Source organism: Acromyrmex echinatior, chromosome 17, assembly GCF_024713525.1.
Source record: "Acromyrmex echinatior isolate Ae372 chromosome 17, ASM2471352v2, whole genome shotgun sequence".
In the NCBI taxonomy this organism is placed as follows: domain Eukaryota; kingdom Metazoa; phylum Arthropoda; class Insecta; order Hymenoptera; family Formicidae; genus Acromyrmex; species Acromyrmex echinatior.
The window spans coordinates 4727430-4842707 of record NC_141868.1 but is presented as its reverse complement, the minus strand read 5'-3'; the positions used below and the strand labels follow the sequence as shown (position 1 = coordinate 4842707).

Sequence of the window (115278 nt, the reverse complement as noted above, 5' to 3'; positions counted from 1 at the left end):
GTGCGATTTTGCCAAAATCAATAAAAAATTCAAAAATCATGGCGTAACATTGTTAAATTTCATTACACTTCATATACAAAGTGCATCTACCATCAGGTATCTACTGTAAAATTTTGAGCGTATTTGATACTCTTTGACGAAAGTTATACTCAAAAAACCAAAAGGTGATATAATTTTTGCCGGTATTGTATATTAAATATTTAATTTTTATACTTAAGTGTTATTAATAATCTACAAATTGATATTATATTAGGTGTTGGAATTAATTCGTAGCGTTTTTTAATGAAAGAATGTTATTTATTTCACATGAGCATTAAAAAATACATTAATGAAAGTACTTCCCATCACTTGTAAAACGCTACGAATTAATTCCAACACCTAATACTTTTTATAATACATAATAACACTGTTTTTTTTTATTTGTTTTGTAAATATAAATTGCAAGGTAAAACAGACTAATTATTCGCAAATATAATAATTTCTCGTCTTTAAACTTCAAACTGTTCTAATCTAAAACTTTTTAAGTTTCAATTTCTATAGCAATTTCCAGACATTTGTTTTGTAATATTTATGTCGTAATATACAACAATATTGCATATTATAACATAAATATTACAAAAACAAATGTTTCGATTTTGCTACAAAAATTGAAACTTAAAAAGTTTTAGATTAGAACAGACCTCCAAACTTTAAAGACAAGAAATTATTTGTGAATAATTAACTATATTTTAGCTTGCAATTATATATTTACAAAAAGAACAGCATCATTATACATGATAAAAAGTATAATAATATCAATTTTTAGATTATTAATAAATATAATTTTTAAATGGAAAATTAAATGTTAAAAAAATTTATATTACAAATTTTGCTCTGAATGCTTTAAGTGATTATAGAAATAAAAAAAATTAAGTTAGTTTTATGGTAACTTGTTATTTTATATTTTGAACGCGTAAGATTCAAAATCATCCTGCAAGAAATTCTAGAACAATAATTTTGTTTAGTATTTAAATACTCTTTAAAATATTATAATACATATTCTGAAGATTTATATATGTATACGAAATATGTCCACATTATATAATTAATTGTACATAATTACGTAAATTTTTACATAATTTTGTATAGTGATGTTTTTATATATGAAATGTGATTATACAATATATGAAAAAAAATTTCTTTACCGGGAAACTATAAATAGACGAAAATTTAATTAAGTAAAAAATTGCAATTACTTATTATTTACTTAATAAGTAGGAAACATTTTTATAATTTTTTTATAATTTCGTAATTAAATATGTTTGTGATAGATCTTGGGATCCTTCGCGTATGTGCACGCGAATTTTGTCATTTAGTCTTGTGGCCACCGTTGACGTGTTCCTCTCGATTTATGAGAGTTACTTAGAGATTGACTGGGAGGCCAGAATCTTACTGAATACTTCCATTTATTGTATTGCCATACAGAAGGAAACAAAACATGACTTAATCGAAAAAGGTCTTTTTAACATACAAAATCAAAACTGACTGTTACACACGTAATGCACGGACATGAAAGCATAGGCGCGACGACCATACGCGGAAGAAAAATAGGACGATCAGCGCATAGACATCAGCCAATAAGAGCGAGCACCTAAAGCGCGAGCAAAATAATTTTTTTATAATTTAATAATCAAAAACTTTATATTCTTATTAAACATTACAAAATCATAGAAACGTACTTATACAAATACCACTATTAATAATGACATACAAAAAGAAAATAAGCATGTATGGGAATGTATATATGACAATGTGCGCGGGCATGCGTGTCTCACAATCATGAAATGTTACAAATGATTGATTATATAATGAATGATTTTAATTTATATTAAGTTGCTTTATTCAGTTTTATTATAATTTTCTTAGTCTTGTATATCCTTTTTGTAAAAATCAATTAAAGAAAAATTCATGTTGCGCTTATATTGATGGATGGAGCAAAAGAAAGTGAAAAAATCCATTACTCAATTTAAAATTATTTTCAACACTGTTGCAATTATTACGAACACAGCATGAACCAAACCAGTACCGGACAGATCATGAATCTTCTCAATGACGTCATTCGCTTTGATCACTTAACAATGTACCTGAATTACATATGGATCATGCTTTTTATGGTAATCCTTTATCTCGTGAAAGTATTCGTGTACATTCCGCGGTAATTAAACAACACTTCGATCACCTTGAAAAAAAATCACTTAAATTTGTAAATCTCTTTTGTAGATTATTGATAAGTATAAATAAGTATAATTTTAATAATTATAGTATAATTTGTAGAAAATCTATTATATCGATTATATGTATATAAACTATTTATATACATTTTACAACTCCGTAAATTAGTTTAGACTATAAAGACGTAGGATCTCTTCTTTTAACTTCTTTTGAAAATGCTCTTAAATAATTATCTGTTGAAGCTAATCGGGCTTTATTTTTATTTGCAGACCGCGATCATAGGAACAATAATGTGGCAAAAAGTATTTCGAGTTTTGTCGGCATCAGGACGTTGTTAATCATTGTTCTCCCAGGACAAGGGACTTTCAGCTTCCTGAATCTCAAACTCAGAACCATGATTGCGCCACTGACCGACCGAAGAGGGCAACTGATGAGCAAACTCATAGCTGAGATACAGGTATCCTCAAGAAATTGTTTAGTTATTTTATTTTTGAACGATATAGAGGCTGAATCAAGATATAATATTAACATCCAAGTATCATTTATAGATAAATTTTATGAAACAAATTTATGAGATAATAATTCTCGGTTCAGGCGGTGAAGATGTATGTCTGGGAGAAACCATTCAGCCAGATTATGTAATCAGAAAGTTGGAGATTAAGCAAATCAAATTCTCATCGTATGTGCGCGCCACATATTTGACCATTATAGTCTTCACTGAATGATTGACTGTCTACTTCATCTGATAACGTTAGTCTTAATGGGAAATTTGACTGCCGATGTGACCTATGAAATGTCGATATACTTTAACATGCTTCAACTAGTCGTCGCGTTGTACTTTCCACAAGGGCTAATACTACTGGGTGAATCATAGTGTCATTCAATCGATTGGAGGTAAATTATTACATTATTATATCTTTATTGTCATGTATTTATTGAAGTAAGCTCAATTTTTACAGGATTTTTTGATGGACGAAGTGAACATGAGAGGCTTCTCAGAGAATACGCCGTAGTTGCAATTTAAATCTCAGAAATCAATGGAAGAATCTAATGCAGAGAATCAAATAGACAGGTACATCTCGAGAAATGGGAGTATCGTTCTGTCCAAACTCCAAGATCATCTGTGTTTGAGATCGGTAATTCGAAAGAAAAGCAAGAATTCTTTCAGTCGACCGACATTAATTGTCATTGAACGCATGCATAAATTGAGCTCGTGATTTCATCTCGAGCATGATCTTAATCCTCGTTAAAATCATCGAATTCGTCGTTCTTTGTTCTTTTAAAAAACAATTCGTTACACGCAAACAAGTTGTCGTTACCGGCAACGGACAATCGAAAGTTCTAGAACGATTCAATTCGCGCACGCGAGCGCCGCGCTCCGACGAATACGTCACGCGCTGTCACCAATCCCACGCACGGATTTTCTGTCGCGCATGACTGTTACGTTGAACGTCGCTAGAAAAGAATCCAAAGCGCCAATCAATTTTGTACACCTAATGTCACGTAATAATTACGATTGTGGCAAATTTTTATTGGATTTTTCCCAAAAAAGAAAGCTCAGGCCGAAAGCAATAAATGCTTCGATCTCGCCGTCCTCCTTACTTCGAAAAAGTTCTTAGAGTTCTTAGAGTCATAATCTCGCTTCGTAAAATCGCCGTGCTAACCGCTTAGTGAAATCGCTATAAAACGAATCTTTCGAGAAGTGCCGAGAAAATCGCCGAGAATTTTCATCACCGTGATTCCAAATTGTATTGGAAAAGGTGACCGCATTTAATATTTTGTTAATCTAATATTTAATTAATTATATTTTTTGACTTTGTAACTGATCATATTAAAGAAAATTCTTTTGTTAAATTAAACGAAACGGAGTTCTCTTTACTGTCGTGCATCATATCAACCTTGTGCCGTTCTCTCACTCGAATCTTTCCGCGCGGTGCGCTCTCGCACAATCTGACTTTCCGGTATACGTAAAGCTTCAGTGGGTTTCCGCCAATTGGATCAATGGCCAATTGCCGCTGACTTTATGCAATATCAACTTAACTACCAAGCCAGGTCAATTATATGCTGTAGTCGGTGCAATAGGCTTCGGCAAATCGTCTATATTACATCTGCTACTGAAGGAATTAAATCCCACGGGGGGGAGGGGGGGGGGTTCCATAATCCTTACTCCTCGAAGTATAATTTTCCGGGCAATTTATCCACTGGATACTTCACGAACAATCCGAATTTGAATATCTCCTGCCAGTCAAGAACCCTGGCTTTTCGGTGGTACTGTAAGGGACAATATACTGTTTGATCAGTCCTACGACAAGGCTGCAGGTAATTTTCATGCAGATAATTTTCATGGTCCAAAATAATTGTTGCGGATATTGTACAGTGTTTATATATTCCTGCACGTTAATATCAAGAATTTTTATGTGTAATTTGTAACAATTCTTACAATTAGATCCTTTAAATCTTATGCATCAATTATTAAACATGAATTACATCTTTCTGACTGGATATAAAAGAAGATATATCAAGAAGATATATTTTATCAAGTATTACGAATTTGTCTGAATCTTTAATCTATATGTGATTCTATTCAGATAAAAGAAAAATGTCTAATATTTTGAAATTTTGAAATTTTTAACATTCTTTAAAGTTTCTTTTTGATCAATTGGCAAATGTGTGCGCCTTGACGAAGGATTTCCGACAATTTCCGCAGGGAGATATGACAATGGTCAGTGATAGAGATGTATCTTTGTCCGGTCGACGAGCACGAATCAATCTCGCGAGGGCGGTTTATAGACAAGCGGATATTTATTTGCTCGACGAGCGCGGTGGATACACGTGTTGCTAGGCATCTCTATGGAAAGTGCATTACCGAATATCTTCACGGCAAGACAAGGATACTTGTCACACATCAGTTGCAATTCCTTAAAAGGGCAGATCACATCGTTGTATTGGATCGAGTAACATAGAATTCTTTAATTATCTTTACTAAATTAAAAAATTTTTAATTTTAAAAATTTGGTTTTTTAATTTGTTTTAAAAGTAAAGAATTTAGATATAATAATGACGAAAGCAAATTTAATTTATTGCTGAATGAATAATTTTTAAATTTTTTCTTATTGTTATAGTGTATAAGATAGACATTATTTTATTAATAACATATAAAAATTAGATAATTTTATTAATAAATAATAAGATTTTTTAAATAAAAAATGACAAGAAACTTTTAAATTTTACATTTAATTTATATGTAATTTACGTATAATTAATTAAAAGATGAAGTTTAAATATCTTTTAAATTAAATATCTTGATTCTAAGGATTTCGTGATAATGCAAGGAAATTATAACGAGTGTGTATAATTAGTGTGTATAATCAAATAAAGATTTCATTGGAATGTTGGACAATTTGAATCAAGAGCAGAGAAAGGAAGAGGATATGAGAAGAGCTTCGGAAATGTCTAAGAGAATCACAATAACGAGATGGATATCGACTACAAGTTCCAATCATTGTAAGATGATCACTCGTTATTTATAATAAAAAAAAATAAAAACTGAAAAGAAAAATATTTTAGATTATTTTTATTTAATAAAAATAGATAATACAAAAAAAAATGTAAAATAAAAATAGAAAAAAATCAATGTAAATAAAAATAATAATACAAAATAATTTAAAAAAATATCAGTATTTTCGCGCATTAAAGATTTCTAATATATCTTTACTAATTATTATCAATTAATAAAGCGCGGAAGAAGTTTTTAAATTAAGATTCAAAAAAGTTAAGTAGTTTTCAAATATCTACAAATTTTCTTAGCATTATTTTCTTTGTTTTTAAATAATTTAAACTAAATTAACTTCATCAGATTACATCTATTATGAGAGATAAATTCATGTAATAAGATTATTATTTTGCCATCGTGTAGCACTCGGACACAGATAATTCGGATTATGAAGAATATCCCGGAAGCCGAGATGACAGCACACGGTTGAGTAGCCGGTAGAATACAAGGAATATCTGCATAACGGTGGCAATAATTTCACGCTATTTGTACTGCTGATGATTTTCATTATCAGTCAGGTCGCCACTACCAGGAATGATCACTGGCTCTTATACTGGACTATTTTGGAGGATGTGAGGCGTATTGAAAATACTAGTGATGTCAAACAATTCGCGAACATGTACAACGATAATTTCCTTGGGTCGATCTTTACATTGAACTCGGACGGTCTGCTGAGCACTATGGATGCCATATAGGTCTGTTCAAAAACTATCGCGAATTTTGTGTTTTTTCAAAAATTATTTATTTATTCATAAATATCTATTTTGTCCCCTTCAAAGTAATCCCCATCAGATATTATACACTTGTGCCAACGTTTTTTCCAATCCTCGAAGCACTTCAAAAAATCATTTTTTGTGATCTTGTTCAGCTCCTCCTTCGATGCCGTCTTTATCTCCTCAATCGTAGCGTAGCGTCGTCCTTTCATGGGCCTCTTCAGTTTCGGGAACAAGAAAAAGTCACAGGGGGCCAGATCTGGGGAATACGGTGACTGCGGCATCATTAGTGTGTTGTTTTTGGCCAAAAATTCGCGCACAAGCAACGATGTATGAGCAGGGGCGTTGGTACGAATTTTGCGGCGACCCGTCTCATGCCCAAATCATTGGTAAAAATCGAATGGCATGAGCCAATCGATATGTTTAGGTCCTCAGCAACTTCTCTAACGGTGATTCGACGATTGGCCAATACTATTTTCTTCACTTCATCTGTTTTCGTCTGTTGTTGACGTGCTCGGGCGTCCGGCACGCTCTTCATCGTTCACATCTTCTCGGCCCTCTGAGAACATTTTGTACCACCGATAAACGTTGCTTCGGTCCAAGGTAGCTTCACCATATGCCACAGTCAACATTCGGAATGCGTCCGCGCACTTAATTTCGTTTTTCACACAAAATTTGATACAGATTCTTTGATCCATTTTTTGGAATAGGCAAAAATCGAAGACGAGCCAAAACACATGCAAGCAAAGCAGCTGTCAAAAATTAACTGAATATACATACATTCAAAATGGCTGAACTTGTCGGCATAAGTGAGAGACATGAGTACCAACATAACGCCACAAAAAAATCGAAAATCGAATATACGTAACCCGCGGAAATTCAAAATTCGATACTTTTTGAACCTCGTACATATAGACATTCTTCATCATCGTTTGCATTGCTACTACGTTGTTTCGAAGCTTTCTTTACATGAAGATCTCTATGTATTCAAGTAATAACCTTCACAACATCATGTTCTTCAAACTGCTGCAGGCGCGTATGTCCTTCTTCCACAATAATCCTTCTGGTCAATAATAGGTACGAAATCCGATAGTCGCCTTAACTACTTTATAGAGACTTCACAAAAATTATTTTATGACAATTTTTAAAAATATTTTTCAGATAATTTTAAAAATATTTCATAATTTTTATATAATCTTAAAATTTTTTAGAAAGATTTTTTAATTTTTAAATGAATTGAGACTTTTTAAAAGTGGTGAGTAAGTTTGTAAATTTCTTTATAGATAGATATAAATTCTGAAACAGAATTTACAAGATTTTTCATTTTATATTTTCCAAAGAAAACTTAATGTGAAGAAATTAAAATATTAGGTGTTGGAATTAATTCGTAGCGTTTTTTAATGAAAGAATGTTATTTATTTCACATGAGCATTAAAAAATACATTAATGAAAGTACTTCCCATCACTTGTAAAACGCTACGAATTAATTCCAACACCTAATATTTTTTTTAAAGAAATCCTTAGAAATTTAAAATATAAGATTTGTTAAAATATTATTAGAATCTTTTTGAAGAGTTTTCAAAACGTTAATTCCGGATATAGAAAACAAGTATATTTTTGTCAAATATGATATTATTAAGTTGTAATGATCGCTATCCATAAAAAAGTAAAGCGTAACAATGATGTAGATCTTTTTTTGCACATATTCATGATACCAAAGATTCAAATTATCAATTAAAATTGATTAATTTTATTTTAAAATATTACATTATATTTATGTAACTTATGCCAATTGTATTAATTGAAAGCCATTCTAATTATAAACTTGAAATAAGCCACGACTCTGTTTAATTTGTTTAGAAAATTTACGAGCATTTTCATTCTAAAAAATTATCGAACGTCGATTTCGATTCCTGGATTTGTAATTTCTTTTCTCGATTCGGAAGAATTTTAAACAGACATTCGAAGGATATGGGCATCATACAGGTTGATGAGTGGCTGCCCAAACTGATGTTAGAGGCAAACCAGAGGTTTTGCGTAGTATGTGATATAATGATCATGGAGGCGATAATTAATCAGTGGATAATTAATCAATGGATGCTGATATTGATAGCCATACTAGTCGTCTTATTTTTCTTCGCTACGAAATCCTATATAAAGATTGGTCAAGATCTTAAACGTCTCGAAGGCGTAAATAAGTATATTAGAGCAAGTAACACGTTATTAGAAAAAAGTGCGATTTATATTATATCCTGAGGTCTAAATTCATGGACTCCTACCAAAGAATGGTATTTTTAAGTTCTTACATGAATTTAGACCTCAGGATATAATATAAATCGCACTTTTTTAAAAGTTTTTTTGAATATGTTTTTGCGTTTTCAGAATATGTTTTTGCGTTTGAAGAATCCCATATTCTCATACGTAAATGCCACTCTGAATGGTTTGCCGACGATCAGAAGCAGCAGCATTGAAATCGAGAAATTAATGCGAAAACGATTTGATGAGTTGCAAGATCATCACTGCGGCACGTCTCTTTTTAATATGCGCGATAGCCTTTGCTTGCGGATTTAATAATGTGCCTGTTCCTCGCCTGCATTGCTTTTCTCTAATACCAATGAATGAGAATGGTATTATATTATATCTAATTAATTAATAGATTCTTAGTTAAGGAGAGTTACATTTTTTTTCTAAAGATTTCGTAAAGATGCAAAAGGCTATAACTTAGAAGAATTAATTAGTAGAATTAAATAAACTTTATGTTTGAATCCTTATTTCAGCGTGTGATTCTTTTTTTCAATCATCAGACTATTGTTCTCTTTGTTCTTTATACTACAGGCAGTGTAGCCGGCAGCAAAGCAGGTTTAGCAATATCGCAGTTATTGATTCTGATCGTTTGTCTACAATACACCATAAAATAGTTTAGCGAGTCACTATCATTGATGACCTCCGTGGAAAGGATTCTTCAAGACACCTTCTACAAGAAACCTTTCTAAGGAAGAACCTATTACTTTGAACAATCTATCGCCACCTACATGGCCATCCCAAGGACAATTGATCTTGAAGGATGTCAACATGAAATATCATATGGATGATCTATCAATTTTAAAGGTATAAAATAAACCGACTGTTCATTCTTATAAATATGATAAATATATACATATATTTGTGTTTTATCACGTTATCGGCTTTAAAGAATCTGAACGTATCCATCGAGCCTGGCTGGAAAGTTGGGGTGGTTGGACGAATTGGCGCCGGCAAGTCCTCCTTGATCTCGGCGCTCTTCCGCTTGTTCTCAATGAAGGTCTAAAAGGCGAGATCAAGATCGATGGTCGGAACACAAGCACAGTAGGCCTCAGGGAACTGCGCTGCAAAATCTCCATTATGCCACAAGAACCTGTGCTCTTTTCCGAGAGTCTACATTACAATCTGGATCCGTTTAATCAGTACGACTTGAACTTATGGGAGGTGTTATGGGAGGTGTAGCAAGTCGAGCTGAATGATGTCACACTGGATCATGATATCTTCTCTGGCAATCATAACTTCAGCATCGGTCAGAGACAACTCATATGCTTAGCCAGAGCCATCTTGAGAAACAATCTTGCTCGTTCTCGATGAAGCCACAGCCAATATTGATTCGCAGTGAGTCTTTACGATTCTTTAGGATTATTTAATATAAATATCATTTGGTGAAGACAATAAATATTTGATTGATTAATTATATATCAATAAATTCTCCATAGCAAATGAAGTCACAGTAATCGCAACAAAGTCATGATGACATGCAAATATTTACCTTATCACGGGTGTGATATGACAGTAAAATCATTGTACTGTACGAATATCCGTTTTGTTACAGGTGTGATATCATTATACAGATTAATTAACAGTTATTTATTTATGACACAAATAGATCAAGATATGATGTGGTGTAGTCTTTGATGATTTTATAGTAATATCACAAGTTATGATGTGACTTTTGAGAATTTACTATAATATAAACGTGACTTTATTTGCTATGAAGTATAGCAAAATTACCATATGTAAATAATTCAAACTTTCTATTATTAAGTTGCTACTTTTTGCGAATGATTGCGAATAATATAAAGTATTTTCATAGTATGTTACAAGAGTACATCAAGTTATAGTCGGGTACGATAAACATTCGTTTTATAATAAATTCAAAATTAATAGCAGAATTAATAGAAAGCAAATCTTTTCAAATTAAATCAGATTGGTAAACATATTCATCAAAATAGTATATATTTTGTACTTATAATTTGCAATGTACGAGAGAGAGAGAGAGAGAGAGAGAGAGAGAGAGAGAGAGAGAGATTTCTAAATTTTACATGTTTATAAATTTGCATCCCTCAATTTGAAACTCTATTTCTAGCACAGATGCTTTAATTCAGGATACAATACGGAGCAGTTTTAAAGAATGCATCGTTATCGATTGCACATCGTTTGAATATGATTATAGATAGCAATCGGATCATTGTGATGGAGAACGATTCTATCGTGGTAGGTTTTTCCGTTTTATAATTAAAGCATAAATGGATTAAGAAGAATATTGATTTTGTAAGACAAAATTAAGAGATATAATTTTCTATACAACTGTCTAAAAAGGTTGTTTATAATAATATTGATTAATAGCATGATTAGTTCAATCTCTGAAAGATGTTTAGAATAAAACTCATTCTAAAAATTTCATTCTTTAAGATTGAATATTGGGATGTTCTTATTCAAGATCAATTTAATTTTTACTTTTTAGAAAGAAAATTTACTTTAAATTATTCAGAGAGTTTAAAATCGATTTAGCAATATAGTTTTCCTGAAAAATCAATGTTACGTATGCAAAAAATAATCAATCTTTTTTTTGGAAAATTTTGTAATATCCTGGAGGAAAGTCTTTATATGCATTTGATAATTAAAATTGTCATGTCAATAGGAATTTGGTTGTCCATATGAGCTGTTACACGACAAACCAAATGGTTACTTTTCACAAATGGTGGAAAAGACGGGCAATCAGATGGCGCAAAGTCTTTTAGAACAGGCGAAGAAGGCTTGCGAGAAGAATAATGATCATTGTGAATTGAACTTGTCGGTGCAAAATACTGAGTGTGAGAGTGACTCCACGCTTAAAGAACAGACCGCTTTATAGATTTTCTACTTCTAAAAATCTTATATTAAAAATATATATACTATATATTGTATATAAAGTTTTTTATATGTATACAATTCATAAATTGATCAACCCGTGCTATTAGAAATTTTATTTTGAAAATTCGTGAATTAAAATATCTATAGCAAATTAATTTTCGTCTATGCGTTCTTTGAATCAGTTAGTTATATTATGTATTATTTTTGTTTCTTTCCTATGAGTCATTGTATGTAATTTTATAGTATATATGTATATTTATACATGTTCTCTTATGCCAGTTAGTAAATGATCAAATTTACGAAGAAAAGGAAGAGTAAAACCAGAAAGAGAACCATAAGAAGACATAAATCGAGGATAAGACATAACTTTATGTTTATATTATTTTAACTTCTAATAATTTCTAATAACTTCAGTTTTTCTTTGCCCCATAATTATAACGCAAATATGTTGCATCTACTGTAAAATGAATTAGGATTAAATATGTTATTTTTTCGATTATTCTTGTCAGCGTATGACAAAATAAAATATGATAAATACTACCTCTTATATGACCTATTATTTGGTTTTTAAGTATTTTATATACGCTGACGAAATAAATTGAAGTATATCGAAGACAAGAGTATATCGCTTGTATCATATGTATACTTGTATATCTATAGCAAGCGTGCAATGCGCGCTATAGATAATCAATTTATGTCTGTTTGCATAGCTTGAAATCTTCAAAAATGTTTGCGCTTAAAATGATATATATATATATATATATATATATATTCAGGTGTAAAAAGAGAAAGCGAAGATGTTGATTGCATAAAGTGCAAGCAACGCAGACCTACTATTGTGCTAAAGTTCTGTTTCTCGTCAACTTTAATTTTCAAATTTTAAATATCACACTGGCTCTATATACACTGACCCTTTAAGGCGGTGTAGCAAAATTCTACTTTGTGCATAAAACTTATACTGCAGCCAGAAATACACGGTACACCAAATGAGTTCGCCTATTGCTAGCCACAGAAATACGGTTATACACTGTCTACAGCAATGCAGCCAAAGATAAACGCTACAAGTGTGCTCGTTTCCTGATAAAAATAAAAATCGGAGCGTAAATCGAATGGAATTGGAGAATAATAGAAGCGTAACGAAATTTCTAGGAGACAAAAATTGAAATAACAAAATATAAAAGAGGCATTTACGTTTTTTTTACATTGCATTTTAATTTTTTTCGCATCCTAGAAGTTTCGTGTATGCTTCTATTACTCTCTCATTATATTCGATTTACGATACGATTTTTGTTTTTACAGTGTTCTGAAGACAAATTTCGTACGTTCTGCGCAGATTAAATTCTAAATGTGGCCATTTAAACATTTTCACCGCGGTAGTTTTGAAGTACCTAAAGATCAACCTACTTGGACTCTCCACCATCCACACTGATTTTTAATAGCGACCCTCTTTTTCATTTTAAATACAAGTTACAAAATAATTATAATAAAACGTGTTATATTATAATTTTATTGTAATGTGGCAAATTACACCTAAGAAATACGATATGTTTAACTTCATGTTTGCTGGATTTGAATATTTTCATGTTTATATACAATTTATTATTTTTCATGCAATGTATTTTAATACATACCAAATTATAGAAAACAAAAAAAGAATTATAATGTACAAAGAATAATATAATAAAATGTAATACAACATAAAATAGAATTAAATCCTTTTTATATAAAATATAAAATACATAAATTGCTTATACATGTTTATAACATTTTGTTTAGAAAGGATATCTTATATAAAATACAAATAATAACATAAAAGTCGCATATGATTCAAGAAAATCTGAATTCTGACTAAGCAATAAGAGTCATTACATTTTCATTTAGTAAATGTTTTAATAATACAATATTTATTATTGAACAAAATGCTTTAATTTCATATCTTCTAATATAGAAATAAAATTATTATTAGAATATAAAAATTGCTAAATTTTAAAACATTTGAAACGAAACATTCAAATAAATTAATTTAATGAAATTTGTCTTAAAGTACGCGTCTGCAAAAATGGAATTAATGTCTTTTTTATTGCCATAACTATGTTTGATAAAAACGAGCAGACTATACCATTGTAAGTAACAAATACATTTTTGGTGCAGAACATTTTACACATTTTAATTAGCAATCCACAGTAAAAAGAGAATTCTTGGTTGAATTATTAGTTTATTGAGAGTTAAACCCGTATGACAACCAGTTCCAAAACTTCGGTTTCCTCTAATATAATGGTAATATTATTTTATATATTTAGGGAAAGGCCGATACCACCACCATTTTGTTTACCGATACCATTTTGTTTTTAAACAATATTTCTTAATTAAACAAAAGATAAAAATAAACTTTAAATACATAAATATAAACTAAAAACTGTTTTCTATTAGATAGTTTAAATATTATTTGTAATAATTTTGCAATAATCAATTTTTTCGTAAGATAAGCAAAAATAAGCGTTCGATAAAATAACCTCCAAAACTGACACAGTAGGCAGTAATATAGTATATGCCACATATTCTTATTCTTTTTTTTTACAGAAATTATCTGTATAAAATACATGTAAATGTATATAAGATTTTCCAGAATCTTTTCACTCCGATATAAAACATTTTGATTAAATTTTATGCGTAATTACTTTATGCTGTTATGTCAGATGTAAATATGTATCGTGATAGTTTCTTATATGCTATATATACCATTGCTCCGATTAATTATTTGGCATTATAAAACATTATGAAAATTAAGTTAACTCATGGTATGTTTAACAGACAGATGTGCCGGTTTATATTGTACCCTGATTTTACATTTATTAAATCGTATTATAAAAACTAAGAAAGAAAAAATAATATAAATAAAACTGATTTAAGAAATTACATTTGAAACAATGTAATATTATTAATAATACAGTCACTGTTATTTAAATTACGCAATTTGCAAAAGAAAATCGTAAGAATTTTATTTTCGCATTCATAGAATTCGTTTTTAGTTGATTTTGTATAAAAACAAGTCAAAAATATGCGAATTATGCGTTTACAATTTTTTAATTAACTAAACAGTTAACAGATTATATTTTGGTTAGTTATATTAAATAAAGTGCAGCAGTTAGCTGAGAAATAAAAAAGTGTTGAAAACCTATAGCAGTCGATGATTTTCCTCTATATTTATATTATTCGCTTCATCTTTCATTAATTTATATTACAAAAAAAGATAAAACATCGTAATAAGTTCATTATATCTTTATATATTAGCTTTTTTTCTACTATCATTTTACAATCCATCCATATGTATAGATATAGGATGGTTCCTGTGATATCTTGTGCGTTTATTAATAATATATCTGAATTTTTACAGTGAATTAAAAAAGAGAGAGAAGGCAAAACAATTAGCCGAAATCAAATTTTATTTGCAGCATATTTAGTTTAAATCTTTACCAAAATAAATACTATATTTATAATAGTATACATGTAAGTACATAAAATTGTGTGCATATATATATATATATATTTTATATATATATATATTTTTTTTTAGAATAAAAATAAAAGTAATAATAAAATTAACATCACGTTTTATCTTTACATTAATAAATTATATTATGATTATAAGAATAATTGTACTTACTTTTATATTACAAAGAGCATTATAATTTCACATATCTTCAATACATCAAATATTTTATTAAAGTTGTCAGCTTCAACTTAAGTCGTTAGGAGCCATGTAAATAAAAAGCATCCATTAAACACGTTTGTACATAATATAAAGTCCAAATGTTACAATCATTCGTATCTTGTAATAATAGAGTAAAAGCATTAAATGCGAATCAGGCACTAGTTCGGGATCACACATTATATTTAAATAATTATAGTATTTTTTATATATCAAATAATGCATATCACAAGATTCTTTAGCATTTGCTTTGTCTTTCTCAAGTGTCAATTTTTTTTTATTTATTTGCAATAGCGCTGCACATTTTATTAATATCTGCACGTTTTATTAACTAATAAAACGTGAGACATGAACTAGAATATGTAAAAAATTCGTAGAAAGTGTAATATCATAAGAATTGCCTTATGGCTTTTACAAGAGTAAGTAGCAATAGATTTAATGAAAAAAGTTGATATCATATATGTTTAGATGAAATTAAAAAGATAAAACCCAAAAAGATAAAACATTTGGTAAATTAATTCACAATAAGTATATGGAGTCTAATTGTGAATAATTGTCATTATGTAATTTAATCAACATTAAAACGTATAAAACAGTATCGAAATGAAATAAAATCCATAACGTAATCTTTCTAAAAATATAAAATATGAAATATGAATTATTCTTTCAAGAGTGATCCACATCTAGTGGCCTCAATCTATCGTTTCTATAAATAAAAATTCCGTGAAAAGAAAGGCAATCTAAGATTGCTTCTAGATTATCTGTGTCCAATAGTCTGTTGTTCAACACTTGTTGATTAAACGGCATTTACATATGTAATCTTCCAGTGTACATATCTTACAGTGTAGTTCCACAAAGTTCCTAGAGGAACTGCGAAAACTATTTCTGAAAATCATGTAAAAAATATTAAAACGTGTTTGTGCCTCGTGTAGCAAGAACTAATTCAGTTAAAATACTAGCCAACGACTCGGAAACTATGGCAGAGACAATAGAAAGAGCGCTAGCGCCATTATTGATCATTGGATCGTTTTGCAATTTGTACATGTTCGAATATCCTCGTGGACAACCTAGGATATATCTTTCTTACTTATATGCTTTGGTCAAATGGGGCTCTCTTACATACTTCTTCTACTATCCAACATACATCATGCATTTGCAAAAAAACTTCATAGACCTGAACGATTTCTCTCCGTTATTTAACATTACATTAATTCTCGTTTCCTTTAGTCGTTTTAAGGTACAAATTTTAAAATGTACTCCTAGTCTCAATATAATAATACTTGATCTTTTATTATAGTATTACTGTTTCTTGATTAATAATATTTTTAATTGAGAGCATTAAAGGAGTCTTAAATTCACAATTACAAGCAAATACTAAATGATAAAACTAATTTTTATAAAAGGCTTTCAATACCATTAACCATGATCTACTTTCAGTTAAACTGAAACTATGCAATCTCTCTCAGTCGGCTCTCTCGCTAATCTGCTCGTTTCTTATAAATCGCACGCAACAAAAAAATCCTCAAATATAATTCTTTCCTTCTTTTTTCTTCTTCTCGTGCCGTTTTTTCTGGAGTACCTCAGGATTCCATTCACAGAATTTTACTTTTTAATATTTTTATCTGATTTGTCTAATGTTTCTCTATTCTCTGAGCTCTTCATGTCTGCAGACGACGTAATTCGTTTCAAATTCTTTCACCCATTCGCTTTTGCAACCTGTTCTGCTTTAAATAAAAATATAAAATTTATTGTCGAATGGTCTAATAATTCACTACATCTAAATTTCTCTAAATTCTTGCTAATTGTCGGTTCCTCAACATTATTATCCCGTATTTAATCTTTCGATATTTCTCTTAATTTCGTTCCAACGCTCCTCCTTTATAAAGATTCTTGTTGTCCATGTTGATTCTTCATGGATATTCGAGTCATACTTGCCTGTCAAGTGTTGGGCTACTTACGCCCGTCTACGTCTTCTTCTTTATCCTCTTCGCCACATTCTTTCCTGCTTTTAAAATCTTTTCTCTTTTCAATTACTCGTTATTTCGTTATTTTACAATTACGCGATGTTGTCTACATTTCAGCTCTTAATCAATAATTCCCGTATCGTGTACAGAGTATCCAAAATTCTTACCTCCGCTTCTCTTAGTGCGTTTGTAAATACGACCATATATCTGTATATTACTAGAAATCTGGCTGGTTTAGGATGTGGCAACGTTTTATTCTACACCTGTATTGTTTCCCGTTTTTTCTTTTTTTTTGCTTCAATACGTCTCTATATCTCTTCTATATCCTCTATTCAACGCCTTTTTTAGTTAAACTCTGAACTTCATTCTATTTACTTTTAATCCCCTTGTCACCAAGGTACCAAGATTACTTATCATTCCACTATGTTCTGTATCGCTTTTTTCTACACCTCAGTCAAATATTTTAATTCTGTTCCTATATCAATAAAAACCTTTCCCTCTTTGTCCCCCGTACTTCTGTTCTGCTACCTCGGATTTCATTGCGTCACTCACAGTATTTAAGAGAGATTGTAACTGATATATGTGTAGGTGCTTGTGCTTGCGTGTGTGCGTGCGAATGTATATGATTTTAACTATTGTTTCACCACTCATTGCATCATTGTCTTAGTCCTAGTTTTTTGTTACTAATAATAGTAACAGCAGTTTTACTGACGTCTAACTATTTGCAAGCTACTATAGTATATTGTATCATATTTTATGTTTATTACTTTGTTAACATGTAATCTTTTTCATAGAATGTCGTAATGAAATAAATTAAATTTAAAAACAATTTTTTTTAACAATTAATTTTTTTAATAATTAATTTTAATGCTTTACATTATTATAAGATAACTTTTTATCTGTCACATTTCCTGTATACATTGCAACAATAATTTTTACTCAAATATAAAATTACAATAATTTTGTTCTGTGTCGCATAACCGATTAATATTTTTTTTAAAGGATTTGAAAATGTGCTTACGTAAACTTGCTATAGTAGACGACACATTGGAAGCTCTCGGAGCGCCAAAGGAATACCAAAGACTACGTAACTGGATAATTCGTATAATAATCGGATTGATTGTATACGTTTTTTATGAATTAATAAGTAATAATTTAATTTTTTTAATTAATTTTGATATTTACGAATTTTGGCATCCGACGTTAATAATATTTCTGATTAGTTACCCGCATTACATAATTATGTTAAATGCTTCGATTTCTGCAGCTATCTTTGGGTTAGTATTATACATGTGTAAATTACACATTTTGTAAGCTATGTGTATTCATTTTGTAAGCTATTTTTATTGACATTGTGCGTTAAAATGTTTGCAATGTGACTTAAAGATTTTTCGGTAACATATAAAAAAGGGAGCCACCTCCAACATTGACCATGACATTGACGACATATGTATTATATGTTGTCTGTATTGTCTGTACACAACATGTATATATAATACTTATGTTGAATCTTAAAAATATATTAGGTGTACAAATAAGTTTCCGCCGTTTTTTATCAAAAATTAAACATTTATTGATGTGAAATTACTTGTTGAGTCGCTCCTAATGTAAGTGCAAGTTCTTTTGGCACGAATCTTCATTCAATAATGCTTCCAATTCCGCGTCTTCGTATACTTTCGGCCTTCCGCTACGTTCTTTGTCTTCAACGTCAAATTCACCGTTCTTAAATTTTTGAAACCATTCACGACAACTTTTCTCAGTTAAGGCAGCCTCACCATATGCTTTTACAAGCAATCGATGAGCCTCAGCTGCAGATTTCTTCAAATTAAAGAAGTAAATCAAAAGTTCCCGCAAATGACGCTTATTCGGCTCAAAACTCGGCATTTTCACACAAAAAAAATATATGATGCTGATACAAAATCGCTAGTATTTCAAGCTTATGTTGTTGACAGATGTCCAACCTTACGATATAATATTTTACATCAGACAATTTTAACCATAACTTGCTAGTGCCGTCTTTTGTCAAACGGTGGAAACTTATTTGTACACCTATATACTAAACAATTACTTAAAATAAATAATTAATTACTACTTTTCATTATTAATTATTTGTAAAAGATGGGTATCTTTAAAAATTTGTGTGTGTGAAGGAAGTAATGTTGAGTAATGTAATCGAATAAACATACTATCAGAATTTTTATCTTCAATGAACTTGATCTTGACATACGTTGTCATAAAAAAGTAATAATAAAAGTAATGGTAAAATTGTCACATAAAAAGTAACGATAAATAAATCGTCATAAAAAAGCAACGACAAAATTAATAGCAAAAGTAATTTTCCGTCCTTGGCTGTAAGAGAGAGCTGCACCACATGTCGACATGTACCAGGTGTATGCATAAGTTTTTTCCGGTTTAACTAAGAGATGGCGCCAGCGAAAAGTACGTAGCGTATTAATTTGACACATACGCCATTTTGTTCATCTGACATTTAACTACAAACACACACAAGTTGAGTCCGCCAAAAACTAGCGTCTTTGTTTTATCGTTCAGTGATCATGTCGAGTTTTGTGCCTGAAAAAGAACATTTGCGGCACGCATTGCTTTTTTTATTTAATCAAAAGAAAAAGGCTGTTGAAAGTCATCGTTTGCTGGTAGAAACATATGGTGAACACGCTCCATCGATTAGAACATGTGAGACATGGTTTCGACAATTTAAAAATGGTGATTTCAATGTGAAAGACAGTGAGCGCTTTGGTAGACCACAAAAATGCGAAGACGAGCAATTGCAGGAGTTATTGGATGAAGACCTCAACGGCAATTAGCAGAAGCATTACATGTATCACAAGAAACAATCAGCAGACGTTTACGAGCAATGGGAAAGATCAATAAACTCGGTAAATGGGTCCCACACAATTTGAATGAACGTCAAATGGAAAATCGCAAAGTCACTTGTGAAATGCTGCTTCAACGCTACGAAAGGAAATCATTTTTGCATCGAATTGTGACGGGTGACGAAAAATGGATTTATTTTGAAAACCCGAAGCGGAAAAAATCGTGGCTTTCACCTGGTGAAGCCGGTCCATCAACACCAAGGCCAAATCACTTCGGCAAGAAGACCATGCTCTGTGTCTGGTGGGACCAGATTATTATATATTGTGTATTACTCTTGAAGCCCAGCGAAACCGTTAATACACAACGCTATCGCCAACAAATGATTAATTTAAACCACGCATTAATCGAAAGACGACCGGAATGGGCCAGAAGACATGGCAAAGTGATTTTGTTACACGATAATGCGCCGTCTCACACAGTAAAACCAGTGAAAGACACCTTGAAATCGCTTGGATGGGACATCCTTCCGCACCCGCCGTACTCCTCAGACCTGGCGCCATCTGACTATCACCTCTTCGCATCAATGCATGGGGCACGCGCTCGCAGAGCAGCACTTCAGCAATTTCGAGGAAGTTGGAAAATGACTCGACGAATGGTTTGTCGCAAAAGATAAGCAGTTTTTTTGGCATGGTATTCATAAATTAAACTGAAAGATGGGCGAAATGTGTAGAAGCCGATGGCCAATATTTTGAATAAAAAAAAATTAATTTCCCTTGAAAATTACGTGTTTTTTTTTTTACCAAAAAACCGGAAAAAACTTATCCATACACCTGGTAGTTACGATTGAATCAAACGCTATGTCTTAGCAACAGACTTCCATATCTAAGGCACTTCGCGTCAAAAGACGTAAATGCGTATCAGTTATAAAAGTTCCGTATAAAAGTTTTATCTTTGTGCTCGCAGAGTGCATGCAATTATTTAAACAGTCCCGGAAGCAAAACTGTATAAAACTGTGAAATTTTTACGAACTTCCTAAATGTCCCTGCGATTCTTTTTTGATGTATTAACGCTTATGATGGAATAAGTATAAATGATGTAACTTCAAGGTTTCAAATTGAACAATTTATGACAAAATGACGTAACGTGTTTGAAATTCACTATTAAAGATTTTTAGCGATCTTTGCGCATCTGTTGGTTAAGGAAATATTAGGTATAGAGTCTTTGCAAAAAGGATTGAAATTCGAAATTTACACTTTTCCTATAAAGATAAATGTTAAGGTAAACGTCCCAATGACGTATATTGTACGTCCAGATATTAACGCATAGTTAATTTATATATATTATTATTTAGGGATGCTCCGAATAGTAAAATTAAGGAGTACTGGATATCGGATATCTGTCGTCAAATTCTTTTTGGATATCCAATTATTCGATAACAAATTCGATCGGATAACAAATTTTCCGAATATCCTTCTGGATATCTGGAAAAAGGTTTTCAAAGAAAAAAAAAATGACATGAATTGATCCTTTAACCAAAGATGCTTTAACGAAAAGTTTTTTAAGGAGGTCTTTACGTTAATCTGAGAATCGTTTTTGAAGGGATATTTGAGAATTTTTTTAATGAATAAAAATTTAAGTGTATATAAAAACTACTAAATACAGGTCTAGAAAGTGCATACAATATTTGTGTAAAAAAATATTTTTTGTAATGTTAACTTTTTACAGAATACTAATAAAATAGCACTAATAAAATTAGGCCCACATCGCTAATACGATCAAATGGTCAAGGAACAGATCATACCGTTGATCTGAAAGCAAAAAATAAACTTTTTTTAATGAGTAGACTTGTAATTCTCGCTCGAATTAAAATAACTAATGTCATATGCTAATATCATAATTTTAAAATGGCAATAGTTTAAAAAAATAATTTGAATTTTTCTAATTTTTTTCCTTTTATTTTACCTTAAAAAAATAGAAAAAATTAATGTAGACCTTTGATTCTAGTTTCGATGATGATTTGTTCTTTGAGTATAATCGTAAAAGTAGAAGTCGGATTAATGGTCAGTCGGACGAATGGTTTTTTTGGAATCGTAATCATCATATTCGAAAACATGATTTCGGGAAAAACGTGTGAAGTTTTGAAATATTTTAATACAGATATACCTTTTCATTTTCCGTTAAAAACGAAAGTGAAGCTCAGGAGTGAACGAAACTTTGCTCTATTGGCGAGAAATGTTCTAGAATGGTTTCGAAAGGTTGAACATAAATAATGATGAGTTAGCAATTGGTTGATACGGTCTATTTGAATCGACCAAGCGACTCCAAACACGACGTCATTTTATCTCAGATATCCTGGACAATATTTGTTTCTTCCAAAAAACCTTTTTTATAAACCGTTTTTGTGGGATATTCTTAAGACTATAAGCATTCAAAGAAAGCAAAAGAATCGATTTTTTTTTTAGTTTTAAAACGTAAAGATCATTTTAACAGAATGAATTTGTTTAATGTATTTATCAATTGTTTAGCAATTTTGTTTAACATTTCTTAACTTACTGATTGACAAATTGTTATTTTCTGTAAGACGTGTATTTTTCTGGTTTTTGCTTTCATTTTCTGGAAGCAAATTATAAATTAAAACGATTGTGTGAATTAAAAATTTTGAGAAAACATATCTTGAAAGTCTACTCCATATATATATATATATATATATATATATATATATATATATATATATATATAAAATATTATGTTAAAACATGAAAAAATAAAAAATAAAAAAAATTCTAATTTAGTATGACTTTTTATTACTTATTAACGCAATTAGAATATGTTTATACATAATGCATATGTCACAATATTAATGAAAGATACTAAGTCTTTTTCACTCATTTTAGATACACAAGCTCTAGATTTCATTGAGTCAATGATCTCTTACATGTACTCTGTTTTGACCTGTCCGGAAACAGTAGTGTAGATTATAGAAGACAAAATAGATCCATCTTTGTGCATCAACGGATAACAGGAGCTAAGGATTACATTCAATATATATGGATTATAATGTAATAATTATTTAATAAAATTACTGTATACACACGTATGCACGTCAATGTATATATGTATACAGAATGTCTCAAACTAACTTTCACATTGACATATTTTAAAAAGTATAAAAAATATTTTCTATGAAACTCTTTCGAGAGGAGACTATTCTAATCACGTTATTTTTTTTAGATAGATCATGAGAGACGTAATGAAAAAGATGTAATGTTTATTTGCGCTTTTTAAAATAGAATTATATGATTTTTTACGTAATATGATTTCTCTATAATCATTTTACATGTACAAGTTTTAAGAAAAGTTTTCAGAATTAAAAAAAATTAATAATTAACGATATAGGTACATTTTTCTGTCACATATAATTGACATGACACATTAAATATCTCGTAAACTATTAATTATCTGATAATCGTAATATCCTAATACTTTTATAAATAGAATAATGATATAAATCAGGTATAAAGAAAACACATACTTGTTTGTTTAACAAAATTGTACCTACGTATTTTTTTGATAAAACTTTAAATGGGCGATCTTTTGCCAATTTCGATAACCTTGATGTATTGTCAAGATCATAACTCTAAGTAACTTTCTACAGGTTATTTAATCATCGTTTGTTCTTCTTTAAAAAGCTATTATCAAATGAAGTTGATAATATATATGTATTTTTAAATTTTCATTTTTTTTTCAAGTGGAGTAAAGCAGACAAATTCTCAGCTTTTAATCACAAATTCTCTCCTTTAAAATACATATTACTTGCTTTATAATAAAAATTCTCTACCTTGAAGACACATATGCTCTGCTTTCAAAATGAAAATAATATAAGAAAAAAGCTTAGTTAGAATATGATAAAATAGAAAAAAATAAAATAAATAATTTCAACAAATTATTCAACAAATATTGTAGAGTATAAATAAACACGATCACATGTTCATAATATAGAAAGATATTTTGCACTTAAGCAGAGAGAGAGTGGGTTTCTTAAGAAGGAAGTGATTTCTAAAGTCATCTAAATTACCAAAACACATATAATTTTTGTATAACAATTACTTTTTTCTCTCTTACTTCTTCAAAAATCCTTTTTCAGGATTAAAGAATAAGAATTAATGCATATCTGCGAAGTAGAGTCTTAATGTTGAGAACGACAAAAAGTTTCGAAATTGAGATTTTCTTTATTACTTCTTTGTCTAATGATGCTCCAGCTGTTACATCGTAATAATGTTTGTTTCATATAAAAGTTGTGCAATTTATATTTATGAAATAGTAGTTCATAGATCAAATAATAGTTTGTATGAAGGAGCAATGTGTTTCTTAAAATTGTTACAATGGAACATCAGGTAACGGTGTCAAGAATTTTGATTCGCTTTTTACAAGCGGATCTTTTTACAAGCGGCTGTTCTTCTATGGGAAAAAGAACGTACGTGTTCGGCCGTTTTAGCCATTGGCCCATAATTTTGAAGAAATCGATTTTTTAAATAAATATTGTAATAATTAAACGTATTGTATAGGAAAATATCAATACCTATATAAATTTTATTTTATTTCGCTGAATGTTAAGGATAAAATTACACTTGTATGTATGATTCTGAATCTCGGATGATGATTTCTGAACACAGCAAGTTGACCGCGCGCCATCGAAATATTGCTCACTTCAATAAGCATTCGACTTACTCGCACAGTAATTTTCTGAACTAAAGAAGTATTTTAATAAAATTTACCAGCATGGAAAACGATAGAAATGTTGATGAAATCACACATGTTAATAGAGTGAAAACTACGATTTTTGATGCTGAGCAAAATAAAACATCTTTGTCGCTCTCAAAACAAGATATAACTGAAAATTTGTGGTCAAATTTTATACAAAATTCGACTGCCTGAAAAAGTGGAAAGTTCCATGCTTTCTGAAAGAGTACAGATTATTAGAAAGATAATTGTTAAATTTGTGACAGAAATGATTCGTGATTTCCATTTAAAAGAAGAATTATATTTTGGTGAAAGACTGCATCACACATGAAGGTATTAACACGACTAATTCTAAAATTTTATTACCAACTTATTACATTGACTATTGAAAATTAATTAATTATCTAAAATGATAATTGACTAACACAAACTATAGAAATCAAAGCCTTTAAACGATACAGCTGGATCTTAATGCTTGTATGATTCTTGTGTGAATTTATATACTACGTATGTAGTCCCTAGAAACTCGTCAAAATGATTTTTCGATCTTGAAACGCTAACTCTACTAAGCTATCGTAGTAATATCATGAATTAAATTGATTAGCAATTTAACAAATTTTTATGCTTATTCGTATCTTCGAAACGATTTTAATATGTCATACAACATTATTAAGATCGTTTCGAAGATGCGAATAAATATAAATAATTTGTTAAATTGCTAATCAATTTAACTCGTGATATTACTGCGGTAGCTTAGTAGAGCTTTTCAAGACCGAAAAATCATTTTGACGCGCGTAACTACATACGTAATATATAAATCTACACACAATTATACAAGTATTAAGATTCTGGATCGTTTAAAGGTTTTGATTTTTATAGTTTGTGTTGTCACATTTACGGTCCTATAATATATTATATTAGATGTACAAATAAGTTTCCGCCGTTTTTAATAAAAAAATTAAGTATTTATTGTGAAAGAACGATACATAATGTTTTATTGATGTAAGTTAAAATGTAAGTGCAAGTTCTTTTTGCGTTTGGCACGAATCTTCATTCAATAATGCTTCCAATTCCGCGTCTTCGTACACTTTCGGCCTTCCGCTACGTTCTTTGTCTTCGACGTCAAATTCACCGTTCTTAAATTTTTGAAACCATTCACGACAACTTCTCTCACTTAAGGCAGCCTCACCATATGCTTCTACAAGCAATCGATGAGCCTCAGCTGCAGATTTCTTCAAATTAAAGAAGTAAATCAAAAGTTCCCGCAAATGACGCTTATTCGGCTCAAAACTCGGCATTTTCATACAAAAAAAATATATGATGCTGATACAAAATCGCTAGTATTTCAAGGTTATGTTGTTGACAGATGTCTAACCTTACGATATAATGTTTTACATCAGACAATTTTAACCATAACTTGCTAGTGGCGCCGTCTTTTGTCAAACGGTGGAAACTTATTTGTACACCTAATGTACTGAATAATTAATTATTTTGTATTAATTTATTTGAAATGTATTATATTAATTACTAATTAACTTTGATGTAATGAATACATTACAATGATTCGTTAAAGAAGTTGAAAATTAATTTTATTTTTTAATAATTAATAAAATGTATTTTATTTTTCATTAATTATGAATAATTCCACTGTTACGTCCAAACCCTTGAAAATTTGGTCAAGGAGACAATGAGAGAGAATGGAGAGGGTATGGAAGGACGATCAGACTCAATCTCACAGGTATACGCGCGGAGGCGAACATTTGTGAGTCGTACGCACCTTTTAAGTCCCGGAATGTGGGTCAACGTCCGAAGGGACGCTATGACACCTGTTCCGCTGGACAGTGCGAACGTCGGTCCTACTTTTTCGGTCAAGGAACTTAATCCCTTTGACCCGGGACCTCGTGCGATCTCAGGTATTCGAGGGAAGTGAATGCGAGAGGTGATGTTAATAAAAGACAGAGGAATACCTTAAGTTACATTTATTAATAAAATAATAAACAAAGGGTTTTGTACTTTATAACTTCTCTTTACATAAAAATATATATTATCTATAGAAAAAATATATACTATCTTGTGGATGAATGCGTGTGTGTGTGTGTGTGTGTGTGTGTGTGTGTGTGTGTGTGTGTGTGTGTGTGTGCAATGAATGTGTTTTTCCATGGGAAACGCAGGGGTGGACTGTAAATAATTATGACTTACTTAGTAGCTCCCCAAGATATCGAGTAGGTTCTAGGCGAGTGGCCAAGGAGATCCGTCGTCAGCGAAGAGGTCTGAAGGGCAGTCGCCGTGGCGTATGGCTAACTTCAGTTGCGATTTGATTACAAGTTCACACTCGGACGGAATCGCGAACTGGCGTGATTAGCGCGGGTTATAATGATTTTCGGACTGTGCGAGACAATAAGTAACTAAGCGCGAATTCCACTGACGTGGACTGAATGGTTTGAAATTCTGTACTGACGTGAACAGGGTGCTTCAAAATTTGGTACTGACGTGAACCGGGTGCTTCAAGATTTGGTACTGACGCTCTGTGCTTTCGGGACCTCTATTTATACCCCTAAAAAAAGGGTGTTGAGCCTTTTGTCTAGGATGCTAAAGTTAGTAATGTCACGCGAGATTTATGATTTTTATAACGTTTTATCGTAATTGATCTAAAGTACATAGAGTAGTTTCGAGAAGAAGAGAAAGATGATTTATGGTTTTCCTTAAAGAGCCAAGATTGCCTGAGACGGATTCTGTTATTCTCGCGGAAAATATGGCTAGATAAACAAATGGTTACCATGCTATCATTGTCAGTTGCGAGTCTGGTTTCAGATAACGCTCCTGTTGAAAGTTATTCTATGCGTTTACGTTTTTTTAAGTGCGACATGGCGCCTGTTTTTTAAAATAAAATTGTTAGTCAGTCTCGGATGATAAAGCCTAGATTTTTATTAGTGACTTCGATACATTTATAATGTTTTTGCAATCTTGTCTCTTTTCGAGCCTACATTAAGGTTATTATTCTTTCCAGGTTGATTGACATTTACGAGTTTTCGCGGCGCCTGTCCGGTCCCTTTTTCAATTCTGTCAATCCGTTATCAGAAGGAGCCGCTCGGGTCTCATAGACGCCAACCATAGTCGCGAAGAGAAAAAAAAATCGTGGCGTCTGTAGGACGTAACACCACTAACGTATACATTTTTGCGAACAGATTATTTGAACATACAGATGGCATTACATTGGCAATTATTTCGCTGATTATGTATTCTAGTAAATTACAATAATTAATATTTATAAATGATATTTATACAGTGTAATAAATTGGTGAGGAAATATTAGAATTAGTCGTATTAATACCTTCTTGAGTGATGCATTCTTTCACCAAAAAAAAATCACGTTTAAATATAATATGACAAAGATGACGGATATAAACATATATACAATGAATGATAAAAAACTCAATTTTTTAATATAAGTACATTATGTATTTATGATTATGTATGTAGAGTTACATTATGATGGACTAGTTGTCCAGTACATAAACAAAATATTTATTTATTCTATATCTTTGTAACTAAGTTATTTTTATTCAGTAACTTATTAGTAAGTAATTATCTTATTAATTATATACTTATTAATAAGTAACTATCAATAAGTAACTATCAGTGAATCGCAATGAAATTTTGCATAAATTATTTTATGTGAATATTTAAAGTATTTATAAAATATAAATTCTTTATCATTAAAAAAATTTTTAATTTTTAACAATAAAACTAATAACGGTTAAAATAAATAAACTATAAAAATGTGCTATTAAAGAAACATAATTTTATTCATACAACTTTCATATGTATATTTATTTTATTTGGAATGGAAATATTAAACATACTTTCAAATTTAATTTTCTTTGCAGGGACTGTGCGTCTAATACATCCTTAAATTGTACATTTAACTATTATCTAATATATCCTTAAATTATACATTAACATCTTTTAGTTACCTCTTCACCTAAAAAAAACAATGTAACAAAAATATGTTCAAAAGTATTTTAACAAATGTCCCTCTCGAAATCGTTTTACTTTTGTCTGAAATATATTCTTTCATATTGTTACTAAATAATTTGATGCAGCAGTTAAAATGAGATGCCTTATGTATATATATATATATATGTATACAAAAATAATTAATTTCAGTTACGTGAAATAATCACACATTGTGAACTGCAAGTTATAACACTATAGCTTATATCGAATTCTATGTTAAAAATACATTTTGCTTAGTATATATCTCTCGTATATGTCTACTTCTCGTTTATATCTCTTGTATATGTCCCACGGTTTGATTAATTATAACAATTACAATTTATTTACAGGCGCGTCCATTTACAATTATGCTATATATCACGCAAACTAAACATAGTATTCCAAGTACAAATGTTAATACAAATGATATGGTACTTTATTGATGCTGTATCGTTCTGTGTATTAATGTATCAATTGGTTGAATGGCATTATATTACATGGACATTTAGTAATATTATCTTGAAATTAAGTGATAATTTTAATTTCATTCAGAGTAGCATTTTATTTTTCACATTAAATTATGTATGTCAAACTGTTTACTATAAGGTATAGTTACAGTAGATTAAAAGCATTAATAATTATTTATAATTAGAATAATAACACAAGCAACAATGAAATTATCATGTCAAAATTCTGTTTGAAATAAATGCAAAGTTTACAGTTTTACTACAAATTTTCATATTACGTTAATATAATTTCAGATAAATGAGACAGTAGCAATTCTTTACAAATTGTCTAATTATAATCTCGATGAAGACTTATGTGAACAGGTAAATAATTACAACAAAGTTTTATGTGTAATTTTACTAGCACTCAAAATTCGGACACCTACATAAATTTCATCGAATGATTATGTACAAAATTGGAACATTACATAATAATTGTGTTATTCTTTTATATATTTTAAAGTACTTGTACACATATTCTAACGCCACAAAGGATAAGCTAAAAAAAGTTTTAACAATTATTTTTTATTTTATGTTCAACAAAAGCGAATTTTTAAAGTTATTTCATACCATTAAAATATATATTTTATTATTATACTGTCATACTTTTATTATTATACTATCAATTTTACTATCGACTATACACACATAAAAAATCAGGCTACTAAGTTTTTTTCACAAAATTTTAATATTTTCGAATAGCAACAACTCAGTGAAAAATCGTCGTATCGAGATTTAAAAAAAAATATTTTAAAGCTTAAAATCTCTACTTTTCAGATCGGTATTTCAAATAACGGTACTACTAATATTTCATAAAGTTACACAAACATAAATAAAGATGCATAAATTCTCAAAATTTTTTATGAAATTTCCAAAGTTTCACGGCGCCAATTAAAAATTGGACACACATGGGGTTTACAGCTTTTGAAAGAATAAATCTTTACCTTTAATTTGCTTTTTTATAGACTTTTGTACAATTTTTTTTACTGTATTATTCAACGTCGAAGCAAAAATGATCCTTTTTGCTTCAATGTTGAAGCAATAAATTTTGATTCAAATTTAATTTATTATTTACAAAGTATATACATTAATATGAACATTTTACTTTGAAACTAATAAATGGGTTGATTTTGACACATATTGAAATTAAAAATAACATGTCAATAAATGTAAGGAATAGGGTTGCTCTTTGATATCTGCGACAAAATATCATAATTGATGTTTTAAAATAATGTTTAAAATTTACTCATCTATTTGATAAAATTTATGCAAGTGTCCGAATGGTCAAGAAGATAGTATATATTTAACGCTTATTAAATTATTTATTGCAATTAGGTTTTGCAGTTTATATTACAAATAAAACAGACAGAGGTACAATTTGGCTTGGGACATTTCTGCTTTGGATACAGTTTTATATGCTGGGTATATGTCCTATTTTAAATAAAAATATAAAAGTATGTAATAAACGTATACACACACACACACACACACACACACACACACACACACACACGTGCGCGCGCGCGCGAAGTGAATAGAGCTACTGCTCCATCTTATATATACATATATAATAGAATAAATACGTACGTATATAAAATAAAACATATTCTAGATTTTCTTGACAATTAATTCTTTTGAATTTAACCTTTTCGTTCTTAATGCCGGCTATGTCTGGCATCCACGAAGCGACCCATATAAACGAACGCTGGCTATTCGCGAACAAATTATTTTATAATAAAAGTTACGCCAAATCATTTTGCAGCAATATACAGCCAAACGTAACCAATTTTGTCAAATAATATATATTTACATAATTAGTAGTGAGTATATTGATGTCTATAATGCCACTGGCATGAAGAAGGTAATTAAAAATGATTTACGAAGAAATTATGATCATTTTGTTTTGGGAATAGTTCTTTTTTTAAAAAAAAAACGTGTCAAGATGGCGTTGATCAGACGTAAAACGTAATTTTAACGTCCAAGACTATTCACATATATACTTTAGGTGTGGGATCCCGATCAATGGTGATATTCCGGTGGACCGCTTTCTGAGCGAAAGGGTTAACAAACCTATTTTCATTAAGTATAATGATAGTGTATTTTCTTTCAGATGTATTCTACAGTTTTGTCCGGTGCAATAATTCTTAAGACGCAGGTATGTAATTGACCTTCTATTCTCGCAGTAATGCATGAAAAATTTTGTTTAGTTATGGTTTATGAACAAGATGCTCGCGTGTATATAATTAAATACATTTTATTTAAATAAAAATCTCATCATAACAATCAGAAAGAATTTCCGATTGTTATGACAAGATTCGAGATTTTACAACTAGAAGTAGATCTATATTATAAGAATTATATTATTTATTACATTATAAGGATCTTTTTAATATAATTATTATAATATAATTATTATTATTATATTTTTCAGTTTAATTGGAAAACTGTTGATGATTTAACTCAATAATGATTTAAATAGTAACAAATGATTACAATTATATTAGGTGTTGGAATTAATTCGTAGCGTTTTTAATGAAAGAATGTTATTTATTTCACATGAGCATTAAAAAATACATTAATGAAAGTACTTCCCATCACTTGTAAAACGCTACGAATTAATTCCAACACCTAATATTAATCTCAGCGCTCTAGTAGTGCAATTATTGTGTTAGTCGACACAAATCGGGCAAATATGCTGTATTATTTTATGTCGTCGTGTTGTTTCCTGTGATGAATTGGAACAAAATGATATGTATCATGACTGAAAAAACGTTTCCTCTTTCCGCCATCAATATAATTTTGAGAAAAATGCATAGAAATTTGAAAGTTATAGCAATAACATTAATTTGAATTTCTCTGTGTTGCCTACATATTACTTTGTAAGTACCTCATAGATTATAGGTGTATGATGCGCTCAAATTATTCATCATTATCCTTGTTTACATTTCGATGAACAACACGGAAAAATAATACATTATGCATGAAACGAAATGCCCCAATATTTAATAAAAAAACATATTTGATCAATAAGATATTCTGTAGGTAGTTAACAAGAAACATTTATCCACCACACACACACACACACATACACACACACACACACACACACACACACACACACAAAATTAACGACTAATTCTAGTATATTTAATAAGATACAATTATAAATGCCGTTCAAAATAAAAATGATTATTACGTAGTAGCATAATCAAAAAATTAAAAATACGGGATTATATGAAAGCGTTGAAAATATATGTATGGTAACACAAATTTTATCAAATCAATCTTTATTGTAATGTTATCGATAAATGGAATGAAATATTAACAATAAATAAATTGTATTTACTTTTAATTGATAACTTGCGATTATAAAATTTATTAAAATTTATATAATAAAATTTAACAAATTTACCTTTACTTTGTGATACACTAGTTAGTATCCAATACAAAGAAGAATAACCTTTATAATGGAAAGCGAACTTAATATTAATGCCACGTAAAAATTCATAAGATCTGTCCGCAAAGAAAAGATAAATTATCCATAAAATTCCAATAGTCTATTTACAGGAGGGTGTGAATTCCAAATTTTCTAAACCGCTTATTATAATACTGATTATTTGGCAGGATATTAATTACAGTTATCATTTTTATCACATCTTTAATATAATATTAAAATTCGCGTGTAAGAAAATATATTTTAATATGTATAACAGTACACCGCGAGTGTACCATGCAAGTGAGTGGTAAAGGTCGTAATCGTGTTAGAAGAAAATTGTGAAGACTCATTTTATACACAAAATTTAACGATCATTTTTTATGATTATGCAAATTAAGAATTTTAGCTTTCCATCATGCGATGCGTAATGATTTTTATGATCTCAAAAACATAACATATTGCTCATTTTTTATAAAAAATAAATGGATAGGGCAATTTTCTTGTGGAATAGGGGTTACGAAAAGATATTTATATTTAATAATAATAAAATACATGCGTTATTATAATTTTTTATATGTATAGGTACAAAAATGTTTCGGGTACTCAAGATGATTCAAACTCAAGAATAGTGGTATTTTAAAGAATTATTTTTATTATATCTGAATAATTTATTATATGTTAAAAATTTAACAATTTTCTATTTTTTAATTTCTTTCAGAAATTTTAATCATTAATTCCTCTATATATATATACCTATTTGACTTACTTCAAATCTTTATATTCATATATTTTTAATTAAATTCATGTATTTGAGATAACATTATAAAAGAATATAAAGCATTTTGACAAAATTATTTCAATCAACAAAAATCAAAATTTATTAAATATGATCTCATATATGCATGTATTTTCTTATAGAAAAGTATATAAATATATATATATATATATATATATATATATATATATATATATATATTTGTGAAAGTGATCATAAAAGGTAAGCAAATTATTTGTACAAAATTTGAATTTATTTATTTAACAATTTCGATTTGAACAAATAATCATTATATCTATATTTAAGGAGTAGGATTTTAAAGAAAGAAACTCCGCATATAAGAAAAATACTTACACTTTATGGAAAATAACAATATGCCAATGAGTAAGATGTGAAATATTGAATAAAATTGCTAAATAATTGCTAAAAATTTTAGACAAATGCATTTTGTTCGTCTCTATAAGTTAAAAAACATAATTCTAACTTCGAAATGTCTATGTTTTTTTCAGCATACAAACGAAAAAATACTTTCTGAACATTTCAGAATAGCTATTATGAATCTTTCGTACATTTTTAAACACTATGTCGTATCTAACTAAAAAAATGAAATATTGATAAAATGCATTCGAGTTCTGCTTTTCATTTATCATATAATATTAAAAGTTTTATCGTTATTAAGTTAGTGCTGTTATTGGCCTGCATTATTATTGTAATAAGAGAACATTTAGTAAAGATAAGAAAGCGATAAAATAATTGTTAAAACATTTTTAATATGAGTTAACACTAGAGATGAAAATAACCGAATTTTACGATAATTTACTCGATAATTTACGGCAAATTAGTCAGTAATTTATGGAGGCTAAAATGGTAATTTAAAAAAATTATAAAGATAAAGTAATTTTATTTAAGAGTATTTAGTAATTAAGTTAAAAAGTTGAAACATACTTTAATTAATTCAAATTTTCATTTAGATACATAATTATATATTGATAGAATAATTAAGAAACTATATAGATACGTAGTAACTAGAAAAACTTCAAATAAATTTTTTATTATAATAAAATTTTTAAAATAAAAAGTGTGTCAGGTACAATAATCCTTAAAAGTTAAGAAGTTAACTATATTTTTCATACCTTCTAAACTTATAACCTACGCAGTAAGTAGAAAAACTTTAAATAAATTTTTTAATTTTGAAAACAAAGTGTGCACAATCAAGTACATAATCTTATATTATATTTATCATATCTTCTAAACTTATTATAATACTTTTATTTGCTTGCTATTTTAGTTTCTAGCGACTGTCATGTTTTTATTAGAGTAAAAACAAAAATAATATATTAAAAAATAATATATAATAAAAAAATATATATACATATCCTTTTTTTTACTCAAAAAAATTTCGATCCTTGATTCGGATTCTCTTCACTATGTAAATTCCTTTACAAGTTATCATCTATGTTGTAAAATGTACCAGGTGAATTACTCGGATTTAATATTTGGTGTTTTAAGTCAACAACTAAGTGATGTAATAATGATAGATTTAAATTTATTTAGTGTATTGATTGCTTCATCTCTGCCAATTTGCAAGTGACTTGCTCTCAATGGAAGATTTTTTGCTGCTGTATTCGCTGAGAATGACTCCAAGTGAGTAAAGAGCGAAGATTTAGGAGATGCAGATGATAATCAGATAATAATCGTATTAATAGATAATCAGATGATAATCATATTAATAACCATCTTTATTTATTTGGTCGAATGTTTCGTAATATCTGATTATTATCTGCATTTCCTAAATATTCGCTCTTACATCTGCGTTTGACCGTCATTAGTCCTTTTCTGAATTTTATTGTATTGATTAAGAATAAAAATAAAAAAATAATAAAATTAAATTTAACTATCGTTTTATGTTTACACTAATAAATTATATTTGTTGTAAAAATAATTTTAGGGAAGACCTGGTTGGCACAGTTTTCACAATTTCAGCATTAGATTTTTTTAAGCAATAAATTATTATAATTAAAATATATCAATGTGATAGAGAGAACCTTTCTCCCTTTCTCTACATTTTTATGTCATTAATGATTCTATACACTTTATAGTTTCTTTGCAATAAATGAAATGTTGACATACTGCATTGTAGTTAATTGCCCCGATATGTGGATTAAATTGATACATATCACAATATGAATTGTCTCTATGATAAATTCTATATTAAATTAATAAAAACGTAATAGAGAAATATAAAGAAATAAAATAAAAATGAGATAGTAGACATGTATTATGTAGATATGTATGATAGAGGATACTTCTTATAAAAAATTGTATCTTTAAAAATTATTTTATAATTATCAAATAGCAAAATGTTGTTACAGAAAAATAAGTGTAAATTATTTCAATTTTATCTTCTTTTGATATAGAAATATTAAATATAAAGCGTTTTAAAGAGTTAAATTGTAACTGAATGTTTACATGTGCGGTACAGCGAGTTATCCTAATCTTTTCTTATGATATGAGCCAACGTATTCCATCCCTGCACACATGATCGTCTTATTATAACAAATTACCATTCTTACTCAAAATAACGTATTGTTTACTAACAAACTTTTCTTTTAACTAATAATACATCGCTTATTAGATTTGCTTTCTTAAGTTGAAGAACATTAATACGAAATTATGAAATGCTTAAAAATTTTCTTGCCTGTTCTTGAAGAATTTTTTTTTTATCTATTGTAATACTTATTTGATTTAAATGAAACTTAGGAAGAAGTATCTATGTTGTAAAAGAAATATTTTGCAGTAACTTTTCCATTGTTTTTTTTATTATAAATACATAAATAGAACGCAATGCCAATTTGTCTGCAGAAACGAGTCAACAGATTCACACCTCATTTGTAATCTAGATACATATGTTATCGCATAGAAGAAACACTGCCGTGAAACTTCTTTTATTTATTTATATTTTATGAACCTACGATGCTTGCTAAAAAGTAGAATTTTGTAATTTTGCTCTGAAAAATGTTATGATAAATAAAGTGATCCGTCTCTTATGGTCGATCTTGATACATGTCTTCATATTATGATTTTATTTTCTAGAAATAACATTGCGTCTCGAGATTTTTTCAATTTCTTTGTTTATGAAGCTACAAAGGCGAGTACAGAAGTAGTCAGTTTTGTAGTTTAATTTTTAATAAAACATAATAAAATAATTTGCACCTCACCTATAATGCAGATTAAGTAAAATATTAGAGTATAAATTTTTATTTCACTCTTTCAAAAAAAAAAATATGCTGTGAATGCGCTTTTAGATGACTTTCCTGATTATGAATATTGTATTGAATATTGTATACAAATAAGTTTCCGTCGTTTTTAATCAAAAATTAAGCATTTATTGATATAAAATTGCTTGTTGAGTCGCTCCTAATGTAAGTGCAAGTTCTTTTTGCGTTTGGCACGAATCTTCATTCAATAATGCTTCCAATTCTGCGTCTTCGTACACTTTCGGCCTTCCGCTACGTTCTTTGTCTTCAACGTCAAATTCACTGTTCTTAAATTTTTGGAACCATTCTCTCACTTAAGGCAGCCTCACCATATGCTTCTACAAGCAATCGATGAGCCTCAGCTGCAGATTTCTTCAAATTAAAGAAGTAAATCAAAAGTTCCCGCAAATGACGCTTATTCGACTCAAAACTCGGCATTTTTGCACAAAAAAAAATATATGATGCTGATACAAAATCGCTAGTATTTCAAGGTTATGTTGTTGACAGATGTCCAACTTTATGATATAATGTTTAACATCAGACAATTTTAACTTGCCATTTTAGCTTGCTAGTGGCGCCGTCTTTTGTCAAATGGCGGAAACTTATTGGTACACCTAATAATTACAGTAACTTTCTTAATACTTTAATTATAATAATATGTTTTTCAGCATAAAGAAATTTATCTTCAACAGAGATAATTAAGTAGTCTCTCTTGTCTTCCAGTTCCTGTAATAATTATTATAATTATAACTTTAAGCATAATAAAAATATATGATTATATTATAATATATATTATATTAATATATGTATATATGATTAGACATATATAAATACATTATTATTACTATCGTTATTATTATTATTATACCACTATTGTTATTATTATAAAAATATTATCCTGTTATAGAGCTCTAGGTATATAAAATTTAATTTAGGCTCATTATAAAATTTATTTTATATCTAGAGTTCTAATCTGTCGACTCTTAAGAAATTTATATCAGCAAAAAAGGAAAGAAAAGAAAGAAATAGTTTACAGAAGAACTTAAAAATTTTATATATGTATATATACATATATATATATATATATATATATATATATATATACAATATATATATGTTGTAATAATGAAAAGTACTTCATATATTAAAAATGAATGCAGAGATAAATAAGAAACAAAGAAAAAATAAAGTAGTAGGAAATAGAAATAAAAAAAACAGAAAAATTATATATATATAAATCATTTTTTACATTGTGTATATGACATAAATTAAGAATAGAATCAGTATTTGAACTAAGTAAAATTTATATGTATATAAAATGTATAAACAGATAATATAAGATATATGTTTCAGGAGCTTGACACATATGTATATGATTTTATTATATACATAAACTTCTAACGACCTATAGTTTGTAAATGATGAGGATAATATATTGGTACGACGATCAGATTACTTAGACTCAGTAGAGTTTGAACAAGATAATGAATTTTCGGATTCTAATACAGAATCAAATTAGAAAAATGATTATCCCGATACGGATCCTGATTGTACATCTGAATCATCATTCAGTGATTATCTCGATATTTCCGGTGACGAAAACGAATATGATGAATTATAGATAATTATGGACATATCCGCAAGAGAAGAAAGCAGTAGTTCACACAGCGATTGATTGGAGAATGTCAGATAAGGAAGAAATAGAAGATGAAATATTTTGTAAGAAACATCAGATGACGAAAGGACGGAAAAGAAATTTCATACATTGTCAATAAATGATGAAGACATGTAGTTATATAATCTGAAAATTTTTCAAACTAGAAATAAAAAAGGAGTGACTTCATGGTGAATTCGGTCAGTAGCACTACACTGGATAATGCATATTAGAGGCTACTTTATATAAAATATCTAAATGCATAATATAATCTGCATAATATAATAACAGTGAAATAATACATGTATATTCTTACATAATAATATTATTAAATGTTTAATCGTTTAAAAATTTATGTGCTTTTACATTTAGCTAATTTACATTTTAGCTAATTCCATGTATAGTAGCTTTTATAGTATGCACTAATTTAATGTAATGCATGTGACTGAATTCTGTTGAATGATCGTTAACATGTACCTTCGCATATTTCTAGATAATTTATATATCAAATATCTTGTTGAATGTATTTCCCAATAAACATTCCTTTTAGCTTACATTTTAGTTTCCCTTCGTGTTTTTCTTTGCAAAAAAAAGTGAATTGTAAATGGCATAAAGTTTTATTTGTATGTTTATATATATTTATTATAGACTTTTCTCTATAGATATATATCTCGCGTGTAAAATCCTATCAAAATAAGAACAGCAAAAAGAAGTAAGCCTAGAGACAAGGGATCGATCACGCAAAATCAATGAGGAAAATACTTTTCGTCGTTTCAAGTCGAAGTTTAATTCAATCTAATTTCACGATCTAATTTATAATATGGATTAAAAGATAGAGAAATCATTGATTGAACATAATTGTAAAAGTTGAGAAGGAACTACGAGGTTTTGTCTAGTTTTGTTTCGCAAAAGGATCCAGAAGGCTTCCAGAAGAAGCTTAAGCGATCGATCCCCGGGAGGATGTTGCGGGGGATGTGCCTGTGTTGTGAAGAAAGAATATACTTCGTCGTCGTGGATATGACATGTAATGATATACACCAGATTTATAGCGTATTATAACAAGTTGTTGGAAGTACCAGTTGGATTTACACTCCAGTTGGAGTGACAATTTTCGTCACTCTCATAAAAACATATGCATTCGCACACACATACGATACGCGATTAACAACATAACATTCAACAAAAAGTTTCGTGATTCGAAAGAAATTATCTCAAAATCTATAATGATTGAGGGAAGGAGGAGGGAGAAAGGAATAAATCCAGTCGATGTGACGAGATTATTTGCCTCTTGCGAGAAATCTTCTTCACGATTTCGCTTCTCGAAGTCTCTCTCTTTCACAAACTCATTCTCTCTTTCTCTCTCTCTCTCTCTCTTTTTCTTTTGCGCCGTAGAATTCGCCGCACAGACAACTATCGGTATTTTTTCATTATGTTTTTTTCCTTTTTAATTAATTAACGAATTCGTCATATGATATGAGTAGTACATTGCGTATACACGTAACACTGGTCTTAATTCTAATTTATATTACATTTATATTACATTACACGTGCCCTGCAACGAAGGGATGACTTGTTCCGATTCGCGAGCACGTACGACGCTTTTGATTTTGGAGTGCACGGATCCAAGTGCGCCGATAAAAATCCAAGGTAATAACGCTAAGCGAAGAAGTCGTTCGGAGATCGTTAGCCTTTTTGTCGCCGAATTGCGTTTGCTGCAATATATATACAAGACATCTCAGATTTTTAAAAAATATTTCTAATATCTCGAAATTTTAAGTGTCTCTCTTTCTCGATAAACTTGAGGAATCAATCCTTCTTTTATTATTTAAAGAGGAATATTAAATTTACAAAATTATATATATTATATATATATATATATATATATTAGGTGTTGGAATTAATTCGTAGCGTTTTACAAGAGATGGCACAAGCAGTACACTATTTCGTTGTTACCTATAGTTCTGTATACATTGTAAACATCTATCATAGGACGTCATTTACATAACCTTTCTTGAAATCATAAATAACAATACTGTATAATTCATTGAATATGTCAAAATTTGTGCCAGATAAAGTGTTTTTGCGGGGAGTTTTGCTTCATTACTTTAATATGAACAAAAGTGCAGCTGAAGCTCATCGTATTTTAGTGGATGTGTATAGTGAACATGCTCTGGCTGAGCAAACGTGTAGGAAGTGGTTTGCACGTTTTAAAGCTGGTGATTTCGACTTGGATGACAAGGAGCGACCTGGTCAGCCGAAAAAATTTGAAGATAACGATTTGCAGGCACTGCTCAATGAAAACTCATGTCAAACACTTAAAGAATTATCTACGTCATTGGAAGTTGACTTCTCAACAATAGGAAAACGTCTTAAAAGTTTGGGCATGATCCAGAAGGAAGGACATTGGGTCCCATATGAATTGAAACCAAGGGATATTGAGAGACGTTTTCTCACGTGCTAACTGCTGCTTCAACGGCAGAAAAGAAAAGGTTTTTTGCATCGGATTGTTACCGGTGACGAAAAGTGGATCCATTATGACAATCCAAAGCGCAGAAAGTCATGGGTTAAGCCCGGCGAACCATCAACATCAGTGGCAAAGCCCAATATCCATGGCTCAAAGCTCCTGCTCTGTATTTGGTGGGATCAGAAGGGTGTCATATACTACGAACTGCTAAAACCGCATGAAAGATCTCCGTTACTGGAGATCTCTACCGACGGCAACTGATGCGCTTGAGCCGTGCATTGAAGCAGAAACGGTCGGAATACTTCGAAAGACACGATAAAGTCATCTTGCTGCACGACAATGCTCGCCCACACGTTGCAAAACCGGTAAAAACATACCTGGAAACACTTAAATGGGAAGTGCTACCGCACCCGCCGTATTCTCCTGATATTGCACCTAGCGACTACCACTTGTTTCGATCATTAGCTCATAGCTTGTGCGAGCAGAAGTTCACATCTTACGAAAATTGTACAAAATGGTTCCTGGATTTCATCTAAAGATGAACAGTTCTTCCGACGCGGTATTCATTCACTGCCCGAAAGATGGTCAAAAGTAGTAGAAAGTGATGGGAAGTACTTTCATTAATGTATTTTTTAATGCTCATGTGAAATAAATAACATTCTTTCATTAAAAAAACGCTACGAATTAATTCCAACACCTAATATATATATATATATATATTAGTGATCCTAATGCGAAACATAAAACCTCAATGAACGAAATGATGATTTACATTCTACATCACCTTCCTAGTCATTACCAATGTCATCACCATTATGTTGTTACACCACTCAGTCATGCAATCGTTACATGTTGGCACGAGGATACGTATCATGGAGGATACCTGTAAATCATTGTACTGTACGAATATCCGTTTTGTTACAGGTGTGATATCATTATACAGATTAATTAACAGTTATTTATTTATGACACAAACAGATCAAGATATGTGGTGTAGTCTTTGATGATTTTATAGTAATATCACAAGTTATGATGTGACTTTTGAGAATTTACTATAATATAAACGTGACTTTATTTGCTATGAAGTATAGCAAAATTATCATATGTAAATAATTCAAACTTTCTATTATTAAGTTGCTACTTTTGCGAATGATTGCGAATGATATAAAGTATTTTCACAATATATTATAAGGGTACAACAAGTTACAGTCGGGTAACTTCGTTTTATAATAAATTCAAGATTAATAGAAATCAAATCTTTTAAAATCGAATTGATAAACAAATAGTATATATTTTGTATCTGTAATTTGCAAAGTATGAGAGAAAGAGAGAGAGAGAGAGAGAGAGAGAGAGAGAGAGAGAGAGAGAGAGAGAGAGATTTCTAAATTTAACATGTTTATAAATTTGCATCCCTCAACTTGAAATTTGATTTCTAGCACGGATGCTTTAATTCAAGATACAATAAGGAGCAGTTTTAAAGAATGCACCGTTATCACGATTGCACATCATTTGAATACGATTATAGATAGCAATCGGATCATCGTGATGGAGAACAGTTCTATCGTAGTAGGTTTTTCCGTTTTAATAATTAAAGCGTGAATGGGTTAAGAAGAATATTGATTTTGTAAGACAAAATTAAGAGATATAATTTTCTATACAACTGTCTAAAAAGGTTGTTTATAATAATATTGATTAATAGCATGATTAGTTCAATCTCTGAAAGATGTTTAGAATAAAACTCATTCTAAAAATTTCATTCTTTAAGATTGAATATTGGGATGTTCTTATTCAAGACCAACTTAATTTTTACTCTTTAGAGAGAAAATTTACTTCAAATTATTCAGAGAGTTTAAAATCATTTTTTCATTTAACAATATACTTTTTCCTGAAAATTCAATGTTACGTATACAAAGAATAATCAAGTTTTTTTTGGAAAATTTTGTAATATCCTAGAGGAAAATTTTCATATGCATTTCATAATTAAAATTCAATCAATGTCAAATCATATCAATAGGAATTTGGTTGTCCATATGAACTGTTACACGACAAATCAAATGGTTACTTTTCACAAATGATGGAAAAGATGGGCAATCAGATGGCGCAAAGTCTTTTAGAACAGGCGAAAAAGGCTTGCGAGAAGAATAACGATCATTGTGAATTGAACTTGTCGGTGCAAAATACTGAGTGTGAGAGCGACACAACGCTTACAGAACAGACCGCTTTATAGATTTTCTTCTTCTAAAAAGCTTATACTAAAAATATATATACTATATATTGTATATAAAGTTATATAAACAACGACTCGTGAAATTGATCGACCCGTGCTATTAGAAATTTTATTTTGAAAATTCGTGAATTAAAATATCTATAGTAAATTAACGTTATATTTGTTTGATTATGTATTATTAATATTAAAAAGTCAGTTTTTGTCTATGCTTTCTTTGAATCAGTTAGTTATATTATGTATTATATTTGTTTCTATCCTATGAGTTATTGTATGTAATTTTATAGTATATATGTATATTTATACATGTTCTCTTATGCCAATTAGTACATGATCAAATTTACGAAGAAAAGGAAAAGTAAAAGAAGAAAGAGAACTATAAATCAATAAAAAGACATAAATCGAGAATAAGACATAACTTTATGTTTAATATTATTTGCTAACTTCTAATAATTTCAGTTTTTCTTTACTGCCCCATAATTATAACGCAAATATGTCGTCATCTACTGTAAAGACGGATTAGGATTAAATATGTTATTTTTTTGATTATTTTTGTCAGCGTATGTGACAAAATAAAATATGATAAATACTTACCTCTTATATGAAATCTTGATTTTTAAGTATTTTATACACTGCGACGAAATAAATTGAAGTATACACGAAGACAGGAGTATATCTATAGCAAGCGTGTAATGCGCGCTATAGACAATCAATTATGTCTGTTTGCGCAGCTTGAAATCTTCAAAAATGTTTGCACTTAAAATGATATATATATATATATATATATATTATATATTCAGGCGTAGAAAGAGAAAGCGAAGATGCTGATCGCATAAAGTGCAACGCGGATCTATTATTCTGCTAAAGTTCTGTTTCTCGTCAACATTTATTTTCAAATTTTAAATATCACACTGACTCTATATACACTGACCCTTTGAGGCGGTGTAGCAAAATTCTACTTTGTGCATAAAACTTATACTGCAGCCACAGAAACACGGTATACCGAATGAGTTCGCCTATTGCTAGCCACAGAAATACGGTTATACACTGTCTGCAATAATGCAGCTAAAAATAAATGCTACAAGTGTGCTCGTTTCCTGATGAAAATAAAAATCGGAGCGTAAGTCGAATGGAATTGGCGAATAATAGGAGCGTAATCAAACTTCTAGAAGACAAAAATTGAAACAATGAAACATAAAAGAGGCATTTACGTTTTTTTTACATTCCATTGTTTCAATTTTCGCCTCTTAGAAGTTTCGTTTACGCTTCTCTCATTATATTACTCTCTCATTATATTCGATTAGAGAGCCTATAATCAGAGTGGCGCCATAGGTGTATCACTTGTGATTGGTCCGCCATATTTTACCCATTCCCTTCAGTTTTTTAAACGTATTATTTTCTAAATTTTGAATTCATGCTAAAAAATGCTCAAAAATAGTGACAAATTAAAAAATAATAATAAATAAATATTGAATATAAAATAATAATATATATAATATTATATATAAAATAATAAAACTTTTACATATATTATTTATTATAAAATTTCATTTATTTTGTACTATTGCAATATTGTACATTTTGTAATATTGCACAATACTTTATACAAAACGTTATTTATTGCACATTATTTGCGCTATATCGAAAACAAAATTTATTTTAAATAATATAAGAGGAAATAAACCGTAAAATGAAACATTTTATTTAAAATAAAAAATATTTTATTTAAAAGAATAATACATCGCCATAGATTTAATGTTATAACATTTGCGATTCGGGAATACAATTCTATGCTTATTTTTTAATTTTAAACTCACTGTAGCAAATTTTTTAAATAGCTTTAAACGCAAATTATGACAAACAATTATGACAATATGATCTGTGAGAACAGAATCAAATTTATTGACTAAATAAGTATGTAAATTTACATTACGTATTTTTTTAAAGTAAAGACTATAATGTCTATAAATATTTTCCAATTGTAAGAAAACTTGAAATGTTGCCTTACTAACAAAGTATAACATATTTGCGTTGTAACATTTAATTCTCACCAGTTCAGAAAATTAAAATTTAATGGTTTTTTTTTGAGCCAACAGATTCTATGCAACTACATGAGATACATGTTTTTTTTAACAGATGTCAAACAATATTCTGCAACATTATATGAACAATTCATCTCTTTGTTATTATACGTTATTGTTGAATTATTATCAAAAGGAGGAATTTGATCTATGATTTCAGTAGATGAATGAGATACAGAATTATAATAGATACGTCATTTTTTTTACACTTTAAATAATCTATAAAACCAAAAAGGTATTCACTATTATCAGTCTCATAATTTCCTGTCAATATTGGTTTCGTATACATCGATACAACTAAAAATTTCAAATTATTTTTAAATTGTAAAGGATCTAAAACTGGATTTTTGTGTTGCAAAAGTGAAAATAGATTTTCTATACAGTCTTGTGTAAGATGACCAGTTCAAAACAAATTGAAAATTGGAATGTTCTAAAAGATACTCTACTAAATTAATAATTGATGTTGTAGAGAGTATGATGCCTCTTTGTAGGTTTACATTTATCTTCACTACCTATTTTTATTTTCGTAAAAAGATCCATTATTTCATGAAGAAAAGAAATGTTAGCATTGCATATTTCTTTATTTCTTGTACCCAATGCTGTACAACATGTTCTCATTAGAAGTCATTAATGAGAACCACTTAGATAGTTGTTTAACAAACCATGGGGTTGTATATTCTGGATTATGATTTTCATTAGCTAAAAATTCTAATGCACTACTGACATGAGTTGAAAAAACATTTTTTGCTTTGTTTACACGCATTTTATTGTGAGTATTAATAGTTTTGATATCATTAATATTTATCATTAATATATAATCTAGGCGTTAGAAAAAATTCGAGATCTTTCTGAGATTCTATTAATTCATTAAAATATTTAATTTCAACTTTGTTACATGGTAATTTATACTTATTAACAAATTCTTCTGGCAAGATAAAAAATTTGTTGTTAAGTAATGATTCTTTTACATTTTTCAAAAGACGTGGTACATCTGCAATAAAATATAGGAATCTATTAGGATCAGAAGGATGGGGAATACAATTTCTAAATATCGTCCTACACTTATCCCACGACATTTCCATAGTTTGCCATTTCCAGGACCCATATCAGAAGTTGTATAATTAACGAAGACCAATTATTTCAGCTTTATGAATTATCTGTAAAATGATATCTTTTAAAACTGCTCCATCAAATGAGTCTGTATAAAAATGATCCACAATATGCTTCCATTGATTAGCTGTACATGTTAACATTAATGTTAAAGCATGTGTTGCATTACCTTCTTTATTTGGAAATGTTATATTTCCTAGTAATGTTTTCGGTGAAGAATCATAAACACATTTTGGTGTTCTACTTATTTCATCAATAACAAGCCCACATTCTTTATCAATGTCATTTTGAAAAGAAGATACTTTAAATTGTAAAAAATCGAACATTTCGTTTATAAATACCACTCTCAAATTTTAAATTTTCTAATCTTCATTGTAAAGTGCGCAAATTTGGAAGTGATATTCTTTGTTGTAGAAGCTCTTCATAACCATTAGTACCACAAATAAACCTCAATCTAAGTGCACGTTGAACAGTTTTATTAAGCCAATTTGTTTTTCGTTTTTTTGTTAATAAAATTTTAATTTGATCTTCACAGAATACTTCCTTTAAAGCTTTTTTATATTGATCATTATTATTTTTATTTTCAAGTCTTAATATTCTACATCTTAAAACTCTCATTTTTTTTGCGCAAATTAAATGAATTTGCATTTTTCGATTTATTTCTTCTAATTTTTTATCTGTTTCTTCTTTTTCAATCGATTTTTGTTATACTTGAAGTACATTTTGTTGATGTATTAGGATTGATTATTGATGCATTAACTTCAACGGTTTCATTTATAGCTATCTAAAAGATGTATTTATTATAAATATTTATAAATATATATACTTCTTTCATTGATTTTTATCACTTTTATCATTGATTTTACCTGTTCATCATTTACAATTTGATCTTCTTTGCAATCGTCAAAAATAAACCTATGTATATCCTCAACTACATCAAAATTTTGATTATTAAAAGGTACTTTCTTCTTTACAAAGTATTTGAAAATTGTTGGCACTGCATTTGGTTTTAATTTCTTTTTATTATCCATTTTCTGTTCCCACATTTTAGGAACAAAATGCATCTGTAATAATATAAAAGAAATCAAAAATTCAGAAAAATATTATATATGTGTATACCATTTCATAAAATATTATATATTAAATATCGTAATTATCATATTATTTGATTTAGACTTACAATGCAATGATATATAATTTAAAAAATTACGACAAAAAGAGAAAAAAAAGTTAAATTCGTAACCAATGTGATGACTACATATACTTAGTGCCAAGACACTATCGTGTCTTCAGATATTATAATTAATCTGTGTAAATTTTATGTTACATTTTTATTTTAATATTTTAAATACATTATTTATAAAGAATAAATTACTTTACCTCACATACAGATGAATTTTTTGACGGTGTCCAATTTTTATATTTGCCATTTATACTCGTTAACCAATTCATTCGGCATTCTGTGTCTTTCGGAATTATTTTCATAACATGTCCTTTTTTTAATGATGAATTATTACAAAACGGTATTGTACATCCAATCATATTTCTAAAATAATTTCGATAACTTTATTTTTATTAATGTACGTATCTATGTCGTTTAATGCTGTTATACCTAACCCTAAAACTGACAGTCTGTTGGATAGACTGAGATCGTATATCTCTTTCTCTCTCGCAGAATTTAGCTAAAACATGGCGTCATCTCTCGTATGCCGCCACTCTGATTATAGGTTCTCTATTCGATTTACGATCCGATTTTTGTTTTTACTAGTGTTCTGAAGACAAATTTCTTACGGTTCTGTGCAGATTAAATTCTAAATGCGGCTTTAAACATTTACACCGCGGTAGTTTTGAAGTACCTTTAAAGATCAACCTTGGGCCCTCCACCATCCACATTGATTTTTAACAGCGATCCTCTTTTTTATTTTAAATACCAAGTTACAAAATAACTATAATAAAACGTGTTATATTACGGTTTTAATGTAATAAATTACCACCTAAGAGACACGATATGTTTAACTTTGTGCTTTGAATATTTTCATGTTTACATACAATTTACTATTTTTTATGCAATGTATTTTAATACCGAATTATAGAAAACAAAAAGAATTATAATGTACAAAGAATAATATAATAAAATGTAATGCAACATAAAATAGAATTAAATTTTATATAAAATATAAAATACATAAATTGCTTATACATGTTTATAACATTTTCTTTAAAAAAGATATCTTATATACTTACAAAATTCAAATAATAACATAAAATTCATATATGATTCAAGAAAATCTGAATTCTGACTCAGCAATAAGAATCATTACATTTTCATTTAGTAAATATTTTAATAATACAACGTTTATCATTGAACAAATGCTTTAATTCCGTACCTTCTAATAAAAATAAAAATTGCTAAATTTTAAGATATTTGAAACGAAACATTCAAATAAATTAATTTAATGAAATTTGTCTTAAAGCGTCTGCAAAAATGGAATTACGAAGGTAACGTCTTTTCTATTGTCACAACTATGTTTGATAAAAACAAGCAGACTATAACATTGAAGTAACAAATACGTTTTTGGTGCAGAACATTTTTCACAATTTAATCAGCAATCTACAGTAAAAAGAGAATACTTGGTGGAATACTTTCTTAGCTTGTTGAGAATTAAACCCGTGTAACAATCAGTTCCAAAACTTTGATTTCCTCTAATATAACGGTATTATTTTATACATTTAGGGGTCGCTGATACTGCCATACCATTTTGTTTTTAGACAATATTTCTTAATTAAACAAAAGATAAAAATAAACTTTAAATACATAAATACAAACTAAAAAGTGTTTTCTATCAGATAATATAAGCAGTTTTTATAATATTATTTGTAATTTTGCAATAATTAATTTTTTCGTAAGATAAGCAAAAATAAATTCGATAAAAGAACGTCCAAAACTAAGTAGGCAGTAATATAATATATGCCACATATTCCTATTCTTTTTTTTAACAGAAATTATCTGTATAAAATACCTACATGTAAATGTATATAAGATTTTTCAGAATCTTTTTACTTCAATATAAAACATTTTTGCTAAATTATATGTGTAATTACTTTATGCTGTTATGCCAGATGTAAATATGTAACACGATAGTTTCTTATATGCTGTAACATTACTCCGATATAGTTATTTGGCATTATAAAGCAACATTAAGAAAATTAAGTTAATACATGGTATGTTTAATAGACAGTTGTCGGTTTATATTGCATCCTGATTTTATATTTATTAAATCGTATTATATTATAAAAAATTAAGAAAGAAAAAATAATATAAATAAAACTGATTTAGAAAATTACATTTAAAACGATGTAATATTATTAATAATACAGTCACTGTGTGCGAGAGTGCACCGCGCGAAAAGATTCGAGTGAGAAAATGGCACAAGGTTGATATGATGCACGATAGTAAAGAGAACTCCGTTTCTTTGTAATTTAACAAAAGAATTTTCTTTAATATGCTCAGTTACAAAGTCAAAAAATATAATTAATTAAATATTAGATTAACAGAATATTAAATGCAGTCACCTTTTCCAAATGATATTTTGGAATCGCGGTAATGAAAAATCTCGGTGATTTTCTCGGCACTTCTCGAAAGATTCGTTTTATAGCGGTTTCGCTAAGCGGTTAGCACGGCGATTTTACGAAGCGAGATTATGACTCTAAGAACTCTAAGAACTTTTAGATTCTAAGAACTACGGACTCTAAGAAGGAGGCCGGCGAGATCGAAGCATTTATTGCTTTCGGCCTGGGCTTTCTTCTTGGGAAAAATCCAATAAAATTTTGCCACAATCGTAATTATTACGTGGCATTAGGTGTACAAAATTGATTGGCGCTTTGGATTCTTCTCTAACGTTCAACGTAACAGTCATGCGCGACAGAAAATCCGTGCGTGGGATTGGTGACAGCGCGTGACGTATTCGTCGGAGCGCGGCGCTCGCGTGCGCGAATTGAATTGTTCTAGAACTTTCGATTGTCCGTTGCCGGTAACTGTTTGCGTGTACCGAATTGTTTTGAAAAGACTAAAGAACGATGAATCCCTGACTTTGACGAGGCTTAATGTCAGGCTCGAGATGAAATCACGAGCTCGTCTTGTGCGTGCGTTCAATAACAATTACTGTCGGTCGCCCGAAGGAATTCTTACTTTTTTTTTCGAATTACCGATCTCAAACACACTGTTATTTAAATTACGTAATTTGCAAAAGAAAATCGTAAGAATTTTATTTTCGCATTCATAGAATTCGTTTTTTAGCTGATTTTTGTAAAAACAAGTCAAAAATATACGAATTATGGGTTTACAACTTTTTAATTAACTAAACAGTTAACAGATCATGTTTTGGTTAGTAATATTAAATGAAGTGCAGTAATTAGTTTCTGAGAAATAAGAAGGTGTCGCTTTAGAAAATCTATAACAGTATCGGCGATTTTCCTTTATATTCATATTATTCGCTCTTTTATTAATTTACATTACAAAAAGAGATAAAACATCATAATAAGTTCATTATATATTATATATCTTTATATATTAGCTTCTTTTCTATCATTTTACAATCCATCCATATGTATAGATATAGGACGGTTCCTGTGATATCTTGTGCGTGTTTATTAATAATATATCTGAATTTTTACAGTGAATTAAAAAAAAGAGAGAGAAGGCAAAACAATTAGCCGAAATCAAATTTTATTTGCAGCATATTAGTTTAAACCTTTTACTTTACGAAAATAAATACTATATTTATAATAGTGTATACATGTAAGTACATAAAATTATGTGTGTGTGTATATATATATACAGGATGGCATGAATATACGGCCCCATTCGTCCCGAGCAGGTAGAGTGAGCTAAACTAAGTAGAAAAGTCCTCTACCATTTTGTAATGCTCGCAATAATTAACGAGATATTAAAGATAGCCGAATATGCGCGTCCGCTTGACTACTATTGTCGAAGATTCGGCCTACCGAACGTACGGCGCGCGGGCCGCGAGGAGCGGGAATGGCCTAGCAGGCGCGCAGCGCCATTTGAGCTTAGATACTCGCGACGGAAAGCCTACCTGCTCGGGACGATTAGGCCGTATATTCATGCCACCCTGTATATGTGTAAATATTTTGAGAATAAAAATAAAAAATAATAGTAAAATTAACATCACGTTTTATGTTTACATTAATAAATTATATTATCATTATAAGAATAATTGTACTTACCTTTCTATTACAAAGAGTAAATTATTAATTTCATATATCTTCAATACATCAAATATTTTATTAAAGTTGTCAGCTTCAACTTAAATCGCCATGTGTCGTTAGAAACCATGTAAATAAAAAGCATCTATTGAGCACGTTTACTTAGCACGTACGAATCTTACGATTTTGCTTAGAATTGATCCATTAGTTTGTAGTTTTAAAAACTAATGAGTCAATTATAAGCAGAATCTAATTAATTTCTAATTACAAATTAATTCAAATCATGCACTTTTGAATCACGTAGAGGAGCTATAGGAGAGATCTTCAAATCTCAGAAATTAAAAATTTTTTGAGCTACGAATCTTTGAAAAGAACATTAATTTTTTGACCAAGAAAGAAATAAAATTCCTTTTAGAGTCAAACAGAGTTGATGAAAATCAATATCTGATCGAGACAATTAATCAAACAAATAAATCAAATTATAGCGCATACATTTTGATCCTCGGTTTAAGTCCTCTTCAATATAGGAAGAATGTTGGTCGCAGTATAAAGATTGCAGCACAGAATTTGCTTAACATTTAATGTACTAAAAGTGGAGATGAAAATAAAGGATTGATTGATTCTCTCATGATTGCGTTATGTATTACGCAAAAGCCGGTGCTTTCTCTCAGAGTTAGACTTAATAATTCGCCAACAAACTAGAGCAATCAAGAAAGAATCTCTCGACATTGCAGAAGTATAGGACATTTTCTTCGCATCTTATAGCGAGGAGATTAAATCATTAATCATGGTTTAAGGATCGAGGAACAAGCGATTTAATTTAGCGAAGCAAATCGATAAAACAATCAGAGACGCATAGGCTAGACGTATTCTTGAACCTCTTGAGGAATCACGGGAGTGCACGTGATGCGTCGTAAATCATCAAGTGTTCCGTGACCGAAGGCACGCGTGCCGCGAAGTCGCGCGATGCAAAAGCGTCCGCTCGTTAGAGTAATAAGTAAATATGCGGGGCATTTATTATACCGCGCTCCAAACCTTCCTTCCTTCCTTCCTTCCTTCCTCGCTGCTTCAGTCACGGCCAACGATCGATCTCGGCGTTGCCCGTTCGGGTGTTAATAAATGGGAATTTCAAGAAACTGTAGTCAGGCGCCACTTTCCTAATTGATCCTAAGTGCATCCAAATGTCGAATTTCATCCCCTTATGAGATCTCTCGGTCAATGTAACAATTCCACAAAGGATTCTTCTCGTAGTCGTTTCTTTTGCGTCATGTAAAAATATATCATAAAATAGAATAACTTTGGTCCAGTCAGGATAAATAGACTTTTGAGATCCAAAATTATCCTTAATTTTAAGATTCAAATTAGGACATAAGACGTTTTAAAGTGTTTTTAACCCTTGATTGTATTATATCAACGGGTCATTTGGCTCCAAAGAAGACACACAGGACAAAAAGTATACGATTTGTACGATTGGTACATGAGATTTAAATCGTAGGTAAAAAAAATCTTCCTCTATCAATCACCCTGAGGGAGAAGTTCTTAAATTCTATTTACTTCAAACAAGACATTTTAGAACTTAGGTGGAGTTTTTATAATTACAGTTGAAGATTAAGATATTTTTAAAAAGTCGTATTTCTCGATTTCGACATATGTGCTGTCTGGATCAAAAAAACCTAGCGCTAATTAAGTATATGGAAAATTGGGTTCCAGTAAAATAAGTTAGTTACATATAATGTAGCTTATAATATAGTGAACAAAAAGATGCTTAGACCGAAGGGTCAATATACTCTGTGAGCACAAGATTTATACTTTTAATAGAACATAAACTCAAGAATTATCCAATATTGAGTCTTTTATTATATTAAGAATCTTTATTTTAAATCGCATGTGTGAGCAATTTAAAATGCCTATTAGTCAAAGATGGATCTTCATTGCTTTAAATAATTAAATCTTGAATTACTAATATACACTATATATGTACTTGCATATATATCATGTTGTAGTCTTTTTGAATTGCGCGCTGAATTTTTCCGGATTACAAACGCAATTAAAACTCTAGTAATCGCGAATTAAATTGACAAGCAATTTTAATAATTTGATGCTACCATCAAGCATATTACAAAGATGTTAATATGTTAAAACTCTTAATAAATTTATTGCAAAAAATATTACCTCGGCCAAGACTTGAACCCGGATCTCTTTTATTTGTCACATTATAAGCTACATTATAAAAAAACCTAATTCATAGAGATCTAATTTTCCAAAGTAATTCTTTAAGAGATTCTTTGAGTCAAAGTTACCTCAAATGTCGGGCAAAATTACCCTATTTTACGTATATGATATTCATAGTCAGGTCTTATATTTAGACTTCCTTAAATTTATCTTCAGATGCTCTACGAATTATTTCAGTGCCTGCTGAATATCAATCTGCGGACAAAAATCTGCCGAATACCTAACTTAGATATTTATTGAATGTTATCCAAATATATTGAATGTTATGCAAATATCACAAAATAGATAAATATCAGAAACATCTACTATAGATATTCGCGTGTTATCTAAATATTTACATCATCTAAGTGATAACCTTATCCGCTAAAGGGATAAAATGCTTATGCTACAATTCAAGTAGTAGATAAAGTTATTACGCAATATGAAATTTCTATGTATAAGTGCAATAGACATTTGTGTAAACATTCACTAGATATATATGATTAATAAATATTATGATATACAACAAATGAAATTAATGTTTGCAATGAAATCTAATAAAATTATATCTTTTTAAATTAAATTAAATTATATTAGCGTAAAAAAATTAATCTGTCTCTCCAAAAAATTTTTGGTTGACTACAATATAAGATGTTAATAATTACTATAGTTAATTTATTTATCTCTTATGTGTTGTCAAGTTTGTGTTTTTAAATATTGTTTAAAGTAATATACAATATTATAAAATAATAATATATAATGTTACTAATAGAAAAGTTATTCATCTAATTGTAGCTATTAAATGGTTAAATTTAATTTACGTAAAATTTTACTATATAAACAGAAAAGAAGAGAAAAAAGAAATAAACTATGGAAAAATAACGTGAAATGTAACATGTGCTTGAGAAGAAAAACAAGAAACGTATTACGTAGCTGTATTTATACAAACAACGTACGAAACAGTTATCGCTAATGTTTCTCATATATCACCAGTAATGTTTAAGATCAATATAAAAAGCAGCAGTACAGTTACTAACATGATTTCAGTAAAGGATTGGAAACTTGTCTTGAAAAATTGCAGGCAAGAGAAGGAGAACAAACGGTAAAGAAAAAGAGAAAGGGGAAAGAAAATAAGCTAATATAATATGCTGATCGTTTTTGTTTTTTCTGTTAGCTAGAAGTATCAGTTTTTGTGAGATAGTGCGACAATATGGATAAAGACAGCGATATGAAGCCAAATCCCAAAGAGACTGCAAATGTCTTCAGTGTTCTATTCTTCTGGTTTGTCAAGATTCAATATATTCAATAAAAGAAAGAAAAAAAAGAAAAAAAGAACAAAATATGCAAGACATTGTTTCTTACGAAAAATCTAAATTTTTATAAAAAAGAAGAGATTCCGAAAAATTAGAATTTTTTTCTTAGAAAGTGAGATTTCTTTAAAAAAAAAAAAAAAATTTTCTTTATAAGCAAAATTATATTTCTCCATAAATAATAAATGAAAAAGACTTTCGCTTATATTGCGTTAGCTACTTTTAATCTCAATGTACAATACATTTTATGGTTTACTTCAAGAAAATGAAAAGGCATTTCGCAAATTTTCCTGCTATTCAAAAGAACGACATATAACTTACGCCGAGTCATCCTCTTATCTATTTTTTTTTACATATCAGTTGCCATTTGCAGTAATTAAAAAATTAATTATGTCTTTGTATAACTGAGCCATATTAAGTTATTATTTATTATTAACAAATATGTACGTGCACGCATATTATCGAATATAAGAGAAAATTTATTAATTTTTTCTTAGATTACAAAAACAATCACGGTTTTTCTAATCATTCACTGTTAAAATAAATTTACAATGGAAAATACATCTATAAGATGTTCGTAAAGTATCTACTTAGCCTTTGATTCTCTGAATTATATATAATTATGTTGATGCTAAGAGAAGAAATAATTATTTCGGGATATTTTAATGTATTTACAATTCACGGCTAAAAATTTATGTGTAATTTATGTAAAATATATATTTAAATATATATCTGCAATCTTCGAGTTTGCATATATTATATATTTCTCATTATTGATAAAAAGAAAAGGAAAAAGATAGCTTCAGGACAGTCTTTGTATCGTAATATAAAGAAGTATACTAGTGTAAAATCTATATAGATTGTTTTTGATGCGCACAGATGGATGCGAGAACTATTTATGATAAGCTTCAAGCATGATTTAGAGGAATCCGACATTTATCAAGGCGACCAATCAAGGCAGACGAATTTGAAAAATTGATCGATCATCTTAAGAAGTGAGTATTGTTCATGTTGACGTCAACAAACATACATAAGTAAATGCATATTATATAGTGACGCTCGTAATAATCAAAATTCTCACTTTCGCTATAATGGAATAATAAATGAATCTTAACAATTGTTTTAAAAATACAAGTGTAATTTATATTATATGCATCGTACAATTTTGATACTTATTTTATTTTGTGGCGTTCATTATTTTACATTAGATATATACTCTTTGAACCCTTTAAAATGAGAACGTAACAAAATACGAAGAAAGAAAAATTAAAAAGTAAAATTGATAACTTAATACTCGCTTTTCTAAAATCCTAATGCATTTTTTTCGCCCAGATACTGGAATCGCAAGATCGCTGGATAAACTAAAGAACTTGGAATATATCGTGGGAAAAAATGGGCAGAAGGTGCCGCTGAAAAAGAAGTCTCGTCCAAAATTGTACAAGGCGGTCTATAAAATCTTTTGGTTGCCGATATTTCATAATCGGAATCTGCTCATTTATCCAAGTATATTGATAATTTTAAAAAGAGATACCTACCATGTGATATTAACATTTACGAAATTTAGATTAAATGTGTTTATGTGGAAAAAAGTGTTATAAGATACTTCCACTAAGAGAAAGAAATAATAATAGAAAAATTTATTCTGTTAGATTAATCCTTTGTTAGATTTAGAGATGCATCAGATATTCAGAAAGAATTGCCAGAAATCAGTTATTCAGCAATCTTTTTCTGGTGCATCTCTATATATAATTAGATTTAGTTAATACTTATAAAGAAGAAAAAAATTGATCTGAATTAATCTGAGATTTCTCTATCTCTCCCTTTCTCTTTCCTTTTTGCTCGCTCTTCTCAGATTTATTAAATTTATAAATTTATTTTAGGAGGGAGAGGGGGTAATTAAATTTCAACTTTTCCCTTTTAGTATAGCGTAATACGCGTAATGGTACCGATCTTGCAAAGTTGGATCATCAAATACTTCATTAGTGATCCTAACGCGGAACATAAAAACTCTCAACGAATGAAATGATGATCTACATCACCTTCCTAGTCATTATCAGTGTCATCACCATTATTGTTGTTACATCACTCAGTCATGCAATCGTTACATGTTAGTATCAGGATACGTATCGCCTGCAGTTCTCTTCTCTATCGGAAGATAATAATGCGAATTAACTAATGAGCAGAGTTGGGACGTTACCTTAAAAAAATAACGCGTTACCGTTACAGCAGTTACTTTTTGTTAAAAAAAAATAACTTGTTACCGTCACTAGTTATTCATTATAAAAACTAATGTAATACTTGAAAAAATAACGAATAATTACTTTTCGAGAAATTGTTGAATTTAATTCCCTCACGATATTGATAAAATTAATTTTATTCGACTCGTTTTAACACAAGGGCCAAATCTGGCTCAAAAACAATTGTTGGGAGCTAAACTCAACAATTGCCGAATTTAAATTATGAATTTAAATTAAATATGGCTTTTAAACATTAATGTCATTATTAAAAATGTATTTTAAGATTCACTTCCAGTACTGAAAAATAATACATATGTAATGTGAATTACAGCTTTTCAATACTGATAGTGATTATTAGAATGCAGTCTAAAATATAAAATATAAAATATTTTTTAAGAAATAAAAATGAAAAAGTGAACATTTTGTAATTGTATTTATTGCAATTAATAATCTCTTATTATAAATAATACAATGTTAAATTGTAAATATATATTTGTATACTTATGAGCATTAAAAAAATTTTTAAGTATTTTATTTATTTTTTATATAACAACGACACAACTTGGATGATTAGAAATACATTTCTAGAGATATAAAAGCAAAACATCTTTCAGCGCCAGCAATCGAAATATTATATAATCCAATCCAACTCAGCTAATAAAAATTAAAGTAACGATAAAAGTAACGGTTAAATTATTACCATTATTGCAAAAATGTAATCTTACCATTAGCTTTACAAACAGAAAAAAGTAACGATCGTTACCAAAAAAACGTAACAAACAAAGTAATAATGTTACAATAATGGATTATTTCCCAACTCTGTGAATCCATGCACTTATCCAATTAAACCCTTACTAGAAAGAGAAAACAGTTTCTTTCTAGTTGGAAAAAATTTTGCATTATCTTATTAAGTAATAATTGTACACTCCTTTTACAGAATTGTTGAATCAATATGCAATGTTTCATATTTAGGATAACAATGGACTCACATCGATGTGTAATTAAGGATTCAATTTTAAAATTATTTGGCGAAATGATCAATTTTAATGTCCGATTTTAATTGTAATTAATTAAGAAATTATTTGAAAAGTTTCCTTTAGTGCAAAAAATTTATTTAGTGCTTAAAGAAATAGTGCGTCGTATTGAGTTTGTTATCTTGCACGTTTATTGTTTATCATTATCAGTTGTTTGCATACGCTTATTATACACTCGATAAAAAGTCACTTTTCTTTTTCTCCGAAGTACAAATGTACATATCCCGAAAATTCTTTCTTAGTAAACACAATGCCATTGATAAAAATTGTGTAATCAGAATTTTGGATAAATTGAGATGAAATGGGCAAAAAATGGCATTTTTTACTATCTTTTTCAATATCTTTTACAGCAAAACAAAATCTTGTTTCTAAATAAAGTTTATCGGGTCTAAAAGTACAATTCAAGAGTTTTTAAATAAATTTTAGGATATGACTGTATCATTTATTTTCATTAAGTTATAATTGTTTCCGTAGACATAATTTCAAAACAACTCTTTATTTTATTGTAAAAAATTGTATTTGCATAGTCACTTGTATATATGAATATTATTGAACACCAAGACTCACTTTGATTAAATATAATTTGCTTCTCTTTTATAAATATTTGTGTTAAAACACTTATCAGCTTATTTCACTTAATATTGTTTATTATAAAAATGTTAAAAGGACAAAAAAATGTTATTTTTTGCTCATTTTATTCCCACATTTACACAAAATCTTGACAAACTATGCAAATTCTATCAATAACATTGTGTTCAGCGCAAAAGATCTTCAAAATATATATTATAATAATATATTTCAGAAAGTATTTGAATGCTAAACAAAGTTATTATTCTAGAATTTCATGTAGAATAATATGGAATCTAATACATTCAAAATATAAAATAATAAGAATCATAAAAATAACTTGAGTTTTTTTATTTCTATAATCGCTTGGAGCAAAATTTGTAATGTATACACACACACACACACACACACACACACACACACACACACACACACACACATATATATTAAATATTTAATTTTTATGCTCAAGTATTATAATGACTACAAATTTATATTATACTTTTTATAATACATAATAGCACTATTTTTTTTATTTATTTTGTAAATTGCAAGGTAAAATGTGAACAGACCAATTATTCGCAAGTAATTTCTCGTCTTTAAACTTCAAACTGTTCTAATCTAAAACTTTTGAAGTTTTAATTTCTAGCAATTTCCAGACATTTGTTTTTGTAATATTTATATTGTAATATGCAATATTGTTTATAATTGTAATATTAATTTCAAAATGACAAATGAATGTATCATTACTTTATCCTAATATCTTTCTCATTATAGGCATGACCTTCAACGATTATCAATAACACGTTTGCTGGTACAATATTCATCGCGGAATGACGTGTCTTTCGAGTGATCTTATCTCTTTTAAAATATAGTAGCTCGGGAAAAAAAATTCTTGTACATAATTATACACAAACGATTATACATGACTAATTTATACGTAGTTTATTTGTGACGGTTATAAATTGTGTACAACCGTTTATGCATAATTATGCATAATTATGTATAAAAAATTTTTTATCGGCTGTTCAATTTTAAAAGAGATAAGATCACTCAAAAGACACGTTATTCCTTGATGAATATTATACTAGCAAACGTGTTATTGATAGACATTGAAGATCACCTACATTGAGAAAGATGACCAAATATTCATTTGTCATATTTTTGAAATTAATATTACAAATACAAACAATATTGCATATTACAACATAAATATTACAAAAACAAATATTTCAATTTTACTATTAGGTGTTGGAATTAATTCGTAGCGTTTTACAAGTGATGGAAAGTACTTTCATTAATGTATTTTTTAATGCTCATGTGAAATAAATAACATTCTTTCATTAAAAAACGCTACGAATTAATTCCAACACCTAATAAAAAATTGAAACTTAAAAGATTTTAAATTAGAACAGATCTCCAAACTTTAAAGACAGGAAATTATTTGTGAATAATTAACCACACAATATTTTACCTGCAATTATACATTTACAAAAAGAACAGCACCATTATATTAGGTGTTGGAATTAATTCGTAGCGTTTTTTAATGAAAGAATGTTATTTATTTCACATGAGCATTAAAAAATACATTAATGAAAGTACTTCCCATCACTTGTAAAACGCTACGAATTAATTCCAACACCTAATACCTGATAAAAAGTATAATAATATTAAGTTATAGATTATTGATAATTATAATTTTTAAATGAAAAATTAAATATTAAAAAAATATATTGGGAATAAGTTTCCGCCCTTTTTAAATGAAAAAGATGTGTTTATTTAAACAAATCTATATAAGTGAGTTTTTTCAAAGTATGCTTCTTCGGAAGCGACAACTTTCTCCCACCTTTCCGGTAATAAACGGATTCCTCGAATGAAAAAATCTGGTTCTTTTGAAGCGATCCATTCATCAAGCCATTTTTTGATACCTTCATAAAAATTGAATCGTTCTCCAGAAAGGGCCGACTGCATGGATCGAAACAAATGGAAATCTGAAGGGGCAATGCCCGGTGAATACGGCGGGTGGGGCAGAATTTCCCACTTTACTCCTTCCAAGTATTTCTTGACCGGTTTTGCAACGTGTGGCCTAGCGTTGTCATGTAACAGAATCAGCTTGTTGTGCCTATTGTCCCATTCCAGTCGTTTTTCTTTTAAAGCTTGGTTTAAAACTTATTTTTTACGTAAGAAAATAAAAAACCTTTTTTGAGCCCTTCTCAGGATGGGAAGGAACCCAGTCAGGGAGGGGAAGACTCTTGGCGCGTACCGTCAGATGTGCTGGATTCAACTCGCTCCGTCCGCTCGTGATCCCACGCCTTATGACATGGGATACTCCGAGCCAGTCGCCTACCAAGCTAAGGCTTCCCCTGTCCTCGCCTTCTGCCAGGATGTAAAGAGGACGCCCCGGCATTGCTGATTACATCAGTACATCCTCCAAGTCCATGCAGCGAAGTATTCTCCATATCCAGGGAAATCGGTATACTACTCCCATGTGTGTGTTAAAACATCCATATGTTTATCAACCTACCTACGTACCTACATACTACTGTGGGCAAAAAGTATCGATAATTTGTTTGTTTTTCAAAAATTCTTTATTTATTCATCCACATTCGTATCATCCCCCTCAAAGTAGTCCCCCCCGGTTGCAATGCAACTGTGCCAACGCTTTTTCCAATTTTCGAAACATGCCGCATAGTCGTCTGTAGGTATGGCCCGCAGCTCACTCGTCGTTTTTTCTTTTATCTCTTCAATCGTCTCGAAACAGTGTCCACGGAGTGGCCTTTTGAGTTTTGAGAACAGCCAGAAGTTAGATGGTGCTAAGTCAGGCGAATACGGTGGTTGTGGAATGATATGAGTTGAGTTTTTGGCGAAATGGTCACGAACTACGAGTGATGTGTGCGACGGCGCATTATCGTGGTGAAGGAGTCAAGAGTTGTCGGCCCACAATTCTGGTCTTTTTCGGCGCACGGCATCACGCAAACGACGCATAACACCCAAATAGTATTGGCTGTTGACGATTTTCGAGCACCAAATCTCGGATTTTTTGGACGTGAATCACATCAGTTGATGTGGATGGCCGTCCGGCACGTGGCTCGTCTTGAACGCTCTCTCGGCCCTCTTTAAACATTCTGTGCCATGCAAAAACTCTTGCTTGTGACAAAGCGCCATCACCGTACGCCTTCTGACACATTCTCAATGTTTCGGCTGCAGAAATTCCATTCCGGACACAAAATTTTATCGCACTTCGTTGTTCCATAATTTCAGACATTTCAAAAAACGACAAATCACTTTTTACGTGCTTACAAACAGACGCTTATCTCAAACACTAATGACTATTTTGACGTGTACCTTGGCGCAGCTGTCACTGACAGAATTGCCAACTTCAAAATAAATTCGGTTGTCCCTATCGGAAACCCCGGGAAATTTAAATTTGAAATTATCGATACTTTTTGCCCACAGTAGTATATCTACAACACTTACTCCTACTAACTCCAGCCACATCTATATTTACACACACACACACACGCACGCACGCACGCACGCACGCACGCACGCGCACATGTATCCGGCGATACTTAGCTCTATACTTACAATATATCTCTTACCAGTATATCCTGTAGTTGGGGAAGGAGAGGGGCCTCCACTTTGGCTATAGTTGCCCTACGTTGGCGTCCTCTTTCCCTCTTCTCCTTTCTCCTCATTACGGTTTCGCAGTATTCCGCGAAGATCGTCCAGTTTCCTGTTGAGGCCACGATGGCACCTACTACCGCCTCGTAGTTGCAGCGTATTCCTATCATTCTGAGAATCTTTTTTCTTTGTTCCGCCCACATGGGGGCGGACAATGAAGCATTATATGGAAACTGGTGTCCACCGCGGCTCTGCAGTAAGTGCATATCGATGTATGCACCTTACGTATTTCATGGAGGTATGCCTCTTCTAATTATGGCTCCGAGATCGCCAGGTGAGAGTCTCTACAGGTATTCCCTTCACTTTACGATGGCCCTCTTCTGCTCATCCTCATAAATGAGGGATTTCGTCCGCAGTTTTATGACCTCATCCCTACATAATATCACGCATCGACAGAGATATATTCGTTTATACTTATCCACGGCAATACCGAACGACATAATCCTAGCTAGGATCGCGGCTGCCTCATGACATGAACATCGTTCGATATCCGCGAATAATCCTCAACGCGAGGTGGCGTTGGAGTTTCGCCACGTCCTTCATTATAATCCTGTCTTACTACAGTTTGCGCCTAGATCGGAGCTCCGTACATAATGACTGATAGGGCTACTGCCGTGTATACATGACAGCACCCCGCTCTTCTAGTCCCCCAATGTTGGCCGTTATACGAGCCAGTGCCACGGCCATTCACCAAGTCTTCGGGAGGAGAAGGCGAAAATGGTCCCGGAAAGTCCACCCCGAGTCCAGAGTTAATCCCAGGTATATGGTGGATCCCACCGAAAAACCGCCATCCTCTTCCCCTCCAGCCAAAGAGTTGTGTCCCATAAGATATTCTCAGACATAAAGGTTACCACTTCGTTTTGGAGGCGAAGACTTTCAGTTCCAATTTTTCTATTGCCTGATGAGGCATGCCGCCTCCAGTTCAGCCCGAATCCGCGCTTCACCCAGGGACGCTCCGTTCATCACCAACAGAGTATCATCCGCATAGCAAACAACGGAGCACCGACATCGCCGTTCGCAACATCCAGTCGTACTCTATGTTCCACAGGGTCGATCCTAGGACCGAACTCTGTAGAACTTCTCTTGTTACCTTCTCGCACATGTGAAGTCTCTCGCGATTCACGTACGTGAGAAACCTTTCTGATAAATAACTCCCCACAATGGACCAGAGGTACTCCGGTACGTCCTTTTCCACCAATGCCTCCCCAATGACTGCCCAGGGGAGGAAGTTGAAGGCTATATCGAAGGATACCATCAACACCACATCCCCATCTCCCAACCCGTCCTCAACCCCTTCATGGACCTACCAGATCGCGTCGATCTGTGAACCCAGAATCCGTACTGACGCTTTAAGACATTTCCGATCCTGTTCAAATGTGTCTATGTCCTTCACAGATCACCCGCTCCAAGAAATTAGTCTGCTCACAGAGCAAGCAGAAAGTCTGTAGAAGGATGAGGCCAATTCCGGTTTGTTTGACATCTTTAGGAACATCTGAATCTAGCTATCTTCCAGGGGATCGAGAAAACCCCTTCCCTAAAGCATCCGGTGAAGCATTTCTCTCACCAGGGTACCAGCTCGTGTCTTTGATATTCCGGCCAATTATCTCATCCGACCCCCCCGGAGCCTTGTCTTCCCCTATTCTGGCTATCACACTCAAGATTTTCGTCGGCGACGTCCGAGAGTGAGACGGCCATCTCCTCCTCCTACTCCCAGGGACCGGATTCCCTCTCCCAGAGGTCCTCCTGGAGAAACAGTATTTCCACTATTTCTCCTTACCATCTGCGGTGGGAGAGTCTCAACGACCGCCCGCTCCCCTTCTTTCAGCCTGCCCATCATCACTTTATAGGGCATCCCCCATAGGTCCGCCTCTAGGGGATCCAGGAGATTTCTCCAGAAAGACGTCTTATTCCTCCGGATATATTCCTCATCACGTGTCTCGCCTCCATAATCCTCGGATTATTTCCGGAGACGTCGCTACATGGCCTCTCGCCCTTGTTAGTCTTCTTCGTATATAGTTACAAGGTCGCGTAGTTATAGTGTCGCGATCTCATCACTTCACGAGTAGACTTCGGCCGACCGACAGAGCCCGTCTGCGTCGCGAGATCTGAGCTTTCTGTCATAGTCCCATTGCCTCCGTCGTCGCTTCCTGCGACACGTTCATCTATAATTTAACGGAGGCCTCTGCCTCCATTAAATCCTTATTTTGTAGACGTTCCACCTAGGGAAGTATGTCTCTCTATCCTTTCTCCCAATTGCATTTTAGAGACTTCTAACCTCCATCAGTATGTAGCAATCCGATCTGAGAGGGATTCAATCCCCTCGGCCAGCCGCCATTCCACAACATGTCCGGCGATACTCCGCGACGTCCACGTAGTGTCCAAACAGGACTTGCCACGTGAATGCACATACGTGGGCTCATCCTCCTGGTTGAACAGGCACAGATCTTGTATGCCCGTCCATTTCATCAGCAGATTTTTCCTCCTTAGAGGTCCCCGAATCTCACGCTGGGTTTCGGGCATTGAAGTTCTCCAACACCGGCTTACCCCGGTAGTCGGCCATGTGGGCCTCCAGTGCCCGAAGACCCTCGTCAAACTTAATGTCCTCAAGACTGGGGGAGAGGGGGGGAAGTAGCAGCTAACCACCACTGTCCTTCCTCCCCAGACTATGGAGACAAAGTCCCTTTCTCTATAGTAGTACCATAGACGGAATCTTCCTTCTCGCCTACTCCCGATTACCGAGAGAAGCCTGCACAGATCAGCACTATAGATCGACATCCGATCTCCCCTCCGCCAAGTGCCTAAGGCTGTCCCGAGCTCGGGGACGACCCAGGGTGAGTCCCCGCATCACGACAAAGTCACATCCCTCGCGATGGATTGTTAAAACATTGTAGTTGAATAACTTAACTCTTAAAAATGTATTAAATTTGATAATAAATTTTGATTCAAATTTAATTTATTATTTATAAAGCATACATTAATATGAACATTTTACTTTGAAACTAATAAATGGGTTGATTTTGACACATATTGAAATTAAAAATAACAGAATGTCAATAAAATGTAAGGAATAGGGTTGTTCTTTGATATCTGCGACAAAGTGTCATAAATGATGTTTGAAAATAATGTTTAAAATTTACTCATCTATTTGATAAAATTTATGCAAGTGTCCGAACTGTCAAGAATAGTAGTATATATTTAATGCTTATTAAATTATTTATTTCAATTAGATTTTGCAATTTATATTGCAAATAAAATAGACAAAGGTAAAATTTGGCTTGGGACATTTCTGCTTTGGATATAGTTTTATCTGCTGGGTATGTCCTATTTTAAATAAAAATATAAAAGTATGTAATAAACGTATATCACACACACACACACACACACACACACACACACACACACACACACACACACACACATATATATATATATTGGGAGTACAAATTAGTTCGGTCCGTTTTCCAAAAGATGACTCCGGCTGTTATGAATGGTTCATAGTGACAGCTGACGTTTGGCGTTTTCAGAGAGGTTAGACATCTGCTAATAATATTCAGTTTATCGCTTTGGGTATAAAAACCTTGATTTTTACTGTGTTTGAAATGTCGAATTTTGTGTTAACCAAGCAGCATTTGCAAGAGGTTCTAATTTTTTGCTTTAATTGGAAGAAAAGTGCAGCTGAAGCCCATCGAATGCTTGTCGAAGTTTATGGTGACACTGCTCCAACTGATAAATCATGTAGGGAATGGTTTCGACGTTTCAAGGATGAAAATTTCAGCGTTGAAGACAAGCCTCGCTCTGGACAGCCAAAAAAATTCGAAGACAAAGAATTAGAGAAATTACTCGAAGAAAATCAGAGTCAAACGCAAGAGGAGTTTGCAGAATCATTGGGAGTAACTCAACAAGCCGTTTCTGCACAATTGAGAGCCATGGGAATAATTCAAAAACAAGGAAATTGCCTTATGAACTGAAACCGAAAGATCTTGAAAGGCGATTTTTCACTTGCGAATAGCTGATTCAAAGACAACAAAGAAAAGCATCGGATTGTAACTGGAGATGAGAAGTGGATATTCTACGACAACCCCAAGAAGAAAAAATACTACGCTAAGCCCGGTCAATCGTTGCCATCGACCTCAACATCAATACCAAAGCCAAACATTCATGGTTCGAAGATCATGCTCTGTATCTGATGGGACCAAAAGGGTATTGTTTACTATGAGCTGCTGAAACCTGGCGATTCCATTACGGGCGATCGGTATCGGCTACAATTAATTCGTTTGAGCTGTGCATTGCGAGAAAAACGGTCGGAATACGAGCAAAGACATGATAAAGTTATTTTTCTTCATGACAACGCTCGGCCTCATGTCGCAAAAGTCATAAAAAAATATTTGGTAACGCTCAAATGGAATGTTTTATCCGCCGTATTCTCCGAACATTGCTCCTTCTGATTATTGGTTGTTCCGAAGGATGCAGCACGATTTGGCAAGTCACCAGTTCACTTCTTTCGCAGAAATCGAAAATTGGCTCCAAAATTGGATCGCCTCCAAAGACGAGTCATTTTTTCGAGATGGAATTCGAAAATTGCCTGAGAGATGGGAAAAAGTAGTAGCCAATGATGGACAATACTTTAATTAATCATTCATTTTGTTTTGAAATAAATGCATTTTTGAACAGAAAAAAAAGGACCGAACTAATTTGTACTCCCAATAGAATTAAATCCTTTTACATAAAATATAAAATACATAAATTGCTTATTCATATTTGTAACATTTCTGATACACATTTTGTTTAGAAAGGATTCTCATAAACTTAAAAAATACAAATAATAACATAAAATTCGCGTATGATTCAAGAAAATCTGAATTCTGACTCTGCAATAAGAATCATTTAATTTTTATTTAATAAATGTTTTAATAATAATGTTTATCATTGAACAAAAACTTTAATTTCATACCTTTTCATATAGAAATAAAAGTTACTAAATTTTAAGAAATTTGAAACCAAATATTCAAACCAATAAATGTATTGAAATTTTGCTTTATAGTACGCGTCTGCAAAAATGGAATTACGAAGAGTAATCTTTTTCTATGACATAATAATATGTTTGGTAAAAACGAAACTATAACATTGTAATTAAAAACATGTTTTTGCTGCAGAACATTTTACATAATTTAATCAGCAATTTATAGTAAAAAGAGAATATATTATTAGCTTGTTGAGAGTCAATCCCGTGTGACAATTAGTTTCGAAATCCTGATTTCCCCTAATATAACGGTAATATTATTTTATACATTTAAGGAAAGATTGCCAATACCATTTTGTTTTTAGACAATATCTTTTATTTAAACGAAAGATAAAAATAAACTTTAAATACATAAATACAAACTAAAAATTGTTTTTTATTAGATAATATAAGCAGTTTTTAATATTATTTGTAATTCTGCAATAATTAATTTTTTCGTAAGATAAGCAAAAATGAGCGTTCGATAAAATGAGCTTCAAAACTGACACAATAGACAGTAATACAATATATGCCACATATTCCTATCCTTTTTCTTTTATAGAAATTATCTGTATAAAATACCTATAAGTAAATGTATATAACATTTTCCAGAATTTTTTTATTTCGATATAAAACATTTTTGTTAAATTATATGCGTATTTACTTTATGCTGTTCTGCAAGATGCAAATATGTAACGCGATAATTTTTCATATACTTTGCCATATACGTACTATTGCTCCGATAGAGTTACTTGACACTATAAAGGAACATTAAGAAAATGAAGTTAACTCATGATTTGTTTTACAGACAGGTGTGCTGGTTTACATTACATTACCCGATTTTATATTTAAATTGTATTATGAAGAAACTAAGAGAGAAAAAATAATATAAATGAAACTAATTTAGGAAATTACAAGCATTTAAAACGATATAATATTATTAATAATGTATTATTATTTAAATTACGCAATTTACAAAAGAAAATTGTAAGAATTTTATTTTCGCATTCATAGAATTCGTTTTTAGTTGATTTTAGAAACAAGCCAAAAATATACGAATTATGAATTTACAATTTTTTAATTAACTAAACAGTTAACAGATCATGTTTTTATTAGTAATATTAAATAAAGTGCAGTAGTTAGTTTCTGAGAGATAAGAAGGTATCGTTTTAGGAAACCTATGGCACTATCGGCGAGTTTCCTTTATATTATTCTTCATTTATTTTTCATTAATTTACATTACGAAAAGATTGATCTCCCTTCTAATATCTTCTTTTCTTTTCCCCCCTGTTTTGCCATTTTTCCGTTCTCGATAAATGTTTTTCTTTTTGACATTTCTTGACGTTATCTGACATCGTGAAAGTTAGATGTTCGTTACTTTTGCAAAGATTCTATACAAAGCTATACTTATTACTATTTATTAATTACAAAAAGAGATAAAACATCATATTAAGTTCATTATATCTTTAAATATTAGCTTCTTTTCCATCATTTTACAATCAATGTATAGATATAAGGACGGTTCCTGTGATACTTTGTGCATGTTTAATATATCTGAATTTTTACAGTGAATTAAAAAATAGAGAAAGAAAGCAAAACAATTAGCCGAAATCAAATTTTGTTTACAGTATATTGTATAAATCTTTTATTTTACGAAAATAAGTACTATGATAGTATAAGTACATAAAATACATATAAATACATAAAATTGTTTACATATGTATATATATATATATATATATATATATATATAAATATTTTGAGAATAAAAATAAAAAATAATATTACAATATGTTTACATTAATAAATTATATTATCATTATAAGAATAATTATACTTACCTTTACATTACAAAGAGCATTATATTGTGCATATACCTTCAATATATCAAATATTTTATCAAAGTTATCAGCTTCAACTTAAGTGTCATCATGTGTCATTAAAAGCCATGTAAGTAAAAAGCATCCATTAAGCACGTTTGTATATACTTAGTATAAAGACAAAATGTTACTAATATAGTTACATTTACAATTATTTGTGCCTTGTAATAATAGAGTAAAAGCATTAAATACGGATCAGACACTAATTCCGGATCACACATTATATTTAAATAATTATAGTATATTTTCTATATATCAAATAACATGCATATTACAATATTCTTTAGTATTTGCTTTATCTTTTTAAGTGTCAATTGTTTTTTTATTTATTAGTAATAGCGCTACATATTTTATTAAAATCGTAACTAAATATGAAACATAAACTAGGATATATACTTATAAAAATTTATTTAAAGTATAATATCATAAAATTGTCTTATGGTTATTACAGAAGGTAGTAAATAGCGTTAGATTTTATGAAAAAAGTCAATATCATACTCAATTGAAATTAAATCCAAAAAGGTAAAGCATTTGGTAAATTGATTCGCAATTAGTATATGGGGTCTAATTGTAGATAATTGTCAATACTTAATTTAATCAAAATTAAAACGTACTGAAATAAAATTAAGTCATCCATGTAATCTTTATGATCATTTATAACTATTAAATATTTTATTAATTTGATATCCTTTTGAATAAAAATATGAATTTTTCTTTCAAGAGTGATCCACATCTAGTGGCCTCAATCTATGTATCTATAAATAAAAATTCCGCGAAAAGAAAGGCAATCTAGATTATCTATGTCCATTCTGTTGTTCAGTAGTTGCTGATTAAACGGCATATAAATATGTTATCCTAGTGTACATTACAATGTAATTGTTAGCAACAAAGTTCTGAAAAGAAACTTCTGTAAAAGCTCTTTCTGAAAACTTTATAAAAAATATTGTATTAAAACGTGTTTGTATCTTGTGTAGCAAGAACTAATTCAATTAAAATACTAGCCGACGGCTCAGAAACTATGACAGAGACGTTAGAAGGAGCGCTGGCACTTATTGATCTTTGGTTCATTCTTCGGTTTAGGCATGTTCGAATATCCTCGTGGACAACCTAGGGCGTATTTCTCTTGTCTATATGCTTTGGCCAAATCGGGCTCTCTTACGTACTTTCATTACTATCCATATTTAATAAGTGTTTTGCAGTATTATGACACAATACTCAGCAATGAAATCATCGATTTGGTTCTCATCAACACATTAATTCCCATTAACTTTTGTCATTTCAAGGTAAAAATTTTGAAATATACTCTCGATCCCTATATAATAATACTTGATCTTATATTATTTATCTTTTATTTAATAATATTTTTGATTGAAAGCATTAAAGGAGTCTTAAATTCACAATTATAGGCAAATACAAAATATAAAACGTTTTTATAAAATGCTTTCAATACCATTAACCATGACCTACTTTTAATCAAACTCAAGCAACTCTATGCAGTCTTTCCCATTCGGCTCTTTCTAAGTTAATCTGTTCATTCCTTACAAATAGTATGCAGCAAAAAAAGTCCACAAACATAATTTATTTTCTCTTTCCTCTTCCATTCGTACCTTTTTTTTAGAGTACATCAGGGTTTCATTTACGGAATTTTGCTTTTAATATTTTTATCTGATTTGTCTAATGTTTCTCTATCCTCTGAACTCTTCATGTATACAGACGTAATTTTTTTCAAATTCTTTCACCCATTTGATGCTTTTGCAGTCTGTCTTTTTTAAATAAAGATCTAAAATTTATTGCCGAATGGTCTCTCTACTAATAATTCGCTGCATTTAAATCCCTATAAATCATCCTTGCTAATTGTCGGTTCCTCAACATTATTATCCCATATTCAATCCTTTAATATTTCTATTAACTTCGTTCCAATTCCTTGCTCCTCCTTTATTAACCTTTTGCAGCACGGTATCCCACATCATTTTAACTTCAACTCTTTTTCATATAATTTTTAACATATTATTACAATAAAAAGAACATTGTCAGTGTTTAGAACATCAATTGTTATAAAAAAATCGTAGAAACATTCCTATTGTTAACGAAATGTATTTTATAAATAAACAAACTGAAAAAAATTCATCCTTTTTTACAAGATAATTGTGATTGTGACTAATCAAAAATAGCTAATTAGCCGAAAATGAAGTCTGAGAGGTTTTTTGGGTCGATTACGAATCTAAAGTCAAAATTAAAAAATTCAAAATGGCGGATCAAAAATGGTGGACAAACAAGCGAAAAATTGCTTGAGTCCAATGAAACTTGTTACTCTTTCGAAATCGCTGAGAATCTGACCTCTGATTTTTGAAATTCAAAATGGCAGTTTCAAGATAGCGAACAAAAAATTAAAAAATTAGTTCTGTAAAATGGGATCAAGTAGGTTTTTGGGTCGCTTATTGCGAATTTGAAATCAAAATTAAAGAATTAGAATTAAAATTAAAATTAAAATTATTTGACCCCATTTTACAGCCCAAAACTAATTTTTTCTGAGACCAGATTTGTAATTAGTGACCACGAAAAACTCCCGAGTAAAAAATTTCAACTGAATTCTACGTAAAAAAAACTGTATGCTTTAAAGGATTAAAAATTTTGATGTTCAGGTTGACTTTTTATGGGCATTCGAGTCACACGTGACTGTGTCGGCCTGTTTACGCCCATCTTTTTTATCCCCTTCGTCACATCCTTTCTTGTTTTTAAATCTTCTCACTTCTCAATTACTCGTTATTTTATTTATATTACTTCATTATTTGATTACTCTGATGTCGACGTTCCGGCTCTTAAGCAACAACTTCTTAATCGTTTACAGCGTATCCAAAATTCTAAAGCCTCCGCTTCTCCTATTGGTAAAAATGATCATATATCTCCGTATTACCAGAGATCTAGTTGGCTTAGAATGTGACTATGTCTTATTCTCCATCTGTGATGTCTCGTTTTTCTTCCTTGCTCCTCTATATCTGCGACGCCTCCTTCAGTTGAACTCTGAGCTTCATTCTATCTTTAACTCCATTGTCATCAGGTATCAAGATTACTTATCCTTCCTCATTCATCATTCCACTAAGTTCCTCTTTCTCCTACATTTCAGTTAAATATTTTAATTTTCTTTCTGTATCAATAAGAACCTCTCTCTTTTTGTCCTTCTTCCATTCTGCTACTACGCGTTTTATCGTGTCACTCACAGTATTTAACCCTCACTATAACTACCATTTAGTGTCTCATCCATACAAACACGGATTAGAATCCGTTTGTTTACTTATTCAGAATGATTAAAAAAATCTCTAACAATTCACCAACGTATTTTCAATTTTCTAGAATAAATATTGGAACTTCATTTTGGAAAATATAATAATAAAATATAGTATAATTTATAATTACCGAAGAATTCAAAGGAATTTGCACGAAGGAATCGCTCGATCACTAGTGACCCATACTTGTAGAATAAGAGAAGAGATAACATGGTGTGCAAGCATCTCTCTCTAAAACTTCGCCTCTCTTCCCTGGCGGAAAAAATTCTGTGCCAAAGTATGCCAAAAACTATTTCTAATTATGCCAAAAACTATTCCTAAATACGCGGTTTGGAACACGGAAATAGTTTGGCGTAGAATTTTTCTGCTATGCCAAAGCAAGTCAATTCATGTCTTTGTACGTCAGACAACGCCAAACAATGCCAAACTGCGGTAGAAAATACGCCTAATTATGCTCGAAAGTACGCTTAACTACGCTAAAATTTATGCCTAAGTACGCAAATGAACCATAGAAACAATTTGGCGTAGAATTCTACTCCTATGTCAAAGATTTAAGTTTGGCGTAGAATTCTACTCTTATGTCAAAGATTTAGTTTCGCGTCTTCTTATGCGAAACTATACACTCTAAGCATAGTTTCGGGTACATTTACACTGTTTAAAGTAATACGATGTTATCTTGAACTCATTTGGCATGAATTCAAGATACTATTACGTTGCTGTCATGATGGAATTAGAATTCCATCGTATCATAAATACTTTAATATTAAAACCTACCTTTGAAGACTTACTTATGCTGCGCTCCTTATATACTTTCCTAAGTGATTTTTTTATTTACGTTCATATATCGCCGGGTCTCTCTGTTGGCGGAAATGCATAATGCTTACAGATGAGTAGAAGTAATTCCGTGTAAAATGGCAAACTTACTTTGTTACAAACGGAAAAATTAAAAGTTAAGTATTGTACTTTGGCATAGAAATACGTACCTCAGAAAATGATTTTTTCGTGCAACCGCGTAACTTGGCATAGATAGACATAGTTATTTCTGTGCTCAACTGTTTTCGATTATAGAGTGGGATTCTGAGTAGAAAAACGTAGAATGACATACTTTCTCCGAATACTTATAAAAAAATGAAAACCAATTTAGAGGAGTTCGGTACAGAAGCGTGTAATAATCATTAGTTGCGCGTACTTTGGCATACTTTCTATACCTAACTATATCCAAGTACGCCATTTTTCGCGTAGCTTGGCGTATAGTTATTTTTTTGTTTAACAACGCGATTCTACACACAGTCGTAGAAGTAAAAAGGCATATTTATGGGTACTTTGGCATAGAAATTTTTCTGCCAGGGTTTCTGTGGATGTCACGTTAGAGACAAACGCTACCAATTGTAAATCAAAACGCGAAACATGGAGCAATATTCACAGTCTGTTTTTATTTTAAAACTGTCTGAAATAATGTCTTAAGATGTTAATACAGTTCTCGGATTGACTTATGACATCTTAAGATTATACTTAACCTCTTAGGCACGGCTAAATTTTGCGCGAGGCTGTTTCTCTGTACGGCAGAGTTCAACGCGAATTACGCGTAAACGATGCAGCATTGCAACGTGTGACGGACAATGCTGTTCTCTACGCGAGCACATTGGAATGAAGTTTTTGATGATTAAATTATAATTTTTCTTAAAGATATGATACACATACTTTAACTTTAACAATTTACTTTAATAATTAATAATACAATTGAGTATTATATATTTTAAAGCACGGTACGACACATAGACCCACGTCACAATCTTCACACTCATAGAACGATCTTCGTTTTTTATATTCTTCTTACCACGCATGTTTTTGTTTATATATCATTTTCGATTTCCGAGTCTGTTCCCAAATTACTCTTCGTTTTCTATTTATTTAAATGAAAAGCAACAATTCATACTTGACATTGGCGTATCAAAAACGAAGACTGTATATTCTGTCTGTATATTGTTAACACTGTTATAAAACGTTGTGAAAGCAAAAAAAGTATGAAACAAAACATATGAAAACGATCATTTAATTCAAACGATGAGCGAATGAGCCACTAGAGTGAGCCACTATAGTGGCGCGTCGTTCAGAAAGATGACATCCGCGAAAGCCACTATAGTGGCGCATCTTTCAGAAAGATGACATCCGCGAAAGCCATTATAGTGGCGCATCGTGCCTAAGAAGTTAATATTCTTAAATACAAGAATCGAATATGAATATTAACCTGTTTCGCATCATGAAATTGGTATTAAACTTTCTTATTGGTATTAAACTTGTTTAACACACTTTAAATTTCTCTTTCTATAGAAAGAGAACTTAAGATGCATTATGATGTCAAACAAGAAAAGAAATTTTATTTCTTAAGCGACACTTATAGAAAGAAATGGTGGAGATTTAAAGAGAGACGCTTACAAACTGAGCACACCGTGTTATCCCTTCCATCATAATTAAAAGAGACTGATGTAACTGGTATGTGTGAGGTGCTTGCTCGCGCGCGCGCGTGTGTGTGTGTGTGTGTGTGTGTGTGTGTGTGTGCATTCGTGCGTGTATGTATGATTTTAATCACCACTTATTGCATCGCTGTCTTACAAGGAAGATTAAGCAATTTAAAAAATTCAGGAAATTCTGAAACATATGTGCAAATATAGTAGTTTTTCCGTAACATAAAACTATTTTTTATTCGTGCGGAATTAATGTATTATGTTAATATAATATCTTTTCTTTTTCAAGTACATTGTAACTAGCTACTCTATCAAAAGCCAAAATTAAATGTACGATATTTTTATAAAAATAACAATTTCTTTATTCATACTTTGTTTTTAATCGTCTCAAGTATTTTGTATATTCCTTTATGCATATCAAAACTATTTGACTAATTTTAGGTATTGACACACTGTTATTATTACTGCTGCTGTTGTTGTTATATAAAAGCTCATATTTTAATAGTTGTTGCTGTATTGTGTTGATGGATTGTATTGAATTTGCCATTTCCGCTATCTCGCGCAGCCAACGGTATGAGATGAATACCTAGGGAACGCGCACATAGGTGTTTTCGCTCATATTTGAAAAATGGTTCTTTGAAACATAACTATAATATATATATCATTGTTTTCAGGGTCAAATGTCGATTTTGCGATATATAAAAATTAAAAATTTTATAAATAGAGGTGCTGATATGGGTATAAAATAAATAAATAATTAAAAAAAAATTTTTATCCTAAAGTACTTTTGAAACCATTCAAATTTTATTCAAAAAATTTTTTCGTATCTCTTACAGCTTCGACGATATTCGCTTAAATGAAACCAATTCTTTCCAAAAGAATGTTTCATCTCCTAAAACTGTAATTCTGAACGAATAAAAATAATTTTGTGTAACGGATGAATTACTTTACATGTATACATAATTTCAGAATTTTTTGAATTTTTGAGTTGCTTATTATCTCTTGTTAGTTTTTTGTTAATTATAGGCTTTGTAACAGCAGTTTTGCTGACGGCTAACTATCTGCAAACTGCTTTAGTTTGTATCATATTGTATCATATTTTATGTTCATATCTATTACTTTGTTTGAACTTAATCTTTTTCATAGAACAATAAACTAAATTAAAAAAAAAAAAAATTTTTTGGACAGATCAACATATACACTTTAATGCTTACATTATAATTGTTATAATATAATTCTTTATCTGTCATTTCTTGTACATATTGCAATATCAATTTTTACTCAAATATAAATTTATAATAATTTTTTTCTGTGTACATATTCGATAAATATAATTTTTTTAAAGGAATTGAAAATGTGCTTACGTGAACTTGCTATAGTAGATGACACGTTGGAAGCTCTCGGAGTGTCAAAGGAATACCAAAGACTACGTAAATGGATAATTCAAATAATAATCGGATGGATTGCATACGTTTTTTATCAATTAATATATTCCAATTTTTTTGCTGTCTTTGTTCTTAATTTTGACATAAATTTCACCTATTTTTTTTTATGATGGGTTTTAAATTTCTGAGCAATTATCCGTCGAACGTCATTATGTTAAATATTCTGATTTTTGCAGCTATCCTTGGGTTAGTATTGTATCTGTGTATACATTTACTTTGTAACTTATTTTGACATTGTGTGTCAAAATGTTTACAATGTGAAACACATAAAGACCTTTTGGTAACATAAAAAATGTCATCATGGAAGCCATGTCAATGGAAGCCATGTCATCAACATGATCTTGACAACATAATGCTTAATGACATATGTATGTTTTCTGTATTGTCTGTACAAAACATGTATATACAATACTTATTTTAAGTTTTAAAAATATACTAAATAACAATTATTTAAAATAAATAATTAATCACTACTTTTCATTGTTAAATATTTATAAGAGATGACCATCTTTAGAAAACGCTGATAAAGAAGAAAATGTTGAGTTGTATGAATAAGTAATGTAATCGAATAAACATACGGTCAAAATTTCTACCTTCAATGAACTTGATCTTGATATATAACGTCATAAAAAAAATAACAGTAAAAATAATGATAAAATTGTAACATAAAAGATAAGGGTAAATTTATCATAAAAGAGTAATGAAAACTAACGTAAAAGTAACCCTCGTCCCTGGCTGTAAGGGAGAGCCGTGCCGCATGTCAATAAGTAGTAGTTATGATACGATTGAATTAGACACTATGCCTCCTAAATTTGTATAAAATTCGGCATAAAAGTTTCATCTTTGTGTTCGTAGCATGCATGCAAAAATTTGAACGGCCCCGGAGGGGCTTAACTGCATAAAACTTGTTTCTGCTGTAAAATTTTTACGCTCTTTCCAAAAGTCTCCGCGTCTTTGATACATTAACGTCTATGATGATATGAGCATGAGCGATGTAACTTCATAGTTTCAAATTGGAATACGAAATGACGTAATGTGATGTTTGGAATTTACTGTTATAGATTTTCAGCGATTTTTGCGCGTTTTGGTCAAGGAAATATTAGGTATAAAGTCTTTGCAAAAAGTGATTGGAATAGGAAATTTACACTTTTCGTAAAAATGAATATTTAATTAAAAATGAATATTTAGGTGCCAGCAACCGGACATGCACTGTAGTATCGGTTATTAACATAAAGTTAATTTATTTATATTATTATTTAGAGATGTTGCTCATAATATGTTAAAGAGTACGAAATATAGGATATCTGTCATTAAATTCCAATTATCCGACCAAATAATAAATTTTATCTTGCGAGATATCTGAAAAGAGATTTCCAAAGATAAAAGAAAAATGGCATGGTCCTTTAACCAATGATACTTTAACAAAAGGTCTTTTAAGGGAGTCTTTATGTTTAAAAATCGATTTTGAAAGCATTCTTTGAGAATTTTTTTAATAAATAAAAATTTAGATATAGTCAAAAACTAATACAAGTCTAGAAAATACAATGTATGCATAAAAAAATATATTTTTTGTAATGTTAATGTTTTAAAATAGTAATAAGATAGCGCTGAAATTAAGCATGCACCGCGAATATGGTTAAACGGTCAAGGTATAGAGCGTATTGTCTCATAGAAAAAGTAAAGCTTTTTCTTATGTTATGTGGACTCCCACGACTCTTTTCTTTCGTGGAGATCTGGAACTCGTTGAAATAAGAAGACAGCTACTAATAATGCATAAATTGAGCGTTGTAGCCTAAGAGAAGACTAAAAATTTTCTTTTCCCACATTAAAAACTAAAACGAAGAATCCAATATCTCCTCGTAAAAATGTATTACTAAATATTGGTTTTTATTATAGTACTATTAAATTAAACCCTCATTTGTTAATTTGAAAAATCTCTCCTTGTATTTATTGTAAGCTCTCCCGCGATTGCACTTCGCTCTCTCCCCGGTCACTTGGATTAAGTTCCATAACCAAAAGCCAAGGCATGTGAACGTACCGGCACATCTGGCGTTAAAGTGCGCCCCTCCCGGCACACTGACCCAGTTTGCGTCCTTTAAATTAAAAGTAAGTCTGACTCGTGTGTCCGTTTAGCAGAGCATGAGTTGAAATTTCCTTCGTCCTCCGACCCCCGGCTCGTTAAGAACCTCAGGACGAAGCGAAGTGCCTCCCGATTTGCGGTCTTTCCCCTGGGCTTCTTCCTTGCAGTCCGGATTCTGGACATGACCAAATCGATCTAATAATTTGGTTCCTGCTGCGTTCACCCCAGCTCCATGCATGCGGAGTTTGAACGTAATACTTATAATAAATGAACTTGTAATTCTCGCCCGAATTAGAATAATTAATATCATATTTTCAAAATGGCAACAGTTCGAAAAAATAATTCGAATTTTCCTCACATTTTTCCATTTATTTGATTTTCAAGAAAATAGAAAAAATTAATATAGACTATTAATTCTAAAGCGATAATGACATATTTTCTGAGTATAATGTAAAAATAGAAGTCAGTCGAACTTTCACTTTTTTTGGAATTGTGATGACCATATTCAAAAACAGGAAATAAAGTTTTGAAATATTTTAAAACATGTACCGCTCCGTTTTCCGTTAGAAAGTGACGCTCAGATGAGAACGAAATTCATTTTACTGGAAACGTTCTAGAATGAAAAGTTGAATGTAAATAATGGCGAGCGCCGGTTATAGTAATTGGTTGGTGCGCCCTATTATCATTTTATCTCGTATATCTTGAATAATTTTTGTTTCTTCCAAAAAACATTTTTGTGAGATATTCTTGTGAAATATATAAGCTTTCAAAAACAGCAAAAATAATTGATATTTTTTACCCCTAAAACGTAAAAACTCCCTTAACAAAATGCATTTGTTCAATGTTTTTAGCAATTGTTTAGCAATTTTGTTTAACATTTCTCAGTTTACTGATTGAAAAATTGTTATTTTCTGTAAGACGCGTAGTTTTCTAATGGCTTTCTTTTTCGTTATTTGTAAACGAATTATAGTTTAAAACAATTGAAATTAAATTATAAATTTTGGACAAAACTCATTTTGAAATTCTGCTCCTCATATATGTATAAAATATTATATTGAGACAAGTAAATAATAAAATTCTAATTTAGTCCGACTTCTAATTATTTAATTATTATTACATTAATAAAACATTAGACGTTTCGGCCACAATCTGGCCATCTTCAGTAAATTCACAATATTCTTAAAACGCAGAATTACATATAGCTGATATTAAATTCAATCGTCGTGTAATATAACTATATATAAACGTGTTCTTTCATCGTGTGAAGGTGCCTCGTACAACAATGTTGCAGTGCCAATTGTCAAATTACGAAAAATGTAGAACAAGAATATCTAGATTCTAATTTAACAAATTAACTTATTATAGTTTTTAATATCTTATAGTCGAAATATATGAGAATATAATCGTTTTCTGTTTTACAGCAAAAAAATGATGAATCTCAAGTACATCCTTTACACAGATGGAAATTTGTCGTGACATTGTGTGTTATTATTTGTCATATCATATATGTTACCACTATTTATATGTATGTTTCAAAAATTTAGATTGTTCTAGAATTATTTATTAAGTGTGAGAGAAATCTTTCTTAAGAAAAAGCAGATAAACATCGGGCAACGATTCAGTGTCACTTTGCTTATTGATACTACTTATTTGGCTTTTAATGTATATCATTTCAGGGATTCTTCTTTTCATTAATGATTGTTCTGTGTCTAAAATTCTGATATTATCCCAATCCAATACTTTACTTAAATATAGTATTATGAAAAACTTTTTCTTTAAATTAGAATTAGAGTCACTTTCGTTATTGTTGTGATTACTATTTTTATCTAAATTAGTTCTACTTTCTAAAGTTTTAATTTTATTTTTTATTGAAAAGATGAATTTAAGAGGATAACCATTCATTAACAGAGTGTGAATTAAGTCGGAGATGTTTTTTTCCTGAAATTTTGGATGGGATAAAAGCAATATTCTATCTAATTGCCCAATGATTACACCCCTTTTATGTATTAACGGATGATTCGAAAAATAATTTAAATATCTCCCTGAATTGGTAGGTTTTTTATAAATATCAAAGATTCTTCCAAAGATTCTTCCTTCTTGTCTCATTAGTTTAACGCCTAAAAAATTAATTTTCATCGCCAAAGTCAATTGTGAATCTTAGCCTTTCATGATATGAATTAAACAATTCCAGAACATTCTCCGCTTTATCTTTATGCACCGCTAATACAGTGTCATCAACATAACAGAAATAAAAAGACGAGATAATATTATTAGTAGTAATAATTTCTTGTTCTAAGTCTTGTAGAACAATATTCACTAATATAGGGGACAATGGAGAGCCTATTGGCATGCCAAAAATCTGTCTAAATATTTTTTTGTCGAATTTAAAAAATGTAGAATAAATTATAATCATAATTGTTTTGATAAACTCATGTAAAGGAATCGAAGTCTTGTTTTCAATCAGTTTTGTTTTCATTTACATTCAATACTTTTTAAAAAATATAAGAACTAAATCGGTCGGAATGTTCGAGACCACGTCAAATGATATAATACTGAAGTTTTTATCGATTACCTTTCCATTGAGTTTATTTACAATATCAAAACTGTTTTTTACATAACTGAAATTCTTTGTATTATTATTATCTATATTATCTTTTAGCAAGGTCGCCAATGGATAAAAAGCACTGTTTATGCAGCTAACTATCAATCTTAGCGGATGATCTTCCTTATGAATTTTTGACAGTTCAAGAACTCGGAAGTTCGCCGTCCGATACATACAATTTTTTGTATATGTTTAGGTCAATGTACCCCTTGTTTTTCCTTTTTTAGTAAGTTACTAATTTCCATTGTTATTTTGTTAGTGAGATCTTTATTTATTAAAGTGTATGTGCTCTGATCACTGAGAATCTCATACATTTTCCCTATGTAACTTTCACAATTCATAATTACTGTTGTATTACCTTTATCGACTCTGGTAATTAAAATGTCCGAATTCTCTGAGATGAATCGCTTTACTTTCCTTACACCTTCTCTTATGATCTACTATTCTCAGACGATTTAATGTCACAATTATTTATTGATTTAAGTATTTGAATTGTTTCATTCCTGACAGACTTACAAATTTCGTCATCAGCTCTGAAAAGGTTATATTCAACATGTTTAATGAACTCGAGCATACTCCTTTTTTTGCCAAACAAGTAATATCAATAAGCAAAGTGACACTGAATCGTTGCCCGATGTTTATTTGCTTTTTCTTAAAAAAGATCTCTCTCACACTTAATAAATAATTCTAGAACAATTTAAATTTTTGAAACATATATATAAATAGTGATAACATATATGATATGACAAATAATAACACACAATGTCATTACAAATTTCCATCTGTGTAAAGGATGTACTTGAGATTCATCATTTTTTTACTATAAAACAGATAACGATTCTATTCTCATATATTTCGATTAGAAGATATTAATAATAGGTTAATTTGTTAAATTAGAATCTAGAAATTCTTGTTCTACATTTTTCGTAATTTGACAATTGGCACTGCAACATTGTTGTACGAGGCACCTTCACACGATGAAAGAACATGTTTATACATAGTTATATTACACGACGGTTGAATTTAATGTCAGCTATATGTAATTCTGCGTTTTAAGAATATTGTGAATTTACTGAAGATGGCCAGATTGTGGCCAAAACGTCTAATGTTTTATTAATGTAATAATAATTAAATATCACAAATAATATCTTGTGCGGTGGTTTTTATGCTCTTCTTTTCTTAAATTTTGATTTATAAACTACGTTCGTTTTTATTATGTATTCTAATTATTTATTAACGCAATTAGCGTTAATATGCTTATACATAATGCATATATTATAAAGTTAATAAAAGGTATGACTATTTTTTTTCAATTTAGATGCATAAGCTCCAGATTTCATCGAATCAATAAATGTTTACGTGTATTATGTCCTGATTTGTTCGAAAGTAGTACAGATTATAGAAGACAAAATAACATACATCTTTGTGCATCAGCAGATAACAGGAGCTAAGGATCACAATCAATATATATGGATTATAATGTAATAATTATTTAATAGAATTACTGTGTACACACATGCACGCGCATGTATAGAGAAATATGTATAGAGAATGTCTTAATCTAACTGTCACATCACATATTTCAAAAAGTATAATATAAAAAAAGTTTTCTATGAAAGTACAACTGCTTTGAGAAAAGCGTAATGTGATTATTTTTTTCTAAATAGAGATACGATGAGAGACGCAATGAAAAAGACGTTATATTTATTTGCGCATTTTAAAATGGAATTTTTGATTTTTTAGTATGATTTCTCTATAATCATTCTATGTAAAAGTATTAAGTTAGAAATATAAAATATCAATAATTTACGAGATATTATAGATACAACAGCAAATAATACAAAAGTATACACCACACGTAAGGTGTCCGAAGCTAGAATTTTATATTTCAATAGATTAACAATAAAATAAACGTTTTGGCCTCAAATTAGGCTATCTTCAGTATTACAAAGTTTCTTTCTCTAACGCATACATACATATTTGCGAAAACTGTATTAGAGTTGCATGAATCACGTTAACCTTGTTCAACAAGAACGCTCGTTACATATAGATATATTTTTCTTTTCTGGAGAATTATTATTAAAAGAAGTTAGCAGTTGTATAGTCATATGCTCAAGAGGAATATGTCTAATATTCTGATCCGTTTAATTCCCGTTATGGATCATTCTTAGTTATTGAACACATAATTTCCAAATTCTAATGGGCATGCATGATATTTAATTGACTATACATTTTTTTATAAAAATTTTTTTACTAGAATAAAATGAGTAATATGATACCTGTGTATTATATGGAGAACATCCATAAGTATTACCAAGACGTGGCTACTCTGTTGTAACAATTCTAATAGTGAAGATGTTATGTTCAACTCTCATCATGACTGTCAGCTTATAAATAGTTTTGTAGAGATCTTGATGGAGGGGATAACTCGGGAGTTGGGGAAGATATGTTAAGCAATGGAAAGTATGATTCTGGCAATTGCTCCGTATCATTTTGTTTGTTTATCGCGTTAGTCTGTTTTTTTATATATATCATTTCAGACGTAAATCTTTTTTGAAAATTCCTTATTCAATATCTTAATCTTCTCCCAGTTTAATTTCATATTCTAGCTTATGATCTGAGACTATCGACATTTTCTTCACAGTTAATAATCGAATGAAAACATTATCGAAAAAAAACAATATGCAGATATGATTACTAACATTAATGATTCTAATAATAACTTATTAAAAAAAGATTTTACCATACGTCAGTAATATTTCTGAAAAATTCAAAATGCTCGCTTTGCCTTGCATCACGTGCGTGCGTACGTGTGCATATGCATGCGTGCGTGCGCGCGTGCGTGCGTGTGATGTGTGTGTGTGTCATTTGTATTACTAAACACATAATTTTTGTATAACAGTTACCTCTGGCTCTTACCTCTTACTCATTCGAAAATTGTTCTCCAGGAATAATTTAAGAATAAGCATTTAAGAATAAGCATTAATACATGTCTGCAAAGTAGACTCTTAATGTTGAGAATGACAAAAAGTTTCGAAATTGAGATTTTCTTTATCATTTCTTAGTCGAATGTGCTCCAGAACTGTTACGTCGTAACCACATTTGCTTCATATAAAAGCTGTACAATGTGTACTTATGAAATAGTAATCCACAGACTAGCAGTTAGCACGAAGAAGCAATGTGGATTTTTTTAAATTGAACTTAGACATCCAATTAGAGCATTATTGTTATATGAAAATTTATGTGTATCTACATGTGCGTGAGATATTGATGTAGTAGTAATGATGTAGTATGTAATGATGTATCGATGACATGTAAATCGTCTGTGTATAAGTGCTACAATATTTACAATATGAATATTTGTCTTTACGATCCTCTTAAAACTATACGGTGGAAAAAATTTAAATTCGAATGGGTGTTATAATTGATTAAATGTAGAGGCAGAGAATTAAGTATGTTTTATACATATTTTCAAAATGATAACGAAATTGTAAAAAATTACAAATTATTCTAAATCACGTTTAAAAATAATGTGACAAAAGTGACTATCTGGATAATAAGTTTTAATAAATAGTAATATTTTTTTAATCTGTGTTCTAATAAAAATATATGAAAATGCATTATATAAAATGTTATAGAATAAATGTTAAATATCTCAATTTTTTAATGTAAGTACATTTAATATATGTATTCAGGATTATGGACGTAGAGTTACATTGCGGTGCATGAACTTGTCCAATAAATAAACAAAATACTTATTTGTTCTATGTCTTTGTAAGTAATCAATGAATCGCTATGAAACTTTGCTTTTTTAAATAAATTATTTTATGTGAATATTTAAAGCACTTATAAAAGAAAAATGTAAATCATTAAAAGAATTTTAATATTTAACACTAACAATCACAGAAAATAATAACAATTAAAATAAATATATTACAAAAATGTGTTATTAAACAAAAATATGATTTTGTTCACACAACTTTTATATGTACCGGGTGTCTCAGAGCACCCGTACCACCCTTTTAAAAGGTAGGGATGTGTTTGTACAAAAAAATGGTTCAGACAAAATTTGCAGGATTTCGGGAGATCTATCTGATGGTGACCTTGAATTTGATCTTGAGGTCGACCTTGGGCATAACTCAAGGTCAAAGTACCGTTTTACAAATGTAAACCCTTATTCATGACATCACAAATGAAAATAGCGGAAAATTTTACGTCCGAATACGTTATCAAGCCTAGGTCAAAATTACCCTTAGAGGTCATGTGGAGGTCAAGTTACTTTTAGAGCACCCGTACCAACCTTCTAAAAGATATGGATGTGTTTGTACAAAAAATAGTTCAAACAATATTAGGTATTTACATAGCTATGATGCATCCATCTGCTGGTGAATTTGAATTCTATCTTTAGATTCATTTGTAGTCATGTACATCGATTTTTAAAGATCCCTAATTATCAAGATCTTGAACAGTCGATGCCGCCTGTGTCAGCGTTACCCAAGATGTACCACGTGGAGGTCACAAGGTCGGACTTACACCTCGTTGTGGTGCTTTTTTAAGGTGGTTCCCCTTGCCGTCACCTTTGTTCGTACGCATGTGTTCAGTCTAGATTTTCGAAGTGTCCTCCACGTGCATGTATGCAGGCTGTTATTCTTCGTTGAAAATCATCCGTCACCCGACGAATTTCGACAGGATCTAGAGACTGGCTTCTCGAATTCTGTTCTTCATGTCTTCTGAAGTCGTAGGTCGTTCGCGGTATACGAGGTCTTTTATTCTTCCCCACAAATAAAAATCCAAAATTGTAAGATCCGGTGATCGTGGTGGCCAGTTATGTGGACCATATTTACCTATCCATTGGGCGCGAAATATGCGGTTCAGTTGTTGACGAGCAATGACAGACGTGTGGGCTGGACATCCATCCTGTTGAAACCACATATTTAGACGTAGTTGAAGTGGAATATCTTCAAGTAAACGTGGGAGTTCGTTTTCGAGTAAATCGACTAAACTGAATTAAACTACACTAAACTAAACTAAACTGAACTGAACTGAACTCAACTAAACTGAACTGAACTAAACTTATTTGTTTGTTTTGCTTTTCTCCCTTTGCTCGCTTAAGAGTTTTATAAACTGTCGGTTTTTTTTTTAGGTGCGTCTTATACCTAGGTAGGTAGGTACTTAGGTACTTCAATATTCGGGGATTATTATTCATTTATAGGTAGATATGTCTTACTCAAGCGAAGAAGCTGCGTTAATGTTGTCGGTTTTGGGTAGGGCTGGAAGTTTTCGCGAAGCTGAAAGAATGTGGCGAAATGAATATCCCGATCGTACACCGCATTCGCGCAATGTTTTCAGTCGTTTGCAACGGCGGATAATTCAAAAAGGTATCGTCCAACCGGATTATAATAAAGGAATGCAAATTCATCGTCCGCTTCGTGCAGTACGGGCACCTGATATAATTGCTTCTGCTCTTGTAAATCCTACCGATTCTTTAAGAAGACGAGAAAGAGATAGTGGAATAAGTTGAAGCACTATCAGTAGAATTTTGCGAGAAAATTCATTTCATCCATATCGAATGTCACTTCACCAGGCCATGACATTGGACGATCATAGTCAAAGACTGATATTCTGTAATTGGATTACTCAACAATTACCTACTTTCCATAGAAGTATCTTGTTTTCTGATGAGTGCACCTTCAAAAGTGACGGCAAAGTGAACACACATAATCTCCGTTATTGGGCGCAAGAGAATCCACATTGGTATCGAGAAATCGATCATCAACGTATCTGGAAAATCAATGTTTGGTGCGGAATTGTTGATACGCATATCGTCGGACCATTTTTCTTTGAAGAAAATCTAAACCGTTTTCTGTATGTCGATTTACTCGAAAACGAACTCCCACGTTTACTTGAAGATATTCCACTTCAACTACGTCTAAATATGTGGTTTCAACAGGATGGATGTCCAGCCCACACGTCTGTCATTGCTCGTCAACAACTGAACCGCATATTTCGCGCCCAATGGATAGGTAAATATGGTCCACATAACTGGCCACCACGATCACCGGATCTTACAATTTTGGATTTTTATTTGTGGGGAAGAATAAAAGACGTATACCGCGAACGACCTACGACTTCAGAAGACATGAAGAACAGAATTCGAGAAGCCAGTCTCTAGATCCTGTCGAAATTCGGGTGACGGATGATTTTCAACGAAGAATAACAGCCTGCATACATGCACGTGGAGGACACTTCGAAAATCTAGACTGAACACATGCGTACGAACAAAGGTGACGGCAAGGGGAACCACCTTAAAAAAGCACCACAACGAGGTGTAAGTCCGACCTTGTGACCTCCACGTGGTACATCTTGGGTAACGCTGACACAGGCGGCATCGACTGTTCAAGATCTTGATAATTAGGGATCTTTAAAAATCGATGTACATGACTACAAATGAATCTAAAGATAGAATTCAAATTCACCAGCAGATGGATGCATCATAGCTATGTAAATACCTAATATTGTTTGAACTATTTTTTGTACAAACACATCCATATCTTTTAGAAGGTTGGTACGGGTGCTCTAAAAGTAACTTGACCTCCACATGACCTCTAAGGGTAATTTTGACCTAGGCTTGATAACGTATTCGGACGTAAAATTTTCCGCTATTTTCATTTGTGATGTCATGAATAAGGGTTTACATTTGTAAAACGGTACTTTGACCTTGAGTTATGCCCAAGATCGACCTCAAGATCAAATTCAAGGTCACCATCAGATAGATCTCCCGAAATCCTGCAAATTTTGTCTGAACCATTTTTTTGTACAAACACATCCCTACCTTTTAAAAGGGTGGTACGGGTGCTCTGAGACACCCGGTATATATTTTATTTGAAATTTTAAGCATCCAAATTCCATTTTTTTCTTTATAGGTACTGTATATCTAATACATTTTAAAATTTTTTTTTGTCAACCTAATATATTTTAGGCGGTTTTGAATAAATAATATGTTCGAAAAGTATTTAAAAAAGTCCCGCTTGAAATCGTTTCTTTTAACTGAAATATTATTTTCCGTATTGTTTCGAGATAATTTGATGCAACAGTTAAAATGGGACATCCTGTATATGTATGTATATAGACCTATATATGTATGTATATAGATATGATGAAAGGCCCCTATTATGAGAATTCATTTTGGGTAAATGCTAGAAATTTATAAGCAGAATTTAAAAAAATAGTAGGTCATTTTGAAGGGAATTTATTATAATAAGTGTGCGAGAATGCACCGCGCGAAAAGATTCGAGTGAGAGACCGGCACACGGCTGGTATGATACACGACAGTAAAGAGAACTCCGTTTCTCTGTAATTTAACAAAAGAATTTTCTTTAATATGCACAATTACAAAGTCAGAAAATATAATTAATTAAATATTAGATTAACAGAATATTAAATGCGGTCACCTTTTCCAAATACAATTTGGAATCACGGTGATGAAAAATCTCGGCGATTTCTCGTTTCTTCTCGAAAAGATTCGTGGCGGTTTTCACTAAGCGGTAGCGCGGCGATTTTACGAAGCGATATAGTAGCGAGATTATGACTCTAAGAACTCTAAGAACTTTTGGACTCTAAGAACTAAGGACTCTAAGCTGGAGGACGACGAGATCGAAACATTTATTGCTTTCGGTCTGGGCTTTCTTTTTGGGAAAAATCCAATAAAATTTTGCCACAATCGTAATTATTACGTGGCATTAGGTGTACAAAATTGATTGGCGCTCTGGATTCTTTTCTAACGACGTTCAACGTAACAATCATGCGCGACAGAAAATCCGTACGTGGGATTGGTGACAGCGCGTGACGTATTCGTCGGAGCGCGGCGCTCGCGTCCGCGAATTGAATTGTTCTAGAACTTTCGATTGTCCGTTGCCGATAACGACAACTTGTTTACGTGTAACGAATTGTTTTAAAAAGAACAAAGAACGACGAATCGCTTGCTTTTCTTTCGAATTATCGATCTCAGACATTCCCGCCCGCCTTATCATCTCCGTGACGATATATGTATAAAGTTACGCATTGAGATTACAATAAAAAAAAAACAGTAAACGTGTACATAAGACAAGCGATACAATGCAATGCTTCCATGGAAGAGCTTGAACTGTAAACGAGCGTTATATGACAAATAACATTGAAGCAATGATTTACGAAAGTACACGCGATCAATTTAAGCTGTCCTTTACATTTGATGCATTAGCGTGCGAGATAAACGCGTTAGCCTCTTCTGGCAATAAAACTAATTTGACCAGAGGACGAGTTAATTCGGATGAGGCGGTTTTGACTGTGAGCACTCGCACTACGCCGTCGTCTCCAGGATGTAGCTGCGTGATCCTCGCCAGAGGCCACTTATTTGGCGGTGAGAGCTCGGAGCGAATAATGCATAGCGATCCAAGGCGTGGTGGCAAAGCGTCCTTGGTCCATTTCGGTCTGGTAGCCAGAGTGTGTAAGTACTCGCGTGATCATCTCTGCCAGAAGTGGTCTCGCATTCGCTGAATAAGTTGCCACTTAGAAAGCAAATTTTCCTTCTTGTTCGACAAGGAAGGCTCAGGAATGGCCAGCAGTGGTGCCCCAATGAGCAGGTGACCTGGTGTCAGAGCCGTGAGGTCGTCGGAGTCGTCTGAGAGGACATGCATGGGCCGGGAGTTCAGGCATGCCTCCACTTGTGCGAGCAGGGTGCTCATTTTCTCGAAGGTGAGCCTGGTTTCGCCGATGGTTCGGCGCAGGTGATACTTGGCAGATTTCATGGCTGCCTCCCAGAGTCTACCAAAATGTGGTGCCGAAGGGGGATTAAAGTGCCAATGGATCCCCTCTGATGAGGCAACGTGTGCGATCTTTCGACCTTCTGACGAAGAGGCTCGGAGCATCTCTCGAAGTTGCCGGTCGGCGCCCGAGAAATTGGTACCGCAATCGGAAGATAGATGTCCGTGCACAGTCCTCGGCGAGATATGAATCGACGGAGAACAGCCAGAAAGGCGTCGGTGGTGTACGCTGAAACAGCCTCAAGATGAACGGCCTTGGAGCTAAAACAAATAAAGACTGCGATAAACGCTTTGTGAGCGCTGTGCCCACGCCCTTTGCTCGTCCTGATGAAGATAGGTCCGGTATAGTCGATGCCCACGTGAAGAAATGGTCGTGCAGGAGTCACTCTTCCTGGAGGAAGGTTTCCCATTCTCGGTTGCGGAGTGACAGCCCTCCACCGTGTGCATGTCATGCACTGATGCAGCCATCGCTTGACCACCGCTCGGCCTTGTGGAATCCAGAACCGGAGGCGAAGCAATCCCAGGGTCAGCTGAACTCCTCCGTGGAGAGTACGGCGATGGTAGGCTTCCACCAGCAGGCGAGTGAGCCATGATCTTGGAGGCACGATGATAGGATGTCGCTCGTCGAAAGACAGCGCTGCGTGCTTGAGGCGTCCTCCAACTCGCAGGACTCCGTGTTCGTCCATGTACGGGCTGAGGGTTCGCAGATGGCTGGATCTGGCAAGATCGCGTTTGTTTTCGACAGCTGTCCTCTCCTCCTGATAATGCCGTGACTGCATTACGCGAATCCATTGGAGGAGTGCTGCGTCGAGTTCGGCTGGGAGAAGCGCTGATCCGTGGAGTTGATCGTCCACTGATCTCACTGAGCGACTGCGATGACGCCAACGCAAGCACCAGGACGTCACTCTCAGTAATTGGTGCAGTGCCGAGAACCTGAGGAGTTCTTCCGGCTCGTGGTTGCCTTTGATGACTGCCGCGAGTGTGGTGGCCCGTTGCTCCGGTACGTCTTTGATGGGCTCCAGATTGATGCTTGGCCATTGCGTCGGATTCCCGCACAACCACGGGGACCCGTCCATCACAAGGGATGGCTGAGGAGCTCGCGTGGTGTTAGTCCCCGGGAGGCACAGTCGGCAGGGTTGTCTTTGCCCGGGACGTGACGCCATTGAGCCTCTGGAAGTTGCTGCTGGATTTGTGATACTCTGTTGGCCACGTATGTTTTCCAGCGGGAGGCGTGACCTCGAATCCAGTGTAGCGTGACCTTGGAGTCTGATCACAAGATTACTGGCGTTGTAGCGAGGTTTAGCACAGAGCGCGTGTGCACGAGTAACTTGAAAGTAAGGCGGCGGCGCAGAGTTCGAGTCGCGGGAGAGAAACAAGTTTGATCGGCGCGACCTTGCTTTTGGCTGTCAATAATCGAGTCTTTGTTTGATTGTTTGCGGTGATGCGGAGATACACCACAGCGTCTCTTTCGGACGCGTCTGCGAAGCCATGTAATTCGAGCTGAGAGCTCGTGTCGCCGGTGCCGAGCCAGCGACCGACTCTGAGCGTCTCAAGCAGTGGAACTTCTTCCCAGAGCCGCTTCCACTTTTCAGCGATGGTTGACGGCAATGGTATGTCCCACTCTAGTTGCTGCAGCCAGGCTGACTGTATAAGAATTTTAGCTTGAATGGTCACTGGAGCCAGCCATCCGAGCGGGTCGAAGAGTCGAGCGGTCTCCGACAGCAGGCTTCTCTTGGTGAACGCGACGGCGGTGCGAGGAGGAACAGAGAAGGCGAATTCGTCCCTGGTTGGATACCAGCGCAATCCCAGCGTTGAGTGGTTCTCTTGTTCCCACGACCGCGAGTCTCTGGTGAGACAGTACTCAGACGGAATGTCGCGAAGCAGCTCCTGGCAGTTGGCGGCCCACTTTCGGAGAGAGAACCCGCCCGCCATGCAGAGGTTGCGGAGCTCGACTTGGAGCGCGATAGCGTCGTCTTTATAATGCGCTCCGGTTACGACATCGTCGACGTAGCAGTCGTGTCGTAAAAGCGCATTCGCGCCTCGAGGGAAACGCGGTCCGTCGTCATCGGCGAGTTGACCATCGGCGTGATCGGCGGTTGAGCGATGCACAAGGTCAGCTAGCTCATGATCTGCGGTGCACTGAAGCGAGTGGCGCTGTGCTGAGTTGGTTACTTGGTCGCAACCTCCCGATAAGATCCAGCCGAGCAGTGTCTTTTGAGCGATAGGCGCTTGAGGGCCTCGGTAAAGCGAAAGACGTGGCAGAATAAAGGCTCCGACGGTGAAGTCGGTCCCTGTTGTTAACGAGGTCACCTTGAGCGTTATCCTTCCCCTGCTGAGCCCGGAGCTTTTGCCGCTGATGCCGATGACTTCGATTGCGAATCGAGAGCGTGGCAGGCGTAGACGCTGGACCAGAGCCTCGGAAATCAAAGAAATTTCCGAACCTTGGTCGATGAGCACGCATGTGGTATGCCGATTGCCGTGACGATCAGCGACGGAAACTCGCGCAGTTACGAGCAAAATAGCCTTGTGGTCGTTGTCGCGGCGCACTGCCGACAGTGAGCTGATCTCTTGAGGTTTCGGTGAAGCGTACGCGTCGTGTAACATTGAGTGGTGACGAGACTTGCACGTAGCACACGTCCTCGTCGACTGGCACTTCGCGAATGTATGAGAGCCGAGGCAGTTGAAGCACAGCTTGTGAGTTTCGGCGACGGCCTTGCGGTCGACCGCGGATTTTTTCTTGAATTCTTCACACACCATCACGTGATGCTTACCCTTGCATAGGACGCATTGAGAAGACTCGGTGTGTTTCTCGACGTGATGCGACTTGGCAGATCGCGACGGGTTGTCGGAGACCTTGAGCGATTTTGGTTTGGCGGCTTTGAGAGTACGTGCCCTTTGGTTTATGAAGGTTCATTAGCTCTTTAAGAGTGGGCATGTCGCTCGAGGCACTTGAGAGTGACTCCCACTCCAGGCGAGTTCTTGGATCGAAGAGCTCGACGACAAGATGATTTAGTAGATCGAAGCCATGAGAGTCGATAGGCCTGTCAATGCTCTCCTGGCCGTTGACTACCCTGGTCACGGCGTTGAAGACGCGGTTGAGCTCCTCCTCAGTTTCGTTCTTCATCTTAGCCACGGCGGTAAACTTGGAGAAATTGAAGCTTGATAACTCTCTCTTATTTTCGTACTGCTCGCTCAGCAGCTCCCATGCGCGTGGATAGTTTTCTTCGGTCATTGCTAACGGTTGAATCAGTTCCTTAGCAGGACCCTCCAGACAAGTTTTCAGGTAATGAAATTTCTCGATTGCTGAGATTGATGAATTGTTTCCGACAATGGATTGGAAGAGGTCTCGGAATGTAGGCCAGTCTTCGAATGCGCCCGAGAAAGAACTAATCTTGAGGCGAGGCAGCGACGGTTTTCCGGAAGACACATTACCTTCTGTTTTGGAAGCTGAACTCGGTTCCTTCGCCATGAGTTTCGTCTGGTACTCGTCCAGCAGACTGTGCTGCTGCACGTACGTGTTTTCGGCGGAATCGGCAAATTGAGACGTATTGTACTCACTCTGATCGAAGGCCTCCTTGTAAAGCGCTCGAATAAGCTTGTGTTGCTTTTCGAATTCCGCTCACATCTTGTCAAGAAGCGTCGAGCGGATTTCGACAGCGCGGAGGGTGATGTTGGCTGTCCCCATCTTCCTCAAATTGGTCACTGACCTGGCCATGCGACCGTGGAGGTCACTCTGGGCGGTCAGCAAGGCGGCTATTTCGTCACTCATGCTTTCACTTGCGAATTCTTCTCTCTCTGCTTTTCTTGATAATGCGCGCACTGGACGCGATGCACTCGACACTGCGGATGCCGGCGAGCATCCGGCTCGAAGGACCAGAAAATGTGCGAGAATGCACCGCGCGAAAAGATTCGAGTGAGAGACCGGCACACGGCTGGTATGATACACGACAGTAAAGAGAACTCCGTTTCTTTGTAATTTAACAAAAGAATTTTCTTTAATATGCACAGTTACAAAGTCAGAAAATATAATTAATTAAATATTAGATTAACAGAATATTAAATGCGGTCACCTTTTCCAAATACAATTTGGAATCACGGTGATGAAAAATCTCGGCGATTTCTCGTTTCTTCTCGAAAAGATTCGTGGCGGTTTTCACTAAGCGGTAGCGCGGCGATTTTACGAAGCGATATAGTAGCGAGATTATGACTATAAGAACTCTAAGAACTTTTGGACTCTAAGAACTAAGGACTCTAAGCTGGAGGACGACGAGATCGAAACATTTATTGCTTTCGGTCTGGGCTTTCTTTTTGGGAAAAATCCAATAAAATTTTGCCACAATCGTAATTATTACGTGGCATTAGGTGTACAAAATTGATTGGCGCTCTGGATTCTTTTCTAACGACGTTCAACGTAACAATCATGCGCGACAGAAAATCCGTACGTGGGATTGGTGACAGCGCGTGACGTATTCGTCGGAGCGCGGCGCTCGCGTGCGTGAATTGAATTGTTCTAGAACTTTCGATTGTCCGTTGCCGGTAACGACAACTTGTTTGCGTGTAACGAATTGTTTTAAGAAGAACAAAGAACGACGAATCGCTTGCTTTTCTTTCGAATTACCGATCTCAAACAATAAGCTTTAAGGTAACGTTACTTAAAATTTAATTTAAGTTCCATTTTTTTTTAAATTAAAGAAGTGTAAAAAGTGAGCAAATCGCAAAGTCAAAAAATTGTGCTCCTAATTTGAGATACCTCGAAAAATTGATAATAAAACGCAAAGTATATCAGTATTGCAATTAAAAAACTTTATTTAATGTTTCTAAAATACAAACAAACAGCCAGCATGTGCGAAAAATGAGCACGCGATAGATTATACCCAGAATTCGTTTTCAGGTAGTTTGAATCAAGCATCGCAGACATAGGCACTCATTATTCTTTCCAGTTGTCTTTTTTATTATTGTGCAATAACATTTATACTTTAGCAATGATTTTTACTATAACCTAGGAACATTATTTCATATTAAGAGTACCCTGGGTATCTCATATTAGAATTTCCACGCCTTATAGTTTTACGATCATCAAATCTAACTTGTGTAATTAAACAATTTAATATCCCGGGTGTACAAGAAAGTTCTGAGCTTTTTTTTGTAAAATTCAATCTTTATTAAAAAACAAACGAAAAAATATTAATCAGCGAAATATTCTCCGTTTACATCAACGACCTTTTGCCATATTTCGGGGAGCTTGCGAATTCCTTGACGATAGAAACTCACCGGTTTCGAAGCGATAAAGTCATCAATGCATTTTCGTATCTCTCCTAATCTCACGAAATGTGTATCAGCCAAATGATGCTGCAGCGACCGGAATAGGTAGTAATCGGAAGGCGCCATGTCTGGGCTATACGCCGCGTGTGGAAGAAGTTCCCAGCCTAACGCAAAGATATGGTCCTGAGTCGCTTTCGCAACATGAGGTCGAGCATTGTCATGAAGCAAGATCACTTTACGACTTCCTTGGCCAGTAAATGGCCTCTTTTCTTCTAATCCATCGCTCAAATTGGTCAATTGTTGTTGGTAGCGATCTGCCGTGACTGTTTCACCCGGTTGTAACAACTCGTAGTACAACACACCCTTCCAATCCCACCAGATACAGAGCAAAACCTTCTTGGCATGGATATTGGGCTTTGACGTCGATATCGAAGGTTGACCAGGATCAACCCATGATTTTCTACGTTTAGGGTTATCATAAAGAATCCACTTTTCATCGCCTGTAATGATTTTGTGCAGAAAATCTTTTTTCCGGAACTTTAAAAGTAAAGTGAGTGCAGTGTCACGCCGTCGATTTTTGTTGTCTTCGGACAATTCATGCGGAACCCATCTGCCTTCCTTCTGAACCTTTCCCATCATATGTAATCGTACGGAAATGGCTTGCTGCGTAACGCCAAGCTGTTCTGCAAGCTCCTTTTCAGTTTGCGCAGAGTTTATATCCAGCAGTGCTTGCAATTCGTCCGTTTCAATCTTTTCAGGGCGTCCAGCACGCGATTCATCTTTAAGACTGAAATCTCCTTGGCGAAACTTTTGATACCGTCTTTTACATGTAGCATGACTTACAGCGTTCTCTCCATATGCAGCACAAATCATTGCAGTGGCTTCAGCAGCATTTTTCTTCAGATGAAACGCGAAGTGGATGGAAAATCGAATATGCTCTTTTGTTATTGCCATCGTGAACACTACTGATTTTTGAGGTTATGTGCATCAAACGCCAAATCGTATGGCATTTTAGAAGGCCAAATGTTAACGCTTTAAAACCGCAAAAGGGCGGGAAGATATATAAAATTTAAATTGTTATTTCGGTTGTATCAAATCTAAAGCTTAGAACTTTTTTGTACACCTATATCCCGTATTTTTCTATTATTACGACCTTATTCTATTACTACATGAAGAATTGTCAAATATTTATTTATTAAATAATAAACAAGGTTTAAATGCTCATCTAATGAAACTTGAAGACATCCAAATTCTAAAATCTTTTTTTACAATGATTACATGATCTACTAATGAATTTTTTATTAAATACTTTTCAATAAATTCATGATAGAATCAATAGATAGTGTTTATTAGTTTAGCAGAAACGCCGCTATCTCATATTAGGCTCCTATCTCATAACAGGGGGCTTTCCTCTATGTACAAGAATAATTAGTTTCAGTGAAATAATCACATATTGTGAACCGCAAGTTATAACACTATTATTATTTATAAAGTTATATTGAATTCTACGTTAAAAATATATTTTGCTTAGTATGTCTCTCGGTTTAATTAATTATAACAATTATAATTTATTTACAGGTACGTCCATCTACAACTGTGTCTTATATCATGCAAACTAAATGTAATATTCAAAGTACAAATGTTACTACAAATGATATGGTACTTTCTTATTGCTATACCGTTGTGTCTATCAATGTATCACTTGCTTGGAGATCATCAGGAAATATGGACATTTCATTATACTGTGTTGTTATATACGTATTTTGATTTCGTTTTATGTAGCATTTTATTTCTCACGTTAAACTACATATGTCAAACTGTTTACATTAAGGTATAGTTACAATAGATCAAAGAATTAATAATTATTTATAATTACAATAATAAGCACAAGCAGCAATGAAATTACACATGTCAAAGTTTTATTTGAAATGACAAAATCTTATTTACTGAATACAAAATTTTCAGTTTTACTATAAACTTCTTTGTTTAATATATTAGGTGCGCAACTAAGTTCTCGTTGTTATTTTGATGCATTATCATCAAAATAACAGCGAGAACTTAGTTGCGCACCTAATAATTTTAGATAAATGAGACAGTAACAATTCTTCAGAAATTGTCCAATTATAATCTCGATGAAGATTTACGTAAACAGGTAAATAATTACAACAAAATTTTATATTGAATTTTAACTGTTTTAAATGCGTAATTGTACTAGCTCTCAAAATTCGGACACGTACCTAAATTTCATCGAATAATTGTGTACAAAATTGGGACATTACATAACAATTGTGTTATTCTTTTATATATTTTAGAATACTTGTACACACATTCCACAAATAAGCTAGAAAAAGTTTTAAAAATTATTTTTTATTTTATATAACAAAAGTGAATTATTGAAAGTTATTTCATACTGTCAATATTCTACTATCAAACTATCATACTGTCAATTCTATTATTATATCTACATTTTACTATCACGCTAATAAATATTCTGCAAAATGTGCTCAATGCATTTTGGCATATAAAATTGAAAATAATTGACAAAGATTTTGTAATTGGCGTTGATATGTACAAATATACATATAAAAAGGAACAATATTTTAATTTTAAATTCGTAATGTTGTATTATAACCATTTTGAGTTATTTATTTTTTAATAATTTCTATATGTCGGCCTTGCTTCTATACAATATGTCGTTAATTAAACTAAAATATTATAGTTAAATAACTTAACTCTTGAAAATGTATTGATTAAATTTGACTCAAATTTAATTCATTACTTATTACTTTATCACTTGCTATGTTCATACATTAATATATACGCTATACTTTTAAACTAAAAAATAGATTAATTTTGGCACATATTGAAGTTAAAAATAATGGAATATCATTAAACGTAAGGGATAAAGTTGCTCTTTGATATCTGCGACAAATATAATTGATGTTTTATAATAATGTCTTAAGTTTATTTATCCGTTTAATATAATTTATGCAAGAATCTGAACTGTTAATAATGTTGGTATATATTTAACGCTTATTAAATTATTTATTTCAATTAGATTTTACACTTTATATTGCAAATAAAGCAGACAAAAGTAAAATTTGGCTTGGGACATTACTATTTTGAATATAATTTTATCTGCGAGGTATGTCCTCTTTTAAATAAAAGTATAAAAGTATGTAATAAACGTATATGCATATATATGTACAGGGTGAGGTAGTAACTCTGTCCACTTAAAATATTTACTGCTATTTTTAAAAATACGTAGTAATACACATATATTTATTGAAGTTGTATAGCATCAAGAGGGTATAATATACTGCTAACAGTTTTTTTATGGATGGAGGCGTTTCGATGATTTCATAGTCACCTTCACTTTTTTAATGGAATTGTATAATTTTTTTACACAATATAATACCTCTAAATATTCTGCATGTAAAAGTACTAAGATATATCAAGAAATCAATAGTTTACGAGACATTTTTTATACTTTATTCTGGCATAATGTTGACGTAAAATATTTAATAACTTATAATATAAACAATTAAATTTTTATAATCATTAATATAATTTTATAATAATTTTTTATAACCTTAATACTTTTATGAACAGAGTATTGATATGAATAAATTGGTGGAAAGAAACATAGTTGCATAAAAAAAAATATGTATGTGAAAAGGATAATTTTTTAAATAAGCAACTATGTATTTTTTCTTTTTCAATTGATTTATCTCATTATTCTGTTCATAAAATTATTACAAATAAAATTCTGTTCATAAAATTATTACAAAGGATTACAAAAAATTAATAATTTACAAGTTATTTCATACGTATGTGCCAGAATAAAGTAGAAAATATCTCCTAAACGATTGGCTTTTTGATACTACTACTTTAATAGTTTTATATGCAGAATAATTAAAGGAAGCATATTGTGTAAAAAAAATCATACAATTCCATTTAAAAAAGTAGAGTTAATCTTGAAATCTTCGAAACGCCCGTACTCATAGAAAAACTATTACCAGTATGTTGTATCCCTCTTGATTCTATACAACTTCAACGAATATATTATTTCATATCTCTAACATTCTAAGTTATTGCCCCATTCTGTATATAATAAAATAAATGCGTATATGTAAAATAGGACGTATTCTTACAAATAATTAAGATTTTTTACAAATAATTCGTTTGAATTTAACCCTTTTGCTCATAATTGCCGGCTATGTCCGGCATTCACAAAGCGATCCGTATAGACGAACGCTGCTATTGCCAGCATTCGCAAAGTAATTTATTCTGTTCCTTATAATAAGAGTTATGCCAAATCATCTCGTACAACCGTATACAATCAAGTGTAACACTGATTTTGTCAAATGATATATATTTAAACATAATTAGTAGTAGTAGTATATTGATGGCTATAATGCCACTGGCATGAAGAGAATAATTAAAACACGGTTTACGAAGAAATTATAATCATTTTGTTTTAAGGAATAATTCCTTTTTTTTTAAACATGTCAAGGTGGCGTTGTTCAGGCGTAAAACGTAATTTTAAATGTCAAAAACTGTCAATTTATGATGTACACACTTTTGGTATAGGGTTCCGATCAGTGGAGGTATTCCGGTGGACCGCTTTCTGAGCAAAAAGGTTAATAAAACTGTTTCCATTAAATACAATATAATGGCAGCATACTTTTTTTCAGATGTATTCTACAGTTTTGTCGGCTACAATAATTCTTACGAGGGTATATAACAGATTTCCTATTCTCGTAATAATGCATGAGAAATTTTGTTTGGTTATGGTTTGATGAATAAGGCGTGCGTGCGTATATAATTAAATACATTGTATTTAAAACTCGACATCTTAGATCTCGTCATAATAATCAGAAAGTATTTCTAATTGTTATGACAAAATTCAAGATTTTACAACTAGAACTAGAATTATATTATAAGTATTATATTATTTATTACACTATAAGGATTTGTTTAATATGTTTCAGTTTGGTTGGATTTAACATTCTTAGAAAAATGCATCAGAATCATGATTAATTAAATCTCAGCGCACTATAGTAGTCCAGTTATTGTGTCAATCGACATAAGTCATGCGAATATGCTGTATTGCTTTATGTCGTCGTGTTGCTTCTTCTAGTGAATTGGAACAACATGATATGTACCATGGCTAATGAGAAAACGTCTTCTCTTTCCGTCGTCAATATAATTTTGAGAGAAATGTATAGAAATTTTAAAAGTTATAGCAATAGAATTATTTTGAATTTCTCTGTGTTACATATATTACTTTGTAAGTATCTCATAGATTATGAGTGCATGATGCGCATGATGCATCATTTATCCTTCTTTACATTCGATGAACAACAAGGAAAAACAGTGCATTATACAAAAAAAAAAAACGAAATGCCCCAATAACTAACAGAAAGACATGTTTGATCAACAAGATATATTCTGCATATATAGATAACGAGGAAAAATTATTCAATTAACGAGTAATTCTGGTACGTTTTGTTTTTAAACAAGGAAGTTATTCATACAACTATAAATACCATTCAAAATAAAATAGAAATGATATTACATAGTAGCATAATTAAAAAATTAATAATACAGAATTATACGAAAGGATTGAAAATATATTGTACAATATATTGGGTGTGGGAAAAAGTTCGTAGCGTTTTTTCCACTAGATGGCATTAAATGCTCAGTAGTCGGTAACTACTAACCGCATTGACAACACTAGACGTGCATTTAAAAAATGACATTTCAACCTTTGTTTTGAGCCAAAAAAGATTGAAATCGATGAAGTCGATCAAAAGTTATTTTATTTTGAAAATGGAAATAAATAAGGAAAAAATTCGCTACATTTTGCAATATTACGACGATAAAGGCAAGAACGCTGCACAGGCTTGTGAAAAAATTGTGCTATTTACGATGAAGATCTCTCACAATCTATCTCTATCAAAATCAGCAGCACGGAAATGGTTCGCACGTTTTTGTACTGAAAATTTCGATGTGAAAGATGAACTTCGCTCCGGTCGACCAATTACTGAAAAGTCCGATGAAATCATAGAAAAAGTCGAACATGATAAGCATGTGGAGATTGCCAGGGAACTAGGCATCGACAAAACAGTTTTAAATCATTTACACAAAACTGGATACAAAAAGAAGCTCAATGTTTGGGTTCCTCGCGAGTTGAGTGTTAAGAACATGATAGATCGAATTAACATTTGTGATACGCTATTGAAACGGAATGAAATTGAGCCATTTTTGAAGAGAATGATAACTGGTGATGAAAAATGGATCACGTACGACAATCGAACTCGCAAAAGATCGTGGATAAAGGAAGGAGAGAAGGCACAAGCAATCGCAAAACCTGGATTGACGACGAAGAAAGTGATGTTGTGTGTTGGAAGGGAATCGTTCATGAGCTGTTATCGATCAAACAATTAATTCCGAACTCTACTGTGAATAACTGGAAATATTACAACAAGCAATTGAGAGAAAGCGGCCAGAATTAATCAATAGGAGGGGTGTCATCTTCCATCACGACAACGCTCGACCACACACATTTTTGATAACTCGGCAAAAATTGCGAGAGCTTGGCTGGGGTCTTTTAATGCATCCACCGTATAGTCCTGACATAGCACCCTCAGACTATCATGTGTTTAGATCTCTGCAGAACTCTCTTAATGATGTAAAGCTGACTTCAAAAGAGGACTGTGAAAATCACTTGAAGCAGTTTTTCGACTAGAAACTACAGAAGTACTATTGCGATGGGATTATGGCTCTGCCCCAAAAATGGCAAAATATTATTGAAAATAATGGAGCATATTTGGTTTAAATAAATTGATTTTAATACTCTAAGAAAAACATTTGAATTTTACTAAAAAACCGCCAACTTTTTCCCACACCTAATACACATTTTATTGAACTAATCGTTACTGCAGTATTGAGAGAATGAAATATCAATAATAAATAAATCATATTTACTTTTAATTGTTACTTGCAATTATAAAATTTATTAAAATTCATCTAATGAAATTTAATAATTATACCTTCATTTTGTTGTAAGTGTCTGATACCAAAAAAGAATAATTTTTATAATGGAAAAGGAATTCAATGTGTACTGATTCCATGTAAAATTCATGAAAATCTATCCTCAAAGAAAAGTTAAGTTATCCGTCAAACACTAACTGTCTTTCTTTTTATAGGAGGGTAATATGAATTCCAAATCTTAGACCGCTTATAATAGTAATAATTTTGGATATTAATTACAGTTATTTTCATCGCATCTTTAAAGTAATATTTAAATTTGCATATGTGAAAATATGTCCTAGCGCAGTGCTGGGATTTACTTGCACATTTCGGCAGATTTTCAGTTTAGTTCCTGTCCCTTACTTCATTAATCCGCGCGCAGCCTAAATGCTGATCAGCGGGTTGGAGAAATAAGGGATAGGAACCAAACTAAAAATTGATCGAAATGTACAAATAAATCCCAGCACTGTTCTAACACATTACTAAAAATCATCTTTTATTAAAAATGAATGATTTTTTTTATAGTGTAGTGGTTACGAAGAAGTACCTATATTTAATAATAATAAGATATGTGCGTCATTATAATTTTTTATATGTATGAATACAAAAGTGTCTCGGATATCAACTGTTTGAGATGATCCGAACCCGAGACTATAGTAGTATTTTAAAGAATTGCTTTTATACTTAAAAATTTATTATATATTTAAAATTTAACAATTTCTTATATTTTTCTGTTTCTTTCAAAAATTTTAATCATTAATCCCGCTAATACATACCTATTTGATTTATCTCGAATTTTTGTGCTCACATATTTTTAATTAAATTCATTTAATAACATATATAACATTGTTAAAGCATTTTGATAAAATTATCTAAACCGACAAAAATTAAAATTTTCTATCTGTTACTAAATATATGCATGTATTTTATCATAAATAATATATATATATATATATATATATATTAGGTGTTGGAATTAATTCGTAGCGTTTTACAAGTGATGGGAAGTACTTTCATTAATGTATTTTTTAATGCTCATGTGAAATAAATAACATTCTTTCATTTAAAAACGCTACGAATTAATTCCAACACCTAATATATATATGTATAACTTGCTATTACAAAATTAATTAATATCCTGAATGGAGATACTCAATACTTGAAAATGATTTTTAAAACAAGTTAGAGAATTATATGTACGCATTTGTTACGGCATTTTTGTTAAACTATTCATAAAAAGAAGCAAACAATTTGTACAAAATTTGAATTTATTTATTTAATAATTTCGATTTAAAATAATCTCTTTCTCTCTCTCTCTCTCTCTCTCATTATATCTATAATATATTTATCATATAATACTAAAGTCTTATTTTCATTAAGACAGTGCTGTTACTAGCATTATTACTAATAAGAGAACATTTAGTAAAATTAAAAAAGCGATGAAATAAAAATTGAAACATGCTAATATTAGCCGATACAGAAAGTTGGTATGCGTATACTTTATTATATGTTAATAATCCATACCATTCACAAACGTTTCGATCCTTGGTTCGGTCCTTTACAGTGTAAACTTTCTTTACAAATAATCATCTACTTACTGTACGTCGTAAAACTGCTGTAATCTTTCTTAATAATACAGTCGAAAATGTAGACTTAAGTATAAGAGAAAGCGACGAAAATATTTTAAAATATGTTACCGAATTAATTTGCTATTTAACTATAAAATATACAGCAATTATCATATAATTCCTTGAAAAAATTATTATTTCCGAGAACTAGAAACCTGAGATTAATTACGATCCTGTAACAAGAATTTCTAAAAGCGCCAATTACTGCTGGATTTCATAGAAGGTAATGAAGAATAATTTTCCACGACGAAAATAACGACTTTCGAAAATTCGACTTTCCATTGATACGAATCTTGCATTCACTGGTATCTGATGTGAGGAACAGCGACACGATCATCATATATAAAAAAAATTAATCATTAAGATACTTGTAATCCTGTAATGTTCAAAACGAAAATTCAAATATTATTCGAATAAGAAGCTAATATTAGCTCAATCAAAGCTCAAACTTTACTGGCTTATTTTATATAATATACTACATATAAATGGGGCGGGGAAGGGTTAGATAAAATTATTTTATTATAAAATTAAAAATTTGGCAACTTCAAACTTTTAAGAATGAATGTCATGTACACGTCAATTAGTCACTATTGTAAAATAAATTTAGGAAGTTGGAGAATTGTATATCTTATTATAATATCTGTAATGAGGTCTATTAAATGGGATAGAAATTAATAAAAAAGTGAAATGTTTCTTTAATTGACTAATAATTCCAAAATTACGCTCAATTTTTTTTTATAATATTACTAAGTATATGAAAACGAGAAATTAATTACATTATTACAAACTGCACTAATTAAAAATAGAAATCACGAATTACGTTGGTAAAAGTACCGATTAGGAGATTAGATTCCAATAATCTTAACCATAACATATATTGTCGCTGTCATGACCCTGAGTGACCTCCAACAGGACTCTTTGTCTAGCGGCACATGATTTTCGATCTACTTTTAAATATACAAATAAATCTCATACTATGTTATATGCTTGCCTCTTCTAAAATATATTTTAAAGTGGAAAATTTTTATCTTGTGTGATAAAAAAGGTAATTTTTATAAACTTTCTTCTTTCGTTAATAACTTTTTAACAAACAATCAGTGACGGTTTAAACTTGTTAAAGTTACTCAAAGTCTCGACCTTGATGACATATGTCCCTTGTATCAAATTTATTTATCAATATTTATCCAATACAAATTAATAAAAAGATTTTTACGTACACACACACGCGCGCGCGCATACACGACACACACGCACGCACGTACGCACACAATTTGTGAGTATATTTCTGAGTATATATTCTTTGTGAGTATATTTTTTTATTTATAAAATAAAGTAAAATCCCCTATAGATTCCTAATGCGATATAGACGTTCTTGCATCCAATTTCACAAATATTGACGTCTATTAGTTTAATCGAAATTCTGATATTTTACATTAGGAGCTTATGTCATATTAAGGACTTTCCTCATGTCTATATATGTATTCAATTATTTATATTTGTCATTAATATTATATAAAGTGTTTAGTCCATATTTTAATAATATTTCGAAAATATAACTTAAAAAAGTAAATATGTAAAATATTTATGTATCATTTCAAAAAAATAAGTTGTAACACATATTTATGAATATTTATCATAAATATATTCTGGGAATATATTTATTCTGGAATATTCTTAAAATATTCTTAAAATTAACTATTACCTATATTCCCGGTTATTTTGAATGTTTTATCCCCATGTTATTTTTATTGAAAGAGATAATATTATCAATCTTTGTTACAATAATCATAAATTAACTACATTAAAAATTATTTAAGACTTATAAGTATCTACGGTTATTAAATTGAGATTAATAGTGCTAAGAAGCAAAAAAACACAAAAAGGAGATAAAAAAATTTTGTCCAGTTTTGTTTCCTTAAAGGCCGTTGTAAGTAATACAGTGAACGAAATTTCTATAAACACTATTATTTTTAATAGAAAAACCTAAATGTCTTCTAAATAAAATTAAAAAAAATAAAAAGATTATGAATAGTAAAAAAAAACAAGTATTAAGAGCAAATAAACTATTGTATATTATCTTTTTTTACAAATAAATTATTTATAAATACATTTTATAAAGAGTTAAAGTCGATTAAAGTATTACAAAGAACATAACAATTCTAACATTAAATTAGTACTTACATCATTATGCGTAATTAACTTATGTATTCTATACTATTAACTAACCCAGCAAGGTGTCTATTTGACGTCATTAATTAATCATTCTTATGACAAATGTGACGTTTAAATTGACGTCCAAACATTGTAAAAATGATGTAGATTTGTCACAGGTACATCATAAATCGACATCAAATATACGTCATTTTTTTGTGTTATTAACGGTAGCAAGGTGATGTCCATTTGGCGTCATTAATTTAGTTATACTTATGATGAATCTATATGATTCCTAAGACGAAGTGAAAATTACAAAAATGATTAAATTTGTTAGGCGTTGAAGTTATAAATATTCTACTAAATTCAATTACTTTTGTAATTTCTACTGTATTTTTAGAACCATAATAAGCTCCTTGACGTCTAAACAAGTAAAAATGACGTGAATTCTTATATTTCTTATTACTCACACAATTCTTATTACTTACGTCATAAGCTGACATCAAAAATACATCATTAGTTTCGTGTTATTAACGGAATAAATGCATGATGTTATTAATTGATCGCTAATAATGTTACGTTGACAATCGGCCATTTATTCGATGTCATTAAGTGACATATTGTAAAGACGTCATAAATATTAGGTTGGTGCATATGAAATGTCGGATTTTTAAGTGAATATATAAAACTGCATATCTTTTTTCAAAAGCTGTTTATTTAATCAAAATATGCTCCATTTGTTTCAATACACTTTTCCCAACGAGATTTTAATGCATAGATGCCTGTCTTAAAGAAATTCTGATCTTTAGAATCAATAAACTCTGATATGGAATTTTTCAGTCTTCATTTTCTGTCTTCATTTAGCCCTGTTTAGCCCTGTTTAACCCGTAAAAACTGTTCTAAATGTTTAAAAAAATAAAAGTCGGTTGGCGATCCGGCGATCCGAAAAATCCGGTGAATAAGCTGGATGCTGCAAAATTTCATATTTTAATTCATTTAATTTCGCAATTGTTTTGTACGACGTATGCGGCCGAGCGTTGTCGTGGAGAAGTATTGGGCCATACCGATTAACAAGTGATGGGCGTATAATTTTCAATTTTTCATGCATTTCATCAATATACTGGCAGTACTTTTCGGCTATAATTGTCTTCCCAGTTCGAAGGAATGAGTAATGAATTACTCCAGTCACATTCCACCAATTTTATTAAAATTTGTTATTAAAATTTTCCGTGGATGAAGTGATGACCTTGGAGTATGAGCACAAGCCTCATTCCTATCAAGCCACCAAGCACACCTTTTCCTATTGTCGTAAAGAACCCATTTTTCATCACAAATAATAATCCGATCGAAAAATGGCTCTCGATGAAATCAGTAATGATGAGCATACGTTCAATCGATCCAGCTTATTTCGCTCGGTTAGTTCGTGCGGTACCCATTTATCCATTTTTTTCACCTTGCCAATTTCAGAAAAGTATCGCAATATCATTGTATGGTCAACTTTCATTCTGGTAGCAAGTTCCCTTGTAGATACAGTCGAATTCGTCCAATGCTTTCAGAGCATCATTTTTCACAGACGTTTTGGGTCTTCCACGCGGTTCATTTTGCAGGGAAAAATCACCAGACCGAAATTTTTCAAATCAACGCTGCACTTTTCGATCGTTAACAGTATTCTCCCCAAATGTCTGGTTTATATTGCGTGCAGCTTTTGCAGCATTATTACCAAGTTATACTTATATAAAAAAATTACATGAATATCGATTGAATTCATATCCTTACGAAATTCAAAACAAATAACAAAATCGAACACTTTTGAGAAAATCTTCTTTGTTGAAATGTGACTCTGGCAATGGACAATACGACTATAAACGAAGTTATGCCAAAAACAAAAGCATAACGAAAACAGAGAAAGACAAACGTTCATATGTAAAGATAATCCGATATTTCATATGCACCAACCTAATAAATGACATTAATTAATTGGTTAGAAAGATGACTTTATTATTACATTTTGAATAAGTCATGTGACGTCAATAATTTAAAATGACTAACTATCTAACTATATTTTTTGCAATGTCATAGTATCGATTTTATTTTTCATTCTTGTCTTGCAATGTTTTCCAACTTCTTAATGTTATTGTGTATGTTTATTATTTCTATATACTGCTCTTGATAGAATTCCTCATAAGTTCTCTATCTGATTTAAATCTAACGAACGTGCCGGAAAATTTGCCACTTCATATGTAGTAAATTTTTCAATTGAAACTGCACTCTTATGTTTTCTTTGCACTGTGTATAGCAGCATTATCTTGTTGTAAAACATAATATTCTTCATTTTCTTCGATAAATGGAATTAAACAATCTTCTAATAAGTTGATATTTTTTTCCGTTCATTCTACAATTATATAAATTTTGCATATTGACGTCTTTGAATAATTAAATTCAGTCCATACCATCAAATATCCTCCGTCGAAAAATCTGCTGGCTACTGCTTTATTAGTTTGTAAATCGTGAGAGTAATATTTAAAACCGTCAGGTGTGTAGGTTACTTTTTTCAGAAAATACATTTTTCCATTTTTCGTGGCAAGTCATATGATTTCGAGCAAATTTTAATCTCGCAGTTTTATAGTCTTGAGTATGAGAAGACATCAAGGATTTTTTATCCATTTTAAACCTTTATCTTGTATTTTCTGCACACGTCATGTAGTCACCGACAGCTTAAAACTCTTGTTAGTTCACTAGCAGTTTTATTCCCATATTTTTTTTTAATTTATGAATGATCATATCTATTGTAAGTTTTATAATATCGCCTGTAATGATTTTTACCATAGTTTTTACGCGATCTCAAAAAATTATCTATAGAATTACTGGATCAATCAATTTGTTGACAACCTGTCGAACAGAAATATTTGCGTCACGATATGCTTATATGTATTTTTACTTATTCTTCTGAATTGAAAAATTTTTCTTGTGGTATTCTGGTAGAAGAAAAATTACTTTAAATTTAGAAATTATAATATTATTCCTGATACTTATTTTCCCTGAGAATGATGTTTCTGGATTAAATGATATATGAAAAATAATCATTAACAATGATTTTATATAATAAGTATTAAATATATTTAATTTTTATATTTAAGTATTACTAATAATTTAGAAATCGATATTATTATACTTTTTGTCATATACAATAGCACTTTTTTGTAAATGTATATTAGGTGTTGGAATTAATTCGTAGCGTTTTTAATGAAAGAATGTTATTTATTTCACATGAGCATTAAAAAATACATTAATGAAAGTACTTCCCATCACTTGTAAAACGCTACGAATTAATTCCAACACCTAATATTAAGATGACCAATTATTCGTAAATAATTTTCCGTCTTTAGACTTTAAACTATTCTAATCTAAAACTTTTTAAGTTTAAATTTCTAAATTTTAAGTAGCAATTTCGAAACATTTATTTTTGTAATATTTATGTCGTAATATGCAGTATTGTTTGTAATTGTAATATTAATTTCAAAAATGACAAATGAATGTCTGATCACTTGATACTAATATCTTCCTTATTATAAGCATGACCTTCAATGTCTACAAATAACACGTTTGCTAATATAATATTATATTTAATACTATAACGATTATAACATATTTTGCTGGGACAATTTTCATCGCGGAATGACGTATCTTTCGAGTGATCTTACATCTTTTAAAATAAAGTAACACGATAAAAACTTTTTATACATAATTATACATAAAAGGTTATACATAATTTATTTATAACAGTTACAAAATATGTACAATCATTTATACAATATATAATTATGTATGAAAATTTTTTTACTGATAAGCTATATTTTAAAAGAGATGAATGTCTGATCACTTGATACTAATATCTTCCACATTATAAGTATGACCTTCAATATCCACCAATAACATTACTCAAAAAACATGTCATTTTGCGATAAAAATTATATTAGCAAACGTGTCATTGGTAAACACTGAAGGTCATGCCTATAATGAGGATGTTAGGATGAAGTAATCAAATATTCATTTGACATATTTTCTAAATTAATATTACGATTACAAACAATATTTCATATTAAAACATAAATATTACAAAAATAAATGTTTTGATTTTGCTACAAAAATTGAAACTTAAATAGTTTTAGATTAGAATAGTTTAAAGTCTAAAGACGAGAAATTATTTGTGAAATTATAATTGACCAACAATTTTCCTTGAAATTATACATTTAGAAAAAGAACAGCACTATTATGCATGATAAAAAATGTAATAATCGATATGTAGATCATTAATAATATTTAAGCATAAAAATTAAACGTTAAAAATTTATGTATAATTATATAATAGATTATATATAACTATATATATATATTTTTTTAATTAAATTTAAAGTGATATATTTGTATTTAAAATGTGATTATATATATGAAAAAAGAATTATTTTATTAGGAAACTACATATAAATAGACAAAAACCCAGCTTAATAAAAAAATTGCAATTTTTACTTGTTGCAATAACAAGTAAAAAACTTTTTTATTTATTCATAACTTAATAATGAAATAATTTTTTCATAATTTAATAATCAAAATACTTTATACCCTTGTTAAACACACATACACACACACACACACACACACACACACACACACACACACACACACACACACACACACACACACACACACACACACACACACACACACACACACACACACACACACACACACACACACACACACACACACACACACACACACACATACACACACACACACACACACACACACACACACACATACATTTTACGAAATCGTAGAAAAATATTTATATTACCACTATTAATAATAACAAAAAAAGGAAATAAACATGGGAATGTGTGTGGTAACGTACGCGTTCGTGTATGTCTCTATGTTACAAATGTTTTGACATTACATTAGTCATAGGACAGGATTTATGAAGATGATTCTAATTTATATTAAACAATTTTATTCAGTTTTATTACAATTTTCATATGAAGCTTTTTACATCTTTTTAAAAATAATTAATTAAAAACATATTTATGTGCTTGTATGTATTGATGGATGTATGGACGGAGTGGAAAGAAAGTGAAAAGCTCAATCATTTAATTTATTTTCAAAACTGTTGCAAGTATTACGATTGAACACAGTAGCTATGAACCAAACTTGTACTGGACAGATCAATAAATCTTCTCAACAAAGATGTCATTCGCTTCGATCAATTAACAATGTACCTGAATTACATATGGATCATGCCTTTTATGATAATTTTTTATCTCATGAAAGTATTTGTGTACAATCCGCTATAATTAAACAACACTTCGATCATACTTTTGAAAAAAAATAACATAAAATTATTAATCTCTTTTGCGAATTATTGATAAGTACAAATTGTTTAATAATTATAGTATAATTCATAGAAAATTTATTTACGTCAATATCAATTATACACATAAGCTATTTGTATGCATTTTACAACTCCATTAGTTTAAACTATAAAAACGTAGTAACTTTTTCTTTTTATTTGTTGAAGTTATTCTTAAATAATTGTTGAAATTTGACTTTTATTTTTATTCGCAGACCGCGATCATAGAAACAATAATGTGGCAAAAAAATCGATTTCGAATTTTGTTGATATCGGGACGTTATTGATTATCCTTCTAGGATAAAGAACTTCGAGCTTCTTAAATCACAAAATCAGAACAATGATTGCGCCACTGACCGATCGAAGGGTGCAACTGATAAGCAAACTCATAGCTGGGTTACACGTATTCTTAAGAAATTTAATTATTCTTAAATAATATAGAATAATGAATAAAGACATAATATTATCCAAGTATCATTTTTAAGAAAATTTTATTAAATAAATTTATAAGATGATAATTCTCGGTTCAGATGGTGAAGATGCATGCTTGGAAGAAACCGTTCTGCCAGATTGTGAACAGTAATTAGAAAGTTGGAGATCAATCAAATCAAATTCTCGTCATACGTGCACGCCGCATATTTATCCATCATAATCTTCATTGAACGATTGACTGTCTTCTTCATCCTAATAACGTTCGTTTTAATGGAGAATAATTTGACTGTCAATAATCAAAACATAATCCAAATCATCAGTGTCTGAGTGCTGCATGATGGCAAAATAATAACCTAATTATTTGAATTTATTTCTCATAATAGATGTAATCTGATGAAGTTAATTCAATTTAAATCATTTAAAAACGTTAAGAAAATAACGTTAAGAAAATTTGTAGATATTTTGAAAACTACTTAACTTTTTTAAAGAGCTGCTGGAGTGTATCCTGATTTATCATTAATTATTATAGACTCTTTTCTCTTAATTGTGTTTATGGATTGAAAAATCCTTCTCCACAATTAAAGTATCGACAACGCAATTCGCCAGCTACATTTGAATACGAAAAACGAAAGAAAATTGAAGACTTACAGTTTTATCGGCTTCTGTAGTCAACACGTCACAATATGTGCTGCATATAAGAGTTTCAAATCTTGCACGTTCATAAAAAGTAGCTGGCGAATTGCGGAAAACCTAAACGAACAATCTTATACTTTTAGAAACGAGGTAGGGGTTTTAATATAAGTGGAAAGAGTATTCGAAAATTTCGTTTGTATATTATTAATGAAATTGACGTGAAGCCATGAAACCAAGCAGTATTTTAGTTCCGCGATATTCCGACAGCGGCACTAAACCATAGAAATGATCTAAATTATCGACCTACTCAGGCCCGTATCAATAAACGTTCTTACGCTCCCTGGTCAAAGTTTTTTCTTTTGAGAGGAAAAATAATAATAAATATAATAAAATAAATATGATATTAGTTATTTCAATTTTGTTGAAATAATTTCTTTATAAACAAGAAACTTACCGTATTATTTACATATGAATACAAATGAAGATAATTATTTTAATTGCATTATTCTGTCTTTTACATACATTTTATTTAGTTACATTTAATTATTTAGCTACATTAAATTATTGATGCATATATATAAAATAACATATATATATATATATATATATGTATATGTATAATATATACGAGTATATAATAAATGTACATATGCATATGTGTACGTATGTATGCGTGTCGTGCATGCGCGCGCGCGCGCGCGCGCGTGTGTGTGTACACATGTATACAACACATATCTAAACTTTATTTACTGAATTATTTACACATACATATATCAGGAACGCAATGTATGTTTCGATTGAGCTTCGATTTTGCTCGGATGTCGAAACGACAAGCGGCAGACGTATAAATGAAATTTTCGAATACTCATTAACTCTCTCTTATATTAAAGCTCATAACTCGTTTCTGCATAGTATTGTTCTTTGAGGTTTTCTATAAATCGCTAGCTACTTATTTTAAACGTGCAAGGTCTGAAATTATTGTATATAGCATATTTCGATTCGGATGTCGAAATGTCGACTTAATAAGAAGCGCCATTCCTCTTATCGCGCACAAGCGAAGTACCGCTATTTAATTACAGAAATGAATTGAATCATTGTATAAACTAGCAATATATTATCGATTGGAAACGCTATAATAATTATATATTTTTGTATATATAGAAATATATCAGGATATATATCAGGATCATTGTTTAAAAAAGGAATCATGCGTCCTTGCTGCATCGGCGATGATGACAAACCAGAATCGGCAGAAATCAGTCGTTCTTCAATTGCAGAACGAATTATTGAAATAGAAATACGATAGAGTGAGACAGAGAAAAAACGAAAAAGGATAAAAACTCCGATTGTAATCGGTGAGGTTCCGCACGCCGAGTTGGGCTTGTCGAAAAGAAACAGCGAGTCTATCCTTCAGAGTCTCTCTCTCTCTCTCTCTCTCTCTCTCTCTCTCTCTCTCTCTCTCTCTCTTTTTCTCTTTCTCTATGGTCGCTTGTTTCTAGCGACCGAAAATGCTTTCTGAGAATTTCGGCCGCTCAACGTGTATAATTAAGAGGAAAAGGAACATTATAGATAACATAGTATACTAATCCTATATCCCCCTAATTTATGTATAATAGCAAAAATAATTTCAAAGCACGATAATTTACAAGATATTGATATTTCCATAATTTTCCATGAGCATTATATATCATGTTCATAGAAATGATTTGCAAGATCTCGGCGTGGTTTCGCGAGTAAGGTGCGAGATCTGAATGTTAGAGATCCCATGATCAATTCCTTTTTTCTTTTTTTAAAATTTTTTTTTAAATAAGTGACATTGTTAATAAACACATATTACAGGCTAAATATATTTTTATTTATTAGATGTATAACTTTGCTTCCGCCGTTTTCCTATAAATGGCTTTAGCAGTAAGTGATGGGAAATAAATAGATCATAGACGTCATACAATAAACTTGGGCATCTGTCAACATAACTCCATAGAAACATTAGTCGATTTATATCTGCATCATAAAGTTATTCTCGATTGAAAATGTCAGTTTACGAGCTAAATTCTCGTCATTTGCAGAAGGTTTTAATTTTCTGCTTCAATATGAAGAAATCTGCGATTGAGGCTCATCGAATGCTCTCAAATACATATGGTGAGATCCCTATTAGACAAAGAACGTATCGTGAGTGGTTTCAACGCTTCAAGAACGGTGATTTTGACATCGAAGACCGGCATAGCGGTGGAAAAGAGAAGGTTTTCGAAGATGCAGAATTGGAAGCATTACTTGATCAACTCGTATCAAAATCAAAAAGAATTGGCATGATCATTGGAAGTAATTCAACCAGCCATTTTAAAACGCCTCAAAGCCATGGGAATGATTCAGAAGCAAGGAAATTGGGTGCCATACGAGTTGAAACCGAGATATGTTGAACGGCGTTTGTTTGCTTGTGAACAGCTGCTTGAAAAGCAAAGACGGAAGAGATTTCTGCATTGTAACTGGGGACGAAAAATGGGTCATTACGATAACCCCAAGCGC

At 31.5% G+C, this 115278-nt stretch overlaps 5 protein-coding genes, 2 long non-coding RNA genes and 1 pseudogene across 14 annotated transcripts; 5 read left to right on the top strand and 3 right to left on the bottom strand.

Moving 5' to 3' along the window:
• Nucleotides 1-1991: 1991 nt before the first annotated feature.
• On the top strand, nucleotides 1992-4052 carry LOC105146666 (uncharacterized). The gene is made up of 3 exons (XR_015547976.1): nucleotides 1992-2668; nucleotides 2806-3105; nucleotides 3171-4052. It is a non-coding gene; the product is annotated as an uncharacterized LOC105146666 (long non-coding RNA).
• Nucleotides 4053-31337: 27285 nt separating this feature from the next.
• LOC147906880 (uncharacterized) lies at nucleotides 31338-32506 on the top strand. Its single transcript, XR_015547984.1, has 2 exons — nucleotides 31338-31536; nucleotides 31813-32506. It is a non-coding gene; the product is annotated as an uncharacterized LOC147906880 (long non-coding RNA).
• Nucleotides 32507-46126: 13620 nt separating this feature from the next.
• Nucleotides 46127-86524, bottom strand: LOC105146664 (uncharacterized). 5 transcript variants are annotated; one of them, XR_015547909.1, is made up of 6 exons: nucleotides 83686-86524; nucleotides 78763-78979; nucleotides 47763-47928; nucleotides 47249-47446; nucleotides 46552-47166; nucleotides 46127-46429 (listed from the first exon to the last, which is right to left on the bottom strand). XR_015547909.1 is itself a non-coding variant. In XM_087415010.1 (5 exons), exons 2-5 carry the CDS (start codon nucleotides 78768-78770, stop codon nucleotides 47074-47076), a joined length of 465 nt encoding a protein of 154 aa, XP_087271136.1. In that variant the 5' UTR covers nucleotides 78771-78979; nucleotides 83686-86524; the 3' UTR covers nucleotides 46127-47073. The 5 variants fall into 5 exon arrangements, 1 of the variants encoding a protein (XP_087271136.1); XR_015547910.1 differs by lacking the exons at nucleotides 78763-78979; nucleotides 83686-86524 and adding exons at nucleotides 48000-48328; nucleotides 49956-50956; XR_015547912.1 differs by lacking the exons at nucleotides 78763-78979; nucleotides 83686-86524 and adding an exon at nucleotides 49956-50956.
• On the top strand, nucleotides 52486-56448 carry LOC147906879 (ATP-binding cassette sub-family C member 4-like; annotated as a pseudogene). The gene is made up of 2 exons (XR_015547913.1): nucleotides 52486-55100; nucleotides 56009-56448. The product of XR_015547913.1 is annotated as an ATP-binding cassette sub-family C member 4-like (transcript).
• Nucleotides 60722-67381, bottom strand: LOC147906878 (uncharacterized). 2 transcript variants are annotated; one of them, XM_087415134.1, is made up of 2 exons: nucleotides 62556-67381; nucleotides 60722-61445 (listed from the first exon to the last, which is right to left on the bottom strand). In XM_087415134.1, the coding sequence occupies exons 1-2, from the start codon at nucleotides 62855-62857 to the stop codon at nucleotides 61319-61321; spliced, it is 429 nt and encodes a 142-aa protein (XP_087271260.1). In that variant the 5' UTR covers nucleotides 62858-67381; the 3' UTR covers nucleotides 60722-61318. The 2 variants fall into 2 exon arrangements, with proteins under 2 accessions (XP_087271260.1, XP_087271261.1); XM_087415135.1 differs by having other exon boundaries at nucleotides 62570-67378.
• A 3086-nt stretch (nucleotides 86525-89610) lies between the features above and the next one.
• On the bottom strand, nucleotides 89611-90312 carry LOC147906877 (uncharacterized). The gene is made up of 2 exons (XM_087415267.1): nucleotides 89933-90312; nucleotides 89611-89875 (listed from the first exon to the last, which is right to left on the bottom strand). The coding sequence occupies exons 1-2, from the start codon at nucleotides 90310-90312 to the stop codon at nucleotides 89611-89613; spliced, it is 645 nt and encodes a 214-aa protein (XP_087271393.1).
• A 6742-nt stretch (nucleotides 90313-97054) lies between these two features.
• LOC147906876 (uncharacterized) lies at nucleotides 97055-102413 on the top strand. Of its 2 annotated transcripts, none has more exons than XM_087415269.1 (5): nucleotides 97055-97300; nucleotides 97553-97621; nucleotides 98528-98614; nucleotides 100167-100208; nucleotides 100464-102413. In XM_087415269.1, the coding sequence occupies exons 1-5, from the start codon at nucleotides 97109-97111 to the stop codon at nucleotides 100476-100478; spliced, it is 405 nt and encodes a 134-aa protein (XP_087271395.1). In that variant the 5' UTR covers nucleotides 97055-97108; the 3' UTR covers nucleotides 100479-102413. The 2 variants fall into 2 exon arrangements, with proteins under 2 accessions (XP_087271395.1, XP_087271394.1); XM_087415268.1 differs by having other exon boundaries at nucleotides 100167-100285.
• Nucleotides 101404-101922, top strand: LOC105145371 (histone-lysine N-methyltransferase SETMAR-like). The gene has a single exon (XM_011054864.1). The coding sequence runs from the start codon at nucleotides 101404-101406 to the stop codon at nucleotides 101920-101922; it is 519 nt and encodes a 172-aa protein (XP_011053166.1).
• Nucleotides 102414-115278: the final 12865 nt, after the last annotated feature.

Bases quoted from the DNA above. Each gene is read 5' to 3' on its own strand.
- LOC105146664 (XM_087415010.1), bottom strand. The intron at 47,447-47,762 runs GTAAAGTAATTT...ATATTATTACAG, and splicing joins AAAATTCATCTGTATGTGAG to ATGCATTTTGTTCCTAAAAT. The intron at 47,167-47,248 runs GTAAAATCAATG...TACATCTTTTAG, and splicing joins AAATTGTAAATGATGAACAG to ATAGCTATAAATGAAACCGT.
- LOC147906876 (XM_087415268.1), top strand. From the start codon at position 97,109: ATGTTACTACAAATGATATGGTACTTTCTTATTGCTATACCGTTGTGT. The intron at 97,301-97,552 runs GTATAGTTACAA...TAATAATTTTAG, and splicing joins GTCAAACTGTTTACATTAAG to ATAAATGAGACAGTAACAAT. The intron at 98,615-100,166 runs GTATGTCCTCTT...ACTTTTTTTCAG, and splicing joins AATATAATTTTATCTGCGAG to ATGTATTCTACAGTTTTGTC.
- LOC147906878 (XM_087415134.1), bottom strand. From the start codon at position 62,857: ATGCACTTACTGCAGAGCCGCGGTGGACACCAGTTTCCATATAATGCT. The intron at 61,446-62,555 runs GTAAGTATAGAG...ACATGGGAGTAG, and splicing joins ATACTGGTAAGAGATATATT to TATACCGATTTCCCTGGATA.
- LOC105145371 (XM_011054864.1), top strand. From the start codon at position 101,404: ATGAAGATCTCTCACAATCTATCTCTATCAAAATCAGCAGCACGGAAA.
- LOC147906877 (XM_087415267.1), bottom strand. From the start codon at position 90,312: ATGCTCCGAGCCTCTTCGTCAGAAGGTCGAAAGATCGCACACGTTGCC. The intron at 89,876-89,932 runs GCGAGACCACTT...TCTGGCTACCAG, and splicing joins TGGCAACTTATTCAGCGAAT to ACCGAAATGGACCAAGGACG.